The following is a 144,179-nucleotide window of genomic DNA, read 5'->3' as shown; positions in this document are numbered from 1 at the left end:
GAGGTAGATCGTATGAATCATATATCTATATAAATGCCACTGTTTCTGTGTGTTCGTGTGTCTAATGTCAATGCATGTGTGGCGCTTATGCATGTAATATCCACACGTTTGCATGTCAGACGACCGGAGGATTCTTCCACTCATAAACTGGTGATTATCTTCAGTGGTTTCAAGGGTAAATATCAGGAAGAACGATGACGTGATGCAAATACACAGAGATGCCTGGCATACACTGAACCGTATGAATTAACCCAATGAGTCCCACTGTAACGTGGTACGTTTTGGACTTCTAACCCCTTTTAAACATGGTGTGTTTGACCTACAGTATAGATTAGTCTATTTCTTCCTCATCCGTATCAACCATTAGTCTGTGTGATTAACAGGGGCTGAGCTAGAGTGGTGTTTGTGAGACAATGGCGGATCCCGAAGGGGCCCAGGGCCGGCTCTTTTTACAAAAATGTCTGAAGAGTCCAAATGGTTTGAGCTACAAACTATTAAAAGCTGATACTTTTTTTTACGAACACGCACATGTAACATGTTTTGCTCTATGACACTCACAAGTACACAGGAGTTGTTAGAAGGTAAGGGGTTCTTCTACATAGGAGATCATAGGAAATCCCAGGACAATGTGTCTATAATACTGTAATAAGCTCACATAGTTTCTGTCACAAACTCCAAACTCCACACAGTTGAAACTGACTAGTTGGATATTCATTTCCCACTGAGCAAACAATTCTGTACTTACAGCATTCATATAAATTCATTTTTATCAGGTTTTTGCTTTGGCTGACCTCATTTATTTATTGACATTTGTCAACAAAACTTATGAATGCAACTGTTTATATCAAATAGTTTTGTAGCCCTGGTTGTCCTGGAAAAGAAAATGGTAAAACACATAATTGTGAGTAAATATCTTAGCTGGGATCTCGGGACTGATAGGGTTAACACGCACGCGCTCACACACACTGTGTTGTTTTGGAAGTCGCTGAAGCATCACACAAATCCGCTCTCTTCATTTCATCAGGCAAAACAGAGAGTCAGTGAGAGGTGGTGTGAATATGAAATTGCTTACATTATACCCTGCAATGTTTTTCCAATGGGCTGGAACATATTAAGCTGAAAATGAATAGCAGGTCTTCTGGGCATCATGTTGCCATGGCTACAGCATCCCTTTCTATTCAGCAAGCGCTCCATCATACTGACATCTGTCACTTTTATTGTGTGTGTGTGTGTGTGTGTGTGTGTGTACCATGCTCTGATAAGTAACTTGTAAAGCCTGCCTCTCCTCCAGACAATGCACAGGGTTGTATATGATGACATGTATATATATATATATATATATATATAGAGAGAGAGAGAGAGAGAGAGAGAGACCAGGGGTTGTGGTGTTACAGTTCAGTATACCACTGATTACAGACACATTGAGTGATAACAGTCTAATATCTCTATCTGAGCGTGTGTGTATATGTGTGTGAGTGCGTGCGTGCGTGCGTGTGTGCATGATTTCGTCTGTGTGTGTGTGTGTGTGTCAGATCAGATGGGGGCTCGTCGGTATGCTGTGTCTCCTCAGCTCCCCTGTGATTCTGGATGGGATAGGAAACATCTGTCACCACTGCAGTCTTCACCATTATAGCACCGCCATCGTCTCACCTGTGTGTGTGTGTGTGTGTGTGTGTGTGCTTGCGAGTGACAGAAGGGAGGGCGAATACAAAGAATTGGGGCGAGAGAGAGGAGGGGAGCGGGGAGGTTAGAATTGGTAGAGAGAGATTGAACCAGTGCTTGTATTGGCATTACCACAAAGAAGGCGGGACTCTTGTCTACCTCTTCTCTGATTGAAAGATGAGAAGGAAGAGTGAATCCAGACAGCTATTACTCAGCCAATTACAATGAGAGGAGGGTCTGGTTGCCGCAGCAACAGCACACCTTGGCTACTAATTGGAGGAGCTGGAGAACTGCTGACAGACTCTCTCTCTCTCTCTCTCGTAGGTGTGTGAGAGGCGTGCTTGACGCGATGTGGCAGAGAGATTACACAGAGGTCAGACTGCTGGGGTCACCGAGCGATAGAGTCTCACACACGCCTAGAAAGAGGGAGAGGGAGGGAGGGATGGACGGAGTCAGAGGCATAAAGAAACAAAATGAAGAGAGATGGACAGAAAAATACATATATTTTATGAAAGATGAATGGAACGAGAGAATGAGGGAGGAGAAGGGCAGGGAGAGAGATGAGAGAGATGTAGTTCTACGTTCCTAGAGGTCTCTGTCTGACTGCTTCTCTATACAGGTATGTCTCTCCATATAAAGGAGTAGTGAGAGAATAATGTGTCTGTGTCCTCTGGGTGTCATTGAGTCTCAGTATAAATCAGCAGGCTTTGAGACAGCAGCAGTAAATTAGCTGTAGCTTTTAATTGTGCCTGTAATAGATGGTTCTAATTAGTCAAGCAAGCTCTTCCTCACTGACTCACACGGCTGTATTACGCCCTAACACACCATCCCAATATACACATCCCTTCATCCCTGCATCCCTCCATCCCTCCATCCCTCCATCCCTCCATTCCTCCATCCCTCCATCCCTCCATCCCTCCATTCCTCTATCCCTCCATCTTTCTTTCTCTCTCTCTCTCTCTCTCTCTCTCTCTCTCTCTCTCTCTCTCTCTCTCTCTCTCTCTCTCTCTCTCTCTCTCTCTCTCTCTCTCCCTCTCTCTCTCTCTCTCTCTCTCTCTCTCTCTCCGCAGCTTCCAGGGGGGTTGCAGTGAGGCTGTGAAGAGGGGCTCAAGGTTCTTCGAGTGTATCTGGGCTCGGAGAACTGGGAAGGAGTGTCATAAGTGGTGGTGTCTAGGCTGACAGGTGGCTCCTCTCCCAAGGGTCATACAGAGGAGGGTGCTGATCATCAACAACTTGGCGGCATCCTCCGTTTGGCATAAATTGGCTGTTCCTGCTGCGCAAGCTCGTGGATTTTTTCTCATCGGGGCATCACTGGCTGAGGGTAGCGGTGCTGTACCTGCCTGTCCAGGAGGGGGGACAAGGCCTGGTGGTCCTGGAGAGCAGAGTGGCAGCATTCTGACTCAAAGCTGGGCAGAGACTACTGGACCACACTGACGTTGGCTGGAGGAAAGCAGCATGTGCTCTGGACCGGAGAGACTAAATACAGAGGATCATTCGTTCTATGCTGCTGAGGCCCACATGAAAGGAGGGTGTGGGAAGAGCCCATCTTCCACAACCCAGTGATCCCTTTGAGGTCCGTTCGTTCAGGCACCCTGCAGGGACCTTTAATGGCAGCGGGCATCAAGAGACTAGCAGACCTGCGGCTGCCAGGGGATGGGGGGTGGAAAACCCCCCAAGAGTTGGCAAAGCAGGCGGGACTAACGTCTCTTAGGCTGCTAGAGAGAGTCATGGTCGAGGTCCAGGAGGCTCAGCCTGACCCAGTGAGGAGGGGGCTGGAGCAGCTTGAGGAGGGGCCACCACTGTTTCCACCACTGTAAGTGACTGGGAACTGGCAGGAGGGTCCGGAGGACGTACTGAATTTTAACACTCCGAGCCTGGGGGACATTGCGGAGGTGGGGGGTAAGGTGCGGCACACCCTCAGTGAAAAGTTACAGTGAGGGAAAAAAGTATTTGATCCCCTGCTGATTTTGTATGTTTGCCCACTGACAAATAAATGATCAGTCTATAATTTTAATGGTAGGTTTATTTGAACAGTGAGAGACAGAATAAAAAATATATATATTTTTTTTAAAGCATGTCAAAAATGTTATAAATTGATTTGCATTTTAATGAGGGAAATAAGTATTTGACCACCTCTCAATCAGAAAGATTTCTGGCTCCCAGGTGAGATTAGGAGCACACTCTTAAAGGGAGTGCTCCTAATCTCAGCTTGTTACCTGTATAAAAGACACCTGTCCACAGAAGCAATCAATCAGATTCCAAACTCTCCACCATGGCCAAGACCAAAGAGCTCTCCAAGGATGTCAGGGACAAGATTGTAGACCTACACAAGGCTGGAATGGGCTACAAGACCATCGCCAAGCAGCTTGGTGAGAAGGTGACAACAGTTGGTGCGATTATTCGCAAATGGAAGAAACACAAAAGAACTGTCAATCTCCCTCGGCCTGGGGCTCCATGCAAGATCTCACCTCGTGGAGTTGCAATGATCATGAGAACGGTGAGGAATCAGCTCAGAACTACACGGGAAGATCTTGTCAATGATCTCAAGGGAGCTAGGACCATAGTCACCAAGAAAACAATTGGTAACACACTACGCCGTGAAGGACTGAAATCCTGCAGCGCCCGCAAGGTCCCCCTGCTCAAGAAAGCACATATACAGGCCCGTCTGAAGTTTGCCAATGAACATCTGAATGATTCAAAGGAGAACTGGGGGAAAGTGTTGTGGTCAGATGAGACCAAAATCGAGCTCTTTGGCATCAACTCAACTCGCCGTGTTTGGAGGAGGAGGAATGCTGCCTATGACCCCAAGAAGACCATCCCCACCGTCAAATATGGAGGTGAAAACATTATGCTTTGGGTATGTTTTTCTACTAAGGGGACAGGACAACTTCACTGCATCAAAGGGACGATGGACAGGGCCATGTCCCGTCAAATCTTGGGTGAGAACCTCCTTCCCTCAGCCAGGGCATTGAAAATGGGTCGTGGATGGGTATTCCAGAATGACAATGACCCAAAACACACGGCCAAGGCAACAAAGGAGTGGCTCAAGAAGAAGCATATTAAGGTCCTGGAGTGGCCTAGCCAGTCTCCAGACCTTAATCCCATAGAAAATCTGTGGAGGGAGCTGAAGTTTTGAGTTGCCAAACGTCATGTCACGGTTTCGGCCGAGGCTGCCTCTCTCCCTTGTTCGGGCAGGCTTCGGCGTTCGTCGTCTCCGGAATTCTAGCTGCCACCGATTGATGTTTCATGTTCGTTTGCTTTTGTCTGTTTGTTTCTACACCTGTTTCTGTTTTGTAGTAATTAGTGTCCTATAAGTTTCTCGTTGTGTTTGTCTTGTGTTGTGTGTGATTGTTACCGTCAGTCTGTGTATTGCTCGGTTGAGCGTTATTTTCTCCACTGTTTGCTGGAGCGTTCGTTGCACTTGTGTGTGCACTTATTTCATCCTGACGCACCTGTTTGTGCGCATTGTCTTTTCGCCTTCGTGCGTATTTTGCTGTCAGGCTTATTTCGTCCTGTTGCCTGTGTTTAGGCAGGAATACAGCTTTTTGGAATTCAGTCTGCTTCCTGCGTTTGATTCCTACACCACACCTACAACACGACCTGACAGAATCACACACCTTACAGTATGGAATCAGCAGGAGCCGAAGCAGCACATTCAAGACTGGAAACCCAGGTTCGGGAACAGCAAGAGCAGCTCCTGCAGATGGGGGCCGCCCTGCAGGAGGTGATGACCACCCTCCGAGGCTGGGGTCCGCCTCCACCGCCAGCCGCCCTGCCAGCACCATCGGCCAGCCCACCCAGTCCAGCGCCGGAACCTCGCGGAGTCCGACTATCTCTCCCGAGGTCCTACGACGGGACCGCAGCTGGGTGTCAGGGATTCCTGCTCCAGGTAGAGCTGTACCTGGCCACAGTACATCCGGCACCTTCAGGGCATGAGAGCGTGTCCGCCCTGATCTCCTGCCTGGCCGGTAAAGCGTTGGAGTGGGCCAACGCGAGTGGAGGAAGATCGACGCCACGACTATTACATACACCGAGTTCTCCCGCCGCTTTAGGGCGGTGTTCGACCATCCCCGGAGGGGAGCGGCGGGGGAGCGTCTGGTCTTCCTCAGGCAGGGGAGGAGGAGTGCCCAGGAATTCGCACTCGACTTCCGTACTCTAGCGGCAGATGCAGGGTGGAATGAGCGGGCCCTCATCGATCTATACCGATGTAGCCTCAGAGAGGACGTCCGTCGGGAGCTGGCCTGTAGGGACACCAGTCTCACTTTCGACCAGCTGGTCGACATGTCAATCAGGTTAGATAACCTATTGGCTACCCGCGGGACGTCCTGAGGGGGGTCCGTCCATTCCATCCTCCAGCGCATCCGAGCCGTGTCCTATGGAGCTCGGGGGCGCTGGCGCTAGAGATAGGAGGAGTCGGCAGACTAGGGGGTCCATCCACTGCACCAACTGTGGTCGGGGAGGACACACCGCGGCTAGGTGCTGGGGATGGCCTCCTAGGGGAGATGACGACAGGTCCCGCACTGGGGATTCCTTCCAGGTGAGTAGGCGCCCCACTCACCCAGAGCTCTCTGTTGCCCATTTCTGTATGCCTGTATGTTTTCCACAGGTAGCACCTCATGCCCAGCATAAGGCGCTGGTAGATTCAGGCGCAGCTGGGAATTTTATTGATAAAAAGTTTTGTTTAGCGTTAGGGATTCCCCTCATTCCTGTTGATGTTCCTTTTCCCGTTCACGCCCTAGATAGTCGTCCGTTGGGTACGGGCTTGATCAGGGAGGTCACGGCGCCACTTAGGATGTGTGCGCAGGGGGATCATCAGGAGATGATTCAGCTGTTCCTGATTGACTCTCCTGCGTATCCGGTGGTGCTGGGCATGCCCTGGTTGAGTACCCATAACCCAGTGATTTCGTGGCAGGAGAGGGCTCTGATGGAGTGGTCTGCTCAGTGTGTGGGTAGATGTTTGGGCGTTTCCGTAGGGGCTACCTCGGTGGAGAGTCCAAACCAGGTGCCCGCATTGCACATTCCACCTGAGTATGGGGATTTGGCTATCGCGTTTAGTAAGGCGAGGGCGACGCGGTTGCCACCCCATAGGCAGGGGGATTGTGCGATAAACCTTCAGGCAGGAGCTGCGCTCCCACGGAGTCATGTGTATCCTCTGTCTCAGGAGGAGAAGAAAGCTATGGAGATTTACATAGACGAATCGCTGAGACAAGGATACATACGGCCGTCCACTTCCCCGCGTCCTCGAGTTTCTTTTTCGTGAAGAAGAAGGATGGTGGTTTGCGTCCGTGCATCGATTACCGTGGTCTCAATCAGATTACGGTGAAGTATAGTTATCCACTCCCGCTGATTGCGACCATGACTGAGTCGTTGCATGGGGCGCGTTTCTTCACGAAATTAGATCTCAGGAGCGCGCACAACTTGGTGCGCATCAAGAAGGATGATGAATGGAAAACAGCCTTTAGTACCACCTCGGGCCATTACGAGTATCTAGTCATGCCATACGGGTTGATGAATGCTCCGTCGGTTTTCCAATCATTTGTGGATGAGATCTTCAGGGACATGCAGGGACAGGGAGTCGTTGTGTACATAGATGACATTCTCGTGTACTCACCTACCCGTGTCGAGCATGTGGCCCTGGTGCGCAGAGTGTTGCGGAGGCTGGTGGAGCACGACCTGTATGTGAAGGCAGAGAAGTGTCTGTTTTTCCAGGAGTCTATCTCCTTTTTGGGGGTATCAGTTGTCCGCGTCAGGGGTGAAGATGGAGGTAGACCGAGCGTCGGCCGTGTGTAATTGGCAAACACCAACCACTGTGAAAGAGGTGCAGCAGTTTTTGGGGTTTGCGAATTACTACCGGAGGTTTATCCGGGGTTTTGGGCAAGTGGCAGCTCCCATCACGTCTCTCTTGAAGGGGGGTCCGGTGCGTCTGCAGTGGTCAGTCGAGGCGGACAGGGCGTTTGGGAGGCTGAAGGACCTGTTTACCTCGGCTCCGGTGCTGGCGCATCCGGATCCCTCTTTACCATTTCAGGTAGAGGTGGACGCGTCTGAGGCCGGGTATTGGCGCCGTGCTTTCACAACGGTCAGGCGCGCCACCTAAACTCCGCCCCTGTGCCTTCTATTCCAAGAAGCTCAGCCCGGCGGAGCGAAATTATGACATAGGGGACAGGGAGCTGTTAGCTGTGGTACAGGCCCTTAAGGTGTGGAGGCACTGGCTTGAGGGGGCTCAACACCCTTTCCTCATTTTGACGGACCACCGTAACCTGGAGTACATCCGGGCAGCGAGGAGGCTGAACCCTCGGCAGGCTAGATGGAGTATGTTTTTGACCCGTTTCTCTTTTAAGATCACCTACATCCCTGGGTCACAAAACGGGAAGGCAGATGCGCTGTCTCGGCTGTATGACGGGGAGGAGAGGTTCGTGGAGCCCACTCCCATACTGCCGGAGTCGTGTCTCAGTGGCACCGGTGGTGTGGGAGCTCGATTCTGAGCTCGAGCGGGCATTACGCACCGACCCTAGTCCACCACAATGCCCGGAGGGTCGGAAGTATGTTCCGCTCGAGTGTCGGGATCGATTGATCTATTGGGCTCACACGTCACCCTCCTCTGGACACCCGGGTATCGGCCGGACAGTGCACTGTCTTAGTGCCAAATATTGGTGGCCCACGTTGGCCAGGGATGTGAGGGTTTATGTTTCCTCCTGCTCGGTGTGCGCCCAGTGTAAGGCGCCTAGACATCTGCCTAGGGGCAAGTTACTGCCCCTGCCCGTTCCACAACGACCATGGTCCCACCTCTCGGTGGATTTTATAACTGACCTTCCCCTCTCTCAAGGGAATACTACCATCCTGGTCGTTGTGGACCGGTTCTCTAAGGCCTGTCGTTTGCTCCCCATGCCGGGTCTTCCTACTGCCCTGCAGACCGCCGAAGCTATATTCACCCATGTGTTCCGGCACTACGGGGTGCCCGAGGACATTGTGGCTGACCGAGGTCCCCAATTCACCTCCAGAGTCTGGAGAGCTTTTATGGAGCGGTTGGGGGTCTCGGTGAGCCTCACCTCGGGTTACCACCCGGAGAGTAATGGGCAGGTGGAACGCGTTAACCAGGATGTGGGTAGGTTTCTCAGAACGTACTGCCGGGATCGGCCGGAGGAGTGGGCGAGATATGTGCCCTGGGCCGAGATGGCACAGAACTCTCTCCGCCACTCCTCCACCCAACTAACCCCTTTTCAGTGTGTTTTGGGGTACCAGCCGGTTCTGGCACCATGGCATGAGAGCCAGATCGAGGCCCCGCTGTGGATGAGTGGGTGCGGCGCTCGGAGGAGACGTGGGACGCTGCACACGTCCATCTGCAGCGTGCCATACGTCGACAGAAGACGAGCGCCGACCTACACCGCAGTGAGGGGCCAGTGTACGCACCTGGAGATCGAGTCTGGCTCTCTGCCAGAAACCTGCCCCTCCGCCTGCCCTGTCGGAAGCTGGGTCGGCGGTTTGTAGGGCCATTTAAAGTCCTGAGAAGGTTGAACGAGGTATGTTATAGATTACAGTTACCAGTTGAGTATAAGTGTATTAACCCCTCGTTCCATGTGTCCCTTCTCAGGCCGGTGGTAGCAGGCCCACTCCAAGAACATGAGATCTTGGAGACCCCCGGCCCCGTTGGACATCGAGGGGGTACCGGCGTACACTGTGAGATCCATCTTGGATTCTAGACGTCGGAGAGGGGGTCTTCAGTATCTAGTGGAGTGGGAGGGTACGGTCCGGAGGAGCGGTGCTGGGTGCCGAGGAGAGACATCTTGGACCCGTCGCTCCTGACGGAATTCCATCGGGGGTATCCGACGCGCTCTGCGCCGCGGCCTCCGGGTCGTCCCCAAGGCCGAGTCGGCGCGCGTCTGGAGCCGCGCGTCAAGGGGGTACTGTCACGGTTTCGGCCGAGGCTGCCTCTCTCCCTTGTTCGGGCAGGCTTCGGCGTTCGTCGTCTCCGGAATTCTAGCTGCCACCGATTGATGTTTCATGTTCGTTTGCTTTTGTCTGTTTGTTTCTACACCTGTTTCTGTTTTGTAGTAATTAGTGTCCTATAAGTTTCTCGTTGTGTTTGTCTTGTGTTGTGTGTGATTGTTACCGTCAGTCTGTGTATTGCTCGGTTGAGCGTTATTTTCTCCACTGTTTGCTGGAGCGTTCGTTGCACTTGTGTGTGCACTTATTTCATCCTGACGCACCTGTTTGTGCGCATTGTCTTTTCGCCTTCGTGCGTATTTTGCTGTCAGGCTTATTTCGTCCTGTTGCCTGTGTTTAGGCAGGAATACAGCTTTTTGGAATTCAGTCTGCTTCCTGCGTTTGATTCCTACACCACACCTACAACACGACCTGACACGTCAGGCTCGAAACCTTAATGACTCGGAGAAGATCTGCAAAGAGGAGTGGGACAAAATCCCTCCTGAGATGTGTGCAAACCTGGTGGCTAACTACAAGAAACTTCTGACCTCTGTGATTGCCAACAAGGGTTTTGCCACCAAGTACTAAGTCATGTTTTGCAGAGGGGTCAAATACTTATTTCCGTCATTAAAATGCAAATCAATTTATAAAAATGTTGACATGCGTTTTCTGGATTTTTTTTTTGTTATTCTGTCTCTCACTGTTCAAATAAACCTACCATTAAAATTATAGACTGATCATGTCTTTGTCAGTGGGCAAACGTACAAAATCAGCAGGGGATCAAATACTTTTTTCCCTCACTGTAGGTACATCAGAGGGCTTAGCGGGACTGAAGGGGCATCAGTGGCAGGGGGTTGTGGGAGCTGAGAGCATGGCAGGGTATAGGTGGAGGGTGCTCTATAAGCTCCCAGTGCCGAAAAGGTCAGGGGTCATCCAGTGGAGGGTATTACATGGAGCCCTGGACACCAATAGCTGTTTGGCTCGGGTTGACCCGGAAGTCGGGGAGGGGTGTCCATTTTGTGCAATAACTGAGACTGTTTATCATGTTGTTTCTGTGTGTGCCAGGGTAATGCCGTTACTGTTGGACTCTCTGTGTGTGAGGTTGTGGTTGGCCTTCGCAGTGAAAGGGTAAAATGTGCTCTGTGTAACTTTTTGTTTGGCCAGGCCAAGTTGGCCATATGGCTAACCAGGAGGAACTGGGTCCGAGGGGGGAGGGGTGGTGTTATTATTCAAAGGGATGGTCTCTGCGCGCCTTAGGGTTTAATTAGAGTTGTATAAAATGATTAACGGTGTAGCGATGTTTCAGGAGGTATGGGGGCTCAGGGGGGCTGTCTGTAAGGCTGGAGAGGAGGGCTTGGATGTACAGTCCGGTTTAATGTGGTGCTGGAGGGTGTATTGTTGTTTACTGTGTAATATGATTGTGTTTTCTGCTGAGGCTGCAGGTTGTGGCCCGTCCAGCTGGGCTGTAGAGGTGGGAGGGCCCGACACATACCATGACCCACAGCCCCAGGGACTTCATCCTCCTTCCCTCTCTAACTCATCCCACCATCTCTCTCTCTCTTCCTCTACCTCTTTTCCCCCTCTCATTATGCTGTCTTAATTTCCTTGTCTGTCAGACAGCTCTCTCTCTCTCTCTCTCTCTCTCTCTCTCTCTCTCTCACACACACACACACACTCACACACACACACACACACACACAGACACACATACCCTGTGCCAGTCTCCGTCTTATGGCCGCTTAACAGTAAAATACGGTCCATGTGCAGATAAATGTCAGCGCTCCATCTATCTGGCAGACATTAAAGTCTGCTAATGGAGACGACATATCAGAGTCCAAATCACTGCCATAAAAACTTCCAGGGTGCCTGGGATGGCATTGGCATGGCAACACCTAGAGTGAGATGAGGTGAAGTCATGCATCTCAACATTCTTGAGGAAGTAGGCCTATATACAAGCACAGGGAGACAAATGTAACTATTTTAATGAGTGGAACTGAATGCAGCAATTTGAATAGTTGGCTCAGCCAATCCTGGACACTGTTGAGAAATATCTGTTTTTTTTTCTTCTTTACCTCACTCTAGGTTAGTCACAACATTAGTTTACCACAACATTAGTCAACCACAACATTAGTCAACCGCAACATTAGTCAACCGCAACATTAGTCAACCACAACATTAGTCTACCACAACATTAGTCAACCACAACATTAGTCAACCACAACATTAGTCTACCACAACATTAGTCAACTACAACATTAGTCAACCACAACATTAGTCAACCACAACATTAGTCAACCACAACATTAGTCAACCAAAACATTAGTCAATCAAAACATTAGTCAACCAAAACATTAGTCAATTCCTGTTGTGGTTATAGTATGCTATCCTGAAGATCTAGAATTGTTTTTGTTTAGGTGACAAATTCAGGTGAATCAGGACTGAGATATATAGTGTTCTATGCATTCCAAATGGCACCATTTTCCCTTTATTGTGCAATACTTTTTACCAGAAAAGGAATAGGGTGCCATTTGGGATGCAGACCTCTCACAGACACACACACAAACCCTCCATCCATCGCTCCATCCATCCCTCCATCCATCTCTTCCTCCCTCCCTTCCTCCCTCCCTTCCTCCATCCGTCCATCCATCCATCCATCCATCCATCCATCCATCCATCCATCCATCCATCCCTCCATCCATCGACCCCTCCCTCCATCCATCCCTCCCTCCCTCCCTCCCTCCCTCCATCCATCCCTCTATCCATCGACCCCTCCATCCATCCCTCCATCCATCTTTCCAACCATTCCTCAATCACTCCAACCATCCCTTCATCCATCCCTCCCTCCATCTTTCCCCCCTTCCCTCCCACCATCCCTCCCTCCCTCCATCCTAGCAGTGTATTGATCATAGCTGAGTGGTGTAATGGGCCCTCTCTCTGACCTCTGACCTCTGCTAGAGTGATGGGGTCAACCAACCACTTACACCACCCATCTAACATCACTAGCATGTATGTGTCAGTGTCTCTGTGGCTATGTGTGTGTGTGTGTGTGTGTGTGTGTGTGTGTGTGTGTGTGTGTGTGTGTGTGTGTGTGTGTTTTGTGTGTGTGTGTTCGCTTACTTGTGAGCTTTCAGTGAAATCTCCAGCTTTCATCTTGTTGTCTAAAACAGTACATGATAATCATTCCGCCTAATCATCTACAGGTGTGTTATCATCTTCTGTCCCCTCCCCCTCCCTCTATCTCTCTTTCATGCATGTGTGTGTATAATTACCCCTCCCCCTCCCTCTATCTCTCCATGTGTGTTCTTTCTCTGAGTGAACGGAGCAAGTGTAATTGGTTCTCTCCACAGCACCTAGAAGGAGCACAAAGGAATGAAAGAAATGACATTTGCATTCAAGATGAGGTTAGGGTGTGAGAGAGAGAGAAACAATGCCCTCAGGCCCTAACTCTTCAGCTCTGCACTCCTTTCTCTTCTCCTCTTTTTCCCTCTCCCTACATCTCTGCCCCTCCCTCTTGTCCATGTCCCTACCTCTATCCTGCTCTAACTCTCCCATCCAGTCCTGTCTCTCTTCCCCCTCTATCTTTACCCTTTCTCCCTCTATCACTTCCCTCTCTCCCCACTATTGTCTTTCCAGAGAGTTCCAAGGTTCACTGCTGTTTGCGTACTGGGTTCATTTAAATTTATGTCATTTAGCAGACGCTCTTATCCAGAACGACTTACAGTTTTAGTGCATACATTACTATTATTTTATTTTTTTCATACTGGCCCCCCGTGGGAATCGAACCCACAACCCTGGCGTTGCAAACGCCATGCTCTACCAACTGAGCTACCTCCCTGCCGGCCATTCCCTCCCCTACCCTGGACGACGCTGGGCCAATTGTGCGCCGCCCCATTGGTCTCCCGTTTGCGGCCGGCTACAGCAGAGCCTGGATTCGAACCAGGATCTCTAGTGGCACAGCTAGCACTGCGATGCAGTGCCTTAGACCACTGCGCCACTCGGGAGATAAAGACGGGTACTGGGTTCACTGCTGTCTGCGTACTGGGTTCACTGCTGTCTGGGTACTGGGTTCACCGCTGTCTGGGTACTGGGTTCACCGCTGTCTGGGTACTGGGTTCACTGCTGTCTGGCATGGAGGAGCTGGTAAAGGGGGAGGAAGGGAGGAGAGGAGGAAGAAAGGCTGTCTGATAGCTGGTAATAAGATGAGGTGGGTGAGGGAGATGGGTGAGGAGGGTATAGTTTATTAATAACTCAAAACCGTATAATTGCAATTCTTTACAACCCAACTATCTCTCTCTTTCTTTCTCACTCCCCCTTTCTCTCTCACACACTCCAGAGGATTCTATTTTCTAGCTTGATAAGCATTTCTTGTTTGTCTCCAGTTTTGATCAATATGGTTTAAACTCCTAATTTTATTTCAATCTGACCCCCACTTTGTCTGCTTACCCCTCATTCAGGGGGGGGACCATAATCATCATCCTTGTGTGTGTGTGTGTGTGTGTACCTTTCATGCATGTGTGTGTATAAAAGTGAGTGCTCATTTACCCATTACATTACAGTACATTACAGTACATTAAAGTACATTACAGTACATTACTCTCCCGTCTCTGAGCCAGGTTTGTTTAGCGACTTTAGAATAACTACTATGTGATGCATGATGAGGTGAATCAGCTTGGGATTCTGTTGAGATAGATGGTGATTAGTAGATGGTCATTGATAGACTGATATACTGTCAATATGAAAATGTATGCACTCTAACTGTAAGTCGCTCTGGATAAAAGCGTCTGCTAAATGACTAAAATGTAAATGTAAATAACTACATATTGTATTTAATCAATACAAAACACACTGCTCATTAGGTAACCACTCACTCAATATAGAAACCATAGACTACAATTGCTCTACATTTAATTCAGTCTATTGCTGGCCATTCGTCCCAGTTACGTTGACCCAGGTGGATAGTGTAATCATCTGGAGAGTGCTGCCTAGCCCCAGCTAATAGAGCCATTGATGTGAGAGACCCCTCTGTTGATGTATAGAGACATTAGGATGTACAGTACCTTTAGACAGATCTGAGAGAGAGAGAGATCAATATCGGGTCTTAGAGTGATGTTCATTGTGTATAGTTGAAGGTATAGATTTAGAAGAAGACTAAGTGTGCATCCCAAATGGCACCCTGTTCCCTATATAGTGCCCATAATATAGGGAAGAGGGTGCCATTTGGGACACAAATTAACTCATTTGAGATGCACACAGTTCTGGTGTGAAGAGTTGTACAGTGTAGAAAGGGACTTTGGTCATGAAGACAAAGAGTTAACTCTCTTTAATGTAATCGTCATGAGTTAAACTATAGGGTCTGTTGGAGGGGATGTGGCTGTGGCGCTGACTGACAGGCGCCATGAGCACTGCGACGGGTGTAGTGTCGGATGCAGAGTGTGACGAGGATTTAGACCCCCCCCAGCACGTAACTCATCCCGACACGTTTATGCCTTTTTATTATCAGGCCCATTGCAGCCAAACCCCAAGATGTGATTTACTCTGTCTGGCAGGTCTATAGGCACTGCAGCAGGAGATACAGATGGAGAGTGGGAGGGAGAGAGATGGAGGGAAGGATGGAGAGTGGAAGGGAAGGATGGAGAGTGGAAGGGAAGGATGGAGAGTGGAAGGGAAGGATGGAGAGTGGAAGGGAGGGAGAGAGAGGAAGGAGAGGTGGAGAGACGGAGGGTGGCAGAGGAAGGGAGGGAGGAGAGAGAAGAGAGGGAGAGAGAGAGAGGGAGATAAAGAGAGTCAAGAAGGAGGGATGAGGAGGAATGGAGAGAGGTAGACAGAACGGGAGGGAGGGAGAGAAAAGAGAAAAGATGGGGAACGTTACATAAGGAAGGACAGAAGGACAGAAAGACAGGGAAGACAGAAAGACAGAAAGACAGAAAGACAGAAAGACAGGGAAGACAGAAAGACAGAAAAGACAGAAAGACAGGGAAGACAGGGAAGACAGGAGGACAGAAAGACAGAAAGACAGAAAGACAGGGAAGACAGGGAAGACAGGGAAGACAGGGAAGACAGAAAGACAGAAAGACAGAAAGACAGGGAAGACAGAAAGACAGAAAGACAGAAAGACAGAAAGACAGAAAAGACAGAAAGACAGAAAGACAGGGAAGACAGGGAAGACAGGGAAGACAGAAAGACAGAAAGACAGAAAGACAGAAAGACAGGGAAGACAGAAAGACAGGGAAGACAGTGATGAAGGAAAGAGAAGGAAATCCTCTCTTGCTCTCCTACCTGCAATCCCTCCCCCTTCTCCCTCATCTGCTCTCCTCCTCTCCACTCCTCCTCCTCCCGGTTCATCCCTCTCTCTCTAATGAGTTATTGGCCCTGTCTGGCCCAGGAAGAGAGCAACCATCTCTCCCCAGGCTGGCGCCCTGACAAGCCTAAATCACAACCCCGTACCTCCTCCCTCCTCCCCCCTCCCTCCTCCTCCTCCTCCATCCTCCCCTCCACCCCCACCTCCCTCCATCTCTTCCCCCAGGTGTCTGGGACACCCCACCCCATCCCTCTCCCTCTCCCTACCCCCTGCCTGCCTGCCTGCCTGGCTGGCTGTCCTGAGGTGTGTAAAATATTCATGGTGGCCCATTGATTGGGGCAGGCGGCGTTAGGAGGCCATTTGGAGGAGGGCTCAGGTCTCATCCTGAACACGACAGACAGCTCATTGTTAGCTACAACACGACAGACAGCTCATTGTTAGCTACAGCAGGAGGGAGGGAGGGAGGGAGGGAGGGAGGGAGGGAGGGAGGGAGGGAGGGAGGGAGGGAGGGAGGGAGGAGGAGAAGAGAGGATGTACGGCACAGGTCTCAACTGAGGAGAGGTCCCCGCTACAAGACAGCTCACTTACAGACAGAAGGGGAGGGAGGGAGATGGAAGGAGAGAAGGGGAGGGAGGGAGATGGAAGGAGAGAAGGGGAGGGAGGGAGATGAAAGGAGAGAAGGGGAGGGAGATGGAAGGAGAGAAGGAGAGGGAGGGAGATGGAAGGAGAGAAGGGGAGGGAGGGAGATGGAAGGAGAGAAGGGGAGGGAGGTAGATGGAAGGAGAGAAGGAGAGAGAGGGAGATGGAAGGAGAGAAGGGGAGGGAGGGAAATGGAAGGAGAGAAGGGGAGGGAGGGAGATGGAAGGAGAGAAGGGGAGGAAGGGAGATGGAAGGTGGGAGGGAGATGGAAGGAGAGAAGGGGAGGGAGGGAGATGGAAGGAGAGAAGGAGAGGGAGGGAGATGGAAGGAGAGAAGGGGAGGGAGGGAGATGGAAGGAGAGAAGGAGAGGGAGGGAGATGGAAGGAGAGAAGGGGAGGGAGGGAGATGGAAGGAGAGAAGGAGAGGGAGGAGGGAGAGGTTTCTATAGGTGATCAGGGTTTTTTGTCAGAGCTGATGAGAGGATAGGGGGTTACCGGGTGCTTTGCTTTCCTCTCTCTCTCTCTCGGCTGTCAGTTGCTGTGACGAGGAGACGTTGCTGTAATAATATTCTGCAGCTGCGTCTCACTCCACCTCGCTCTGTAATTGGTACATTGGTGGAATGAAACAGGATCCAATCCCACACTCCCTAAAATGGACAAAAGACATGCACTATGTGTGTCAGTGTGTGTGTATGTGTGTGTGTGTGTTTGTGTGTGTGCATGCGACACCTGGCTGAGAATGTGTCTGGCTCTCTTGCTGTCTGTGCTGTAACATCTCTCTCTGTCACTGCTGCTGCCTGAGAGGAGATGAGCTGTCATGTGTTCTGTCACTCATCCATCACACATGCCAGAACATACACACAACACACACATGCACACACACGGACCAAAGACGGAGCACACACACACAGAGAGAGATGAAGGAAATAGACACCCACATCAAATCAAATTGTATTTGCCACATGCGCCGAATACAACAGGTGTAGACATTACAGTGAAATGCTTACTTAACCAACAATGCATTTTTTAAATATTTTATTTTAAAAATAAAAGCAAATAACTAAAGAGCAGCAGTAAAATAAAATAACAGTAGGGAGGCTATATATACAGGGGGGTACCGGTGCAGAGTCAATGTGCGGGGGCACATAGACACAACCTTTGTCTGTCAATATGTTGCTCGCTGTCTGTATCTCCCTTTATCAACCCTCTCCCTCGTTTTGTGTTTAAGTGGCCCAGTCAGGGCAATATAATGGTTGAGTTCCAAACGGCACCCTATTCCCTCTGTTGCACTACTTTCTTTTTTAAGATACAGGCAATGGGGTGCCATTTGAGACACATCCTGGTAGTCTGGATGCTGCTGCTGCTGATGATGATGATGATGATGATGATGATGATAATGATGATGACCTGTGATAGGTTATCTCTGTTATTCAACAACATTGTTTATACCTAAACTGAATGACAGTGGTTGCTTAGATTTTCCGTTGTTTGTTTTCAGGGTTAGCTCTCCCATCAGACATTCACATATTCATATCACTCATTGTTCTTTTAAAGATCAGTGTCAACAGGGGGTTTAATCTCCCATAACAGTTGGTAGTAGTGTGTTTCATTCACGTTCAATTAACACATGCCTAGTTGACCTCCGCTCCCATCTCACAGCACCTAGCCTTGTGTTTTATTGGAACATGTGCTACGATGTCTCAGTCCTATAGCACGCACGCACGCACGCACACACACCCACCCACGCATACACAGGCACGCACGCACGCACGCACACACACCCACCCACGCATACACAGGCACGCACGCACGCACGCACGCACACACACCCACCCACGCATACACAGGCACGCACGCACGCACGCACACACACCCACCCACCCACGCATACACAGGCACGCACGCACGCACGCACACACACCCACCCACGCATACACAGGCACGCACGCACGCACGCACGCACACACACCCACCCACGCATACACAGGCACGCACGCACGCACACACACCCACCCACGCATACACAGGCACACACAGGCACGCACACAATTGATAAATCCCTTATTGCAGTAAGAGACTATTAAAGCGTGTGACAGGGGTCTGCTCTTCTCCTGTAGCTTCATTCAGAAGCCATTTGTCTCCTCCATAGATTTCCTATTTTTAATGGAACCGAGCGCGGGGCGGGGTGAGGGGGGACAGGGGTGAGGCGAGGTGGTGAGGGGCGGGGTGAGGGGGGACGGGGGTAAGGCGAGGTGGTAAGGGGTGGGGTTGAGGGGGGACAGGGGTGAGGTGTGTTGGTGAGCGACAGGGATGAGCGTGGGACGGGGGTGAGGCGAGGTGGTGAAGTGTGGGGGTGAGGCATCGGGGTGTTGAATAATGGATGCTCCTCCGTCCTCGTTCCTCGTTCCTCGTTCCCCTCGCCCCGGGGTGTGTGTCACTCTCCACCACAACGAGGTATAGGAGAAATCCTCCTGGCGTCTTGTGGTGGCTCGGGACTGAGTGCCACTTTGCAGAGAAAGGGGGGCGAAGGGGGCCCGTGGTAGACTGTCCGTTTGCTATTATCACTGGACTGTCGTGGTAACCCCTCACCCCCCACCCCCTCTCTCGGTAAAGGACGTTTATCATGAAGATACGGCGGCGGCATGAGGTTGATATATCGCCGTGGCCGAGTGGGAATGAATAGGCTGGTAATTATTCCGTTAAAAGGCAAAGAGAGCAGCACTATAATTTTAATTGTTTTGTTCCCCTGCAGCAAGAGCTGATTGACACCTAGCCAATGGGAACCGTTATTTATATCCAATGCGCTAATTGTAAAATTGAATAACGTTCTTGGGGAGGGGATTTCTCTCTCTCTCTCTCTCTCTCTCTCTCTCTCTCTCTCTCTCTCTCTCTCTCTCTCTCTCTCTCTCTCTCTCTCTCTCTCTCTCTCTCTCTCTCTCTCTCTCTCTCTCTCTCTCTCTCTCTCTCTCTCTCTCTCTCTCTCTCTCTCTCTCTCTCTCTCTCTCTCTCTCCTCTCTCTCTCTCTCTCTCTCTCTCTCTCTCTCTCTCTCTCTCTCTCTCTCTCTCTCTCTCTCTCTCTCCTCTCTCTCTCCTCTCTCTCTCTCTCTCTCTCTCTCTCTCTCTCTCTCCTCTCTCTCTCTCTCTCTCTCTCTCTCTCTCTCTCTCTCTCTCTCTCGGCTTCTAGCCGACCTAATGACCTTCATTTTCACTGATCCTGGTCTCTTATCCTTCCTATATCTCTCCCCCTGTCCTTCTCTCGCTCTCTCCCTTTCTCTCTGTGTGTGTGTGAGAGAGAGGGGTAATTGAGCTCAGAGGGTTTTCTGTCTTTGGTGGCAGAGGGGAAATTAGAATCTTCAGAATCTATTAGAGATGCCTCTCCACAGTCACTCTTGATGTGAATGTGCGTGTGTGTGTGTGTGGTGGTGGGGATGGGGAGGAATGGGTATAGTGGGGATGGGGAGGAATGGGTATAGTGGTGGTGGGGATGGGGAGGAATGGGTATAGTGGTGATGGGGATGGGGAGGAATGGGTATAGTGGTGGTGGGGATGGGGAGGAATGGGTATAGTGGTGGTGGGGATGGGGAGGAATGGGTATAGTGATGGTGGGGATGGGGAGGAATGGGTATAGTGGTGGTGGGGATGGGGTAGGTTAGAGTTGTGGGATAAAACATGATGACAGGAGAGAGAAGCAGTAGTAGCAAGCCTATGGTAGCTTCCCAAATGGCACCCTATTCGCTCTGTAGTGCACTACTTTTGACCAGGGCCCTATTTAGCGAATAGGATGCCATTTGGGACACACCCTACCTCTAACACAGAACGTTGGGGTTTCTATATAATTCAAATGAAAGCTGTTGAGGCTCGCTAATACACTTGCTACATTATGTATTTTAACCAATTAATAACTGACATGTTGCAAAATAATATGAAATAAGCATATTAGACTCTTTAAGTCATTTGATTGGATGAGAGAAAATATGTGTTCTTTGTGCATTGCATCATCCATGACTTGATCAGTCATGTCTTGTTTAGTGTGTGTGTGTGTGTGTGTGTGTGTGTGTGCATATGTGATTGTGTGTTGTACAGGTGTGCTGAATGCTTCTCTGACACTGAGTGAGTGTAACTCCACGGGATGCAAATACAGAGAGAGGGGATGGAGGGAAGAGATGGAGAGAACAGGGGAGGAAAAGAGGGAGAGAGGAAGAACAGCAGGTGCCGAACAGCAGATGGTCTCATGCTTCCTCCCTATGGAGCAGTCATTTTCTCTCTATCCCTCTTTCTCTCTCCATCTCGCTCTATCTTTCTCCCCCTCTATCTTACTCTCTCTGCCTGTTCATTTGCCACAAATCTGCACAGCACACGTCATATGTAGGTTACAGAAACTCACACACACACATACAGTGCATTGGGAAAGTATTCAGACCCATTTACTTTTTCCACATTTTGTTACGTTACAGCCTTATTCTAAAATGGATTACATTTTCCCTCATCAATCTAATCACAATACCCCATAATGACAAAGTGAAAACAGGTTTTTATCAATTTTAGCAAATTTATTACAAATAAAAAACAGAACTACCTTATTTACATAAGTATTCAGACCCTTTGCTATGAGACTCGAAATTGAGCTCAGGTGCATCCTGTTTCCATTGATCATCCTTGAGATGTTTCTACGACTTGATTGGAGTCCACCTGTGGTCAATTTAATTGATTGGACATTATTTGGAAAGGCACACACCTGTCTATATAAGGTCCCACAGTTGACAGTGCATGTCAGAACAAAAACCAAGCCATGAGGTCGAAGGAATTATCCGTAGAGCTCCGAGACCGTGTTGTGTTGAGGCACAGATCTGGGGAAGGGTACCAAAAAATGTCTGCAGCATTGAAGGTCCCCAAGAACACAGTGGCCTCCATCATTCTTAAATGGATGAAGTTTGGAACCACCAAGACTCTTCCTAGAGCTGCCCGCCCTGCCAAACAAGCAATCAGGGAGAATGGCCTTGGTCAAGGAGGTGACCAAGAAACCAATGGTCACTCTGACAGAGCTCCAGAGTTCCTCTGTGGAGATGGGAGAACCTACCAGAAGGAAATCCATCTCTGCAGCACTCCACCAATCAGGCCTTTATGGTAGAGCGGCCAGACGGAAGCCACTCCTCAGTAAAAGGCACATGACAGCCTGCTTGGAGTTTGCCAAAAGGCACCTAAAGACTTTCAGACCATGAGAAACAAGATTCTCTGGTCTGATGAAACCAAGATTGAACTCTTTGGCCTGAATACCAAGAGTCACGCTGGAGGAAACCTGGCACCATCCCTACGGTGAAGCATGGTGGTGGCAGCTTCATGCTGTGGGGATGTTTTTCAGCGGCAGGGACTGGGAGACTAGTCAGGATCGAGGGAAAGATGAACGGAGCAAAGTACAGAGAGATCCTTGATGAAAACCTGCTCCAGAACGCTCGGGACCTCAGACTGGGGCGAAGGTTCACCTTCCAACAGGAGAATGACCCGATGCACACAGCCAAGACAACGCAGGAGTGGCTTCGGGACAAGACTCAATGTCATTGAGTGGCCCAGCCAGACCCCGGACTTGAACCCGATGGAGCATCTCTGGAGAGACCTGAAAATAGCTGTGCAGCGATGCTCCCCATCCAACCAGACAGAGCTTGAGAGGAACTTAAAAACCAAGGTGACAGTAATACTAAAAACCAAGGTGACAGTAATACTAAAAACCAAGGTGACAGTAATATTAAAAACCAAGGTGACAGTAATATTTGTCTGTTTGCTTTTGGAGAATGTGTTGGCATATGCAGCAGTGGTGGTTGGGTGAACTGCATGATGGTAGTATCCTTAACACCTGAAGACGTGTGTTTGCTAACAGAGCTGAAGCCTATAGTTGATGCCCTATCATACTGGCTGTTGTGGGGTGAAACCAGTTTGGGTCTATACACTCAAGATGTTGTCACAACACAGGCCCTTAGCTCATTTTAAAGGTGTGTGTTGTGTGTCTTGTTTGTGTTGTGTTGTGTTGTGTGTGATTGCGTGCGTACCTGTATATGCACGTTAATGTGTACTTGCGTGCACTTGTAGGTGTGTGTGTGGAACAATTACAGTGGCTTGCGAAAGTATTCACCCCCCTTGGCATTTTTCCTATTTTGTTGCCTTACAACCTGGAATTAAAATTGATATTTGATTTACACTTTGAAGATGCAAAATATTTTTTCTTGTGAAACAAACAAGAAATAAGACAAAAAAACAGAAAACTTGAGCGTGCATAACTATTCACCCCCCCAAAGTCAATACTTTGTAAAGCCACCTTTTGCAGCAATTAAAGCTGCAAGTCTCTTGGGGTATGTCTCTATAAGCTTGGCACATCTAGCCACTGGGATTTTTGCCCATTCTTCAAGGCAAAACTGCTCCAGCTCCTTCAAATTGGAAGGGTTCCGCTGGTGTACAGCAATTTTTAAGTCATACCACAGATTCTCAATTGGATTGAGGTCTGGGCTTTGACTAGGCCATTCCAAGACATTTAAATGTTTCCCCTTAAACCACTCGAGTGTTGCTTTAGCAGTATGCTTAGGGTCATTGTCCTGCTGAAAGGTGAACCTCCATCCCAGTCTCAAATCTCTGAAAGACTGAAACAGGTTTCCCTCAAGAATTTCCCTGTATTTAGCGCCATCCATCATTCCGACCAGTTTCCCAGTCCCTGCCAACGAAAAACTGTAGCTGGTTTAGTCTGACTTCATCTCCCAACGTTGTGTGACAAACGTTACATTTAAGCACACAGAAACAACTACGTTAAGTGTAGGCATTCATTCCAACTGGCTTAAGTTAAGGGTTAAGGTTTGGGATAGTGTTAAAACAGAAAAATTATTCCACGGTTAAGTTTAGGCATTCATTTTGACTGGGCTTGCTAAATCATTGTGGATGGATGGAGGAGTGGATTAAGCCACAAGCTCCTGCTCTGTAGACTGTGGGTTCTGTCCCAGGCACTCGTTTTTATTGGCCAGTCCACTCCTCCATCCATACACAATGATTTAGCAAGCCCAGTCAAAATGACCAGTTTGGACGGCGTCTCCCGACGTCCTGGGGACCTGCACAAATGTCGAATTCTGCCTTGGATCTGGAGTGATCCTTCTGGGTTTTAATGGGGAAATAACGTCAGAGCCAGTGGGACGTTTAATCCATCTGGGCTGGTTCTGTTTCCATCACAGTTATTGATCACTAGTCTAGTGACAAATCAAACAGGAGGCCGCTCTGCTCTGCTCGCTGGCAGGGTCTGGTGTGTGTGTGAGTGTGTGTGTGTATGAGTGTGTATGAGAGGGTGCGTGTGGGGCATGTCTGACACAGCATGCTAGTGGATCTCCATGCATTACAGCATCAATAACAACAGAAACAACTGCTGTTAGAAAGTGTTTTGGGACAGCATCAAGTTGGATAAAAGGCCTCTGTCAGTGATGCATGGTTACATCTACTTGGGCAGTAGGTTGGCTACCTCTGATTCTATATTCATTGATAACAGCGAACTAATGCTTGAATGCACCCACCTTTCTCTGTGTTTAAACTCTATCTCCCCCTCTCTAACCTTACTAATACCACCTCTAAAACAGTCCTCCTTTCCCCTCTCTCTCTCTCCATCTCCTCATCCCCCTCTCTCTCCTACTCTCCCTCCCTCTGTCAGTGCTATTGGCTGTAAAGGGGCAGCAGATCAGCTGCATTTAGGGGGCCATTTGTCTGCTCTGCTGCTCCTGTCTCTGATTACCCCTCTCCCTACCTCCTCTCTCCCACCTCACCCTTCTCCATCACCTTCTTCCTCCCATCCTGCTGTCCCTGTCTGTGCCACCCCCCTCACCTCGACAGTGATGGATGAATGTCTCTCTCTCTCTCTCTCTCTCTCTCTCTCTCTCTCTCTCCTTCTATCAGGGCAGGGTTAGGTCCTGGCTGTGTGACACTGATCCTGGCAGATAGAGATTAGCGAAGGCCACATAGCGGAGAAACCATTTACCAGCCGCCGCCGGACACTGATGAATGGACACGGGCCGTTATCGAACGCTACCCTAATCAGACCATGATTAGGTACATTGCCCGATTATCAAACACATTTTAAATAAATGGTTTTAAGAATGAACAAAAATTCAGGAGAGGACCAGAATACTTTAACTAGTTGCCTTGAACGCAGCTCCATAGCAACTCAACAAGCACCAGCTGCTACGAATTGACAACACTTTAACTGCTTGTCCCAAAGAGCTGGCAGGAAAACGAGTTCCTCGAATCTTGAACGTCTACGAGTGTCTTTTGCGTGGGAATATACTTGTCCTTTCGTTCATTTTTTTCTTTATTTTGGGGGTCTAGCACAACTGTACTGTGGTCAACACGGTAGGTGCTTCGGGTGGTAGCGGTAGTGAAATTGATATTGATTGTGATAATGATGAGAATTCCAGTGAGGCTCAATCTTTTACAACTGTTGTAAGAAGAATAGAAACAAAAGGGATGGTAATGAGGGTGATGGAGGGATGAATACAGTTGGGGAATTGAGTGGTACTGAAAGTAGACCTGCTAGAAAATGTGGGAATTTTCATGAAAAGGAAAATGTAGAAGATAACTTTGTAGCTATGGTTGTTTTCCCTGAACCATCAAACAAACACTGTCGTCCTATTCAGTTGACAAGCAATTCAGACAGAGATAGGGGTGATTAAGTATGCCAACATTTATGGATTTGGCAAAGTATTGATTTTTGCAAATGGTCAAATGCAACAGGATAAAATTCTGAAGTTAGAATCGCTTAATGAGGTTCGGATGAAATATCCCCGGTGCTATGGCCAAACTGAGGGGGGGGGTAATTGCTGGGATACCATTGTCAGTAACCATGGAAGAAGTTATGACTTCCTTGAAAGGTGGGAAAGTAACTGAAGCAAAAAGGATGTCGAGCAAAAACAGTGGCGGTCGAGTGGACACTACAACGGTACTTTTAAACTTTGAAGGGAAATTACCAACCACAGTACATTTAGGAATGCTAAATTATCATGTTAGAGAATATGTGCCACCTCCACTTCGGTGTTTTAAGTGCCAAAGTACCCATCAAAATCCATCAGTTTAAGCTAGAGATATCAGATTATTTGCTTGGGCTGCGTCTCAATCCACCGCATCCGCCTATTTTGGTCTTCTGTGGTGGAAGGAGGCCGAGTTACAGCGCTGTTTGTCAGACCATGAGACATCCCGAGAATCGGTCTTCTCTCGAAAACGTCTGTAGCGTGCAAACGGTTTGGCCTAACTATTATGATCACTCTATGGAAAGATGAGACTCTCACGAACACGAAGGTGTTCTCCGTTTTGCTCTACGACCCCCAATAGTGTCACGAGACTCGTCTGAAGTCGATAACGCTGTTGTACCAACTTCTGTCTGTAGCGTCTGAACAGTTTGAGCTACAAACTAATATGACCCCACTATGGTGTTCTCCGTTTTGCTCTATGACACCCACAAGTGTCACGGGACTCGTCTTAAGGTAACCCATACAAACAAATGAAAGTATGGAGGTAGTTTTGTGCCAACAATAATAAGTACGTGTCCAAAATACAAAAATGTTTCCTGAGCTTTCTTACATCTCCTAGATATAGGACAGACACTTCAAAACCTTATTCCTGATGATTTATTTTTTGAATGTCTTTTTCACCATTTATGAATGTGTTATTCAATGCGTTTCTATGGCCTATTCAATATTTAATAAAATAATAAAATAAAATAAATACCTAAAGGGGTCATAAAATTCTAAATCAAACAGCTAAATGATCCATGGTATGACCATCTTAAAACAAGTCTATATGTTAGCCCCCCAACGGAGGTTAAATTAAAGTCTGTTGGAGAGTTGTCTTTAGAGAGCAGTGGCGTGTTCTCATGGATGCCAAGGGAAGTCAGGCTTTCTCGAAGAATTGACCAAGAAAAAAATATTTAAATCATTTATTTTGTCTCTCTGCGTTTCATAATTTTCCTTCAATTGCAGCAGGCTGAATGTATCTCACCGGAGAATGTATCAGAGCGAGCAAAACAGCACCCCTCTGTCTCTGTATGTGTAGGCCATCTGTCTGATGCTGTCTGGTCCAAATGAGTATGACATTGTTGCCGCCCATAGCATTGAACGCAAGGGAAGCCAGTGAGCATTTGGCCTCCCTTGATAAAAAAAAAATAATAATAGCCAATCGGCGTTGAGCTAAACTGAGTGAGCTCAACTGTGAATGGTCCTGGCGCACCAAAATAAAGTGTCAAGGGAAGCCAGCTTGGATTTGGCTTCACTCCAATCACATCGCATCGAGAGCATACGTCATTGACAGAAACTGGATAACAACCCAAAACAAATTATAAAGCTAGGGAAATTTGTCGACCAATATTACCAACACCAAAACATGTCGAAGAGAAATCATGGATTACCAATCGCCAAAAGAAAATGAGACTCCTCGACTGACACAGACGATTTATGCTTTTCACCACCTGGAACAGTAAGTGTAGAAACCGACTTGATAAAGTCGATAAATGATAAATTGGGCATACTAGAACTAGTCAGTAAAGATATAAAGGAGGTGAAGGCGAGCCTCGAGATGAGTGACGAAAAAGCTGCGACAATGGAGAAAGAAACAAACAAGCTAAAAAGGTACAGCCAATACTATTGAAACTGACGTTAAAGAACTTTAAAAAGATAAGATTTTTCTGAGAGAAACCTTACTTGAAATACAGACTAGATCTATGCGAGAAAACTTGGTACTTACCGGTATTAAAGAGGATGAGGGTGAAGATCCATAGTGTGGTGAAATAATTCCTGGTTAAAGCACTACAGATCCCAGGCGATACTGTCGACAAACTCAAACTCGAACGTGTACATCGTTTCGGACAGAGAAGACAGCGATACGAGCGCCCAATCGTTGCCAAATTTGCATTCTTTAAAGATAAAGTAATGGTTAAAAGCCTGGGCCAAAGACTCTGGCACGAAAATAGGCATGAATGATCAGTTCCCAAAAGAAATTTCAGAACGGCGCAAAGTTCTGTACCCACTCTTCAAAGTGAATAGACTAAAAGGTAGTCAATAAACTGTACATTAATAACCAACTGTTGCGAGACACCAAGACTACTCCATGGCTATTCTAAATAATACAAAGTTCCCATAGAGGAGTCGAATAATGGAACACCCAATAATATCCATGGTAGGGATTGCAATAAAAAACTGGAAAACAATCAAACACAACAATTGATAAAGAAATAAACTACAAATACACTATTCCATTCAAGATAGGGAATGTTGTCAAATAATTTGTATTCGACTTTCTATTTATAGTATTTATAAATAGATAAAGACAGCATTAGAAGAAAGGACAATTATTGAAATACTACATCTTCAAATATAAGGAACTGGAACACAAAAGTACTCAAAAGCCCGAAATTAGGTAGGAATCAACATGGTAGAGATAAAAACACAGCAAACAGAGGACATAGAAGGCACAGTTTCTGGGTATGTGCAGGTGTACAGCATATGTGGGGGGAGTGTTGTTGTGATGGAAGATGGGGAGTGTTTTTGTGATTGGAAAAGTGTGATGAGTTAAGTGAGTGAAAAAGGAAAATGGTTGCAAATGCCAGAGCCCATGTGTGTCTGCAAGCAGGAGTTGTGACAGAGAGTTTTCAATTTTGTGCAGATATGGGATATACATTTTTAAATAACTGAACATCTGAGCTTGTGGTTGTTTGTGGTGGAAGGGTGGGGAGAGTGTGTGTATGTACAGTGGGGGAAAAAAGTATTTAGTTAGCCACCAATTGTGCAAGTTCTCCCACTTAAAAAGATGAGAGAGGCCTGTAATTTTCATCATAGGTACACATCAACTATGACAGACAAATTGAGAGAAAAAAATCCGGAAAATCACATTGTAGGATTTTTAATGAATATATTTGCAAATTATGGTGGAAAATAAGTATTTGGTCACCTACAAACAAGCAAGATTTCTGGCTCTCACAGACCTGTAACTTCTTCTTTAAGAGGCTCCTCTGTCCTCCACTCGTTACCTGTATTAATGGCACCTGTTTGAACTTGTTATCAGTATAAAAGACACCTGTCCACAACCTCAAACAGTCACACTCCAAACTCCACTATGGCCAAGACCAAAGAGCTGTCAAAGGACACCAGAAACAAAATTGTAGACCTGCACCAGGCTGGTAAGACTGAATCTGCAATAGGTAAGCAGCTTGGTTTGAAGAAATCAACTGTGGGAGCAATTATTAGGAAATGGAAGACATACAAGACCACTGATAATCTCCCTCGATCTGGGGCTCCATGCAAGATCTCACCCCGTGGGGTCAAAATGATCACAAGAACGGTGAGCAAATATCCCAGAACCACACGGGGGGACCTAGTGAATGACCTGCAGAGAGCTGGGACCAAAGTAACAAAGCCTACCATCAGTAACACACTACGCTGCCAGGGACTCAAATCCTGCATTGCCAGACGTGTCCCCCTGCTTAAGCCAGTACATGTCCAGGCCCGTCTGAAGTTTGCTAGAGTGCATTTGGATGATCCAGAAGAGGATTGGGAGAATGTCATATGGTCAGATGAACCCAAAATAGAACTTTTGGGTAAAAACTCAACTCGTCGTGTTTGGAGGACAAAGAATGCTGAGTTGCATCCAAAGAACACCATACCTACTGTGAAGCATGGGGGTGGAAACATCATGCTTTGGGGCTGTTTTTCTGCAAAGGGACCAGGATGACTGATCCGTGTAAAGGAAAGAATGAATGGGGCCATGTATCGTGAGATTTTGAGTGAAAACCTCCTTCCATCAGCAAGGGCATTGAAGATGAAACGTGGCTGGGTCTTTCAGCATGACAATGATCCCAAACACACCACCCGGGCAACGAAGGAGTGGCTTCGTAAGAAGCATTTCAAGGTCCTGGAGTGGCCTAGCCAGTCTCCAGATCTCAACCCCATAGAAAATCTTTGGAGGGAGTTGAAAGTCTGTGTTGCCCAGCGACAGCCCCAAAACATCACTGCTCTAGAGGAGATCTGCATGGAGGAATGGGCCAAAATACCAGCAACAGTGTGTGAAAACCTTGTGAAGACTTACAGAAAACGTTTGACCTGTGTCATTGCCAACAAAGGATATATAACAAAGTATTGAGAAACTTATTGACCAAATACTTATTTTCCACCATAATTTGCAAATAAATTCATAAAAAACCCTACAATGTGATTTTCTGGAATTAATTTTCTCATTTTGTTTGTCATAGTTGACGTGTACCTATGATGAAAATTACAGGCCTCTCTCATCTTTTTAAGTGGGAGAATTTGCACAATTGGTGGCTGACTAAATACTTTTTTTCCCCACTGTATCCCACATATGTTGCAATGGGGTAATGATGTTGGGGACAGTATAGGATGAATCACAATAATTGTTTCCCCAAATAATAATTGCTTGCCAAAAAAATGTTTTATGCCAGCCCTGGTTATACAGTGCCTTGCAAAAGTATTCACCCTCCTTGGCATTTTTCCTATTTTGTTGCCTTACAACCTGGAATTAAAATTGATTTTTTGGGGGTGTTGTATCATTTGATTTACACAATATGCCTACCACTTTAAAGATGCAAAATATTTTTTGGGGTGAAACAAACAAGAAATAAGACAAAAAAACAGAAAACTTGAGCGTGCATAACTATTCACCCCCCCCCAAAGTCAATACTTTGTAGAGCCACCTTTTGCAGCAATTACAGCTGCAAGTCTCTTGGGATATGTCTCTATAGGCTTGGCACATCTAGCCACTGGGATTTTTGCCCATTCTTCAAGGCAAAACTGCTCCAGCTCCTTCAAGTTGGATGGGTCCGCTGGTGTACAGCAATCTTTAAGTCATACCACAGATTCTAAATTGGAATGAGGTCTGGGCTTTGACTAGGCCATTCCAAGACATTTAAATGTTTCCCCTCGAGTGTTGCTTTAGCAGTATACTTAGGGTCATTGTGCTGCTGGTAGGTGAACCTCCGTCCCAGTCTCAAATCTCTGGAAGACTGAAACAGGTTTCCCTCAAGAATTTCCCTGTATTTAGCGCCATACATAATTCCTTCAATTCTGACCAGTTTCCCAGTCCCTGCCGATGAAAAACATCCCCACAGCATGATACTGCCACCACCATGGTTCACTGTGGTGATGGTGTTATTGGGGGGATGAGAGGTGTTGGGTTTGCACCAGACATGATACTGCCACCACCATGGTTCACTGTGGTGATGGTGTTATTGGGGGGATGAGAGGTGTTGGGTTTGCACCAGACATAGTGTTTTCCTTGATGGCCAAAAAGCTCAATTTTAGTCTCATCTGACCAGAGTACCTTCTTCCATATGTTTGGGGAGTCTCCCACATGCCTTTTGGCGAACACCAAACGTGTTTGCTTATTTTTTTCTTTTAGAAATAGTTTTTTTCTGGCCGTTCTTCCGTAAAGCCCAGCTCTATGGAGTGTACAGCTTAAAGTGGTCCTATGGACAGATACTACAATCTCCACTGTGGAGCTTTGCAGCTCCTTCAAGGTTATCTTTGGTCTCTTTGTTGCCTCTCTGATTAATGCCCTCCTTGCCTGGTCCGTGAGTTTTGGTGGGCTGCCCTCTCTTGGCAGGTTTGTTGTGGTGCCATGTTCTTTCAATTTTTTAATAATGGATTTAATGGTGCTCAGTGGGATGTTCAAAGTTTTGGATATTGTTTTATAACCCAACCCTGATCTGTACTTCTCCACAACTTTGTCCCTGACCTGTTTGGAGAGCTCCTTGGTCTTCATGGCGCCGCTTGCTTGGTGGTGCCCCTTGCTTAGTGGTGTTGCAGACTCTGGGGCCTTTCAGAACAGATCATGTGACACTTAGATTGCACACAGGTGGACTTTATTAAACTAATTATGTGACTTCTGAAGGTAATTGGTTGCACCAGATCTTATTTAGGGGCTTCATAGCAAAGGGGGTGAATACATATGCACGCACCACTTTTCCGTTATTTCTTTGTATAATTTTTTTTAACAAGTTATTTTTTTCATTTCACTTCACCAATTTTGACTATTTTGTGTATGTCCGTTACATGAAATCCAAATAAAAATCCATTTAAATTACAGGTTGTAATGCAACAAAATAGGAAAACCGCGAAGGGGGATGAATACTTTTACATAAGTATTCAAACCCTTTACTCAGTACTTTGTTGAAGCACCTTTGGCAGCGATTACAGCATTGAGTATTCTTGGGTAAGACGCTACAAGCTTGGCACGCCTGTATTTGGGGAGTTTCTCCCATTCTTCTCTGCAGATCCTCTCAAGCTCTGTCAGGTTAGATGGGGACAGTTGCTGCACAGCTATTTTCAGGTCTCTCCAGAGATGTTCGATCGGGTTCAAGTCCGGGCTCTGGCTGGGCCACTCAAGGACATTCAGAGACTTGTCCCGAAGCCACTCCTGCGTAGTCTTGGCTTTGTGTTTAGAGTCGTTGTCCTGTTGGAAGGTGAACCTTCACCACAGTCTGAGGTTCTGAGCACTGTGGAGCAGGTTTTCATCAAGGATCTATCTGTACTTTGCTCCATTAATCTTTGCCTCGATCCTGACTAGTCTCCCAGTCCCTGCCGCTGAAAAACATCTCCACAGCATAATGCTGCCACCACCATGCTTCACCGTAGGGATGGTGCCAGGTTTCCTCCAGACGTGACGCTTGGCATTAAGGCCAAAGAGTTCAATCTTGGTTTCATCAGACCAGAGAATCTTGTTTCTCATGGTCAGAGTCTTTAGGTGCCTTTTGGCAAACTCCAAGCAGGCTGTCATGCCTTTTACTGAGGAGTGGCTTCCGTCTGGCCACTCTACCATAAAGGCCTGATTGGTGGAGTGCTGCAGAGATGGTTGTCCTTCTGGAAGGTTCTCCCATCTCCACAGAGGACCTCTAGAGCTCTGTCAGAGTGACCATCGGGTTCTTGGTCACCTCCCTGACCAAGGTCCTTCTCCCCCGATTGCTAAGTTTGGCCGGGCAGCCAGCTCTAGGAAGAGTCTTGGTGGTTCAAAACTTCTTCCATTTAAGAATGATGGAGGCCACTGTGTTCTTGGGGATCCTCAATGCTGCAGAATGTTTTTGGTACCCTTCCCCAGATCTGTGCCTCGACACAATCCTGTCTCGGAGCTCTACGGACAATTCCTTCGACCTCATGGCTTGGTTTTTGCTCTGACATGCACTGTCAACTGTGGGACCTTATATAGACAGGTGTGTGCTTTTCCAAATCATGTCCAATCAATTGGATTTACCACAGTTAGACTCCAATCAAGTTGTAGAAACATCTCAAGGATGATCAATGGAAACAGGATGCACCTGAGCTCAATTTCAAGTCTCATAGCAAAGGGTCTGAGTACTTATGTAAATAAGGTATTTCTGTTTTTTATTTTTTATAAATCTGCAAAGATTTCTAAAAACCTGTTTTCACTTTGTCATTATGGGGTATTGTGTGTAGATTGCTGAGTAACATATTTTTTTTAAAATCCATTTTAAAATAAGGGTTTAACATAACAAAATATGGAAAAAGTCAAGGGTTCTGAATACTTTCCAAAGGCACTGTAGGTACATCAGATCCCCTAGTTGTATGGGACAGTTGTAAATGTGCCTTTAGAGGCCATGCAATTCAATACTCATCTTTAAAACAGAAGCAATTTAGGTCTAAATAATTCATAACAGAAATAGAGGGACTAACCGTACAGATAGATAGCAATAAAAACTGTACCATAGAGCCACAGAATAAGTTAGAGGAAAAACAAAAATAACTGGAGGAACTTATTCAAGAAAGATCAAGTGTAATATTTTATTAAAATAAAGCGAACTGGATGGAATATGGGGAAAAATGCACCAAATTATGTTTTAATCTTCAACATACTGTAGAAATGCTACCAAAAATAACTTGCTAAAATGACAGAGTCAACCATGATTCACCTAATTCTTTTTTGAAAGAGGAAGCAAAGTACTTTAAGCATATATTTTCGTTTCAGTCTCCTCCGTCTCCACTAACCGAAATTGATTTTTTCCTATTAATAATGTAAAATTAACAGCTGTACAGAAAGACTAATGTGAAGGCCAAATTACAGAGGAGGAACTTCTTGATGCAATTAAAGCCTTTAAGTCCGGGAAAACTCCAGGGCTGGATGGCATACCAGTTGAGGTGTATCAAACCTTTTTTGATGTATTCAGAGGACCGTTATTAGCATGTTTTAACCACTCCTATATAAATGGTAGATTATCTGATACTCAACAAGAAGGTCTGATTTCACTATTACTGAAACAGGCCCCAGGTGGTAAATATAAACATCCAGTCCATTTAAGCAATTGGAGGCCCCTTACACTTCAGTGTTGGGATTCAAAAATTATATCAAAATGCATAGTGCATAGAATTAAAAAGGTATTGTCGGATATTATTCATCCTAATCAGACAGGTTTTTTAAATGGATGATACATTGGAGATAATATAAGACAAGTACTGGAAACAATAGAACACTATAAAAAATCTGGGAAACCAGGCCTGCTATTCATAGCTGACTTTGAAAAGGCTTTTGATAAAGTACGACTGGAATTGATATATAAATGGCTGGAGTCAAAGACCTACGGTAATACTCTGTAGGCCCTATTTCTTTCTTGAATAGCCGCAGTAAAATTGTCAGTCCACCAAGGAACCACCTTCCATTTCTCACCTACTTCACTCACTGATAAATGTAAGGTCGCTGCACTCAAGATCCCGGAAGGGACAGAGGCAGCACAAACATCAACAGGCCTTTCTAACAGTAGCAGTGCGTGGGTCAAATCACTGGAGAAGCCTAGCCAGAAAAGAAAAGCCATATTACAACCTATGCGTTGTGATAATTGTGTTGTTTGCTCTATAACCTGTTAGACACAGTGGCAGAAAAAATTCAACCACACCTTTGTTTCATCACAAAACTGGAGAGCAACCTCTGTCCGGTGAAGTCCACAAAGCATATTGCCTGTAACAAACAGTCTCTCATGATCAAATCAATTCAACAAGCTATATTGGCTGTTGAAAGATGGTCGATTGACTGGTGATTTAAATGATCAGTGGCGAAGTCTTGCTGTATGTTCTTCTCAAAGAAGAAAGTTGCTGATGATAAGCAGTTGTTTTGCATGGACAGCCTATGGGTAGGGTTTCTGTTCAAATATTTGGGTTTATGGTTCAATTAGAGATAGACATGGAAAGATCATGTAATGAATGTTGTAACAAAGTGTAAGAAGGGGGTGAATCTTATGCTCTCGGTCTCTGGTGCTGAAAGACAATCACTTATAGATAGCTATAGAGCTCTGATCAGAACGGCAATTGATAATGGGTGCATAGTTTATGGACAGTGGCGAATACTTTCCTTCAGAGGCTGGACAGAATTCAGTATAGAGCTTTAAGGATATGTATTGGTGCATTTAAATCAACAGAGGCAGGAGAGATGCCTTTGGACATATCCCATAAAAATTGTTGTTAGCTTATTGGCTTAGACTGGAAAGCTGTGAGGTTGGTCATCCCACTGCTACTGTTCTAGATAACTGTTGGGAATATACTAGTAGACAAGGCAGTGGATTTGGATGGACAGTTGGAAAGCTTGCTGATGAGTGTTGATAGTAGTTAGATAGGAGGGTTTAAGCTAACATATGGAATTGTTTTAAAATGGTCATACCAGGTACCATTTAGCTATTTGATTGAGAATTTTAGAACCCCTTTAGGTATAAAAAAATGATTTGATCAAATATTGAATTTGGCCTTTACTACTATAGGCCATAGAAACGCATTGAATAATACATTAATAAATGGCAAAAAAGACAGTCCAAAAATAAATCATACGGAATAAGGTTTTGAAGTGTCCTATATCTAGGAGATATAAGAAAGGTCAGGAAATATTTTTGTATTTTGGACACGTACTTATTATTGTTGGCACAAAACTACCTCCATACTTCCATTTGTTTGTATGGGTTACCTTCAGACGTGTCCTGTGACACTTATGGGTGTCGTAGAGTACTTGTGGGGGTCGGACGCTACAGACGTGTTCGGGAGAAGACCGATTTTCGGGATGTCTCATGGTCTGACAAACATCGCTGTAGCTCGGCCACCTTCCACCGCAGAGGCAGAAGGACAACTGTCACGTAGAGTAGGCCAGAAGGCTAAACTAAAAAACCTTAACTGAAAGGTAAGCCTATATTAAACTTAAACGAAATAACCGATGGCGGAGCCGCAAAAGCACTTCTGTGCAAAGGTGTTTATTTACATAGTGATTCCCAAAAAACCTGTACTGCACCAAAAGTATACACATAAATTATGGGGCCAGCTAACTAGTGCTGCCCTATCAACATATCAATGGAAAAATCCCCCCTTTGAACTGATAAAGAGGCTCATTATATAGGGGGAAGCCCCTCCCATCAGAACATTCCATACTCATTCATTAATTCATCTAGTCATAACTCCTTATAGCACTTAATATATTAATATAATACATTTACATAACTCCACCACTACTGACATGGTGTCTTCCAATACACCCATTCACAAGGACTCACAATTCGGGACATGCACTACAAAGCCAGCCCGATTGCCATAGCTCCGGTCCTTATTCCAGCATACCTGGAAGCTACAGAGATGGAGACAGAGGAACAGAAACAAACAGAGCGCTCATCCAAAACCTTGATAAGTACAATAACCATCACTTAAATTAAACATGAAAGCTTGTCTGCGTATTCTTTAAACATTACAAAAATGTTACTGAAGCGAGGTAAGAATAATGTGTGTAATGTATGAACTGAGATCGCTAGGTTAACTTGTGTGTCGACCCACATTGCTAACGTAGCTGAACACGGAGCTGGGAGGGAGAGATGACTATGTGTGGTTGTGTTAGCTTACCAAATGCTGCCTGCAGCCAGTGACGGACTTCTCCGTCACACCGACATAGGTGGATGCGGTGGATTGAGACGCAGCCCATGCAAAAAACCTGATATCTCTAGCTTAAACTGATGGATTGTTATGGGGATTTTTTTATTTTGTTACTTAGATGCGTCAATAGACTAGCTGCCTTGAAAGCAGCTCCTCAACAAGCATCAGATGCTACCTTAAGTACTTAAGGAAAAATACTTTTTTGGGGTATCTGTACTTTACTTTATTATTTATATTTTTGACAAACTTTTACCTTTACTCCACTACATTCCTAATGAAAAGAATGTACTTTTTACTCCATACATTTTCCCTGACACCCAAAAGTACTTGTTACATTTTGAATTCTCAGGAAGGACAGAATTATGGTCCAATTCATGCACCTATCAATATAACGCGTTGACATCGCTACTGCCTCTGATCTGGCAGACTCACTATACACAAATACTGCATTTGTAAATTATATCTGAGTGTTGGAGTGTGCCCCTGTCTGTCTGTAAAAAAAGAGAACTAGAAAATCGTGCCATCTGGGTTGCTTAATATAAGGAATTTGATGTACAACATTTACTTTTACTCAAGTATGACAATTGAGTACACTTTCCACCACTGTATGTAAGTACATTTAAAACCAGATACTTTTACTCAAGTAGAATTTTACTGGGTGACTTTTACTTGAGTCATTTTCTATTAAGGTATCCTTACTTTTAGTCAAGTATGACAATTGAGTACTTTTTCCACCACTACTGCTACTCATTGCAAATCAGCCTCCACACTCTAAACCTGACCAAACAAATACACTTCCTCTTTGTTCTGCTGTGCACATCACTGTGAATTACTAGCCTTATCAAGTGCTGCATCCCTCCTCCTCCCCTTCTATCTAGTATCTCTTAGGTTCTTCCAAGGATCTCTTGGGGGGGATTGCCATCACCACAGCAGCCTAACTCCAACAGCCGGAGGATGGTGTCTACTAGCCTAACTCTAAAGAGTTCACCCCCTGGATCCAGTCCACTCTTATTCCTCTTCCTGAATGCTCACTCACATTCCTTACATATCCTCAATAAATATTCTAAACCCATTTCAATGTCTGATCCTTAAACTCGTGAAAAATGAATATTGGGGGATATTTGATATTCATAGTTCGACATTTCATCTCTGAAATTAGAATGGTTCAAAATGTAAAACACGTTTTTATTTTGTCTCCCTCCATTACACAAATACATATGTAACACAGACACAGGGTACAGGACTCCCCCATCCGAACGTGAAATATCAACTGTGAAAATATAAGATGTGCAATATCAACTGTGAAAATATAAGATGTGCAATATCAACTGTGAAAATATAAGATGTGCAATATCAACTGTGAAAATATAAGATGTGCAATATCAACTGTGAAAATATAAGATGTGCAATATCAACTGTGAAAATATAAGATGTGCAATATCAACTGTGAAAAGTCATCTTTCGCCTAGAAAACCAGTCACCTGCCCAGAGTCTTGACTGTGATAAACAATTAAATATCACGCCAGCCTGGCACGTCGGGCGACGCAGTGCAACGTGTTCACAATTCACTAGACACCCTAATTGCTTTGAGGAATAATTGAACAAATAAATAAAATATTCTGTAGAAATGTAACACTAACAGCATCAATCCAACAAAAAATATTACAAATTCTCTTAGCAATAACTTATTTCACATCATGCAATGAAAAAAATCTAAAAAATAATTAAGAACAAGTATCAGGTAGATTTTCTTCAAATGGGTTGGAGTTTGTGTTTTGGAGGTAAGGAGTGCCTCGATGCACACTGAAAATTGAGTTATAAATTACTGTGCTGAAATACACTTACCATGAATACTCAATATCGGAATTTACACACACACTCTCACATGCAAATAAACACACACCCTTCCCTTGAGGACGTTGCAGCAGCATTTGATTTGATCAGAAAATGTACTATAGGCCCTGGAGGAATAAAACTGTTTGTGTGCGCCTGTGTGTGTCTGTGTGTGTGCAATCGCTTGTGCATCTGCCCCTGAGGGTGTCAACATTGATAAGGTCAAACAAAAAACTGTACTGAGTTTGAATATCACTCTTTGTGATGTGTGTGACAGAGTCCTCTGAATATCAGTAGAGCTGCAGAGTAGTGAGTCTTATCCTCAGACAGCGCCATTACAGACTATAGGCTTGAGGGACCAAGAGAGAGGAGACCGATACGGGCTGGGGGGGCTGGCCAGATTTTTGGTTAAAGTGGGCAGCGTTGTCAGGACACGGGACAGAAGGGGGGGCGACAGATGCAGTCTTATTTAATGAGCTTTCACCTGTTTCCCCCACTTTCAATTTATGTGCTGTCTGATATTCCTACACTCCCCAAATAGATACTCACTCAAACACGCCCCCCCAGCTCTAGTACAGCAGAAAGAACACACACACAGGTAGGTGTGTTCAGTCTGCTGGCCTGTCTTTGTGAGAGGGAAAGTGACATTAGCCAGCAGCCATGAAACACATCCTGTCAGCACACCCCAATCACAGCACAGCCTGCGCTCTGCCAGACATACACCCAGGGAGACCACACACACACACACCCAGGGAGAAAACAAACACACCTTCCATAAGAAAAGAAGCCAACCCCTCTGGTACATCCAACCACCATATGCTGCCCCCTTCTCCTGTCAGGGGATAAATACTCACGGAGCTCAAGACATGAAAGATGGTGCCAACGGAGAAGGACTACATCTTACGAGTTCCAACTCAACTTTGCTATTTATTATTAATTTGCTATTTAGTGACTTCTTTCATGATGATCTTGACTTTTGCTGTACAGAAAGTTCATACTATTATCTTGTGTATTTTATTCCTCCTGTTAGTGTTTATTGTATTATTATTTAACTCTGCATCGTTGGTAACGGCTCATTAGCAAGCATTCACATTAAAGTCTATACTCGTACACAGCGCATGTGACAAATACAATTCGATTTTGATTTGATCTCTACGCAGCATGTGTGAGATAGAACCAGATAGAGCTAGAGGACAAAGGTTGGTAAGGAGATATACTATAGAACACTGTCCATCCATCCCTACCACGGCGGACCCGGGATTCAAACCCACAACACAACGTACCCCAGAAGCAGTCAACACCATGGTACCACTGACCCAGAAAACATACATCTATACACCATAGTTTCAGGATTCTTTTGAATTCACCATTTACAAAATCAGACACATTGTGAAGATGTGAAGGGGATGAATACACTGAACTGGTTTTATCTCCTATGAAGCTCATTTTAGATGTTAAAACGCCCTCTACTGGGCTGATACCACAGTACATCTAGTGTGGCATCCAAAACCCAACTAAATTATTTATAAGGGAAAGGGTAGGGGGATACCTAGTCAGTTGTACAACTGAATGCATCCAACTGAAATGTGTCTTCCGCATTTAACCCAACGCCTCTGAATCAGAGAGGTGCGGGGGGCTGCCTTAATCACTACTCATAACACGTACATAAGTATTCAGACCCTTTGCTATGAGACTCGAAATTGACCTCAGCTGCATCCTGTTTCCATTGATCATCCTTGAGATGTTTCTATAACTTGGAGCCCACCTGTGGTAATTTCAATTGAGGCACACACCTGTCTATATAAAAAGGTCCCACAGTTGATCGTGCATGTCAGAGCAAAAACCAAGCCTTGAGGTCGAAGGAATTGTCCGTAGAGCTCCGAGACAGGATTGGGTCGAGGAGTGGTAGGCCACACAAGCTCACAGAACTGGATCGCAAGTGCTGAAGTGCGTAAAAATCGTCTGTCGAACACCATCTGCCCCAATGCATACTGCCAAGTGTAAAGTTTGGTGGAGGAGGAATAATGGTCTGGGGCTGTTTTTCATGGTTCGGACTAGGCCCCTTAGTTCCAGTGATGGGAATTCTTAACACTACAGCATACAATGACATGCAACCGTTTGTGCTCCCGTGCACAAATCGAGGTCCATACAGAAATGGTTTGTCGATCTGTGTGGAAGAAATTGACTGGCCTGCACAGAGCCCTGACCTCAACCCCATCGAACACTTTTGGGATGAATTGGAACGCAGACTGCAAGCCAGGCCTAATCGCCCAACATCAGTGCCCAACCTCACTAATGCTCGTGGCTAAATGTAAGCAAGTTCCCGCAGCAATGTTCCAACATCTAGCAGAAAGCCTTCCCAGAAGAGTGGAGGCTGTTAAAGCAGCAAAAGGGGGGGGACCAAATCCATATTAATGCCCATGATTTTGGAATGAGAAGTTCGACGAGCAGGTGTCCACATACTTTTGGTCATGTAGTGTATCTACGGAACTTAACATTGAAGGAAAGCCCATGGATAACCTTTAACATAACAAAAATAAGACATTATTTGTTGGCAGAAGAGACAAGAAACCAAAGCACATTTCAACCAAAAAGACTTGCTGAATATTCCAGAATTTCACAACGGGCACAGACGATGACACCAGCCACAAAGTCAATCAACCATCAAGTTAGTTCTTCAAAAAACAATATTTATTGATACTTGGAATACTCCATTTAAAAGTATTTTATAAATCTTTTTTTTTAAAGTGCAACACATACAACACTCCTTAGAACAGTTTAATAGTGCAAATAAAAAATAAAGTATAATTTATCATTTAAGAATATTTCCCAGTACCATTGCAGGTTAACTGATAAATCATTATTATTTTTTTAACTGTAAGGCACAAGTTAGAGATTAAGACTAAGATATTGCATTAAGACAACTTTCCGTTTTGGAGAAGAGACTCGTTCACTAGTGTGGTATCTGAGGAATGTATGACTTTGCTAATGGTTTCAAATGGTTTTAGAGGATGTTGACTCAGCTTAAAGGGAGCATCTGGGGAGTAGTTCTATAGGGGCACCCTAAAGCCGAGGAAGTCTGTTAGGTGGCCTCCTGGGATTGGTCGGTAGAGAAAACACCCATATTATGTTACATAGGGCATAGGATATAAATACTTGGTTAAAACAAAGGAGGACAGAACAACATATTACAGATTGGGGTCGTTGTTCTCCAGATATTCTGCAGATGTCTGTAAATTGAAGCTGTAACACTTTGATATAAATAAACCTTTATAATCAAAGGACAGTGTCAGCGGAATTCTTGTTCTCACAGCATCTCGGCAACGTTTTCTCGACACCACACTAGCAACACTTGTCAGTCCACAATAGTGGGTGCATCAATATAATAACATATATCCTTTAAGAAAATATATAGCTCAGACATTTTAAAAGACCGATAGGGGACGCAGAGAGAATGCGAACAGAGAACCACGTAAAAAAAAGGCCTTTCTACTCATCTTCAGAGGTTTGAGAGGTGCACCTCGAACAGCAGCAAACAGAGTCTTTGGGGCGGCTTCCAGGAAAAAGATTATGCCTATTCCTGGACTGAAAAGCACTTTCAATCATTTAGCATGATTTTTAGTGCAGGACTTGGCTGAATATTTGTCCAAGAAACAGCCCTTTTGTGCGTGTATGTGTATGTCAGGGCTCTATGTGTTCCTGGTCACGAGGACTCTGACAGACCGCTGAAAAATCCTCCATCCCTGATGGTTAGGTTTCCGTCACAGTCTTCACAAGTGCTGCGGTCACAGGGTAGGGGGCTGGGGCTGTGGGGGACCCCTGAGTCGTGGCTGTGGCCCAGACCTGATGACGTGGTGCTGGAGAGGCAGAGAGGAGAGTATGAGAGCACTCAATCAGTAAAAGGTAATGTGCCCATTTTGGCTTGCATCGTTTCTCCATCGACAGTTCAGCTGATCAACTTTATGTGCATTATTGTGCATTTTTAGTTGTGAGTCAATCAACGGATGACATTGCAAAAACCAAAATCGCTCAATCCGTACGCTTACCTTTCGCAGTCCGAGTCGCAGTACACCTTGCTGCTCTTCTCTATGGGGAAGCGTGTGCGGTGACAGTCACTACACATTTGGATGGCCTGGCCCACTGTGTAGCGTGTCTGGCCCGAGACACACGCCTCCATCTTGGTCATGCTCAGCTGGGATTGGAGGAACAGGTGCACTCTACTGTCAGACAGCAGCAGAGGGTCCTGGAGGACACTGATGATGAGGAGATAAAGATTTACCCAATGAATAAAATGAATCATTAAGAACGCCAGCCAAAAAACTAGCAGTAGATACATACAACTATCAAGAACACCATAGAAGTCTTATTTTCAGTTTGAAGTAATCAGTACTCAATGTTACAGACATTATAACAGTGTGTGGTAGGAGGTTGAATGAATTTTTATTCTGAGCGCTCTGGTACCCTATGTCAAAGCACTACAACAGGAGAAATGAAGAGAGAAGGAGATTGTAGTCTCAGCAGGTGAAAGTGGATTTCATTTCTTCCCGGTATGGAACCTCCTATGTGTGAGCGTGTGCACAAAACATTTGTATAGAAATACATAATAGAATCCCTATTAATTTAATAGGATCTCTGTAGGCCTAGTAGTAAATATTTGTAATTTAAATGTATTACCTTTTAAAATGTGGCATAAACACCAGTCATGATGTTTTCATCTGATTGTCAAACAGGCTACCCGCGCAGGTTTGTCCACTCACAAATTAATCCCAGCAGCCAAACAGTGCTACGTGCACCCGCCATTTGATGAATGGAAAGAAACCTCTTCAAAACACCAAAAAGTGTAATGACAGTTGCTGATTGTCATTAAGCCTACACTTTTAGCCTGAACTGATGAGTCTACTGCGGTCTGCGCACGTCAGTCATCTCTGCCTTGGAAAAAACGTCAGTGTTCTACCACACCGCATTTTAGAGCACACCACCCGTTTTCAAGTACATTTTTCATGCGGCTGACCAGAGCGTGGCAATATGGACAAATACCATTATGCGATAAATTGCCTGAATTTATGCAATAACGATCAACAGAACGATAAGTTTAACATACATTTTTATTATAATTTTAACTTCTACTTTGATGGTTGTAGCCATCAATTGTCCCATTAACCCATATTAGAAAACCTTTTTCATTTCAAACTTAACATTTCTCTAGTATAGGCTACTTATCGTAATGAAGGATATCAGCAATAAGTGATCCGTATGGTCAGTGTCGATCATTTTCAGTTTATCGTTCCAGCTCTACGGCTGACATGATAAATACCCACAGGTTGAATCAACGTGGCGTCACGTCATTTCAATGACATTTCGTTGAACCAACGTGGAAGACGTTGAACTGACGTTTGTGCCCAGTGGGTAATGTTATAAAAGCATACCGTTTTTTTGACATCTTGTTTTAATTATTGTGATAGGCTCATATATTGCCGGGACGTCATACATCCGGCTTACTTTCACTCCTGGTCATCAGTAAGCAATGTTTTCTGTTTCAACGCATTACAAGTGTGGAGTGGAGGAAATTAATGAAGTAGCCACAAGATGGCGTTTGGTGCCATAAAACTATGGGTATAACTTCTTATACAGGGCAAGCAGAGGGTTTCCAAAACAAATGTCAAAATACAGGAGGAAAAAAACGGAATTAATTAGATGGAATTAGATTGCCATTCATTTGGGATTGAGGCCTGCGGCAGCAAATTTTTCCTAATGCACACAAGGGGATCTACACCACAGATTGATATGGACTGCTTGACCTGACGACTAGAGGTAGGAAAACATCTGGCAAACTGACATTGGTTGCATCAGACCCAACAATGGGCTATATCTAGATTCTAGCTCATCCCGTCAAGCCTTTTGAACATGCACAAACTGGGAGTCATTCATAAGGCTGAGGGTGAGAAGGGAACAGGAGAGGAATAGATGAGGACTCACATCTCTAGAAACTCCTGCAGCCCCTTCATCCGCTGGTTGACCTGAGTGGGGTTGTTCAGACTGAAGAACGGGTTCCAGGGAGGTAGTTTGGGCAACTCTCTGGAAAGGGGCAACACATTTGTAACACCTTATTTGGATACACAAAACATTATAAAAAAAAAAAAATTATAACTCAAGTCATACATTTGGACTTCATACAATGTGAATAGTCAACCCCTGATAAGTATACAAATGGGCAAGTGCATACCCTGTGTACGCATCATTGCTTCAGGAGTGAACACATTATGCAGTTAAGAGGGCCATCAGTGAAGTATCCCAGGGTTATACGTACATGAGCATAGCGTTGTCCTGCAGACGCTGGCGGAGCCAAACAAACTCACTGTACCGCCTACGCACACAGGACGTCTTCTTCCTAAAACACATGCTATTGGTCTACACACAGGAAGCAGGAAGAACAGACAGGAAGGTAGAGGTTGCCAGTAAGTCTCCTCAGAATCCTCATTATATCAGAAGCAGAAGATAAATGTTAATGTTTAATAATGATAAGATGACGCTAATCAAGCGGAGCGTGCCATGCAAATACAGTACTCACATGTAAACAGATCTCGTAGTCGATGTGCGTGTGCCAGAAGTCATCTTTGTGGAACTGTGGATCTTGGACCCAGACACGGACAAACTCCTTCAAAACCCCCTAAAACAAAAGTGTTGTTCAGAGGAGAAGTGTGCCTTAGGGATGTGTGTGGTTTCTATACACAGTACCAGTCAAAGGTTTGGACACACCTACTCATTCAAGGGTTTTACTTTATTTTTACTATTTTCTACATTGTAGAATAACAGTGAAGACATCAAAACTATGAAATAACACCTATGGACTCATGTAGTAACCAAAAAAAGTGTTAAACAGTGTTGCCTTGATTAAAGCTTTGCACACTCTTGGCATTCTCTCAACCAGCTTCACCTGGAATGCTTTTCCAACAGTCTTGAAGGAGTTCCCACATATGCTGAGCACTTGTTGGCTGCTTTTCCTTCACTCTGCCATCCGACTCATCCCAAACCATCTCAATTGGGTTGAGGTCGGGGGATTGTGGAGGCCAGGTCATCTGATGCAGCACTCCATCACTCTCCTTCTTGGTCAAATAGCCCTTACACAGCCTGGAGGTGTGTTGGGTCATTGTCCTGTTGAAAAACAAATGATAGTCCCACTAAGCCCAAACCAGATGGGCTGGCATGTCGCTGCAGAATGCTTTAGTAGCCATGCTGGTTAAGTGTGCCTTGAATTCTAAATAAATCACAGACAGTGTCACCAGCAAAGCACCCCCACACCATAACACCTCCTCCTTCATGCTTCACGGTGGGAACCACACATGCGGAGATCATCCGTTCATCTCACAGACACGGCAGTTTGAATCAAATATCTCCAATTTGGACTCCAGACCAAATTTCTAATGTCCATTGATCGTGTTTCATGGCCCAAGCAGGTCTTTTCTTATTGGTGTCCTTTAGTAGTGGTTTCTTTGCAGCAACTCGACCATGAAGGTCTGATTCACACAGTCCCCTTTGAACAGTTGATGTTGAGATGTGTCTGTTACTTGAACTCTGAAGCATTTATTTGGGCTGCAATTTCTGAGGCTGGTAACTCTAATGAAGTTATCCTCTGCAGCAGAGGTAACTCTGGGTCTTCCATTCCTGTGGCGGTCCTCATGAGAGCCAGTTTCATCATAGCGCTTAATGGTTTTTGCAACTGCACTTGAAGAAACTTTCAAAGTTCTTGAAATGTTCCGGATTGACTGACCTTCATGTCTTAAAGTAATGATGGACTGTCATTTCTCTTTACTTATTTGAGCTGTTCTTACCATAATATGGACTTGGTGTTGTACCAAAGAGGGCTATCTTCTGTATACCCCCCTACCTTGTCACAACACAGCTGATTTGCTCAAACGCATTAAGAAGGAAAGAAATTCCACAAATTAACTTTTAAGAAGGCACACCTGTTAATTGACATGCATTCCAGGTGACTACCTCAGGAAGCTGGTTGAGAGAATGCAAAGCTGTCATGAAGGCAAAGGGTGGCTATTTGAAAAACCTCAACATATATTTTGATTTGTTTAACACTTTTTTGGTTACTACATGAGTCCATAAGTGTTATTTCATAGTTTTGATGTCTTCACTATTATTCTACAATGTAGAAAACAGTAAAAATAAAGAAAAACCCTTGAATGAGTAGGTGTGTCCAAACTTGACTGGTACTGTATATATTTTTTACACAAGAACAATGAGGCCACAGGATAGGAAACCTTTCAGCAGAAATATCACCCAACTTCTTCAGTCATTCAAGAAAATACAAATATATAGGCCAAATCCACAAAATGAGATTGAGGCTTAATATTGAATATGTTCACCAAAAGCTACAGGCTTTGTGCAGGCTTTTGTTCCAAACCAGCACCAAAAGACTAAATCAAGAGTATTAGCTCTGGGTAAAGAAGAAAAACTCTCTGGGAGCAGGATTAGTGACTACTGTTGTAATATAGTAATGACAGATAGGTCTATCACGCACCTGTTTCATTAGACTGTCAAACGTAGCCATTGTAGAATGGAATCTGAGTGAGAGAGGACAGAGACAGGGCAGCGGAGAGAACTTCATTGAGTCAATTGGTAAACAGTGAGGCAAGAATGAAGAAAATAATGCTTTTCTCTAGTAACCAGTGTTTCTACACAGTTATTTCATTGCCAGAGTCAGTTTTATTACATAAGGGGGTTCTTTCTCACAGAAAAACAGGTGCACTCAGCAATGTTTAGTCAAACAGTCAAAGTCCACTGTTCTCAACCCAAGATGCCCAACCGTGCACATGGGCAAAACAGCAAACCTCAACTGCTTAGAGAATAACCTAAAAACTGCATGAGCACTCTAACAATACAAGCCATTGTAGCAAAAAAAGGAAGTGGATTTGCTGTGAGAAGAGAAATCTGCCTTATCCATAAACAGCTTACCCACTCAGTAATAAACAGCACAACATAGTCCTGTAATCAATACAAGGCCTAGGTAAGCCTTTGGCAGGCTGCAAAAAAGTAAAGCTACAAGGTATACAGGACTAGGGTAAACACTGCTATGACACCAATTCCATTTATATAAAGCAAAGTTGATACTGTACTGGTAAACTTTGGAAAGTATAGACCTTTTTAACGGCTTTTTGAGAACGAGCAGAAGTGAACCTGGGAACCCCAAAAGAGGTTCTAGTGCGATGGTAAACAGTCTAGCTAACTTAGTCTAGTTTTCTCAAGGTCAAAATTACAATAGTATTTGCGGGTGGGATGGTCCTTACATCCAGGGAATCATCTATTTTTGAAAGTTAAAGTTGATAGACTTCCCAAAGAAGCATGGCATGCACTGTCTGCATGGATAGTAACGCTAGCAGCAGGAGGTGGCGGTGCCAGGATGATGTGTAGCCCACGGGGAAAGTTGCTTATCAAGTTAACCATCTATTATATGTAACGTCAGCTAGCTAGCTACATATAAATAGGATAGACAGCCATCCAATATTTGTTTTCTTTAAATGACAAACGTTATCTTGATCTGCTAAAAACAATGTTGGCTACCTAGCTAATGAACAGATCTCCAGTCCCAAAGAGAAATATGACAATACAAAAACACAATTGCAACGAAATATCCAATGTTATATCACTTGAGTATAATTAAGTAAGTCCTGGTCTAATTTATATGTTTCCTAACCTCAGATGCAGAGACCTGTGGAAGCTGCTACACCATGTCTGCGGATGAAGGTCCCAAGTCCTGGAGAGACTAAAGGGTATATCTCCAATGGGTTGTATATGCTTTGATTTACTTTTAGAATTGGTTGTAGGATGACAAAAATACTGTTAAAAGTATTAATGCATAGACCTAGAAAATGCATGGCCAACCTTGCTCCCAGAGATCTAGCTACTGGGTGTGCAGGTTTCTGTTCCGGCCCAACCCTGGCATTCTGCTTATTATTTGTATTAGACACTATTCACTTAACTATGCTATCGTCTTGTTTTGGAGTAAGATTAATGTCTAAAACCACAAAACCATAACCTTTGTTAGGCTAACACTACTTCAGGTCTCAGTGTGGGTGACAGCACCACGCGACGGCTACTAGGGCTTTGCCTCACTTTGTCTTTCCTTGATTGCTCACATCCTATCCACTCACCTGTATTATATCGCAACTGTATTGGAGGAGAAGGTACAAGGTCCCTCCCCTCTGACCTTCTCCAATGGGTTTTTAGAAGGAGGAGAGGAAAGATGAATTGAGAAAGAGCTTAGCACTCACCTGTCAACTAGCTCACGTGCTACACACTCACCCCTCTGTTACACTCACTGACCTCCTTCTCAACCTCAGCAGCCAGCAGAGTGAACTAAGTCAATCTAGCACCCACAGAATTAATTTTGTAGGCATTAATTCTGCTACATTGACTCAGATCACAGACTGCGGCTGAGTTATACTGTCGGTGGTGTAGCTGGTGGTGAAAGGGGTGTGACTGTAGCAGAGGTAAGCTGCAGGAGAGTTCTAGTAGCCACTATGATGTCATCCCCCCTGAGACTTGAAGTAGTGTCTCTGGTCTATCATGAATATATGCACAATATATTTGAATACCGTAAGCATCTCAGCTGCGGGAGGATCTCCTCCTGCAATTTTGTGCCGATTTGCTTCATTCTACTACACTCACTGTCCTTCTCCAGTGGTTGGCATGCTAGCTTCAAGTGTCATTGGATTAGAGTTTGCGTCCCGGCCCGGTCAGCCATACAGGGACAGAACTCATATATTACAGGGCTACTTTGCAGTCCATGTAAAAGTGACCCTTCACTGTGGTCACTCTCCAGGGTATTTCTGTCTTGCATCCACTATCCGTGCTCTACCCTTTTGGTTACAATGGATGTGAGATGATTTATGGCATGCATGCCCAATGCAGACATACAGTATGATGGGATTGGTAATGGCATCATGGGCATGACCAATGCATTTGTCATTTCTATACTGAAACAGGATTAGCAAATCCTCACACGTTAACATTTTGTTGAGATGTTTTCTCCATTTCAAATGATACTATTAGAAATAGGAAAATCACTCACCTCTGAGATAACTTGTGTGTGGGAATCATTTGCTAATAACTTGAAAGAAAAGAAAAGGCTGATACTGGCAATATCAGTGTGTGGGTTTTTCTTTTTCATTAGACAATTAATGAGGCTAACCATGTTGAAGGATACCAGATTAGACTTCTACAGCTACAGTGCATGCCGTCATGAAATGGATTAGTGCAAGCCCTACCCTTGTCATGACGCTAGGCCTTAATGATGACATGCACAAGAGAGACATTATTAGCAAATATGACTATCATGAGGGTGTGCAGAAAGAAATGTGAAGGTTATTTCATTTCAAAATAAAAAAAATATTGAAATAAAGTTGCAATTTGTTTGCGTCATGATACACTACTGCATTCGGAAAGTATTCAGACCCCTCAACTTTTTCCACATTACAGCCTTATTCTAAAACGGATTAAATAAAAATACTCAATCTACACACAATGCCCCATAATGACAAAGCCAAAACAGGTTTAGAAATTTCAGCAAATATATTTAAAAATAAAAAACAGAATACCTTACTTACATAAGTATTTCAGACAATTTGCTATGCGACTTGAAATTGAGCTCAAGTGCATCCTGTTTTCATTGCTCATCCTTGAGATGTTTCTACAACTTGACTGGAGTCCACCTGTGGTAAATTCAATTGATTGGACATGATTTGGAAAGGCACACAACCTATCTGTAGAAGGTCCCACAGTTGACAGTGCATGTCAGAGCAAAAACCAAGCCATGTGGTCGAAGGAATTGTCCGTAGAGCTCCGAGACAGGATTGTGTCGAGGCTCAGATCTGGGGAAGGGTACCAAAAAACTTCTGCAGCATTTAAGGTCCCCAAAAGCACAGTGGCCTCCGTCAATGGAAGAAGTTTGGAACCACCAAGACTCTTCCTAGAGCTGGCTGCCTGGCCAAACTGAGCAATTGGGGGAGAAGGGCCTTGGTCAGGGATAATAATAATATGTCATTTAGCATACGCTTTTATCCAAAGCGACTTACAGTCATGCGTGCATACATTTATTTTGTGTATGGGTGGTCCCGGGGATCGAAATCACTACCTTGACGTTACAAGCGCCGTGCTCTACCAGCTGAGCTACAGAGGACCACAGATGTGACCAAGAACCTGATGGTCACTGACTGAGCGCCAGAGTGTCTCTGTGGAGATGAGAGAACCTTCCAGAAGGACAACCATCTCTGCAGCACTCCACCAATCAGGCCTTTATGGTAGAGTGGCCAGACAGAAGCCACTCCTCAGTAAAAGGCACATGACAGCCCGATTGGAGTTTGTCAAAAGGCACCTAAAGGACTCAGACCATGAGAAACAAGATTCTCTGGTCTGATGAAACCAAGAATGAACTCTTTGGCCTGAATAATAATAATAATATAATATGCCATTTAGCAGACGCTTTTATCCAAAGCGACTTACAGTCATGCGTGCATAAAACATTTTTTGTGTATGGGTGGTCCCGGGGATCGAACCCACTACCTTGGCGTTACAAGCGCCGTTGCTCTACCAGCTGAGCTACAGAGGACCACGAATGCTTAGCATCACGTCTGGAGGAAACCTGGCACCATCCCTATGGTGAAGCATGGTGGTGGCAGCATCATGCTGTGGAGATGTTTTTCAGCGACAGGGACTGAGAGTCTGGATCGAGAGAAATATGAACAGAGTAAAGTACAGAGAGATCCTTGATGAAAACCAGCTCCACAGCGCTCAGTACCTCAGACTGGGGCGAAAGTTCACCTTCCAACAGGACAACAACCCTAAGCACACAGCCAAGACAACGCAGGAGTGCCTTCGGGACAAGTCTCTGAATGTCCTTGAGTGGCCCAGCCAGAGCCCGGACATGAACCCGATCGAACATCTCTGGAGAGACCTGAAAATAGCTGTGTAGCGACGCTCCCCATCCAACCTGATAGAGCTTGAGAGGATCTGCAGAGAAGAATGGGAGAAACTCCCCAAATACAGGCGTGCCAAGCTTGTAGCGTCTTACCCAAGAATACTCAAGGCTGTAATTGCTGCCAAAGGTGTTTCAACAAAGTACCGTGTAAAGGGTCTGAATACTTATGTAAGTGTGATATTTCAGTTTTTCATTTTTTATAAATGTACACACATTTCTACAAACCAGTTTTTGCTTTGTCATTATGGGGTATTGTGTGTAGGTTGATGAGGGGAAACAATTTAATCCATTTTAGAATAAGGCTGTCAAGTAACAAAATATGGAAAAGTCAAGGGGATACATTCTGAATGCACTGTATATACAAAAGTATGTGGACACCCCTTCAAATGAGTGGATTCGGCTATTTCATAGGATGCCACCTTTCCAACAAGTCACATTTCTGCTCTGCTAGAGCTACCCCAGTCAACTGTATGTGATGTTATTGTGAAGTGGAAACGTCTAGGAGCAACAACGGCTCAGCCGCGAAGTGGTAGGCCACACAAGCTCACAGAACGGGATCGCATAGTGCTGAAGGATTTAAAAATTGTCTGTGGAACGCTATCTGCCCCAATGCATACTGCCAACAAGCGGTGTAAAGCTCGCCGCCATTGGACTTTGGAACAGTGGAAACGCGTTCTCTGGAGTGATGAATCACGCTTCACCATCTGGAAATCTGACAGACGAATCTGGGTTCGGCGGATGCCAGGAGAACACTACCTGCCCCAATGCATACTGCCAACTGTAAAGTTTGGTGGAGGAGGAATAATGGTCTGGGGCTGTTTTATATGGTTCGGGCAAGGCCCCTTGGTTCCACTGAAGGGAATTCTTAACGATACAGCATACAATGACATTCTAGACGATTCTGTGCTTCCAACTTTGTGGCAACAGTTTGGGGAAGGCCCTTTCCTGTTTCAGCATGACAATGCTCCTGTGCACAAAACGAGGTCCATACAGAAATGGTTTGTTGAGATCGGTGTGGAAGAACTTGACTGGCCTGCACAGAGCCCTGACCTCAACCCAATCAAACACTTTTGTAATGAATTGGAACACCGACTACAAGCCAGGCCTAATCGCCCAACATCAATGCCCGACCTCTCTAATGCTGTTGGCTAAATGGAAGCAAGTCCCCGCAGCAATGCTCGAACATCTAGTGGAAAGCCTTCCCAGGAGAATTACAATTCATTACATTTCAGTCATTTAGCAGACGCTCTTATCCAGAGCGACTTACAGTTAGTGAATGCATACATCTTATTTATTTTTTTATTTATTTTTTTTCATACTGGCCCCCGTGGGAAACTAACCCACATCCCTGCCGGCCAAACCCTCCCCTATCTTGGACGACGCTGGACCAATTGTGCGCCGCCCATGGGTCTCCCGGTCGCGGCCGGCTGCGACAGAGCCTGGACTCGAATCAGGATCTCTAGTGGCACAGCTAGCACTGCGATGCAGTGCCTTAGACCACTGCGCCACTCGGAAGTCTAATAAGGAATGGAGCCTATTATAGCCGCAAAGGGGGGACCAACTCCATATTAATGCTAATGATTTTGTTCGACGTGCAGGTGTCCACATACTTTTGGTCATGTGGTGTATGTCTCATCCTGGTAATTAATATGCAATTCAACATTATCAACACAGGGTGTCAGCGCTAGATTTGTATTATAGTCTCACTTTACTACATGTAAACAAACCACCAGCTAGGTCTCGTAACATGAGGTGGATAATACATGCCTAGCACACACTAGCGGTTCATTAAAACTACAGTATGTTTCTTCCTTGAAACTAAGTGGGCAATACACCTGGGTAAAATATAGTTGCGTTTTGGAGGAATCAGACGAAGAGCTAGGAGAGACAGATTGTTGAGGGGGAAGAGGTTGATAGTGGGGTAATTACTGCTGCTAGCTAACTTTTTATGTAAACAATGTGGCCGTCAAACATTACTTGTATGCCAGCTACATTTAGTTTAGTTATATTATTGGCTGTCGTGAGAGAAATTCATCTAGCTGGCTAACAAGGTAAGCTGATCTTTCTCTACCTTCACATTTCTCTACCACTAGCTAGCTCTGTGGTTATTTGCTGTGCTAGCCAAATGTAACAACACCAGAGCAAAATTGATAATAAAACAGGAAATAAACGTTGTCTGATTATTTTGTTTAGTGGATCTGGTAGCAACAAATCAATGTGTGTATATAACTTGTTTCTTCTGGGTTTTTTTGTTGGATCAAGAAATACGAACTTGTGATTGCTAGCCAACTAACTAGCTATCAGCGCCGGATGTGTACTGGGGAACCTCTTGGTTGTGAGTGTATTATAGAACGTGTTATTGTTTTGACAGCTGAAAAGGTCTATTAAAGAGACAGAACATTGAAGAAGAACTGGGCAAAAGACATGCTACAATAGGCAAATGTTTATTGGGCATCAATGGGTATTGGTTTGTTGATTTGTTTAGAAAATAAATCAAGAACTACTAAACCATTTCCCACTTCTAATGAAATAACACAGAAAAATTGAATTAATAAGTAGATTTATAGAACCTGGGAGGCAATTTCTTTATCCATGTGGCACAGGGCCCTATGTGACATTTTGTTTTTGAGATGCACATCTTTCAGGTTACAGTGGAGACATTCTTCCTGACACCAAGATGAGCTATTGACATTTCAGAGAGACTCATGTTTTCTCCACTCACTGTTACTTCCAGGAACTGAGGACAGGATGCAGGGCTAATTAACCTACTCAAGCAGAGCGTTGTGTAGAGAGTCTACTGCCAACCTCTCACCGGAAAAGGCTATCAACTAACCCCATCCTACTAAATATCACATGATATTATTCTTGCCACTAGTGGCCAGTTCACAGCACAACAGATTATCATCTAATTTACTGAGATATAGGTAAACTCCCTATGCATGGCTAAATTTACACAGCATGACTGACTGATAACATCTAGATATGCATCAACAAATCTGACATAATTCAGTTATATGGCACAGAAATTAATACATTATATATAATTCTATGGTAGCCTATTAATCATAATTCAATAGTCATTGTACCAGGACTTCAGAGCTGTGTCTGAATTCTTGTTCACATTGGCAGTTTGAAGTGACTCAAATCCAATTTTTTGAAATATCTGATTCTAATCTTCTTTTTCCTGCAATCTGATATGTCAATTCACATTTCAAACTCCCTTCATAGGTGGTTTGAAGTCAGAAACAAATCTTATTCCTGGCCATGTGACTTGTCTGAAAGGTCAAATGTGATGTACTTGCCCTCAAGTGGTTTTCAGACTTATTTGGCTTATCTTGTTGCTTGTGAGCTACTCTGTCGGCAGTTTGACAAGAACATGTGGTAGCTAACTAGCTTGTTATTTGTTTACAAAGTGAATGTGCTAGAAAGCTAAACAGCCATATAGCTAGCTAGCTGCTGTGGATTGCCACAAAGGACTCGTTTTGAAAGTTGGATCATCTCATCCTTTGAGGCTTTAAGTGTTCTTACACTTTGATTTTGAACATTCAAAGCAACTGGGAAACGTCCATGGCAGGCTTGAAAAACATTGATTTCAAAGTTTAACAAACCATACAACTGCATGCACAATGACTGCTTTGAACAGTAACAGACAAAAAACATTTACTGGAAAAACTGTGCTGATGCAAAGTTTGGTACCATTTACATTTAAGTCATTTTAACATACGCTCTTATCCAGAGCGACTTACAGTTAGTGCATACATACTTTTTTTTCATACCCCCTGTGGGAATCGAACCCACAACCCTGGCGTTGCAAACGCCATGCTCTATCAACTGAGCTACATCCCAGAATTACGGTAAAATATCCCTCAGTTCTCCCTGTATATGCACAGTTCTTCCTGTAAATGTGTTTTTGTAAAAGTGTCACTGTTCATTGAGTTCTATGATTTGTTCAACTTTTAAATAAATGTTTTTTGATTGGTATACATTTGTGTGAAAAATCTGAATTTCAACGTAATTCCGTAACCATGGAATTGACCTTATACAACTACTTGAACAACATACTAATGATTGAAACGAGACAGACATTCCTCATTCTGTTGAGGTATATTGTACAGTTACAAAATGTATTTGTTGCGAGTTAACAATGCGAGTTTGCTTGGAAGCAATTGGAGAAAGTGAGAGACAGGTAGGTTCGGTTTGAAATGGGCTAAACTGAGATGTTAGCCAGACTGCCTGCAATAAGGTTAAATTCTGCAAACCCATAGAAAGGCTAAGCGACAATAACAAAATCACGCTCCAGATTTCTGTTGAAATACAAAACAATTCTGAGAAATAATGTGATTGCCTTTGAGGTAGTATGAAAAATGTATGCACTCACTAACTGTAAGTCGCTCTGGATAAGAGCGTCTGCTAAATGACTAAAATGTAAATGTAAGGTAGCCTAGATTTGATTGGCATTTGAACCGTTGCAAACTCATGAGCCAAACATTTGAAACACACCAGACAAAACATGGCAAACTGATGACTTTTCCACCAAATTAAAAGCCTGCTTATCTCTTATAATATAGCCATACTACTTTTCTTCTTACCCTTCGGCTGGCAAATCGTTCGATAGGATTTGGTGCCTCTCGGGCAGACTTGATTCAGACCTTCATTTTGCTCGTGCACGCTCCTGGTATGAAATCTGGGGAGTACTTTAACCAAAACTTCCGTACACAACAACGCATTTAAAAACAAATCAAACACTCCTTTGACTGAGCTACAGGAGAGGATACATCTTTTTTTGCTGAATTCCCCCTCCCCCCACAGGCAGTACGTAGCCTCACACCGGAAATCCATCTAGCATGTTGGGGGCGATGAAATATGGGAGCCCCATTCATTTTCAATGAAGGGGAGCAAAGTGGGCGGGGGACCGTGACCAGGTTAGGACCAACGTTTGAAAGCCGAACTTTTGTTCCATACACACTCCGCTACATCGTGTACTCCGTATCCATATATATATATATATATTTTACAAACTTATCGGATTCTTATCCGTATAACTTAATCTATGGCTGTCCTTACAAACCTAGAAGAGTATGATGCACTAAAGATAGGGCTAAATGTAATGATACTGTAATGTAATGATGTAATGATACTGTAATGAAAATATCCTTTGAGCAACCAGTTGGTGAATAGTCAAAATATCCAAACGGGCTAAAACACCCCAAAATCATTGCTAGCATTGAACTAAGACACACAATCATATTTAGGTTCTTATAGGAGTTTCTCAATCTTTATTTACACGTTTTCACCATCATCTTTTGTGGGTTAATCCTATAGCTGATTAAATGTCGAGCCATAGATGTAGGTCAACATATAAATATCCTACATCTCTGGTTTGTCAGCTACTGTCTAGTTCTAGACCTGGGCTCTGTCCCAAATGGACCATATTTCCTATGAAGTGCACTACTTTTGACCAGGACCCATAGTGCACATGGGCATCGGTCAAAAGTAGTGCACTATATAGGTAATAGGGTGAAATTTGGAATTAATCCCTAGTCTGTCCAGCTACAAGTACTTAACTAGATTTGCCTGATTGAGCATAGGACTCTGCCTGACCCCGAGCTGCTGCCTGGAAGCCTGGATGCCATTGTGATGCTGCAACACCACGTCAACATTCTAACCATAGCCCAGACAGAATGCACAGGCTGATCCTGTCTAATCGTCTGCCTCTCATAACATTTAGAAAGTACTGTATGTTGTGGACGTATACCTAACTTGTCGACGTAAAAAAAACAGGTGCCCGTAAGGAATGTTCTCAGTGCTTTTAGGGAATCACTCTTTCCTCAGTTTCCATTTATTTTCACGTTCACTTTGTTTTCACTCAAGGAGTTCACTAGTTTGTTGAATATAATACCCTCCGTTCTCATTACAAATTGGAATAGAAGGATTGAGAATCTAGAAAATATTCACGAATTGTACAACAAAGATGTTATGTCTCAACACAATTCTTGTGTGGTTAACCTCTTAGATGTTAAGACCCCCATATGGTGTACAAAGCGCTCTGTGAATGCCGTAGTGTCCCTTGGCATTTTTCCTATTTTGTTGCCTTACAACCTGGAATTAAAATGGATTTTTTGGGGGTTTGTATCATTTGATTTACACAACATGCCTACCACTTTGAAGGTGCAAAATACTTTTTTTTGTGAAACAAACAAGACAAAAAAATAGAAAACTTGAGCGTGCATAACTATTCACCCCCCCCCCCCAAAGTCAATACTTTGTAGAGCCACCTTTTGCAGCAATTACAGATGCAAATCTCTTGGGGTATGTCTCTTTAAGCTTGGCACATCTAGCCACTGGGATTTTTGCCCATTCTTCAAGGCAAAACTGCTATAACTCCTTCAAGTTGGATGGGTTCCGCTGGTGTACAGCAATCTTTAAGTCATACCACAGATTCTCAATTGGATTGAGGTCTGGGCTTTGACTAGGCCATTCCAAGACATTTAAATGTTTCCCCTTAAACCACTCGAGTGTTGCTTTAGCAGTATGCTTAGGGTCATTGTCCTGCTGGAAGGTGAACCTCCGTCCCAGTTTCAAATCTCTGGAAGACTGAAACAGTTTTCCCTGTATTTAGCGCCATTCACCATTCCTTCAATTCTGACCAGTTTCCCAGTCCCTGCAGATGAAAAACATCCCCACAGCATGATGCAGCCTCCTTGATGGCCAAAAAGCTCAATTTTAGTCTAATCTGACCAGAGTACCTTCTTCCATATGTTTGGGTAGTCTCCCACATGCCTTTTGGCGAACACCAAACGTGTTTGCTTATTTTTTTCTTTAAGTAATGGCTTTTTTCTGGCCACTCATCCATAAAGCCGAGCTCTGTGGAGTGTATGGCTTAAAGTGGTCCTATGGACAGATACTCCAATCTCCGCTGTGGAGTTTTGCAGGTCCTTCAGGGTTATCTTTGGTCTCTTTGTTGCCTCTCTGATTAATGCCCTCCTTGCCTGGTCTGTGAGTTTTGGTGGGCGGCCCTCTCTTGGCAGGTTTGTTGTGGTGCCATATTCTTTCTATTTTTTAATAATGGATTTAATGGTGCTCCGTGGGATGTTCAAAGTTTTGGATATTTTTTTAGAACCCAACCCTGATCTGTACTTCTCCACAACTTTGTCCCTGACCTGTTTGGAGCGCTCCTTGGTCTTCATGGTGGCGCTTGCTTGGTGGTGCCCCTTGCTTAGTGGTGTTGCAGACTCTGGGGCCTTTCAAAACAGGTGTATATATACTGAGATCATGTGACACTTAAGATTGCACACAGGTGGACTTTATTTAACTAATTATGTGATTTCTGAAGGTAATTGGTTGCACTAGATCTTATTTAGGGGCTTCATAGCAAAGGGGGTGAATACATATGCACGCACCACTTTTCAGTTATTTATTTTTTTGCATTTTTTGAAACAAGTATTTCATTTCAGGTAGAGCATGGCGCTTGTAACGCCAGGGTAGTGGGTTCGATCCCCGGGACCACCCATACGTAAAAATGTATGCGCACATGACTGTAAGTCGCTTTGGATAAAAGCGTCTGCTAAATGGCATATTATTATTATTATTTATTTCACTTCACCAATTTGGACTATTTTGTGTATGTCCATTACATGAAATCCAAATAAAAATCCATTTAAATTACAGGTTGTAATGCAACAAAATAGGAAGAACGCCAAGGGGGATGAATACTTTTGCAAGGCACTGTACATATGAGGGCAATGCACACCAGCAGCTGTTGAATGGCCTCCGGACATATGTAGTTGCATCAACCTCATACACCATAATGTCACCAAGTCAACATGTAGACTGGGCCTATCGAGGACAGTTCTGGGAGATTCAGGATGGCATTGACATTAGAGAGGTGTGTTGGTTCAACTGAGCAAGAGGACAAATACATTAGAGTGTCTAGTTTGAGAAACAGATGCCTCACAGGTCCTCAACTGGCAGCTTCATTAAATAGTACCCGCAAAATACCAGTCTCAACGTCAACAGTGAAGAGGCGACTCCGGGATGCTGACCTTCTAGGCAGAGTTGCAAAGAAAAAGCCATATCTCAGACTGGCCAATAAAAATAAAATATTAAGATGGGCAGTCTGAGATATGGCTTTTTCTTTGCAACTAAGTTTTGAATCCGGCGTCGTTTTGTGTATCAGTTCATGAACACTATGCCATGGAATATGTACGTCAAAAATCTCTTCCCAACTATTTTGCAATCTATATGGGACGGCTGTCAATCCTTTGGTCCTTAAATGAAACTGGTATACTTTTTTATTTATCACAATTTTCTTTAACCAATTATGTTCTTTAATGCAGCGCCGACAGACAAGTTCCTTACTTTTTCCCCCTTCCACTTTCCTCTTCCATTTTTGCGGTATTACTGCAATTATTTGGTTGTAATTTTGGGTAGAGCAGACATTTCCATATGTTTTTGTTAACTGCATGTGCGACATAACTCCACCAGTCCTACCTATGATATCATTTACGAAGATTATACTTTTTATAAACATATTTTCAAAAAATAATGGTTTTTTATCAATTAGTATATTTGAGTTTAACCACAATATTTGTTGCATTATTTGTTCTGTCGTTTCTGGAGGATTAAATTGAAATTGCAACCAACTTTCTATGGTTTTAGAAATAGTGATATTTGGGAGATTATTTCCTTTTCAAATAACTGAAAGTGAGAGGTTGTAATCTGAATAAAGGGAAAAAGGCCATTCTTGAACATGGGGTGAGACAATCTTACTAATTTGCTAGAGAACCAGTTCGGATTTAAGTATAACTTTTGTATGACTGAAGCTTTTAGTGATAGGTCTAATGCTTTAATATTTAATCATTTCTGTCCTCCAAATTCATATTCATTATATAAATAGGCCTGTTTAATTTTGTCTGGCTTGCCGTTCCAAATAAAATTGAATATGTTTTTCTCATATAATTAAAAAAACTGTTCGCTAGGTGTAGGCAAGACCATAAGCAAATAGGTAAACTGGGATAATACTAAAGAGTTAATCAGGGGGATTTTTCCACAAATAGACAGGTATTTATTTACCTTTCCATGGTAGCAAGATCTTATCTATTTTTGCTAACTTTCTATTAAAATGTATTGGAGTGAGATCATTTATTTCATTTGGGATATGTATTCCCAGTATATCCACATCACCATCAGACAATTTTATTGGTAAACTACATGGTAATGTAAAAAATGTTATGTGATCCAATTCGTAATATAGTACATTTATCATAATTTGGTTGTAATCCAGAGAGGTTAGAAAATGTATCTAGATCCTCTATGAGGGTGTGGAGGGATTCAAATTGTGGATTTAAAAGAAAACTTGAATCATCAGCGTACAATGACACCTTTGTTTTTAAGCCCTGGATTTCTAATCCCTTGATATTATTGTTGGATCTGATTTTAATAGCTAACATTTCGATGGCCATAATAAATAGATATGCCGATAGTGAACAACCTTGTTTTACTCCTCTTGACAGTTTAAAACTTTAGTAGAAATAGCCATTATTTACTAATTTACACCTAGGGTTACTATACATGATTTTAACCCATTTTATAAGAGATTCTCCAAAACTGAAATGCTCCAGGCATTTTATATAAACTCCAGTCGTACTTTATCAAATGCCTTTTCAAAGTCTGCTATGATAGCAGGCCTGGTTTCCCAGATGTTTCATAGTGTTCTATTGTTTCCAGTACTTGCCTCCAATGTATCGTCCATGTAAAAAAAACCTGTCTGATTAGAATGAATAATGTCTGACAATACCTTTTTAATTCTTTGCGCTATACATTTTGCTAGAATTTTTGCATCACAACACTGAAGTGTAAGGGGCCTCCAATTTTTTTTATGGACTGTATCTTTATATTTCCCACTTGTATCCTGTTTCAGTAATAATGAAATCAGACCTTCTTCTTGAGTGTCTGATAATCTACCATTTACATAGGAGTGGTTAAAACATGCTAATAACGGTCCTCTGAGTATATCAAAAAAGTTTTCCCAGACTTAAAGTCTTTAATTGTGGTCCTCTGTAGCTCAGCTGGTAGAGCACGGCGCTTGTAACGCCAAGGTAGTGGGTTCGATCCCCGGGACCACCCATACACAAAAAATGTATGCACGCATGACTGTAAGTCGCTTTGGATAAGTAATTTCACCTTCACATGAGTCTTTCTGTATGGCTGTTAATTTTACATTATCAATAGAAAAAAAATCCTACAATTAGCTTCAGTTAGAGGAGATGGAGGCGACTGAAATGAAAACATATGCTTAAAGTACTTTGCTTCCTCCTTCAAAATATAATTTGGTGAATCATGGGTGACTCCATCATTTGTAACCAGTTTCAGTAAATTCTTTTTGGTAGCATTTCTATGTTGAAGATTTAAAAAATAATGCTGTTTGTTTGTGTATGTAGGGTAGATAACTGACTACTTGCATTCCAAATTCTAGCAGTATCAGAGCTTGCAATACAGTTGCCTACGGGAAGCCACAGTTTTGAGAAGCTGTCGCTCCAGAGGCTAGAGGAAGTTGCTATGGGAATTCCTTGTATTGTATCACTGAGGTCTAAAGTCTCCAGCCCCCTAATGCCAGTCATTGGACCCCTGTTCCTGCAGCTACCATGATATCAATGCCAGCTGGCCAGCAGAGTCATAATAAACCTAAGTGTCCCATGAATTTTGTTGTCCATAAACACAGACCTAGGACCAGCATCTAAAGGCAGCTTTCTACTCCTTCCAAATCCTGACTGCTGAGCAAAATAATTAGGGGCTTTCCTGCAAAAAAGCCTCCCTGCCTTGCCTCCTCCAAAATAAAAATATATAATTTGATGGAGGTAACCACTCTAACAAACTTAGTAAACTCTGTGATCCATACCTCCCAGAGAGACAACTGGTTCCTGACCTTTGGGATCAGGTCATAGTGACATTATCAGCATTAGTGATCAGTGGGGTCAGAAAGGGAAATGCATCAGAACAGCACTATCATGTGTCTGACTGTGGGATTCTGTCAATCTTTCATTCTTGTGGGACTTTCCCCATCTCATTGAACTTTGAGGTTCAATGAATTGTCATATCTGTCTGATCTTATCTTTCAGGGAATTTGTGACTGCTGTCACTCACCGAAGACTATTAAGAAGGTCTGTGAAGAGTAGGCTAGCTTCCATGGCCTTCATAGATAAAGTCAGGCAGTCTATTCTACCGTGTTCAACAGCACAAAGCAGATGTTAAACCATATTTACGATGACCCTACTAAACATTCCTAAGAGTAAAAATGAATTATGGTGGGCCCATGATGTTTACATTTTTATTTTAGTATCGATAGTTCAAAGAATGAGGTTCAATGAACCACAGAATGGAGTAGGTCTTGAACAGAGGTGGGAAACTGGCCCCCCTTCTGTAGGTCTGCACAGATTTGACAAAAAATGTAATAATATACAGTCCCAGTCAAAGGTTTGGACACACCTACTCATTCAAGGGTTTTTCTTTATTTTTACTATTTTCTACATTGTAGAATAATAGTGAAGACATCAAAACTATGAAATAACACATATGGAATCATGTAGTAACCAATAAAGTGTTAAACAAATCAAAATATATTTCAAATAGCCACCCTTTGCCTTGATGACAGCTTTGCACACTCTTGGCATTCTGTCAACCAGCTTCACCTGGAATGCTTTTCCAACAGTCTTGAAGCAGTTCCCACTTATGCTGACCACTTGTTGGCTGCTTTTCCTTCACTCTGCGGTCCAACTCATCCCAAACCATCTCAATTGGGTTGAGGTCGGGTGATTGTGGAGGCCAGGTCATCTGATGCAGCACTCCATCACTCTCCTTCTTAGTCAAATAGCCCTTACACAGCCTGGAGGTGTGTTGGGTCATTGTCCTGTTGAAAAACAAATGATTGTACCACTAAGTGCAAACCAGATGGGATGGCGTATCGCTGCAGAATGCTGTGGTAGCCATGCTGGTTAAGTGTGCCTTGAATTCTAAATAAATCACTGACAGTGTCACCAGCAAAGCACCCCCACACCATAACACCTCCTCCTCCATGCTTCACGGTGGGAACCACACATGCGGAGATCATCCGTTCACAAAGACACGGCGGTTGGAACCAAAAATCTCAAATTTGGACTCATCAGACCAAAAGACAGATTTCCACCGGTCTAATGTCCATTGCTTGTGTTTCTTGGCCCAAACAAGTCTCTTCTTCTTATTGGTGTCTTATTTAGTAGTCATTTCTTTACAGCAATTCGACCATGAAGGCCTGATTCATGCAGTCTCCTCTGAACAGTTGATGTTGAGATGTGTCTTTTACTTGAACTCTGTGAAGCATTTATTTGGGCTGCAATCTGAGGTGCAGTTATTCTCCTCTGAACTTATCCTCTGCAGCAGAGGTAACTCTGGGTCTTCCTTTCCTCTGGCGGTCCTCATGAGAGCCAGTTTCATCATAGCACTTGATGGTTTTTGCGACTGCACTTGAAGAAACTTTCAAAGTTCTTGAAATTTTCCGGATTGACTGACCTTCATGTCTTAAAGTAATGATGGACTGTTGTTTCTCTTTGCTTATTTGAGCTGTTCTTGCCATAATATGGACTTGGTGTTTTACCAAATAGGGATATCTTCTGTATACCAACCCTACCTTGTCACAACACGACTGATTGGCTCAAACACATTAAGAAGGAAAGAAATTCCACAAATTAACAAGGCACACCTGTTAATTGAAATGCATTCCAGGTGACTACCTCATGAAGCTAGTTGAGAGAATGCCAAGAGTGTGCAAAGCTGTCATCAAGGCAAAGGGTGGCTACTTGGAAGAATCTCAATAAAAATTGATCTAAGGTTGACATTTTTACATCCATTTTTATATAATGGTTTTAGGCTAGGATGGAATTAGGGTAGGATAAGCTGATCCTTCATCTGTAGTTGAGAGCTTGGGGTTACATCTAAACTCTAGTAATTGAGGAGGTTTGCAGAATGTTTCTTTGTTTGAACAAATTAGAAATGCATTAACCAGTGTTGCAATCAGTAATCCTTCTGTTTATTTCAGGAAAATGGGAGTCAACCTGGCTGGAAAATGCTGCATAGTCAGAAGTTTGGCCCATCTGAGAAATGTGACTAAAACATGTGCTTAGAGCAGGTGAGCTATTCAATATTATGAACTGGGTGGTTCGAGCCCTGAATGCTGATTGGCTGATAGCCGTGGTATATGACAAAACAGTTATTTTTACTGCTCTAATTACGTTGGTAACCAGCTTATAATAGCAATAAGGCACCTCTGGGGTTTGTGGTATATGGCCAATATACCACGACTAAGGGCTGTGTCCAGGCACTCCGTGTCGTGTTGTCCATAAGAACAGCCCTTAGCCGTGGTATATTGGCCATATACCACACCCCCTTGGGCCTTTTGCTTAAATGTAAAACTGTTTCCCCAAATGGTGGGTGGTGTCTAAAGACTGATAGCCAATGTGTGCTGCATGTGTTGTGTATGTGATAGCAAACAATCAAAACAGTGACCTTCACGACAGAGCAATGAAAAGAGAGATTAAAACAGTCCGCTGTTAAATGGAAATGTTATAAACAGAGAGCCCATTGTTTCTTATCATTAGATATTGTTTTGCTAAACATTCTGGAATGTCCTCACCCTTTACTAGCCGAAGGTATGTTTGCCCTTGCCAAATTGAATAAACAAAATAGCAACCATGTTTCCCCATTCCAGAGAGGTACATAATAATATGCCATTTAGCAGACGCTTTTATCCAAAGCGACTTACAGTCATGTGTGCATACATTTTTGTGTATGGGTGGTCCCGGGGATCGAACCCACTACCATGGCGTTACAACCGCTGTGCTCTACCAGTACATCACATAACAAGATCACCAACTTTAGTCAACATTCAAATAGCTCTTAGTTTCCAGGATGTCACAAAGCCACCTTTGTCATATGTAGGCTACATTATAGATACAATTCATAACCTGCTTTTATACATGTGAAATGGGGGTATAACAAACAATGGAGATATTTTGCACACCATCACTATTAGGGACTGGTGTGTATGAGTCTATTGTCAGTGTAGGCCAATAGTCTTTCAACAAATCACCTCAGTAAGTCATAATTTCATGTGTTCTTTAATTTTGCTGTTCAGACTCATATTTTTATGAGAACACCGTCCAACAGTAAAGACTTGGTCACCATTTTCTAAATCAGCTTCCCTAGAGACAATGACTGACTGCCATCACCTACTGGTAGAATTTTACAATGCACAAAACAGATAAGCATTTCACTGCCTCCTTTCATGTGTCAGAGTCCTTAGTGACAGTATAGGCTTTGAATTACTTTGCCAGCAGCTACAGTAGCCTACACACCGCTGTCTGAGTTGAGCGCTGCTGTGCATTAGACTATTTAATTCCCTTCATCTGAACAGGCGAGTGTCATCAACAATCATGCATGTCAGTCAGTGCACAGAGCATTACAGAAAATTCTATATTTTAGAATAATTTCGTAGAACAGACATGCGTCTGTATTAGGCTATAGCCCTATTCGCACGGGACTAGTATTACTATAGCATTTCGGTTATATAATAATGACCCAAGCATGTCCAGTGGATTCGGACGGGATTAGTTTTACCAAACTGCGCCCATTTTTTTCCCCTCATTCAAAATTGACTGTTATGACGGAAGCCTGGAGGCTCTTCTAGGCGTGAAGATATTTCAAACGTCTAGGGAGCGCGTAGCATTCGCCCTCAGTTCGGAGAAAGTCAAAATAATGCATATAAGAACCATGAACTGTAACCTATGCAGACATTTAAATGACAGTATTTATCAATTCATTGGCACAATATCGTCCATTTTCTTTTAAAAGAGAAGTATGACACTAGGAAAGTTGATGTGACAAAACAGATAATCTGTAGGCTACGTGAATAGTACTGTTTTAAGCATCAATGTGTTACCATGTTCTTACCCAAACTGAGTGCTGCCTGCACCCAAAACGCAGGGATGACGATTCGCACGGGGGAAGTATTAGAGGACCTGGGAGTTTGCCGAAAAACAGGTTTAGGGCTGGGATAACCTTCCTGCAAGTAAAAAATTAGATCCGGACGGGACAAAAATTACGGTTGTGATTTGTGGACATAATTATCTAAACTCCCCTAGTAAGACGTATCCATTCCGAATAGTGTTAAATATGTAATCTCAAAACCAGCCCCCCACCGGGGAGTTTTTTATTTTATTGCGTATCTACACTGATCTCAAAAACTACCCCTCCAGAATCAAAATGACAGAAATCCATCACAGTGAACAATTATCTTCTGGCAGAGTTGTAGAGTCTATGGTTACAATGGTCAATAACAGTTCCAACTACCTTTAACTCAGCCCTACGTAACACAACTCAGCCCAGGCAGAGGGGGTGGTAAAATGAAGCATATAAACCTTTATTGAACAGCTTTTTGAAAAAATATTTACAAAGTGAATATACAGCAAAAGACATGCTGTTCAAGGAATTCAAGTATACAACCATGGGGGGGACTCAAAGAAACTAGTTTCATGGGAGGGAGGAGAAGAGGGGAAAGGGGGCTAGACAGTGAACAGAAATGCACCACCTTGAAAATACATGTCTGACAAGTGATTATATGGGTGGGAGAGAAATAAAATCAAGATTTCATATGATCCATGGTGTACATTTTCAACTGTAACTATTTATCGTTTGAGGAACAGGTCCATGAAAAGCGACAAATCGCCCATCCCATTATTTCTACATCCTACCCATTTCTCTGCATCCTCCTCAGTCCCTTTCCCAGTAAACAATGTTGTCCTATCACTAAAGTATGTACTAAAGCACAGGCTTCCACCCGACTGCTCTGCACTAACACTATGGCTAAACATATTGTAAATGTCAAAAAAGTACATGGGGCGAGAGGAGACATGGAGAACAGTCCTGAGAGGCAGGATCAGGGACAGGATAGAGGTCGAAGGTCAGGGGGGCACACAGGGGACATCAGCTGGGTGAGGAAGGGGTGCTATTGCGCCTCATCCTCAGGACAGGAGTGCCAGGTCAGCCTCTCCTCATAGAAGGAGATGACCACCTGAGGGCAGCGGGTGTTGGCCTCGCGGGCCGGGACCAGGTCCGCCTCGTCTGAGTCTTTCCTGTAGAGCCAAGGGACAACAGTGGTTGGTGTTTACTAGTGGCTATTGATCAGAATAATAAGGTTGACCTAGTTAGCTAGTAGCACTATTCAGGATAATGAAGTTCAGATGCACATTATAAAAATAGAGAATGTGAAGTTCCCGAAGGCACAGTCATTTTAGGAGGTGATTATCATGCTATCAGGGAAGATAAATTACATGAGGAATGGCTCTTGGGCTGTGCAACACTGAAAAGAGGTGATATTTAAGAAGAACATCACAGGAGGTTGTGTTTTGCAATTTGAGACTCACCACTTCATCAAGAACATAAGTTCTCCACTGCTGTCGGTTGCACCAATGATCCTCTCTGGGTCCAGGCTCCTGGCAAAGCCCCGTGGCTTGTCACTCTGAAACACACAGTACAGAAATAAATCACAGCTTCCATGCAAACCATCTGGCATATCAAAACATATGGATACAATAACCATCGCACACAGACTAGCCTACACAACACAGTCATCCTACAATGATTTGAAACACTCACCACATCCTTCTTCTTCTTGGCTTTGCTTTCCTCCGTCTCTGGCTCATCTGTTGAGGACTTCCTCTTGTTGGAGTCAGGCTTCTCCACCACGTTCTTCTGGGCTTCCAGGAAGGCTGAAATCAGCTCAGGACAATCCAGGTTATCCTCTGGCTCCCAAGTGTTATCCGCTCTGAAAGGAAAGAGAATAGTCAGTGGATATTTATTCTACAAAAACCATCAGCATGTTGGTAAGAAGATCTACACATGCTCTAGAAATGCAGCAACCTATTTATTAAAATTTTACAAGCGAGCCATACCTGTAACTAAAATGGCAGTCTGAAATTCAATTCACAACTCAGATTATTTCAACTAGCTAGGTTCTGCAGGATAAGCATGCCACACAAGTACAACCCCATACCAAGGAAGTACTTCCAGGCCAGCGTCCCTGGAACTGTGCACTCACTCTGTAAATCCTTTCCACTTGAGGAAAAATTCCACCTTCCCGTTGACGATGCGCTGGTCCATCACCTTCTCCACAACATACTCCTCTGGCGGCTCTGCCTCCAGCACCTCCTTCTTCCCTTTGCCATTCTGCTTTTTACCCATGTTAGGCTGCAAAGCAAGAGGGGAGGAGGTTTTCATCTTTTTAAAGAGACGAATTTGGGTTTTAATAACATGAGACCACCTGACAATGTTTATACAGGTTATTTTCCAGACCAGGGTTTCCCAAACTCGTTCCTGCCCTGTCCCCCCCCCCCCATGGTTTGGTTTTTTTCCCTAGCACTACACAGCTGGTTCAAATCAAAGCTTGATGAGTTGGTTATTTGAGTCAGCTGTGTAGTGCTGGGGCAAAACACAAAATGTGCACTCAGGGGGGCCCCCCAGGACTGAGTTTGGGAAACACTGGTCCAGCATATCAATACAATATCAAATATATTTTTGGAAGTGATAATTTGGTGACATGTAAAGTTTGCTGTACACCCACAATAACTGTCCAGTGGAAATCTCACTTAAAATGTCATTCTGTTAACTCATACCCAAATGTGGTTGACTCATCCTATACTCATATTCAGGGTCACAACTTTCACTGGGGAAGGGGAAAGTTGTGTCCCTGAATACAAGTATAGGAGGAGTCAACAACACTTGGGTATGAGTTAACCTCGGGTAGGCTGTTTTAAATATATATCTATATCCCCGCACTTCTAAAACCAAAGTGTCTCCCCTGCTCGTATATGTGGCCAAAGCATAAAGTGGAGAAAAACTCTATATCAGTCTTGTCTCAAACAGACGTTTAATAAATGCTTGCCATTTCCCTAGAGGATGTCATTATCCTCCTGAGGAGGCCAATCAGCAGTGTACTTGCCCCCACCATTGTTGTTGGGGTAATCCCAAACCATTTCAACACAGAAAAGCTGCTTTTAAACATGGCTACTTAATTACCATTTTTTGGCAAGAAAACTATTTCACTCGTACCATAATTAATTACAGGTCATATTTCATAGAAATCTGGAAACACTGGACAGTTACTTTAAAGCTAAAAGTAGTGATACCTCTGTCCCAAATATAGTATTTCCCATCGTTCTGTTATTATCCTTATCTAGCCATGAACACGTTTCTGCTCTTCTAGTCGTTAGTTGCCAAGCAACATTAGATCATTCGATCAAAGTGGAGGGAATCACACAGAGCTCGTGCGCCTTACACTACATCCTCACACAGACAATGCTATCAAATTAACTGTTAGCTAAACAAAAAAAGGCACACAGGTTGTCATGTTATTCTCGGTAACGTTTGCTAGCCATTTTGTATTAGAGCAGTTTATGTGCACAGAATCTAACGTTATGCACAATCCGTTGAGCCCCCTCCCCCAAAGCCACGATCTAACGTTAGCCATTTTTACAAGGCCTAGGCTAGCCTAATGCCTGTATTGATTTCACTAGCTAGCAAAGTTAAGTAGTTACTGAATTTAATATAGATGTTGAACTAACGTTAGCAAGCATAAGCTATCTAAACCAGACTGTAGCTATATCGTTGACTAAACCACTCTTAATCGTATTATGATGCCTAATCACTTTACCCTGCCTTCACTTACATATCTACCTCAAAAACCTCGTACCTCTGACTGCACATTAATCTGGTACTCCCGGTATATACAGTATCGTTAGCTTCATAATTGTATTTTATTCCTCGTGTTACTGTTTTATTATTTTCAGATTTTGCATCGTTGGGAAGGGCTCGTAAGCAAGCATTTCACGGTAGTCTGCACCGGCGCATGTGACCAAATTTGATTTGATTTTAAACAACCGGCGGGAGCTTAGCCAACTAACTAGTGTGCAACCTGTGTGCCAACATTAGCTAGCTAACTAAACGTTATTTTTTATATACAATTATTGTGGTGGTAACTTACTAGTGAAGTGGAATTCAACAATCTTCGCTAGAAAGCTTTCAGGGGCTTACCAGACGTTTGTTTGAACACAAAGGCCGGACAAATTGTGATTGCAAGGCCTAAAACCTGCAAACTGAACATAGCTACACTATCTAGTCGATTGGGAAGTGAGAATCAGATCTTATTTTCCTAAAATGGCAGCGAGCTATCAAGCGCAGTTACATAAGATTCCTAGCTAGCACAATGGAATCACTTTGTCAGTGTAGCTAGCTAGCAAAACTGTAGCAAGTTTGCTACCGGTGGCTAGCATGACCGCGCGCTATAACAAAATAATAAAGACGACACAAATATGCACAACAACAATTATCAGTTTACAGCCTATACTTTGCATAATAATTTGACGTTGGACATTGAGGGACTCACCTTCCAAATCAAGAACACGCTGATGCAGAATGTACGACGGAAAAGGAACAAGCGTCTTCGTTGTCACCCGCGTGTGGTGCAGAATATATGTTGCTGCTGCGCGCGCGCCAAAAATAAACCTCTGCCTTTTTCTACGGGTGCCGCAAGGGTAACTAACTTCGTAATGTGGTTGTTCAAAGGAAATGTTCATGGATGAATCTAAACCCAAAAAGGAACTTTAAAGCCACATTCTGTAACATGCACCCCCGGAAAACGTAATGAGATGTTACGTAATCGTCTTAACTTTATGTCAAATCATCTGTTATTTGCTACATTGTTTGTTTTTATCACATAAATCACAGTGGCACCTAAGAATGTTAAAACAAAAGTTCCCTTATAGTGGATAGTTTATTTTAAGGTTGTTATTCTCCTCCTAATATTTTTATACCTAAATAGTGATATGTTGGCTAAGGTTTCAGAAAGTCTCTCAATTACTAAGCAAAACCTTGAAGTAATAGTTCTAACAGAGATGTAGGAAATAATGTCATTCGATTTATGTCATTTGGTTCTAACAACAAACTCCTTTCACTCGGTTTCCCTTATCACTCGGTTTAATTTCACCAATTAATTCTGGACCTGGGCCTGGTTTCCCAAAAGCATCTTAAAAGAAAACTCCACCCAAAAACTATCTTTTGGCATTTGTTTTATTTCTCCATTGTTGACATAGTCCCAAAATGTTTTACTTGTCAGCAATGAAGTTTTCAAGATACACTACAGTGCATTTGGAAAGTATTCAGACCCCTTGACTTTTTCCACATTTTGTTACCTACCAGCCTTATTCTAAAATGGGTTAAATAGTCCCGTCCCCCCCAATCTACACACACACACACACAATACCCCAAAATGACAAAGCAAAAACAGGTTTTTATAGATTTGTGCAAATTTACAAAAAATACAAAACTGAAATAATACATTTACATAAGTATTCAGACCCTTTACTCAGTACTTTTTTGAAGAACCTTTTGCAGCGATTACAGCCTCAAGTCTTCTTGGGTATGACGCTACAAGGTTGGCACACCTGTATTTGGGGAGTTTCTCCCATTCTTCACTGCAGATCCTCTCAAGCTCTATCAAGTTGGATGGGGAGCATCGCTGCACAGCTATTTTCAGGTCTCTCCAGAGATGTTAGATCCGGTTCAATTCCGGGCTCTGGCTGGGCCACTCAAGGACATTCAGAGACTTGTCCCGAAGCCACTCCTGCGTTGTCTTGGCTGTGTGCTTAGGGTCAGTGTCCTGTTGGAAGGTGAACCTTCACCACAGACTGAGATCAAATCAAATTTTATTTGCCACATGCGCCGAATACAACAACGCCTTACAGTGAAATGCTTGCTTACAACCCATTAACCAACAATGCAGTTTTAAGAAAAATGTGTTAAGTAAAACGAAAAAGATAATAAAAAAATTAAAAAAACAAATAATTAAAGAGCAGCAGTAAAATCAAATAACAGTAGGGAGACTATATACAGGGGGTACCGGTACAGAGTCAATGTGCGGGGGCACAGGTTAGACGAGGTAATTGAGGTAATATGAGGGAAAAAAGCATTTGATCCCCTGCTGATTTTGTACGTTTGCCCACTGACAAAGACATGATCAATCTATAACTCCACATATTTTCTATGGGATTAAGGTCTGGAGACTGGCTAGGCCACTCCAGGACCTTAATGTGCTTCTTCTTGAGCCACTCCTTTGTTGCCTTGGCCGTGTGTTTTGGGTCATTGTCATGCTGGAATACCCATCCACGACCCATTTTCAATGCCCTGGCTGAGGGAAGGAGGTTCTCACCCAAGATTTGACGGTACATGGCCCCGTCCATCGTCCCTTTGATGCGGTGAAGTTGTCCTGTCCCCTTAGCAGAAAAACACCCCCAAAGCATAATGTTTCCACCTCCATGTTTGACGGTGGGGATGGTGTTCTTGGGGTCATAGGCAGCATTCCTCCTCCTCCAAACACGGCGAGTTGAGTTGATGCCAAAGAGCTCGATTTTGGTCTCATCTGACCACAACACTTTCACCCAGTTCTCCTCTGAATCATTCAGATGTTCATTGGCAAACTTCAGACGGGCCTGTATATGTGCTTTCTTGAGCAGGGGGACCTTGCGGGCCCTGCAGGATTTCAGTCCTTCACAGCGTAGTGTGTTACCAATTGTTTTCTTGGTGACTATGGTCCCAGCTGCCTTGAGATCATTGACAAGATCCTCCCGTGTAGTTCTGGGCTGATTCCTCACTGTTCTCATGATCATTGCAACTCCACAAGGTGAGAACTTGCATGAAGCCCCAGGCCGAGGGAGATTGACAGTTATTTTGTGTTTCTTCCATTTTTGAATAATCGCACCAACTGTTGTCACCTTCTCACCAAGCTGCTTGGCGATGGTCTTGTAGCCCATTCCAGTCTTGTGTAGGTCTACAATCTTGTCCCTGACATCCTTGGAGAGCTATTTGCTCTTGGCCATGGTGGAGAGTTTGGAATCTGATTGATTGATTGCTTCTGTGGACAAGTGTCTTTTATACTGGTAACAAGCTGAGATTAGGAGCACTCCCTTTAAGAGTGTGCTCCTAATCTCAGCTCGTTACCTGTATAAAAGACACCTGGGAGCCAGAAATCTTTCTGATTGAGAGGGGTCAAATACAGTGGGGAAAAAAAGTATTTAGTCAGCCACCAATTGTGCAAGTTCTCCCACTTAAAAAGATGAGAGAGGCCTGTAATTTTCATCATAGGTACATGTCAACTATGACAGACAAAATGAGAAAAAATAATCCAGAAAATCACATTGTAGGATTTTTAATGAATTTATTTGCAAATTATGGTGGAAAATAAGTATTTGGTCAATAACAAAAGTTTCTCAATACTTTGTTATATACCCTTTGTTGCCAATGACACAGGTCAAACGTTTTCTGTAAGTCTTCACAAGGTTTTCACACACTGTTGCTGGTATTTTGGCCCATTCCTCCATGCAGATCTCCTCTAGAGCAGTGATGTTTTGGGGCTGTCGCTGGGCAACACAGACTTTCAACTCCCTCCAAAGATTTTCTATGGGGTTGAGATCTGGAGACTGGCTAGGCCACTCCAGGACCTTGAAATGCTTCTTACGAAGCCACTCCTTCGTTGCCCGGGCGGTGTGTTTGGGATCATTGTCATGCTGGAAGACCCAGCCACGTTTCATCTTCAATGCCCTTGCTGATGGAAGGAGGTTTTCACTCAAAATCTCACGATACATGGCCCCATTCATTCTTTCCTTTACACGGATCAGTCGTCCTGGTCCCTTTGCAGAAAAACAGCCCCAAAGCATGATGTTTCCACCCCCATGCTTCACAGTAGGTATGGTGTTCTTTGGATGCAACTCAGCATTCTTTTTCCTCCAAACACGACGAGTTGAGTTTTTACCAAAAAGTTCTATTTTGGTTTCATCTGACCATATGACATTCTCCCAATCCTCTTCTGGATCATCCAAATGCACTCTAGCAAACTTCAGACGGGCCTGGACATGTACTGGCTTAAGCAGGGGGACACGTCTGGCACTGCAGGATTTGAGTCCCTGGCGGCGTAGTGTGTTACTGATGGTAGGCTTTGTTACTTTGGTCCCAGCTCTCTGCAGGTCATTCACTAGGTCCCCCCGTGTGGTTCTGGGATTTTTGCTCACCGTTCTTGTGATCATTTTGACACCACGGGGTGAGATCTTGCGTGGAGCCCCAGATCGAGGGAGATTATCAGTGGTCTTGTATGTCTTCCATTTCCTAATAATTGCTCCCACAGTTGATTTCTTCAAACCAAGCTGCTTACCTATTGCAGATTCAGTCTTCCCAGCCTGGTACAGGTCTACAATGTTGTTTCTGGTGTCCTTTGACAGCTCTTTGGTCTTGGCCATAGTGGAGTTTGGAGTGTGACTGTTTGAGGTTGTGGACAGGTGTCTTTTATACTGATAACAAGTTCAAACAGGTGCCATTAATACAGGTAACGAGTGGAGGACAGAGGAGCCTCTTAAAGAAGAAGTTACCGGTCTGTGAGAGCCAGAAATCTTGCTTGTTTGTAGGTGACCAAATACTTATTTTCCACCATAATTTGCAAATAAATTCATAAAAAATCCTACAATGTGATTTTCTGGATTTTCTTTTCTCAATTTGTCTGTCATAGTTGACGTGTACCTATGATGAAAATTACAGGCCTCTCTCATCTTTCTAAGTGGGAGAACTTGCACAATTGGTGGCTGACTAAATACTTTTTTTCCCCACTGTACTTATTTCCCTCATTTTGACATGCGTTTTTCTGGATTTTTTGGTTGTTATTCTGTCTCTCACTGTTCAAATAAACATACCATTAAAATTATAGACTGATAATTTCTTTGTCAGTGGGCAAACGTACAAAATCAGAAGGGGATCAAATACTTTTTTCCCTCACTGTAGGTGTTCCTCTTGTCCAGGTGGGAAAGGGCAGTGTGGAGTGCAATAGAAATTGCATCATCTGTGGATCTGTTGGGGCGGTATGCTAATTGGAGTGGGTCTAGGGTTTCTGGGATAATGGTGTTGATGTGAGCCATGACCAGCCTTTCAAAGCACTTCATGGCTACAGATGTGAGTGCTATGGGTCGGTAGTCATTTAGGAAAGCTTACCTTAGTGTTCTTGGGCACAGGGACTATGGTGGTCTGCTTGAAACATGTTGGTATTACAGACTCAGTCAGCGACATGTTGAAAATGTCAGTGAATACACTTGCCAGTTGGTCAGCGCATGCTCGGAGTATGCGTCCTGGTAATCCGTCTGGCCCTGCGGCCTTGTGAATGTTGACCTGCTTAAAAGTCTTACTCACATCGGCTACGGAGAGCGTGATCACATAGTCATCTGGAACAGCTGATGCGCTCATGCATGCTTCAGTGTTGCTTGCCTCAAAGCGAGCATAGAAGTGATTTAGCTCGTCTGGTAGGCTCGTGTCACTTGGCAGCTCGCGGCTGTGCTTCCATTTATAGTCTGTAATAGTTTGCAAGCCCTGCCACATCCAATGAGCGTCGGAGCCGGTGTAGTACGATTCAATCTTAGTCCTGGATTGACGCTTTGCCTGTTTGATGGTTCATCAGAGGGTATAGCAGGATTTCTTATAAGCGTCCGGGTTAGAGTCCCGCTCCTTGAAAGCGGCAGCTCTACCCTTTAGCTCAATGCGGATGTTGTAATCCTTGGCTTCTGGTTGGGGTATGTACTTACGGTCACTGTGGGGACGACGTCATCGATGCACTTATTGATGAAGCCAGTGACTTGTGTGGTATACTCTAAATGCCATCGGAAGAATCCCGGAACATATTCCAGTCTGTGCTAGCAAAACAGTCCTGTAGCTTAGCATCTGCGTCATCTGACCACTTTCTTATTCCCCGAGTCACTGGTGCTTCCTGCTTTAGTTTTTGCTTGTAAGCAGGAATCAGGAGGATATAATTATGGTCAGATTTGTCAAATGGAGGGCGAGGGAGAGCTTTGTACGCGTGTCTGTGTGTTGAGTAAAGGAGTCTAGAGTTTGCACATTTGGTTGCACATTTAACATGCTGGTAGAAATTAGGTAGAACAGATTTAAGTTTACCTGTACTAAAGTCCCCGGCCACTTGGAGCACTGCCTCTGGATGAGAATTTTCCTGTTTGCTTATGGCCTTATACAGCTCATTGAGAGCAGTCTTAGTGCCAGCATCGGTTTGTGGTGGTAAATAGACAGCTACGAAAAACAGATGAAAACCCTCTTGGTAAATAGTGTGGTCTACAGCTTATCATGAGAAACTCTACCTCAGGCGAGCAAAACCTCGAAACTTCCTTAATATTAGATTTTGTGCACCAGCTGTTGTTTACAAATATACACAGACCGCCACCCCTTGTCTTACCGGAGTCAGCCGTTCTATCCTGCCGATGTAGCGTATATCCCGCCAGCCACGACTCAGTGAAACATAAGATATTACAGTTTTTAATGTCCCGTTGGTAGGATAACCTTGATCGTAGGTCGTCCATTTTGTTTTCCAATGATTGTATGTTGGCTAATAGGACTGATGGCAGAGGCAGATTACTCGCTCGTCATCGGATCCTTACAAGGCACCCCGACCTACGTCCACGATATCTCCGTCTCTTTCTCCTGCGAATTATGGGGATTTGGGCCTTGACGGGTGTCTGTAGAATATCCTTTGCGTCCGACTCGTTGAAGAAAAAATCTTCGTCCAATACGAGGTGAGTAATCGCTGTCCTGATATCCAGAAGCTATGTTTGGTCATAAGAGACAGTGGCAGAAACATTATGTACAGAGTAAATTACAAATAATGCGAAAAAAACACACATAATAGCACAGTTGGTTAGGGGGCCGTAAAAACGGCTGCCATCTCCTCCTGAGCGCTCTGGAGCAGGTTTTCATCAAGGATCTCTCTGTACTTTGCTCCATTCATCTTTCCCTCAATCCTGACTAGTCTCCCAATCCCTGGCGCTGAAAAACATCCCCACAGCATGGTGCTGCCACCACCATGCTTCACCGTAGGGATGGGTAGGTTTCCTCCAGACATGACACTTGGCATTCAGGGCAAAGAGTTTAATCTTGGTTTCATCAGACCAGAGAATCTTGTTTCTCATGGTCTGAGAGTCCTTTAGGTGCCTTTTGGCGAACTCCAAACGGGCTGTCATGTGCCTTTTACTGAGGAGTGGCTTCCATCTGGCCACTCTACTATAAAGGCCTGATTGGTGGAGTGCAGCAGAGATTGTTGTCCTTCTGGAATGTTCTCCCATCTCCAGAGGAACTCTGGAGCTCTGTCAGAGTGACCATCAGGTTCTTGGTCACCTCCCTGACCAAGGCCCTTCTCCCCTGATTGCTCAGTTTGGCCGGGCAGCCAGCTCTAGGAAGAGTCTTGGTGGTTCAAAACTTCTTCCTTTTAAGAATGTTGGAGGCCACTATGTACTTGGAGATCTTCAATGCTGCAGACACTCTTTGGTACCCTTCCCCAGATCTGTGCCTCAACACAATCCTGTCTCCGAGCTCTACGGACAATTCCTTTGACCTCATGGCTTGGTTTTTGCTCTGACATGCACTGTCAACTGTGGGACCTTATATAGACAGGTGTGTGCCTTTCCAAATCATGTCCAATCAATTTAATTTACCACAGGTGAACTCCAAAGCAGGGAAACTTAAATCTGTTTCACCACATTTCTACCAGCATGTTAAATGTGCAACCAGAGGGAAGAAAACTCTAGACCATCCTTTACTCCACACACAGAGACGCATACAAAGCTCTCCCTCGCTCTCCATTTGGCAAATCTGACCATAATTCTATCCTCCTGATTCCTGCTTAAAAGCAAAAACAAAAGCAGGAAGCACCAGTGACTCGGGGAATAAGAAAGTGGTCAGATGACGCAGATGCTAAGCTACAGGACTGTTTTGCTAGCACAGACTGGAATATGTTCCGGGATTCTTCCGATGGCATTTAGAGTACACCACACAAGTCACTGGCTTCATCAATAAGTGCATCGATGACGTCGTCCCCACAGTGACCGTAAGTACATACCCCAACCAGAAGCCAAGGATTACAACATCCGCATTGAGCTAAAGGGTAGAGCTGCCGCTTTCAAGGAGCGGGACTCTAACCCGGACGCTTATAAGAAATCCTGCTATACCCTCTGATGAACCATCAAACAGGCAAAGCGTCAATCCAGGACTAAGATCGAATCGTACTACACCGACTCCGACCCTCGTCGGATGTGGCAGGGCTTGCAAACTATTACAGACTACAAAGGGAAGCACAGCCGCGAGCTGCCATTGACACGAGCCTACCAGATGAGCTAAATCACTTCTATGCTCGCTTCGAGGCAAGTAACACTGAAACATGCATGTGAGCATCAGCTGTTCCGGACGACTGTGTGATCACGCTCTCCGTAGCTGATGTGAGTAAGACCTTTAAACAGGTCAACATTCACAAGGCCGCAGGGCCAGACAGATTACCAGGACGTGTACTCCGAGCATGCGCTGACCAACTGGCAAGTGTCTTCACTGACATTGTCAACCTCTCCCTGTCTGAGTCTGTAATACCAACATGTTTCAAGCAGACCACCATAGTCCCTGTGCCCAAGAACACTAAGGTAACCTTTCCTAAATGACTACCGACACGTAGCACTCACATCTGTAGCCAAGTGCTTTGAAAGGCTGGTCATGGCTCACATCAACACCACTATCCCAGAAACCCTAGACCCACTCCAATTTGCATACCGCCCCAAGAAATGATGCAATCTCTATTGCGCTCCACACTGTCCTTTCACACCTGGACAAAAGGAACACCTATGTGAGAATCCTATTCCTTGACTACAGCTCAGCGTTCAACACCATAGTGCCCTCAAAGCTCATCACTAAGCTAAGGAACCTGGGACTAAACACCTCCCTCTGCAACTGGATCCTGGAGTTCCTGACGGCCTGCCCCCAGGTGGTAAGGGTAGGTAACAACTCATCCGCCACGCTGATCCTCAACACGGGGGCCGCTCAGGGGTGCGTGCTCAGTCCCCTACTCTACTCCCTGTTCACTCATGACTGCATGGCCAGGCACGACTCCAACACCATCATTAAGTTTTGCCGATGACACAACAGTGGTAGGCCTGATCACCGACAACAACAAGAGAGCCTTTAGGGAGGAGGTCAGAGACCTGGCCGTGTGGTGGCAGGACAACAACCTCTCCCTCAACGTGATCAAGACAAAGGAGATGATTGTGGACTACTGGAAAAAGAAGAGGACCGTGCACGACCCCATTCTCATCGACAGGGCTGTAGTGGAGCAGGTTGAGAGCTTCAAGTTCCTTGGTGTCCACATCACCAACAAACTAACATGGTCCAAGCACATCAAGACAGTCGTGAAGAGGGCATCCCCCTAAGGAGACTGAAAATATTTGGCATGGGTCCTCAGATCCTCAAAAGGTTCTACAGCTGCATCATCGAGAGCATCCTGACTGGTATGGCAACTGCTCGGCCTCTGACTGCAAGGCACTACAGAGGGTGGTGCGTACGGCCCAGTACATCACTGGGGCCAAGCTTCCTGCCATCCAGGACCTCTATACCAGGCAGTGTCAGAGGAAGGCCCTAAAAATTGTCAAAGACTCCAGCCACCCTAGTCATAGACTGTTCTCTCTGCTACCGCACAGCAAGCGGTACCTGAGTGCCAAGTCTAGGTCCATGAAGCTTTTCAACAGCTTCTACCCCCAAGCCAAAAGACTCCTGAACATCTAATCAAATGGCTACCCAGACTATTTGCATTGCCCCCCTTCTACTCTCTGTTTATTATCTATGCATAGTCACTTTAATAACTTTACCTACATGTACATATTACCTCAATTACCTCGACTAACCGATGCCCCCACACATTGACTCGGTACCGGTACCCCCTGTATATAGCCTCGCTATTGTTATTTTTACTGCTGCTCTTTAATTATTTGTTACTTTTATTTCGTAGTATTTTATATTGTATTTGTTAGTGATTTTTTTTGGTATTCTTTCTTAAAACTGCAATGTTGGTTAAGGGCTTGTAAATAAACATTTCACTGTAAGGTCTACACCCGTTGCTGACAGGTGTATAAAATCAAGCACACAGCCATGCAATTGCCATAGACAAACATTGGCAGTAGAATGGCCTTACTGAAGAGCCCAGTGACTTTCAATGTGGCACCGTCATTGGATGCCACCTTTCCAACAAGTCAGTTCGTCAAATTTCTGCCCTGCTAGAGTAGGCCACACAAGCTCACAGAATGGGACCAACGTGCTGAAGCGCGTAGCACGTAAAAACCGTCTGTCCTCGGTTGCAACACTCACTGCAGAGTTCCAAACTGCCTCTGGAAGCAACGTCAGCACACAAACTGTTTGTTGGGAGCTTCATGAAATGGGTTTCCATGGCCGAGCAGCCGCACACAAGCCTAAGATCACCAAGCGCAATGCCAAGCGTCGGCTGGAGTGGTGTAAAGCTTGCCGCCATTGGAGTGATGAATCACGCTTCACCATCTGGCAGTCTGACGGACGAATCTGGGTTTGGCGGATGCCAGGAGTACGCTACCTGCTCCAATGCAAGTGCAAACTATAAAGTTTGGTGGAGGAGGAATAATGGTCTGGGGCTGTTTTTTATGGTTTGGGCTAGGCCCCTTAGTTCCAGTGAAGGGAAATCTTAACGCTACACTATACAATTACATTCTAAACAACTCTGCTTCCAACTTGGTGGCAACAGTTTGGGGAAGGCCCTTTCCTGGTTCAGCATGACAATGCTCCCGTGCACAACGCGAGGTCCGTACATAAATGGTTTGTCGAGATCTGTGTGGAAGAACTTGACTGGCCTGCACAGAGCCCTAACCTCAACCCTGTCGAACACCTTGGGGATGAATTGGAACGGCAACTGCGAGCCAGGCCTAATCGCCCAAAATCAGTGCCCGACCTCACGAATGCTCGTGGCTGAATGGAATCAAGTCCCCGCAGCAATGTTCCAACATCTAGTGGAAAGCCTTCCCAGAAGAGTGGAGGCTGTTATAGCAGCAAAAGGGGGACTAACTCCATATAATAATAATAATAATAATAATAATAATAATAAGCCATTTAGCAGACGCTTTTATCCAAAGCGACTTACAGTCATGTGTGCATACATTTTTACATATGTCAATGCCCATGATTTTGGAATGACCAAAAGCAACTTTCAAAATACAGCAATCATCCCCATATGATGCAAAATGTATCATACAGGGAGGATTTCTGTATTTTGAAAGTTTCATATCTTTTAAACGTGATTGCTGATAAGCATAACATTTTGGGACTGTCAACATTGGAGTAATTAAATACCAAAATATAGTTTTTGGAAATAATGTAACTTTAAGGTTAAGTTTATCAATAGAACCATGAAACCGGGCCCTGCTCCAGTACAGTAGCCTGTGTGGATATTGAGAGGTGGGAAAAACATGCCGTAGATAGGATTCCACATAGAAGTGTTCAGACCAAACACCTAACACAGACAACTTAGTTTTGTTAACCATTTTATTTTTTTTCTTAGGAAAGAACCATGTCACCAAGAACATCATTAGTGCTCTTAGAAAAATGAGATTTAAGTCGCATAACTCAGTTTTCAATACCCTTCCCCGTACAGCTTTAACACAATCAATCCCAGTTGAGCAACAGAGCCATGTTTATATATAAAACAATCAAAGCGAAAACAAAACACCATTTTTTTTATTTTATGGATTTGTAAAAATTCATTTCAGCCTCATTTATTCCAACACACATGGCAATCAGAAACACACACACAGACAAAACTAAAAGTGCCTAATAAAAATAAAATAACTGTTCAGCCTGGGAATTGGATTGGTTTTGTCCAAGGCAAAACTAACTTCTGAGACGTAAAGAAAATCTTTACTTGCTTGATGTAGGTACTATATAACCTACCTCTGACTGTTTCTTGTATAACTCTGCACAGTATACTTTTTTCTGTTTTATCTTTCAGTACACATTTTCTTCAATCTCGGTGAGCATTTCTCAAATAATACATACATACATACATACATACATACATACATACATACAAACACACTTTACCTCTGAACACAAAAGTGGGTGAATGCATTGTTTCACGAAGTTGAGGGGGGTTAGGTCAGTTGTTTCACCAACCTTGACCTACAGTGAAGCATTTGCAGTGACTTGAGTGCACTTGTGTTCCCCAACCCCATGGAATAAAAAAATGGTCTCTCCCAAAATATGCCCAAATCATCCATATAAATCCGTTGTAGTTGTGAGGTAGAATGAAAACCATCAGACTCAAAGCCCTGTTTCAAAATATCAAAGGGAGGAAGCATACAGTGCTTAAAAAAAGATTATTTTGAATAAAATCATACATAAAGCAATAGCTACATCCGTGTATAAAATTTGTTTTGGAAATGTAACATCTCAAATGTCTTATATTTCAAATGACATGTCTAACATGTCGCCAGTTAAATTCAGTTTTTAAAGAATTTCAACTTACAACTCCAGAACTAGGATCTATTGGGGAACGTCAGTCTTCTACATCTGCATTGCTTGCAGTTTGGGGTTTTAGGCTGGGTTTCTGTATAGCACTTTGTGACATCTGCTGATGTAAAAAGGGCTTTATAAATACATTTGATTGATTGATTGACAACTTTTCAGAATGTTAAGAAATCTTTATCAATAGATGCCAAAAAACTGCTATCAATTTCCAGTTGAGGTTAAAGGCCCAGTGCAGTCAAAATTCAGTTCTTCCTGTGTCTTGTATCATATTGTACAACAGCTGATGAAACACTGTAAAAGTGTGAAAAAATGTGATCAGTGTTATTTTCTCAGAGATGCTGGTGTAAAATCTACACAGGACCTTCTAATCAGCAGGTTTTGCATGGGTGGAGTTTCAACTTGCCTGGTGTTATTTGATATTGATATAAAAATACGTCTGCATTGGGCCTTTAAGCTATAGAATTGGAGTTCCATTCTTTTTAACTAGCCTCTAATTTATTTTAGTAGGAAATACTACAATTCTCCTTGTAAGAAATAATTTAATGATAATAAAACCCTTTCATTTATATAGCGAGAAACCATTAGAGTCCAGTGTTTGAGCTACGTTTGTTTTTCCAGAAAAAAAATCTCAATCATTCACACATATTCTGTATTATTTGTATTTACATGCACGTTTTTGGGTGTAATTTTTTTCTGCGTTTCTGTCCTTTTAGGCTCCCAAGGTCGGAAAGTCCAGACAAGAAGGAAGAGAAAGATCCGGAAACACAGTCACATGACCAGAATCTGGCCCATAAGTTCAGAAAAAACAATAACACATCCTTAAAACTTCAAGTCCCAGCAGCCCTTGCTGCATCAAGGCTTTTTCTCCTTCTTCCTCTTGTCCGTTTTACCTCCAGCTGTCGTCGTGGCAACACCAGACCGCCTGATCTGCTGCACCAAGACCCTCCCATTGGCCCCGCACTGCAGGGTGTATCGCTCTGGGGTCAGGGGTCGTCCTGAGTCGTCCCTCAGCCTGGAAAGGACGTCCCTGGAGAGGTGCTCCATGCGTTGGCCCACGGCGCCCAGAGCCTTGGCCGTGTGCTGCCTCTCCCTGAGCAGCCTGTTCCTCTGGGCCTGAAGCCTCTCCACCTCCTCCTGGAGCCCTGTGATGGCGTCCAGCTTGCGCTTGCGGCAGTTCTGTGCTGCAAGCTTGTTCTTCCCTCGCCTCCGGATGTCCCTCAGGAGGGTGACCTGGGCTGCAGATAGGCCACGCCCCTCCAGCAGCTCCAGGAACTCTTCCACGGGCATGCTGACGATCTCTGTCGCGGAGAACGGGACGTGCAACGCCCGGGCACGAAGTTCGTCGCGGCTAAGCTCTCGATCTTCGTAATCCTCCCTGTCGTCATCTTCGTCGCTGAGAGGCTCCTGTTTGATGGCTTTGTGGGGGAACATGGTGGCTGATGGGTGGGAGAAGGCTGGGGAGGAGTAGCTGTGGTCGTGCCACACGCTCTCACTGAGGTCCACAGGCGACCATGTTGTGTCGTACTCTGCGATGCCCTTGGAGGGGAGGGAGTCCGCCTCGCTGCTGTAGCCCATAGCTCCGCCCTCGTCCTCACAGAATGAACTAGAAGACGCTGACGACACCTCAGACGCACCTGGGGAGTCAAATGTACATAGGAATATGTAAGCTACTTTAGAATGGAGATGTAGTATGCTCAACTAGCTATTCAGAAGGGTGCAATGTTTAGAATGTTGCAGATGTGTGTGATCTATAGGCTAGGGTTGAAGAGATCCCTTCTCTTGCAAAGCAGAGGATCATTATGTCCCCTATCTGAACATTGCACCTTTCTAAAGCAGCCCCAGAAGTCTTCCAACTCACCCGGGGAGGTCGGGCCTCGAGAGCTGCTCTCCAGAGAGAGGCCGGAGTCTGAGTCGAGGTCCTCCAGGATACAAGGGTCGATGCCCTGTAGATTCCCCAGCAGCTGGGCGTCCATGGTGTCCAAGCAGCCCTCCAGCCCCAGTAGGTTGATCTGGTCAAACACTGCCTCGTCCAGACAGCCTCCTAGTGCACCATGGGACAATGTTCCGTTATGCGTTCCGTTGACCACTGCGGTAAACGGTAGTGCGGCCAGCCCTGTGGTCGTCCCTGGTGACGAGTCAGAGTTGGAGGAGTTTGTGGACTCTAGTCGGAAAAGGGGCCCTCTTGGTTGCCTGGCTACCAGGGTCCTGACTCCTCCCCTCGGTGGGATCATATCGTAGGTGGAACCTGTTACCATTGCATCGCGAAGACTGACGTCCTGGCTGATGGCGCTGGAGATGCTGGCGTCGAGGTCAGACAGCTGCTGAGGAACCAGCGGGTCTAAATCCTGGATAAGACAAAACACACATATTATAAAAAGACACCCTGACCGGCCTGAAATACAAAGAGCAGAACACAGTATTACAGGTAAATCACAGTAGCTCACAGAAAACAGTATCTCCCAGGTAAGTCACAGTAGCTCACAGGTACATCCCAGCAGCTCCCTGGTATATCCCAGCAGCTCCCTGGTATATCCCAGCAGCTCCCAGGTACATCCCTGCAGCTCCCAGGTACATCCCAGCAATTCCCAGGTACATCCCAGCAGCTCCCAGGTACATCACAGCATCTCACAGGTAAATCCTAACACCCTAACGTAGCGTTATGACTATAACTACAGTTCCCTGAAGGAGGGAAATGAGGTACAACATACTATGGGTGAGTCGCACTCTTGCGACTTCGGTTGAAGGATCTACAATCCCGCCTGACAAGGCCAATGAAATCCGCACCTTGCTGGAAGCCCTGCCTTCCACAGGTGATAATCGTGAGGCTCTGAATAATTCCATCAATTTAATACCGCTCTTTACCGAGCCCAGGAGCAGGCGGTACGGAGACAAACAGGTGTTGTACCTCGTTTCCCTCCTTTAGGGAATAGTAGTTATAGTCTTAACCCTACGCTCTCTTTCAGTCAGTCAACTTCAGTACAACATACTATGGGGAAATATAATCACGCCCCAAGCCGACCCCAACGGAAAGTCTGGGTATTACACACACAGCGCACTGCCTAGTGACTTTCCCCTGTCCCGGCCGTAAACACACTGGGTGCTATACTGGGAGCAGTTACATCCAAGCAATAAAACCTCACAAAAGTGTGTGGTGATGCCCATCTCGCCGCAGCACAAATATCTCTTATAGTCAACCCTTTAAAACAACTCCAAGACGCTGCCAGACCCCTGCCCCTTGTTGCTATATGCCAGGGAGATAGCCTCCACAATCCGGTGGGAGAGACGCTGCTTAGATACTGCCCTGCCGTGAGCTGGATTAGCGAAACCAGTTGGTGAATAACCAGATATCCTGTGTTTGTTCAATGTACATGCGTAAAGCTGGCACAGGACACAGGGCATGTAACCTCTGTTGCTCCTCAGAAGCAAAAAGATGAGGTGAAAAGGGAAATAGCTCAAAAGCTGAGGACCTGTAGGACATAGCCATGACTTTTGGGCCGAAGGCCGCATTTGGACGCAACGTCACCTTAGAGTCGCCAGTGGCGAACTCGGTACAGGAACAGTGTACGGATAACACGTGGAGGTCCCCAACACGTTTAGCCGAGGCCAAAGCAGGGAGTTTTTTTAGGAGAGGATCTTCACATCCACTGACTCCAGATGCTCAAAGGGGGCCGCACTCAGTGCCTCCAAAACCAGTGCCAAGGTTTAGAGACCGGTCTAAAACGACGTACACCTTTCAGGAAATGCACCACCAGGGGATGAGCCCCGGGTGGGGTTCCGTCAATTCCCACATTACATGCTGAGACCGCTTTTCAAGAGGAGAATGCTTAAAAAGCTCCTGTAGGAACATAAGGATGTCCCTCACAGAGCACTGAAAAGTCCTTTATCTTGGCACCAGAGCTCAAACGCTTGCCACGTATACACATACAGCCCTCTACAACCCTTGCAGACAATGGTAGCAATAACTTTTGGAGGTAAACCTCTAGCCATCAGATCAGCCCTCTCAGGAGCCAGGCCCATGGGAACCAAATCTCCAGCCTCGATTGCCAAACCTGCCCGTGCGCCTGGGACAACGGGAATTTCCACGTGTCCCTGCCTGAAAGGCAAATGATCTCCGCAAACCAAGGTTGCCTGGGCCAATGGGGAGCCACAAGACTCAATGGTAAGCCCTACCGGCGTACCCACTCCAATGTGGGCTGAATCAGAACCAATGGCGGAAACGTGTAAAGGAGGGTCCGAGGGGCCCTCAACGAGCAATGTCGTCTAGAGCCCGACTCATATTTCTGGAATCCGATACCTTTTCAGATTTTAGAGTGGAATATTCACAGATACCTTCTATATCTGCCAATATTTTTATTCTTATAGCTGGAGTGAAAATAATAAATGTTTTCTGTATGGATTGTGCTTAATTCCTTAGAGTCTAAGACATTGGGGGTGATAAGTTGACATTTGGAATTGTTTTAAGATGGTCATACCATTACTATTAAAGCCCATAGAAACGCATAAACGTTTAAATGGCATAAAAGACAGTCAAAAAACAAATCCTATGAGAAAATATTTTGAAGTGTGTCCTAAATCTAGGATATACAGTGGGGAAAAAAAGTATTTAGTCAGCCACCAATTGTGCAAGTTCTCCCACTTAAAAAGATGAGAGGCCTGTAATTTTCATCATAGGTACACATCAACTATGACAGACAAATTGAGAAAAAATTTCCAGAAAATCACATTGTAGGATTTTGAATGAATTTATTTGCAAATTATGGTGGAAAATAAGTATTTGGTCACCTACAAACAAGCAAGATTTCTGGCACTCACAGACCTGTAACTTCTTCTTTAAGAGGCTCCTCTGTCCTCCACTCGTTACCTGTATTAATGGCACCTGTTTGAACTTGTTATCAGTATAAAAATGACACCTGTCCACAACCTCAAACAGTCACACTCCAAACTCCACTATGGCCAAGACCAAAGAGCTGTCAAAGGACACCAGAAACAAAATTGTAGACCTGCACCAGGCTGGGAAGACTGAATCTGCAATAGGTAAGCAGCTTGGTATGAAGAAATCAACTGTGGGAGCAATTATTAGGAAATGGAAGACATACAAGACCACTGATAATCTCCCTCGATCTGGGGCTCCACGCAAGATCTCACCCCGTGGGGTCAAAATGATCACAAGAACGGTGAGCAAAAATCCCAGAACCACACGGGGGGACCTAGTGAATGACCTGCAGAGAGCTGGGACCAAAGTAACAAAGCCTACCATCAGTAACACACTACGCCGCCAGGGACTCAAATCCTGCAGTGCCAGATGTGTCCCCCTGCTTAAGCCAGTACATGTCCAGGCCCGTCTGAAGTTTGCTAGAGTGCATTTGGATGATCCAGAAGAGGATTGGGAGAATGTCATATGGTCAGATGAAACCAAAATAGAACTTTTGGGTAAAAACTCAACTCGTCGTGTTTGGAGGACAAAGAATGCTGAGTTGCATCCAAAGAACATCATACCTTCTATATACGCAAAAAACAAATGTTTTATGCGCACATGACTGTAAGTCGCTTTGGATAAAAGCGTCTGCTAAATGGCATATTATTATTATTATTATTATTATTATTATACCTACTGTGAAGCATGGGGGTGGAAACATAATACTTTGGGGCTGTTTTTCTGCAAAGGGACCAGGACGACTGATCCGTGTAAAGGAAAGAATGAATGGGGCCATGTATCGTGAGATTTTGAGTGAAAACCTCCTTCCATCAGCAAGGGCATTGAAGATGAAACATGGCTGGGTCTTTCAGCATGACAATGATCCCAAACACACCGCCCAGGCAACGAAGGAGTGTCTTCGTAAGAAGCATTTCAAGGTCCTGGAGTGGCCTAGCCTGTCTCCAGATCTCAACCCCATAGAAAATCTTTGGAGGGAGTTGAAAGTCCGTGTTGCCCAGCGACAGCCCCAAAACATCACTGCTCTAGAGGAGATCTGCATGGAGGAATGGGCCAAAATACCAGCAACAGTGTGTGAAAACCTTGTGAAGACTTACAGAAAACGTTTGACCTGTGTCATTGCCAACAAAGGGTATATAACAAAGTATTGAGAAACTTTTGTTATTGACCAAATACTTATTTTCCACCATAATTTGCATATAAATTCATAAAAAATCCTACAATGTGATTTTCTGGATTTTTTTTCTCATTTTGTCTGTCATAGTTGACGTGTACCTATGATGAAAATTACAGGCCTCTCTCATCTTTTTAAGTGGGAGAACTTGCACAATTGGTGGCTGACTAAATACTTTTTCCCCCCACTGTATAAACACCATGGGACCACGCAGCCGTCATACCGCTCAGGAAGGAGACGTGTTCTGTCTCCTAGAGATTAACGTACTTTGGTGCGAAAAGTGCAAATCAATCCCAGAACAGCAGCAAAGGACCTTGTGAAGATGCTGGAGGAAACAGGTACAAAAGTATCTATATCCACAGTAAAACAAGTCCTATATCGACATAACCTGAAAGGCCACTCAGCAAGGAAGAAGCCACAGCTCCAAAACCGCCATAAAAAAGACAGACTACGGTTTGCAACTGCACATGGGGACAAAGATCGTACTTTTTGGAGAAATGTCCTCTGGTTTGATGAAACAAAAATAGAACTGTGAATTTGGACGAGTTCCTGACAAGTGACAACCCAAACATCAAAATGTATCTACGAAGCGCTACTTTGTAACCTACTATGTTTTTTTAGTGTCTCTGAAAACATTTGAATGACAAAGCTTGAGGAATACCCTTCGCAAAAAGCTAATATAACATCAGATATTGTGGGATTCACTGCTGTAACGTTAACACATAGTTTGAACGTTCTTAGCACACGACTTGCTTTACATTTGGGCATAGCATCCATTGTTTGTCACGACACTCCACGCAACAGTATATGGCCAGTGCGCATTTTTGGCTCTTTATTGAGCGGGCAAGTTTCTATCTACTCAGCACTCACCTTAGAAGCAGTAACAGTTCACAGTAGTTCACTCCCCTCTCCGACTGGTATAGTTGCGTTGGGTTATAGTGTCTACGTCGGCCCTGCCAAAAATGTCCCATACCTGGGAGAGCCTCCACTCCTGAGAGAGAGTCCTAACCTGTATAAAAGTTCTGCAACAGAGTTGAGGCAACCGGGGTCATGCGTCGCCCAAAGCGAAAGTATGTGTGCAATGCTCCCCAGCAATAGGGAGCGAGCCAAGGTTAGGAGGGAGAGAGACAGTCTCTCCCATCTGTTGATGCACGCCACCACTGACATAGTCGGTTCTGACCAGCACAAGCCGGCCCGACAAAAAACGGGGAAAGCGCCTGAGCGTCAGATACTCCAGGTAATTTTTATTTGTCTATACCCCCCCCCCGAATCGAGTTACCTTCGTACAGTGCACCCCACCCTCGGGTGGATGAGTCTTTTGTGATCACCTTGCGGGATACAACTCAGCCCATGGGAGTCCCCTGACAACAGCAGAGGGTCCCACTACTGGGCCATGGCCCGTTGGCCTGACAGGGACCCCAGAAGCGACCGGTTTAGGCTGCGAGATGCGTCCAGGTGAGTGGCTGGAAGGGCCGTATCAACAAAAGCCCCACGGGAACGACTTCCATCACAGAAGCAATCATCCCTAGTAGGCATAGGAACTGATGAAGACGCACTGTAACCCCGCTGAAATTTGCCTAAGCAGAGACGGAACCCGGGCACCCTCCGTGGGGATTGAAAAGCATGATACGTGAGTGAGTCTAGTTCGATACCCAGAAACGGAATGTGCTGAGATGGAGTCCGACAGCTATTTTTCTGGTTTCTTATGAAGCCTAGACTGAATATGGGACAGTAGCATGGATGTGTGTAAAACTGCTTTCCCTATGGACTCTGCCACCACCAGCCAATCGCTGTAATAGCCAGCGACTTTTGATCATTCTGAGTTTGTAGACTGAGGTGCTTGCTGAGGGCACGTAGGTTTAGAATGGGACGCAAAGTCCCGTCCCTTTTCGTAACCAGGAAATACCGGCTGTACCAGCCGTTCCGGATCTTCTTCATAGGACCCACTCGGATAGCCAGTTTCTGGAGACAAGAGTATATTTCCTCCCTTAAAACTGTCGCTGAGGCCTGGGGAACAGTCGAAGTGATGACTACGCAGAAGGGTGGGGTACGCACAACAAATTATAGCCTGTACCCGGATGTCACTGGTCATATGATCTAGGGCGACACTGCGCATGCGAGCCATTGGTCAGAGCCAGAGTATGTGAGCGGAGTTGAGCGTCGGAAATCCCGCTCATCGCTCACGGAGCCGTGCTTGCAAGCAGCTCCACGTCCTTTCCAACCATTCCTCTAAAAACCTCTCCTCGCTCACAAAAATAAATAAAACTGCCGTTCCAAATTCGCTCCATTCATAAAAAAAATTCACAATTTAACCAACACCCATCTATTTGTGTGACCACCTGGACCTACCATTTGGTGCCTTTGAATACATTTTTAGAAACAGGAGTTTGGCCAGAGTCTGGCTTCAGGCTCATGCGATGGTGCCTGGAGACAAGGTCAGCAGCAGAGAATACCCCTTCAGCGCTTGTAAAGCCACTGGGGATGCTAAACAGCCTTCAGGCCACTCTTTAGGCTGGGCAGGGATTCAGAAATTAAATTTAAAAAATAACCCTATCAAAACAGAAAGCTCCTTAAATTAGGTAATATGTTAGCCCTATTGGACCAAAATCAATGATAGCCTATTATATAGATATAACTTTTAACAGATCTGATGTTTAGTTTATAAATACTTTGCTACAATGACAGACTTAGCTATCTACCCACCTCATTCCTTTCTGTTAGCATGTGCACGTACTAGTAAGTACACCATTATGCTTTTGGGATACGCGTCTTTTCAGATTCCAAAGTGATTCTTTAGTATAATATAATAATAATAATAATAATATAATATGCCATTTAGCAGACGCTTTTATCCAAAGCGATTTACAGTCATGCGTGCATACATTTTTTTTTGTGTATGGGTGGTCCCGGGGATCGAACCCACTACCTTGGCGTTACAAGCGCCGTGCTCTACCAGCTGAGCTACAGACGACTACCGTAGTGAACACTACATCACCACACTAATAACGACCAGTCATAGGTACTGGCGACAGAGCGCCTTGTAACCTAGCTGGGAATGGGACAGACAGCTCTGAAAAACGGACCCCTTCTGTTGTAACAGATGGGCGATTCATAATTGTATCTAATTCCCAGGAGTGTGGGATACAGCGTGGTCGTGTCCAACCCTGCTCGTTCCTTTGACTCCGCTAGAAACAACTCATCGCCTATAGAGCCCATAACCTGTATCCCTAGACACCTCATAGGTACTAGTGAGCTACAGGTAGGAATCAGCAATGAATCCCAATAATGAGCCACCTATGGGGGAGGGTCGCCCCCTTGTGGACAGTGACCCAACTTATCACTCTCACTGTGGGGAGATTGATATAGACCTTGAACCCTGTGAACACCGTGGAATGTGGGGTAACAGATGGGGCAGCATTAAACATGGACAAGCTTCCAACATACATTGTGCTTCCGTAAGACTGCATAGCCTGCATGAAGCCCGGCCCCTTTAAGTGCTCAGGGGGGCTCTGGCAATGGCTGACGTAGTAGCCCGTTTGCTGTTGTCACAGCAATGTCTTTGCGGAGGGGTGCACTGGTCACTCAGACCCGTGCCAAAGCCCCTCGCTCCGGGGGTTACCCCAGCCAAGTGCTCGGGGAGCTGCTTCTTCATCTGAGGAGCACGCAAACACCGTTTCCTTCACTCCAGGAACTGAAAATAGGAATGGGGTTACCATAACGCCGGGGGAAAGCTAGTAAGTTTCATTCGCCAGAAGTTAATCATGCTAGCCGACGTTAGCCAGGAGGCTTTTTAGCGTATAGCTTGCCTAGCTAGACTGACTGCAGCACGGTCCGTTTAGAATAACCAAGCGACTTAACGCTACGTATACTAAACAAGAGAGCTACCCCAGCAACTCCACTGAGGGGAGGCAGTAATAGCTAGTAATACAGTAGCTAGTCCGCCTCAGCGAGTTACCCAACTTGGCTAGCACGCTATGCAGCGCTCGTTTAGCTAGCCCAGTCTCGAAAGTCCACGTAGGACCAGATCACTGAAGTGGGACCGGACTCTTCATCAACAAGTCTGGGAAGAGAGGCAAGCGGTGTTTGACCAAGGCAGACACAGGCGGCGGGGGGCACCCACCGAACCTGGCCGCCTTCTCTCTTCGAGTAGCCTCCCGTAACTGGTGACAGAGCACACAGGAGCACGGTTGGGCACAGGTAGCCACCGCATATCCCAAGCCCATGCAGACAAGACATTTGCTCCGACCACCTAATCCATCTCCGCTTCCTGCACCTTGGTCCCAGCCAAAGTACCGGCATCCAACAAAGGAAAGTTGCCATCGGTAATTCCAAGCTTCCTCAAGAATGCTACACGTGTTTCCAGAGAGTTTGTACGCAGTACGTGACAATGGTTTGAGCGAGGGCCCCCTGAGCGTGCTCCAAGCCGAGACAAAATACACAGAGCGTAAGTATCTTTCAGAGAAATGCTATAACTGCCTGACTGGGGCATGATCTCGACCCAGAACCCGGCTTTGCCATCGTCGTCTCGGTCGTTTTCTTAGCCATCTTACTCATTGCGCCTGGAAATTAAAAAATAACTAATTGTTTGTGATTCGAAAACGTATGAGAACAAGTACAACCTTCCGCACACAACATCCAGGGCGTGAGCACGCTCTACTACTATGGGACAGTTTAGTTGGCGCAACACAAGACAGTCTCGTTTCCCAATTGTTTGTTTTAGTAGCCTGAATCGTTCTTGTTCACACCGAGGTGAAGAGCAGAATAATTGAAGAAATTAATCTGAGCCTCATGCTTATCACCCGTGGAAGGCGGGGCTTCCAGCGAGGCGCGAATTTCATTGGCCTTTTCAGGCGTGATTGTAGATCCTTCAACTGAAGTCGCAAGAATACGACTCCCCCATAGTATGTACCGAAACTGACTGACAAAGGGAACCATTTTACCTAACTAACTATTTCAAATCGCCTTCTCTATTGCCAAATATCACCATGACATCATCATCAACCGACACCACTTACGTCAAATTCAGAGACGGGTAGAGACAGGAAGTGGCTCCAGTGCTGGTGGATGTCGATGGCAGGGGGAGGGGGGTCCTCAGGGCAAGCGAGAGAAGCTCCGCTAGTGAACAAACCCTGGAATCAACAACACACACAGTCAACAAACACTGGAAAATCTGTGACGAAAAACATGTGACATGCACACAATGAAAACATGTGACAAGGCAAGCATAGCACCTATTACACACAAAACATGAGGGTCATCACACTGAGCAAATAGTATGATAAATGAAGGCATGCCTACTTGTAATCTAGCTAGCCTACATTCCAAGACACATTTATTTTTATTTTGTCTCTTCGCTGTATGTACCTCTTGTTCTAGTGCTGAACTGAGAGCCAGCTGGGTCAGGGGAACGGGTTCCTCTCTGGCTTCATCACCATCGATCTGCCCATTCAGTAACTCAACCTCCTGATAACAGGAAAAGACAGAAAAGGAACGACAAGAATAAATGGAAGAAGTGAGAAGTAGAGAGAAAGAAAGATAAGAGTCCAGATGAAAGGGAAGAAAGGGGACAGAAGATGAAGGTGGGGAGAAACAACAGGCCAAAGAAAGACATTTGTTAGCCATTAGTGTTGCACGGTATACCGAAACTTCTGTACCTTTCCCCCCCCCCGATACTAGAATATGAAAAACTTTTAGGTACTAGAATTTGTTACTTTCTGTACTTCTGTTAAATGTGTCTTGCGTCATATACGGATTGAGAGGATCGAGTCTGTCTAGTAATTTGTCAATCTTCTCAAGGGGGCAGTAGCTAGGCAGGCTGCAGCTGACACAGCGCGAGCCACTTTTGAGAAGCAAGCGAGAGACAGAAAATGCCGACAGCATGGCTTCTTCTAACGAAAACATAACTCAACGCCCACAGCTTGTTGACAAAACTGGCTGCAGAATCGAACTATGGGAATACTTTGATTACTGAGCAGTTGATGGCCAGCCCACTGAAACAACTAAGCAAAAGATGTTACAAAGCAGTGCAGGCAAGGGAGGTTTAGTTGCAAAATGCCAAACTATTTTACACATAACATTTCCATTGTAACGTTGTCGTTATTCTACTAAATTTAAAGAACTTTGGAGTGACAATGACATGAACATACACTGAGTATACAAAACATTAAAGATGCACTTTGCAGAAACGCTGCGCCATTTCCTGGTTGATAAAATTCAAATAGCTTGCCTAATTTTAGTTTATGTGACTAAACAAACAAGTATAGTGTAGAAAATTGTTGTACCATCTAAACCGCTGTGAAATATATTTTCCATAACCAAAAATAATTGTATTTTCAGCTGTTTGAAGCTGGTGCAGAAACCCTAAAGTAAAGGACTGGAAACGTAAGACGGGAAGCACAGAAAAAGAGCACATAGAACAGATCTACCGCTTATTAAGACTTGCTTTCAATGAGATTGACCGATCTATAACACACATTCTATGTGAATTTGGTCAGGACGCCCAAAAAGTTACATATAGCCGCTTGAAGAACACCTGCTCTTTCCATGAAATAGATTGGTGAATCCAGGTGAAAGCTATGATCCCTTATTGATGTAATCTGTTAAATCCATTTCAAAATCAGTGTAGATGAAGGGGAGGAGACAGGTTAAAGAAGGATTTTTAAGCCTCGAGACAATTGAGACATGGATTGTGTATGTGTGCCATTCAGAGGGTGAATGGTCAAGACCAAAGATTTAAGTGCCTTTGAACGGGGTATGGTAGTAGGTGCCAGGGGCACCAGTTTGAGTGTGTCAAGAACTGCAACGCTGCTGGGTTATTCACGTGCAACAGTTTCCTGTGTGTATCATGAATGCTCCACCACCCAAAGGACATCCAGCCAACTTGACACAACTGTGGGAAGCATTGAAGTCAACATGGGCCAGCATCCCTGTGGAATGCTTGACACCTTATAGAGTCCATGCCCTGATGAATTGAGGCTATTATGAGGTCAAAAGGCGGGGACGGGGGTTGCAACTCACTATTAGGAAGGTGTTCCTAATGTTTGGTATACTCAGTATATATTCAGTATCACTTTCATGTGAGCATTATAATATAATTGCAAACCCAACAGTAATGTGAAATGCATTCATTACTTGACAGCAATATATTTAGGACTACCTTGTCTGGGCTTGCTAGCAGTAACCACTAGCCAAGCCAATTGCCCTCTGGTTTTCACTAGTTACCACAGCCACACAGTCAAAATATATATGGCTATATCATAAAAATTTATATAAACAAAAATGAACTTTTTGGTCTTTATTTAAAGGTTAGACATAAGGTTAGCAGTGTGGTTAGGTTTAATATCCGATTTCCAGATGACAAACTGTGGAAATAGGCAGGATTTCTGACTTTGTGGCTGTGGTAACTACTGATGGCCCTTGGCAGAGGATTGCACCCTGGGAAGTGAAATGCACTCTGGGAATCGTAGTATGCCATGTAACTTCCATTGTATTTCTATGGTGTGTAGACTATTGCAGAAATGAGCTTCAGTGTTTGTAGTTTTGCAACTAAACCATTCATTTAATACATTAAATGATTTAGCTGTAATTAATAATGAATCATAGGTCTAAATGAATGTCATTTGACCCAATATTATGGCCATATATGAGCAAATTAACCCTGAAATGTATCAAATATATTTTTAAACAGTTTAAATGTACTTTTAAAATGATTATGTCTGCTCAGAGTCTCCGATATGGTATTGCATAAGAAAATTGAAGGTATTCTGTTATTTAATATGGTGTTTTATTTTTGCAAGAAGTTGAACATCAAATATATTATATTATATTTGTTCTAACAGTTAAACATTTTGTTAAATGTTTAGAAAAATTTAACCCAGTGGTTATTCTGTGACTTTAGCTAATGCGCTTTCTTTTTTTGCTGTGGTATCGTTTTGGTATCGAGTATTATGATACTAAACCTGTTATCGGTATTGAAGTTAAAAAATCTGGTATCGTGACAACACTATTAGCCATAGAAGCCATTGAGATTAAACCAACTGTTAGCCTATTCAAGGTTGAGTGAGCCCACCAGCCTAGCCATTATTTCTGAAACAATGCCCCTATAGTAGCATAACAGGCAGTGGCGACCCATCATTCAGAGCCCCACCTGTTTTGAGCCCCCCCCAAAAACGACCTACAGTTGAAGTCGGAAGTTTACATACACCTTAGCCAAATACATTTAAACTCAGTTTTTCACAATTCCTGACATTTAATCCTAGTAAAAATTCCCTGTCTTAGGTCAGTTAGGATCACCACTTTATTTTAAGAATGTGAAATGTCCGAATAATAGTAGAGAGAATTATTTTTTTCAGCTTTTATTTCTTTCATCACATTCCCAGTGGGTCAGAAGTTTACGTACACTCAATTAGTATTTGGTAGCATTGCCTTTAAATTGTTTAACTTGGGTCAAACGTTCGGGTAGCCTTCCACAAGCTTCCCACAATAAGTTGGGTGAATTTTGGCCCATTCCTCCTGACAGAGCTGGTGTAACCGAGTCAGGTTTGTAGGCCTCCTTGCTCGCACACGCTTTTTCAGTTCTTCCCACAAATGTTCTATAGGATTGAGGTCAGGGCTTTGTGATGACCACTCCAATACCTTGATTTTCTTGTCCTTAAGCCATTTTGCCACAACTTTGGGAAATATGCTTGGGGTCACTGTCCATTTGGAGACCCATTTGTGACCAAGCTTTTCCTTCCTCATGATGCCATCTATTTTGTGAAGTGCACCAGTCCCTCTTGCAGCAAAGCACCCCTACAGCATGATGCTGCCACCCCTGTGCTTCACGGTTGGGATGGTGTTCTTCGGCTTGCAAGCGTCCCCCTTTTTCCTCCAAACATAACGATGGTCATTATGGCCAAACAGTTCTATTTTTGTTTCATCAGACCAGAGGACATTTCTCCAAAAAGTACGATCTTTGTCCCCATGTGCAGTTGTAAACCGTAGTCTGGCTTTTTTAATGGCTGTTTTGGAGCAGTGGCTTCTTCCTTGCTAAGCAGTCGATATAGGACTCGTTTTACTGTGGATATAGATACTTTTGTACCTGTTTCCTCCAGCATCTTCACAAGGTCCTTTGCGATTGTTCTGGGATTGATTTGCACTTTTCACACCAAAGTACATTCATCTCTAGGAGACAGAACGCGTCTCCTTCCTGAGCGGTATGACGGCTGCGTGGTCCCATGGTGTTTATACTTGCTTATTATTGTTTGTACAGATGAACGTGGTACCTTCAGGCGTTTGGAAATTGCTCCCAAGGATGAACCAGACTTGTGGAGGTCTACCATTTGTTTTCTGAGGTCTTGGCTGATTTCTTTTGATTTTCCCATGATGTCAAGCAAAGAGGCACTGAGTTTGAAGGTAGGCCTTGAAATACATCTACAGGTACACCTCCAATTGACTCAAATGATGTCAATTAGCCTATCAGAAGCTTCTAAAGCCATGACATTTTCTGGAATTTTCCAAGCTGAATAAAGGCACCGTCAACTTAGTGTGTATGTAAACTTTTGACCCACTGAAATTGTGAAACAGTGAGTTATAAGTGAAATAATCTGTCTGTAAACAATTGTTGGAAAAATTACTTGGGTCATGCACAAAGTAGATGTCCTAACTGACTTGCCAAAACTATAGTTTGTTAACAAGACATTTTTGGAGTGGAAGTCAGATGTAAACTTCTGACTTCAACTGTATGTATGTATGTATGTATGTATGTACAGTGGGGAGAACAAGTATTTGATACACTGTCGATTTTGCAGGTTTTCCTACTTACAAAGCATGTAGAGGTCTGTAATTTTTATCATAGGTACACTTCAACTGTGAGAGACGGAATCTAAAACAAAAATCCAGAAAATCACATTGTATGATTTTTAAGTAATTAATATCAATTTTATTGCATGACATAAGTATTTGATACATCAGAAAAGCAGAACTTAATATTTGGTACAGAAACCTTTGTTTGCAATTACAGTGATTATACGTTTCCTGTAGGTCTTAACCAGGTTTGCACACACTGCAGCAGGGATTTTGGCTCACTCCTCCATACAGACCTTCTCCAGATCCTTCAGGTTTCGGGGCTGTCGCTGGGCAATACGGACTTTCAGCTCCCTCTATTGGGTTCAGGTCTGGAGACTGGCTAGGCCACTCCAGGACCTTGAGATGCTTCTTACGGAGCCACTGCTTAGTTGCCCTGGCTGTGTGTTTCAGGTCGTTGTCATGCTGGAAGACCCAGCCACGACCCATCTTCAATGCTCTTACTGAGGGAAGGAGGTTGTTGGCCAAGATCTCGCGATACATGGCCCCATCCATCCTCCCCTCAATATGGTGCAGTCGTCCTGTCCCCTTTGCAGAAAAGCATCCCAAAATAATGATATTTCCACCTCCATGCTTCACGGTTGGGATGGTGTTCTTGGGGTTGTACTCATCCTTCTTCTTCCTCCAAACATGGCGAGTGGAGTTTAGACCAAAAAGCTCTATTTTGTCTCATCAGACCACATGACCTTCTCCCATTCCTCCTCTGGATCATCCAGATGGTCATTGGCAAACTTCAGACGGGCCAGGACATGCGCTGGCTTGAGCAGGGGGACCTTGCGTGCGCTGCAGGATTTTAATCCATGACGGCGTAGTGTGTTACTAATGGTTTTCTTTGAGACTGTGGTCCCAGCTCTCTTCAGGTCATTGACCATGTCCTGTCGTGTAGTTCTGGGCTGATCCCTTACCTTCCTTATGATCATTGATGCCCCACGAGGTGAGATATTGCATGGAGCCCCAGACCGAGGGTGATTGACCGTCATCTTTAACTTCTTCCATTTTCTAATAATTGTGCCAACAGTTGTTGCCTTCTCACCAAGCTGCTTGCCTATTGTCCTGTAGCCCATCCCACCCTTGTGCAGGTCTACAGTTTTATCCCTGATGTCCTTACACAGCTCTCTGGTCTTGGACATTGTGGAGAGGTTGGAGTCTGTTTGATTGAGTGTGTGGACAGGTGTCTTTTATACAGGTAACGAGTTCAAACAGGTGCAGTTAATACAGGTAATGAGTGGAGAACAGGAGGGCTTCTTAAAGAAAAACGAACAGGTCTGTGAGAGCCGGAATTCTTACTGGTTGGTAGGTGATCAAATACTTATGTCATGCAATAAAATGCAAATTAATTACTTACAAATCATACAATGTGATTTTCTGGATTTTTGTTTTAGATTCCATCTCTCACAGTTGAAGTGTACCTATGATAAAAATTACAGACCTCTACATGCTTTGTAAGTAGGAAAACCTGCAAAATCGGCAGTGTATCAAATACTTGTTCTCCCCACTGTATGTATGTATGTATGTATGTCAAATCAAATCAAATCAAATCAAATTTTATTGGTCACATGCGCCGAATACAACAGGTGCAGACATTACAGTGAAATGCTTACTTACAGCCCTTAACCAACAGTGCATTTATTTTAAACAAAAAGTAAGAATAAAACAACAACAAAAAAGTGTTGAGAAAAAAAGAGCAGAAGTAAAAAATAAAGTGACAGTAGGGGAGGCTATATATACAATAGAATAAAGTGACAGTAGGGAGGCTATATATACAGGGGGGTACCGTTGCATAGTCAATGTGCGGGGGGCACCGGCTAGTTGAGGTAATATGTACATGTGGGTAGAGTTAAAGTGACTATGCATAAATACTTAACAGAGTAGCAGCAGCGTAAAAGGGATGGGGTGGGGGGGGCAGTGCAAATAGTCCGGGTAGCCATGATTAGCTGTTCAGGAGTCTTATGGCTTGGGGGTAGAAGCTGTTGAGAAGTCTTTGGACCTAGACTTGGCACTCCGGTACCGCTTGCCGTGCGGTAGCAGAGAGAACAGTCTATGACTAGGGTGACTGGAGTCTTTGACAATTTTGAGGGCCTTCCTCTGACACCGCCTGGTATAGAGGTCCTGGATGGCAGGGAGCTTTGCCCCAGTGATGTACTGGGCCGTACGCACTACCCTCTGTAGTGCCTTGCGGTCAGAGGCCAAGCAGTTGCCATACCAGGCGGTGATGCAACCAGTCAGGATGCTCTCGATGGTGCAGCTGTAGAATTTTTTGAGGATCTGAGGACCCATGCCAAATCTTTTTAGTCTCCTGAGGGGGAATAGGCTTTGTCGTGCCCTCTTCACGACTGTCTTGGTGTGTTTGGACCATGATAGTTCGTTGGTGATGTGGACACCAAGGAACTTGAAGCTCTCAACCTGTTCCACTACAGCCCCGTCGATGAGAATGGGGGCGTGCTCAGTCCTCTTTTTTTTCCTGTAGTCCACAATCATCTCCTTTGTCTTGGTCACGTTGAGGGAGAGGTTGTTGTCCTGGCACCACACGGCCAGATCTCTGACCTCCTCCCCTATAGGCTGTCTCATCGTTGTCGGTGATCAGGCCTACCACTGTTGTGTCGTCGGCAAACTTAATGATGGTGTTGGAGTCGTGCCTGGCCATGCAGTCATGGGTGAACAGAGAGTACAGGAGGGGGACTGAGCACGCACCCCTGAGGGGCCCCGTGTTGAGGATCAGTGTGGCAGATGTGTTGTTACCTACCCTTACCACCTGGGGGCGGCCCGTCAGGAAGTCCAGGATCCAGTTGCAGAGGGAGGTGTTTAGTCCCAGGATCCTTAGCTTAGTGATGAGCTTTGAGGGCACTATGGTGTTGAATGCTGAGCTGTAGTCAATGAATAGCATTCTCACGTAGGTGTTCCTCTTGTCCAGGTGGGAAAGGGCAGTGTGGAGTGCGATAGAGATTGCATCATCTGTGGATCTGTTGGGGCGGTATGCAAATTGGAGTGGGTCTAGGGTTTCTGGGATTATGCTGTTGATGTGAGCCATGACCAGTCTTTCAAAGCACTTCATGGCTACAGACGTCAGTGCCACGGGTCGGTAGTCATTTAGGCAGGTTATCTTAGAGTTCTTGGGCACGGGGACTATGGTGGTCTGCTTGAAACATGTTGGTATTACAGACTCAGTCAGGGACATGTTGAAAATGTCAGTGAAGACACTTGCCAGTTGGTCAGCACATGCTCGGAGTACACGTCCTGGTAATCCGTCTGGCCCTGCGGCCTTGTGAATGTTGACCTGCTTAAAAGTCTTACTCACATCGGCTACGGAGAGCGTGATCACATAGTCGTCCGGAACAGCTGGTGCTCTCATGCATGCTTCAGTGTTGCTTGCCTCGAGCGAGCATAGAAGTGGTTTAGCTCGTCTGGTAGGCTTGTGTCACTGGGCAGCTCGCGGCTGTGCTTCCCTTTGTAGTCTGTAATAGTTTTCAAGCCCTGCCACATCCGACGAGCGTCAGAGCCAGTGTAGTATGATTCAATCTTAGACCTGTATTGACTCTTTGCCTGTTTGATGGTTCGTCGGAGGTCATAGCGGGATTTCTTATAAGCGTCCGGGTTAGAGTCCCGTTCCTTGAAAGCGGCAGCTCTACCCTTTAGCTCAGTGCGGATGTTTCCTGTAATCCATGGCTTCTGGTTGGGGGTATGTACGTACGGTCACTGTGGGGACGACATCATCGATGCACTTATTGATGAAGCCAGTGACTGATGTGGTGTACTCCTCAATGCTGTCTGAAGAATCCCTGAACATGTTCCAGTCTGTGCTAGCAAAACAGTCCTGTAGCTTAGCATCTGCGTCATCTGACCACTTTTTTATTAGCCGAGTCACTGGTGCTTCCTGCTTCAGTTTTTGCTTATAAGCAGGAATCAGGAGGATAGAGTTATGGTCAGATTTGCCAAATGGAGGGCGAGGGAGAGCTTTGTATGCGTCTCTGTGTGTGGAGTAAAGGTGGTCTAGAGTTTTTTCCCCTCTGGTTGCACATTTAACATGCTGGTAGAAATGAGGTAGAACGGATTTAAGTTTCCCTGCATTAAAGTCCCCTGCTACTAGGAGCGCTGCATCTGGATGAGCGTTTTCCTGTTGATTAATGGCCTTGTACAACTCATTCAGTGCAATCTTAATGCCAGCATTGGTTTGTGGTGGTAAATAGACAGCTATGAAAAGTATAGATGAAAACTCTCTTGGTAAATAGTGTGGTCTACAGCTTATCATAAGATACTCTACCTCAGGCGAGCAAAACCTTGAGACTTCCTTAGTATTTGATTTTGTGCACCAGCTGTTGTTTACAAAAATACAGAGACCGCCACCCCTCGTCTTACCCGAGTCTGCCGTTCTGTCCTGCCGATGTAGCGTATAGCCTGCTAGCTGAATGTTGTCATTGTTGTCATTCAGCCACGACTCCGTGAAACATAAGATATTACAGTTTTTAATGTCCCGTTGGTAGGATAACCGTAATCTTAAATCGTCCATTTTATTATCCAAAGCTTGAACGTTGGCTAATAGGATTGATGGGAGAGGCAGTTTACTCGTTCGCCGTCGGATCTTTACAAGGCACCCCGACCTACGTCCACGGTATCTCCGTCTCTTCCTCACGCGAATGACGGGGATCTGGGCCTTGTCTGGAGTCTGTAGAATATCCTTCGCGAACGCCTCGTTGAAGAAAAAGTGTTCGTCCAACGCGAGGTGAGTAATCGCTGTCCTGATATCCAGAAGCTCTCTTTGGTTATAAGAGACGATGGCATAAACATTATGTACAAAATAAATTACAAATAACGCGGAAAAACACACATAATAGTACAATTGGTTAGAGGGCTGTAAAACGGCAGCCATCTTCTTCCGGCGCTGTAATTTCATCTGTATGTATGTATGTATGTATGTATGTATGTATGTATGTATGTATGTATGTATGTATGTATGTATGTATGTATGTATGTATGTACATACAGTGCCTTCAGAAAGTATTCAGACCCGTTTACTTTTTCCACATTTTGTTACGTTACAGCCTTATTCTAAAATTAATTTGTAAAAATCCTCAGCAATCTACACACAACAGTCTTGGTGGTTCCAAACTTCCTCCATTTAAGAATGATGGAGGCCACTGTGTTCTTGGGGATCTTCAATGCTGTAGAAATGTTATGATACCCTTCCCCAGATCTGTGCCTCGACACAATCCTGTCTTGGAACTCTACGGACAATTCCTTCCACCTCATGGCTTGTTTTTTACTCTGACTTGCACTGTCAACTGTGGAACCTTATATAGACAGTGTGAGTGCTCCTTTCCAAATCATGTCCAATCAATTGATTTTACCACAGGGTTACTCCAATGAAGTTGTAGAAACATCTCAAGGATGATCAATGGAAACAGGATGCACCTGAGCTCAATTTCGAGTATCATAGCAAAGGGTCTGAATACTTATGGAAATAAGGTATTTTCTGTTTTGTATTTTTAATACATTTGCCAACATTTCTAAAAACCTGTTTTTGCCTTGTCATTTTGGGGTACTGTATGTAGATTGATGAGGATGTTTTATTTATTTAATCTATTTTAGAATAAGGCTGTAATGAAACAGATTGAAGGGTTGAAGCTGGGAATTTAACCCTGGTGTTCAGTGGGGAGAGGGGAGGGGTTACCGCTAGACCACAAGCTCTGCACCACTTACAGTGGCTTGTGAAAGTATTCACCCCCCTTGGCATTTCTCCTATTTTGTTGCCTTACAACCTGGAATTAAAATAGATTTTTGGGGGGTTTGTATCATTTGATTTACACAACATGCCTACCACTTTGAAGATGCAAAAAATATTTTTTCAGAAAACTTGAGCGTGCATAACTATTCACCCCCCCAAAGTCAATACTTTGTAGAGCCACCTTTTGCAGCAATTACAGCTGCACGTCTCATTCCAGGGTTCTTTATTTTTACACTGTAGAATAATAGTGAAGACATCAAAACTATGAAATAACACATATGGAATCATATAGTAACCTTCAAATAGCCACCCTTTGCCTTGATGACAGCTTTGCACACTCTTGCCATTCTCTCAACCAGCTTCATGAGGTAGTCACCTGGAATGCATTTCAATTAACAGGTGTGCCTTGTTAAAAGTTAATTTGTGGAATTTCTTTCCTTCTTAATGCGTTTGAGCCAATCTGTTGTGTTGTGACAAGGTGGTGGGTGGGTGGGGGGTATACAGAAGATAGCCCTATTTGGTAAAATACCAAATTTGGCCATATTATGGCAAGAACAGCTCAAATAAGCAAAGAGAAACGATAGTCCTTCATTACTTTAAGACATGAAGGTCAGTCAATCCGGAAAATGTCAAGAACTTCTAAAGTTTCTTCAAGTGCAGTCACAAAAACCATCAAGCACCATGATGAAACTGGCTCTCCATGAGGACCGCCACAGGAATGGAAGACCCAGAGTTACCTCTGCTGCTGAGGATAAATTCATTACAGAGTTACCAGCCTCAGAAATTGCAGCCCAAATAAATGCTTCACAGAGTTCAAGTAACAGACACATCTCAACATCAACTGTTCAGAGGAGACTATGTGAAATCAGGTCGAATTTCTGCAAAGAAACCACTACTAAAGGACACCAATAAGAAGAAGAGACTTGCGTGGGCCAAGAAACACGAGCAATGGACATTAGACCGGTGGAAATTTGTCCTTTGGTCTGCAGTCCAAATTGGAGATTTTTGGTTCCAACCGCCGTGTCTTTGTGAGACGCGGTGTGGGTGAACGGATGATCATCGCATGTGTATTTCCCACCGTAAAGCATGGAGGAGAAGGTGTTATGGTGTGGGGGTGCTTTACTGGTGACACTGTCTGTAATTTATTTAGAATTCAAGGCACACTTAACCAGCATGGCTACCACAGCATTCTGCAGCGATACGCCATCCCATCTGGTTTGGGCTTAGTGGGACTATCATTTGTTTTTCAACAGGACAATGACCCAACACACCTCCAGGCTGTGTAAGGGCTATTTTACCAAGAAAGAGAGTGATGGAGTGCTGCATCAGATGACCTGGCCACCACAAACCCCCGACCTCAACCCAATTGAGATGGTTTGGATGAGTCGGACCTGAGTGAAGGAAAAGCAGCCAACAAGTGCTAAGCATATGTGGGAACTCCTTCAAGGCCGTTGGAAAAGCATTCCAGGTGAAGCTGGTTGAGAGAATGCCAAGAGTTTGCAAAGCTGTCATCAAGGCAAAGGGTGGCTATTTGAAGAATCTCAAATTTAAATGTATTTTGATTTAACACTTTTTTGGTTACTACATGATTCCATATATTCTCAAAACATGAGAATTGTGCATGACATTTAGACAGCGCTGTTAAACTGGGATTACTGGGGAAGTCAAACATTGTGACTCAGCTAGAAACCGCATTAAGACGAGCCGTCGACCTTCACAACCAACAAATGGAGGAGAAGCGTACGTGCTTGGCAGAATTATAGCATGCATTAAATTGTGTGGCAATTGTGAGACAACACTGCGGGGCCATGACGAGTCGGCCGACTCCTTGAATCCAGGCGTTTTCAGGTGTATTTTTGAGACCATGCGTGAAGGAGATTACAGGCTACAAAGGCATTATGACGACCAACCCATTTTTAAGGGTACATCTAGCACAATCCAAAAACAATTGTACAGTGCCTTGCAAAAGTATTCATCCCCTTGCCGTTTTTCCTATTTTGTTGCATTACAACCTGTAATTTAAATGGATTTTTATTTGGATTTCATGTAATGGACACACACAAAATAGTCCAAATTGGTGAAGTGAAATTAAAAAAATAACTTGTTACAAATAATTCTAAAAAATAAATAATGGAAAAGTGGTGCATGCATATGTATTCACCCCCTTTGCTATGAATCCCCTAAATAAGATCTGGTGCAACCAATTACCTTCAGAAGTCACATAATTAGTTAAATAAAGTCCACCTGTGTGCAATCTAAGTGTCACATGATCTGTCACATGATCTCAGTATATATACACACACACCTGTTCTGAAAGGCCTCAGTCTGCAACACCACTAAGCAAGCGGCACCATGAAGACCAAGGTCAGGGACAAAGTTGTGGAGAAGTACAGATCAGGGTTGGGTTATAAAAAAATATCAGAAACTTTGAACATCTCACGGAGCACCATTAAATCCATTGGAGTATCTGTCCATAGGACCACAGAGCTGGGCTTTACAGAAGAGTGGCCAGAAAAAAAGCCATTGCTTAAAGAAAAAAATAAGCAAACACCAAAGGCATGTGGGAGACTCCCCAAACATATGGAAGAAGGTACTCTGGTCAGATGAGACTAAAATTGAGCTTTCTGGCCATCAAGGGAAACGCAATGTCTGGCGCAAACCTGTTTCAGTCTTCCAGAGATTTGAGACTGGTACGGAGGTTCACCTTCCAGCAGGACAATGACCCTAAGCATACTGTTAAAGCAACACTCGAGTGGTTTAAGGGGAAACATTTAAATGTCTTGGAATGGCCTAGTCAAAGCCCAGACCTCAATCCAATTGAGAATCTGTGGTATGACTTAAAAATTGCTGTACACCAGCGGAACCCTTCCAACTTGAAGGAGCTGGAGCAGTTTTGCCTTGAAGAATGGGCAAAAATCCTAGTGGCTAGATGTGCAAAGCTTATAGAGACATACACCAAGAGACTTGCAGCTGTAATTGCTGCAAAAGGTGGCTCTACAAAGTATTGACATGGGTGGGGGGGAATAGTTATGCACGCTCAAGTTGTTTTTTTTTGGTCTTATTTCTTGTTTGTTTCACAATAAAAAATATTTTGCATCTTCAAAGTGGTAGGCATGTTGTGTAAATCAAAATGATACAAACCCATTTTAATTCCAGGTTGTAAGGCAACAAAATAGGAAAAATGCCAAGGGGGGTGAATACTTTCGCAAGCCACTGTTATATACCATAGTTTGTACATCTGCATTTTTATATTGCTTGTATAGATCTCTCATTAGTATCGTATTCATTATTTTAGGAAATGTTAGAATGATGCATTTAATTGTTTTGCTTACTTTGTATTTTATAATTAGCTCAGGTGATTTTCTCCACGAGGTGGGGATACTATAATGTTGTTGGGATTAAGTTACAGACTCAACAACATTATAGTATCCCCTCCTCGTAACCATGTTTGCCAGTGACAGTCTCTTCATTCAAATACTTTTGTTCAACAAAAAGTTCAGTAATAGACCCATGTAATTCCAGTTAATATTGCGAGGTTTGTATTGTTTGCGCAATGCGCTGTCAGTGTGTCTGTATATTGTCTATAAAAGCTCTTCCTCGTGATTGTTTTGTCCTTCCTTTTTAAACCACGTAGGCCTAATAAAATACTTCAAATGGTAGGCTATCCGCTGAGTCTGGGTCTCTCTCTGTGGTGACTTAAAGAAGAGTAAAGTTAAGGCCTCAACATCTTGCTGAACTAACATCTGAATTTCTGTCGCTGTCCATTTTAAAACTGCTGAACTAAGGCCTACCTCATCGCAGCTCGTTTGCTTGCACTTGCTTATACTTAGAGCTAAGTGTTAATTATATAAGAACAAACATGAATTTACTGAACATAAATGTAATAATGTTTGTGTATGGGTCAAAACTCATGTCGATATTCATTATTATTGAAGGAGAATGCAGTTCTTATCCAGTTACACAAATCCACAAGGAGTCAGTAGAAACCATATATATTTAAGCAAATCAGCCATAAGCTCCACTGTCGGGACAGCTTGATGTAGACCCTAAAGGTTTGTGGGCACCGTTTATCACCGTTATAGTTCATTTAATGTATTGTTTAGAGTTGTGTGGTGGCTTCGCTGGCATGCATCTAAAAAAATTAGTTGTTTGCCCCACCAAGATTGACATGCTCAAATCGCCACTGATAACAGGAGAGCCTGCTTTCTGCTACAATGAACCACAGTTGTGATATTAAATGACTCAGGCCCTACCTAACTGTTACTGGACTGCTGTTAACCACAACTGGTACCAGTCTGTTGACAACTGCGGTCATTTACAAGGTTGATGCTAGGCTTGGATGGTATACTGTATACCGGGGTATTTGGAAATAGCCAGGGATGGTTTTTCAATACTGTTAAACTATTTATTTGACATTTTTCAATAGATAGTATTTGTAGCTACTGCCTGCAGTCAACTGTGTAATATGTTAGGAGACAAAGCAGATTACGTTCTTCATTTCACCTGTCACATTATTTTAAATGATGAAGCTTACAGTAGTTCCCCAGAACAGTTGAGCCAGTCAGGAGTTTGTTTGTAAACAGCACAATGGGAGAAAGCGGGAGGAGTCCAGATGTGTACTGACAGGGGTTGCATTTTATCAGTGACGTGCAACTATAGTAAAATACATTAGTCCAACACATTCAGCAGAAAATAGCTTCAAGTACAATGCTATTTGGCTGGCAGCCACACAAGTAAATGAGCTTACAATGAAAAATAAATATATTTTTAGCCAAAACGATGCATGGCCATAATATTTCTAATGTTTAGAATAGAAAGAATGTAGCCAGCTACATTTCCTAATGTTTTGCTTAAAGTTAATCTTGCATTTTACCAAAGAAAAGTAGGCCGGCTACACCAAGAAAATGTTGAGCAGAAATTACAATAAGAAGCATTTTAGATCTGCGTTTACAAAACACAGGAAGAGATTTCTTAGGCATTATATTTCTTTCCTGCCTGAAAAATGAAAAAGTTTAACTTGCTAGTTATCTAAGTACGTTACTGAATTAATACGGTAACGGGGCATCATATTGTGTAAGCTTTCTGCCGTGTTTGAGAAATCTTTTGATTTCCTTGCGTTTCTTTCTCCTCTCCATTCTCAGCCCTTCTACTCCTCCCCCATCTTCTCCCAGCAGAGCAGGCAGGTCCATTGCCCTAGTGACTCCAGACTCCACACAGACACAGCATGTACACGTGCTGCTTCAGAGCAGCTTATGTGAGCGGAGTTGAGCGGTTGGAAATCCCGCTCACGGAGCAGTGCTTGCTCCATTCCAACCGCTCAGCTAAAAACCGCTCCGAGCTCACAGGAAGAATTACTGCTGCTCCAAATTCGCTCCACTCATTAAAATCACAATTTAACCAACACCCAACAATTTTTGTGACTACCTGAACCTACCATTTGGTTTTGAAGTATTGAAACCAAACCATATGATTTGAATGAAAAGTATTTGAATAAACATGAAAAGGTGAATGTAAGAAGCGCACATCATTTCAAATAGGCTACATGTCATATTAAACAGCATATAAACACTAAATAGATCAGGGAGCCTAAGAGGGAACAAAAATGAATAATTTAGACTATATTATTTCAATTAATTCAAGGCTATAGCCTAAAAAGAAATACATTATGAAGCATTTGTGAGTGCGACACCTATCATAAGATACTCTGCTCGCCTGAGGTAGAGTATCTTATGATAAGCTGTAGACCACACTATTTACCAAGAGAGTTTTCATCTATATTTTTCATAGCTGTCCATTTACCACCACAAACCAATGCTGGCATTAAGATTGCACTGAATGAGCTGTATAAAGCCATAAGTCAACAAGAAAACGCTCATCCAGAGGCAGCGCTCCTAGTGGCCGGGGACTTTAATGCAGGGAAACTTAAATCCGTTCTACCTCATTTCTACCAGCATGTTAAATGTGCAACCAGAGGAAAAAAAAAACTCTAGACCACCTTTACTCCACACACAGAGACGCATACAAAGCTCTCCCTCGCCCTCCATTTCGCAAATCGGACCATAACTGTATCCTCCTGATTCCTGCTTATAAGCAAAAACTAAAGCAGGAATCACCAGTGACTCGGTTAATTAAAAAGTGGTCAGATGACGCAGATGCTAAGCTACAGGACTGTTTTGCTAGCACAGACTGGAACATGTTCCGGGATTCTTCAGATAGCATTGAGGAGTACACCACACAAGTCACTGGCTTCATCAATAAGTGCATTGATGATGTCGTCCCCACAGTGACCGTACGTACATACCCCAACCAGAAGACATGGATTACAGGAAACATCCGCACTGAGCTAAAGGGTAGAGCTGCTGCTTTCAAGGAGCGGGACTCTAACCCGGATGCTTATAAGATATCCCGCTATGCCCTCCGACGAACCATCAAACAGGCAAAGAGTCAATAAAGGACTAAGATTGAATCGTACTACACCGGCTCTGACGCTCGTCGGATGTGGCAGGGCTTGAAAACTATTACAGACTACAAAAGGGAAGCACAGCCGCGAGCTGCCCAGTGACACAAGACTTCCAGACGAGCTAAACCACTTCTATGCTCGCTTCGAGGCAAGCAACACTGAAGCATGCATGAGAGCACCAGCTGTTCCGGATGACTATGTGATCACGCTCTCCGTAGCCGATGTGAGTAAGACTTTTAAGCAGGTCAACATTCACAAGGCCGCAGGGCCAGACAGATTACCAGGACGTGTACTCCGAGCATGTGCTGACCAACTGGCAAGTGTCTTCACTGACATTTTAAACATGTCCCTGACTGAGTCTGTAATACCAACTCAGTCAGGGACTCTAAGATAACCTGCCTAAATGACTACCGACCCGTAGCACTGACGTCTGGAGCCATGAATTGTTTTGAAAGGCTGGTCATGGCTCACATTAACACCATTATCCCAGAAACCCTAGACCCACTCCAATTTGCATACCGCCCCCAACAGATCCACAGATGATGCAATCTATATTGCACTCCACACTGCCCTTTCCCACCTGGACAAGAGGAACACCTACGTGAGAATGCTATTCATTGACTACAGCTCAGCATTCAACACCATAGTGCCCTCAAAGCTCATCACTGAGCTAAGGATCCTGGGACTAAACACCTCCCTCTGCAACTGGACCCTGGACTTCCTGACGGGCCGCCCCCAGGTGGTAAGGGTAGGTAACAACACATCTACCACACTGATCCTCAACACGGGGGCCCCTCAGGGGTGCGTGCTCAGTCCCCTCCTGTACTCCCTGTTCACCCATGACTGCATGGCCAGGCACGACTCCAACACCATCATTAAGTCTGCCGACCACACAACAGTGGTAGGCCTGATCACTGACAATGATGAGACAGCCTATAGGGAGGAGGTCATAGACCTGGCCGTGTGGTGCCAGGATAACAACCTCTCCCTCAACGTGACCAAGACAAAGGAGATGATTGTGGACTACAGGAAAAAAAAAAGAGGACTGAGCACGCCCCCATTCTCATCGACGGGGCTGTAGTGGAACAGGTTGAGAGCTTCAAGTTCCTTGGTGTCCACATCACCAACGAACTATCATGGTCCGAACACACCAAGACAGTCGTGAAGAGGGCACGACAAAGCCTATTCCCCCTCAGGAGACTGAAAAGATTTGGCATGGGTCCTCAGATCCTCAAAAAATTATACAGCTGCACCATCGAGAGCATCCTGACTGGTTGCATCACCGCCTGGTATGGCAACTGCTTGGCCTCCGACCGCAAATCAAATCAAATCAAATTTTATTGGTCACATGCGCCGAATACAACAGGTGCAGACATTACAGTGAAATGCTTACTTACAGCCCTTAACCAACAGTGCATTTATTTTAAACAAAAAAGTAAGAATAAAACAACAACAAAAAAGTGTTGAGAAAAAAAGAGCAGAAGTAAAAATAAAGTGACAGTAGGGAGGCTATATATACAATAGAATAAAGTGACAGTAGGGAGGCTATATATACAGGGGGTACCGTTGCATAGTCAATGTGCGGGGCACCGACTAGTTGAGGTAATATGTACATGTGGGTAGAGTTAAAGTGACTATGCATAAATACTTAACAGAGTAGCAGCAGCGTAAAAGTATGGGGTGGGGGGCAGTGCAAATAGTCCGGGTAGCCATGATTAGCTGTTCAGGAGTCTTATGGCTTGGGGGTAGAAGCTGTTGAGAAGTCTTTTGGACCTAGACTTGGCACTCCGGTACCGCTTGCCGTGCGGTAGCAGAGAGAACAGTCTATGACTAGGGTGACTGGAGTCTTTGACAATTTTGAGGGCCTTCCTCTGACACCGCCTGGTATAGAGGTCCTGGATGGCAGGGAGCTTTGCCCCTGTGATGTACTGGGCCGTACGCACTACCCTCTGTAGTGCCTTGCGGTCAGAGGCCAAGCAGTGCACTACAGAGGGTAGTGCGTACGGCCCAGTACATCACTGGGGCCAAGCTTCCTACCATCCAGGACCTCTATACCAGGCGGTGTCAGAGGAAGGCCCTCAAAATTGTCAAAGACTCCAGCCACCCTAGTCATAGACTGTTCTCTCTGCTACCGCACAGCAAGCGGTACCGGAGTGCCAAGTCTAGGTCCAAAAGACTTCTCAACAGCTTCTACCCCCAAGCCATAAGACTCCTGAACAGCTAATCATGGCTACCCAGACTATTTGCACTGGCCCCCCACACCATCTTTTTACGCTGCTGCTACTCTGTTAATTATATATGCAGTCACTTTAACTCAACCCACATGTACATATTACTTTAACTACTTCAACTAGCCGGTGCCCCCGCACATTGACTCTGCACCGGTACCCCCCTGTATATATAGCCTCCCTACTGTTATTTTATTTTACTTCTGCTCTTTTTTTCTCAACACTTTTTTGTTGTTTTATTCTACTTTTTTATTAAAAATAAATGCACTGTTGGTTAAGGGCTGTAAGTAAGCATTTCACTGTAATGTCTGCACCTGTTGTATTCGGCGCATGTGGCCAATACAATTTGATTTGATTTGACACAACAGGCTGGTAGGGACATAAAGAGCTCAGCATTTAAACATTTTGTTGTATTAAATCATTATAGTCCATACATTTTGCATATAGGCTGTGACTTAGAATTAAATACAAATTAAACGAAAAAATGACAGTGCCTTTGAATTCATTTTTATAATTTTTAGAAACACGAGTTTGGCCAGTGTGGCTTCAGGCTCATGCGATGGTGCCTGGAGAGCAGGCCAGCAGCAGAGATGGTGCCTGGAGAGCAGGCCAGCAGCAGAGATGGTGCCTGGAGAGCAGGCCAGCAGCAGAGATGGTGCCTGGAGAGCAGGCCAGCAGCAGAGATGGTGCCTGGAGAGCAGGCCAGCAGCAGAGATGGTGCCTGGAGAGCAGGCCAGCAGCAGAGATGGTGCCTGGAGAGCAGGCCAGCAGCAGAGATGGTGCCTGGAGAGCAGGCCAGCAGCAGAGATGGTGCCTGGAGAGCAGGCCAGCAGCAGAGAACATCCTCTCCACACTTGCAGAGCCACTGGGGATGCTAAACATCATTTTGGCCATTCTTGACAGGCTGAGCAGAGATGCAGAGTTTTTTTTTAATATAGGTAGGCCTGAAAGGTTTTTAGGCAAAATAACCCAACAAAAACGGAAAGCTTCTTGAACGTGGGAATAAGCCAGGCCTATTGAGCCAAAATCAATGATGGCCTATTGTCACGCCCTGGCTCTGGGGACTCTTATATGTTGAGCCAGGGTGTGTAGGGTCTATGTTTTGTGTTCTATGTTCAGTTTCTAGTTCGTGTTTTCTAGGTTGGCCGGGGTGGTTCTCAATCAGAGGCAACGAGAATCAGCTGTTGCTTGTTGTCTCTGATTGGGACCATACTTAGGCAGCCTGTTGTGCACTTGTGTTTTGTGGGATCTTGTTCCGTGTTGTTAACCGAGGACTTCACGTTTCGTTTGGTTGTTTTGTATCGTGTTGCCAGTACACTATTAAAAGATGTACGCATATCACGCTGCGCCTTGGTCCAATCATTATGACGAACGTGACAGAAGATCCCACCAAAACGGGACCAAGCAGCGTTTCCAGGAGCAAACGCCGGGTAAGGAGCTGGAGAGGTTGGCGATGGCCCAGGTGGGCCAATGGTGGTCCTGGGAGGATATGTTCGCGGGCAAAGGGCCTGGCGAGAGAGGAGGTACGGCGCCAACAGTGTCGTCGTCGGACAGGCGAGAGGCAACCCCAAGAAATGTTTGGGGGGCACACGGCATGGACGACGGGGCTGCTGGAGGCAGATACAGGGCGAGTTTGTGGACGAGGAGAGAAGGCCACCAGGTTACGGGGGCCATTGGTCAGTAGAGGGAAGGAGAGTGTAGAGGCACGGCGAGAAGTACTGAGGTGTGTTACCAGTCCGGTCCGGCCCGTTCCTGATCCCCACACAAGGCCAGTGGTGTGTGTTCCCAGTACGGTCCGGCCTGTTCCTGTCCCTCGCACCAAGCCTGTGGTGCGCGTCGCCAGCCCGGCCTGTTCCTGCCCCTCGCACCAAGCCGATGGTGCGCGTCGCCAGCCCGGCCCGGCCTGTTCCTGCCCCTCGCACACAGCCAATGGTGCGCGTCGCCAGCCCGGCCTGTTCCTGCCCCTCGCACCAAGCCAATGGTGCGCGTCGCCAGCCCGGCCCGGCCTGTTCCTGCCCCTCGCACCAAGCCAAGGGTGCGCTTCGTCAGCCCGGTCCGTCCCTGCTCCCCGCACCAAGCCAATGGTGCGCGTCGCCAGCCCGGCCCAGCCTGTTCCTGCTCCCCGCTCCAAGCCTATGGTGCGCGTCGCCAGCCCGGCCCAGCCTGTTCCTGCTCCCCACCAGTGGTACGCTTCGTCAGCCCGGTCCGGCCCATTCCTGCTCCCCGCACCAAGCCATTGGTGCGCGTCGTCAGCCCGGTCCGGCCTGTTCCTGCTCCCCGCACCAAGCCAGTGGTGCGCTTCGTCAGCCCGGTCCGGCCCGTCCCTGCTCCCCGCACCAAGCCAATGGTGCGCGTCGTCAGCCCGGTCCGGCCCGTTCCTGCTCTCCGCACCAAGCCTGTGGTGCGCGTCGTCAGTCCGGCACAGCCCGTGCCTGTTTCACCGGTGCCTGGTCAGGTACTGGTCAGCTGCTCCACACCGGAGCCTAAGCAATCCGCTCCACCGATGTCCAGCTCCAGCCAGCGGGGCCAGACCAGACCAGGGGCGCTACGGGGGGGTTGTTAGAGGGTGGTGGTCACGCCCGGAGCCGGATCCGCCTCCGAGGCGGAATGCCCACCCGGCCCCTCCCTTGTTGGGTTTATGTTGGCGCAGTCGCAGTCCGCGCCTTTGGGGGGGTACCGTCACGCCCTGGCTCTGGGGACTCTTATATGTTGAGCCAGGGTGTGTAGGGTCTATGTTTTGTGTTCTATGTTCAGTTTCTAGTTCATGTGTTTTCTAGGTTGGCCGGGGTGGTTCTCAATCAGAGGCAACGAGAATCACCTGTTGCTTGTTGTCTCTGATTGGGAACCATACTTAGGCAGCCTGTTGTGCACTTGTGTTTTGTGGGATCTTGTTCCGTGTTGGTTTGTGTTGTTAACCGAGGACTTCACGTTTCGTTTGGTTGTTTTGTATTTTGTATCGTGTTGCCAGTACACTATTAAAAAGATGTACGCATATCACGCTGCGCCTTGGTCCAATCATTATGACGAACGTGACACCTATTGTATAGATAATAGAACAAAAATGAACTTTGCTAACAAGACACCCTTAGTTATCTACCCACCTCGTTCCTTTCTTTTAACTTTTGCATGTAGAGTAAGTACACCATTACGCTTTTGGGATACGTGTCTTTTCAGATTCCAAAGTGATTCTTTAGTTGTGGACACTACATCACCACACTCCCTCTCTTGCTCTTGGTCCTCCTCATCTTTGTAAGTCACCTTGATTATGAACCTGTGTGTTTTATCAGTTTCTTTATGAAAATATTTAAATAACTCCATGACAGTAGCTAAAGCAAGGGGCTATAGCAGCACAGAAGTAGACTACAAATGCATGCTGGGCCGGGCATGCCCTGAGCTCGTGAAGTGAGCGCTACTGGAGCAAGCGAGAAGGCTGACACTCCAGCCTTTGGGACTCTTGCTCCATGCTCCAGTCAAATTGGGATTGCTCCGCTCCAGCTCCGCTCCAGCTCCACTGCCATACTCTGTTTCAGAGCCAGTACCGTTCTTCCTTCAGACAAGCATTCATCAAAACTTTGTTCATTTGCACAATGTCTCTTGTTCACATTCGCTTTGAAAATGTCCAAACTCACCAAATATGACATTCGGTAGCTCCTACCTACAGTGCAGTCGGAAAGTATTCAGACCCCTTAACATTTTCTGCATTTTGTTACGTTACAGCCTTATTCTAAAATGGATGAAATTGTTTCCCCCCCCTCATTAATCTACACACAATACCCCATAATGACAAAACATAAATTGGTTTAGAAATGTTTGCAAACGAAATAAAACTCCAAACGGCCACTCTACCATAAAGGTCTGATTGGTGGAGTGCTGCAGAGATGGTTGTCCTTCTGGAAGGTTCTCCCATCTCCACAGAGGAACTCTGGAGCACTGTCAGAGTGACCATCAGGTTCTTGGTCACCTCCCTGACCAAGGCCCTTCTCCCCCGATTGCTCAGTTTGGCCGAGCAGCCAAACTGAGCATCTAGGAAGAGTCTTGGTGGTTCCAAACCTCTTCCATTTAAGAATGATGGAGGCCACTGTGTTCTTGGAGACCTTCAATGCTGCAGAATTTTTTTTGGTACCTTTTCCCAGATCTGTGCCTCGACACAATCCTGTCTCGGAGCTCTACGGACAATTCCTTCGACCTCATGGCTTTGTTTTTGCTCTGACATGCACTGTCAACTGTAGGACCTTATATCCAAATCATGTCCAATCAATTGAATGTACCACAGGTGGCCTCAAATCAAGTTGTAGAAACATCTCAATGATGATCAATGGAAACAGGATGGACCAGAGCTCAATTTAGAGTCTCATAGCAAAGGGTCTGAATACTTATGTAAATAAAGGTATTTGTTTTTTATTTTTAAATTCACCAAATCTAAAAAACAGTTTTTGCTTCGTCATTATGGGGTATTGTGTGTAGATTGATGAGAGGAAAATGTATTTAATCAATTTCTAAAGGTGATGATTGGGCGGAATATCATCTGTCACGCAGCGAGAGCATGCGCCTCAAACATGAACTGTCCCTGTGTGTATGATGTAGCCTATGCATAGGCCTATATGAAATGGGGTGTTACTTGGGCTGTTGAGGTGACCGTATTACTGCCACACCGGCCGTCATCAGTCATGACCACAGTATAATTCCACGTGACTGTTGAGTCACGGTAATCTCCTCTCATGCACTCTGGACATGATTTGGTAGTGCTCAACATGCTAACGACCATCATGTCCTAATCGCCTGGTACTCAGGGCTCTATTGTCCCTTTAACCACTCTGACATCAATACAAATGCAAGCGAAAGAACACTTATCAAAACAGTATCCCGATTTTAAAACTCACCTCACTGTGATGATACATTTGAAGAAAGAAGTTCAACAGCAGGTTAAAACAGTGTAAAACATGGTGGCTGTGGATGTTGTTTCAAAGCCTAACAACTAAATGGACAGCGCTTTCTAAGGTGATGATTAATTCAAAACACCATTTGGTTCATTGATTGTGCAGGGCGGCTTATAGGTAGCCTACAATTATAGTGCAATTGATTTTGAATAGCCTGTTAATAGGGCATTTTTTATATTTTCATAATTAAAAATTGGGTGGCACATTACCTTTAGCTATAGAGAATATCTCACCACCACGCATTTATCTCCTCCTCTCTCTCCTTTATTCCCTTCTCGAGCGTGCAGAGGGGCTGTCAACAGTTTAGTGAAATATGTTTCATTGCGAAAACATGTTCCTATTGATGTTCTGAACAGATATCCCTTGGTTTCCCAAATTAAGCACTTGGTAGCTGCAGGAACAGGGTTGGAGAGCCCATGGCATACGGAGTTTGGGTGGAATATCACCTGTCACTCAGCGAGAGCCTCAAACAGTGGTTGATGCGTGGAGTGAACTAAGTGTTGTTATATTTATTTCTCAGCTGCTCATATTAAGTCCAGCTCCGCTATACAACCGAAGTAGCCTACCAGGCATCAATGAAAAACGGACCGGCGGGAAAGCGTGCTGCCTCCATTCGCTATTCCTGCCCATTTGATAATGGTCCATTTAAATTGAAACTAATTTTTACATATTAGTAAAGACAAGATTATATTTTGAATAGTCTGAATGAGACTTTCTCAAATCATCAACAGTCTATAGGTCGCATCATGCAGCCCATTACGTTCTGATTTCTAAGACATTCTAAGGTTTGTATCATTCACAACTAAAGTTGCCAAACAACTCTAAATCTAGCGTATAGGACCTGTTTCAAATGATCACTTTTACACTCAACATAGCCACTTCATATGCACACTCGCTCCAGAAAGGGAGTTCAATTATATTCTTCTTACTATAAAATCATATATAAAATAATGGCATGGGACTTAAGCATATGTTGTCTGCTAAATGAACCAGCCTACAGCCTATGGCATTGTGCATAGCCAGATTAACATACAGTAGGCCAACTCATTCTGTTCTTCTTCATATCATAATGCTTCTTTAGACTTGACAAAAATAAATAATGGATGTATTTGAATGATGTACAGTATATTAAATTGATGTATTATACTTCTTTTAAATGTAGATGTTCCAAAGGCACGCATCAGCGGCTTGTATGCAGCTTTTATACATGAATGCCTGGAAATGCTAAACGTGTTTATGTTAATAAACGGTAAATTACTGTGAGACCGGCAGGCTTCTGCATGACAATAACCAGCTGACAAAATGGCATGACCACCACAGCCCTAGGTGTTACACAATACAAATCTCCTAACAGCTGCAAGTGAAGTCGTGGGGGATAAGATAACCCGGCCTTTGCCATTGGACACTCCCAAGCCACCACAACAGTGAGTGTGGGCCTTTGTCCCATAAAAAACACACACCCAAGGCCCAAAGAGATGTGTAACCCTATGGGTGGAGAGAATAAGTAATTCAAGCACACAACTTACATAACAGGGTTCGTCATGTTTTACCACAGGGGTGAATGAGATGAGAGAATACAGCAAGAGTACAGTATCTGCATATACGTTAATGCCAGAGGCGAAGGGGATGACTCAAATTGAACTTAATCCCAGTCTTCTTTCTGACTAGCTCTGTCTGGACTTGTACATGTTTTCTTACAGTTGAAGGAGTTCCACTTTCACAAAGTTTTCTAGCCTAAATCCAACAGTCATTGTTGTAAGAATGTAGAATTTCCCTGCACCTTCTTTGGAAAGTGTTAGTGAGTGATCTTCTGAACAGATAAACTGAAACCTAAAACATTAGGCTAACGGTAAGTAAATTAAACTCCTGGGCTTGACACACCAACAAACTCCCAGACAAAGAATCAAAGTAAATTGATGTCATCCAAATTGTCTTAAACAAGATTTGCCTAGGGCCTGCTGTATTTGAGGACAACTGCTTTTGCAAAGAGGGGGTAGGTCCTAGGCCCTTACTTCCCTGCCTATTCTCCTGGCCCACAGCTGGTGAACAAGGGTAAAGTGAGAAGAAATAACAGATTCAACAACATTAACTAGCCTCAGGGAATCACATCCATGGACAGGTTTTGGGGAAAGTATTTCTGTCAACCCCCCCCCCACCGAATCAAGTTGCTACATTTACATCTTTTATCCAGAGCGACTTACAAATTGGTGCATTCAACTTATGATAGCCAGTGGGACAAGCACTTTTTTTTTATGGGAGTGGGGGAGTAGAAGGATTACTTTTATACTATACTTGTATACTAATGCCTCTGTCTACACAGACAGAGGCAATATTGCTGAAAATGAATTGGCAAATGTGTTAGGTTTGGCTTTGTAAGCCAATAGTGGCTAACCAGGGGTGGGATACTGTTAATGTTGCGTTGATTAGTAACTTGCGGTGTCTGATACTTGTGAAATTTGTTCGTGACAGTTTGCGGTAGAACACTTAAATTGCATGTACTTTCAGAATTGTTTGTTGAGCTACTCATACTATATGGGCTGCGAGCTACTGCGCGATCGACCTGTTGGAGAGGAGACCTCTGACGGTTATTTATTACTTTGTGCTTAGTCAGACTGTCATCTAGCTTTTTTTTTTAATCACATTCAAAGTGAAAGTGAATGTAGAAGTTCAGTTTGCCATGTGCATTGAACTACAATGGAACCTTATCAGTTGATGTCATAACATCAGTTGATGTTAGCTAGCAAGTTAGGCCTATAACGTTACTAGCTAGCTTGCTGGCTATCACAAGACACTTGTCCTTCCCATTGTCAACTACACTTATTGTGTAGCTAAAGGTCTAGTTAACATTTCATCACAATAACTTAATGGGCGACATATTAGTTAGTTTGAGCAGATGAAGTCTGAAACCAGATAATGTTAGCTGGCTGCAGTACTCGCCTCTTTGGGTATCTCGCAGGCTCCGGTGCTAGGATAAGGCCTCGGCTCAGTGCTTAGCTGGGTGGCAGTCTGGCACTCCTCTTGCCGACCTCTCAACCTAGAGCTAACAGTAGAACAACTCTCGTCCTCAGCGAGAAGGTCAGAGTCGTTGGCCTCTTCCCCGGTGCTTTCTGACGACAGCCCAGCGCTAACATTACTGCTACTCGTGCTGTTCGGTGGCTCTCCGAATTCCGAGCTGTCAGGTACTTGGTGCACGAGCCACGCGCTCAACTGCGTAGGGAACCGGGCAGGCGACCCAAGCGCCCTCACCTCGTCCAGGAGCCGACGGCTGGCGAAGAAATAGTCCAACTCGGGACATTTGGGGTGCACGCTGTACCCGTCCCAATTGTCCCTCAAACTGTGAAACGGTGTCTGGATGTAGGCTGAGCTGGGACCGTCGGTAATCTCTAGCGGTGAGTAGTAGCCGTTCAAGTAGCTATCTACATCCACGCGAACTCCGATCAAACTGAGTAAGATCGTAAACTGGATCAGTCCCTCTGTGAAGTATTTCTTCACGTTTTGCATCTTTTAAATTTTTTGGGAAGAACGTCAGTAAAGAGAAACGCTGGTCCCAGAGTTCCCTTTAGCCCACTAAACAAAGACAATGCAAAACAAAAGAGCACGCGTTCCTTTCCCCTGTCAGACAAAGAGGTCCGCCCGTCCCCAGCTAAAACGTTAGCTAGCTACTGCACTGCCGGCTTCTGATAACTTCCTGACAGAAACAAGCACTCAAACGAAGAACTGTACCACAATCACATACAATGAACCATTTAATCTTAGATGAAAGTATGATCCACTGGAATCTCACTTGTTTGTTTTTTTTGCCTTGTTTTAAAATCGAATTATAATATAAAATAAATATTCCGAATCGGTTTAATGTCTATGGCTCTCTCACTCCCTACCAGCCGCGAGGAGGAGACTTGGGGAAGGATTTGCATAATTTACACAAAATTAGGCCCATAGCTCATCGCAACAGGCTCCGATTGGCTGAAAATTTATTCTGTTATGTAGTGAGCCAATTGTAGCATCCCACCGGCCCTTATTTAAACGAAAAATATCGCCCCATTCCTTGGATTTCTGGCCCAAACAAGACACACAGCTTTATGTACATACATGTATACTTAGCAATTGTGCTTGAAAGTCATTTTATTTAATTGTGCAATATCTGAAACGGTGTACAATGTGTATCACAAGAACGTTACCGTTATTTTGGAATGGGACTTTGCACGTTGGTGTCAGAGGTGGGACCTCTACGGTACTTCCGGTGTCATTTTCTTAATGACGTTTGGTCCACTGACCTGCTTTCAACGCTACACACTATGTACAGTACAGTGTTGATAACCATGTACCAACCGGTCCTGTTGTTCTTGGGAACTCAACTTGCAATGAATTCAAACATGTTTCAAAAAAGTCTTAGCTATGAATGATAGTTACTTAATCATCTTCATACCTATGTGAAATGTAAGGTTTCCACGAGAGAGTGCCACTGTTGCCGATCTATTGCCTGTCTGGAGATTGTGTTCCATGACAGAACACAGTCCTTCATCTCCTTCTCCCACCCTCAATAATGATAAATATTGGTACATTTTATATGTATTTTCTGTCATCCAATAAAAAATATTGATGGCGAGAAAAATAAATATGGAAAGACAAAAATGGTGAGACTTGTATACAATGTTGAACAAGTGCATGTCACATTCTTCTGTAGAGGTAGCGCTAGAGGGCCTAACTAAGTACAATAATCAAATGTTTGATTTGAAAGTACCACACTGCCAGCCTCTCTTGCCTGGCCAGCCAGACCCTGACAACGGATGATCAGATGGCGATGCATGTTCTGTGATCTTTTGGAAAACCATAACGCCCCCTATAGGCATAGTTGAAACAAGGCGCATTGTACATATGCCACTTCAGCAAAACGATTACCATATTCTGTGAATATTGTAAGGGATTCATGTAGTATTTATCAGATTATGCTTGTCTCAGAGCACATAACTGGCTTCCCACTACATAATGCACTTTTATCTAATTTCACATGTAATGTAGGCCTACTCTATAACCATATAGGACTTGGGACAAAATGTTGTTTGGTTGATTAGACATAGGCTTGTTATAAGGTATCAAATAAACAATAGCCAACTACGGTGGGGTGTGAGGTACGTGGTGGTGTGGATGGTGATGGATGGTGGTACTGGTGATCATGAAATTGATACAGAAAAAAAAGCATTTTAGTCAAATATGGCTCCTACACACCCCCTGCTGGTGGTTAATGGAACATTCTATGGTAAACAGACACTGGAAGGACCTTGCATGAGGGTTTGCCATCACATTCAGTGAGGACCAGCCACGACCTACTGTAAGTATACATTCTTATTGCAGCACATTATGATACCACATTATTTCCTCACAAAAATACCCCACTTTTCCATTCAATGCATCAATTATGTCTACAGGCCTACTCTGTTTATCACCTCTTTTGATCCCATTGGTTTATAGTTGTGCCATTGATAAATGTTGCTGTTTACTAATAGACAATGGTCTATTTCTCCCTTTAGTCATTAGGATGAGCTCCCCAGTTTGGTCCTCCTTAGACATCGCTTTCCTTTGCTAATGTCGTTTATGAAAGTTCAATCAGTAAGGCTGGTCTGAATTGCTCGTCACTTTTACATTTATCTAGTAAGCACAATATAATTCACATCGCTTCCTATCTCACAGGCATAGCAGGTGTTCATATGGTAGCGTTTTTAATGTTACCTCATGGCAGCATAGGGCAACCTGTCATCAGCATCTGGCTGGAATTATCATGGTCCGCACACATCAACACGGTCGTGATCATGCCTCTTCCCCCTCAGAAAGCTGAAAAAAAAGATTTGGCATGGGCCCTCAGATCCTCAAAAAGTTAGACAGCTGCACCATTGAGAGCATCTTGACTGGCTCCATCACCGCTTAGTATGGCAACCGTTTGGCATTTGACCGCAAGGCGCTACAGAGGGTAGTGCGTACGGCCCAGTACATCACTGGGGCCGAGCTCCCTGCCATTCAGGACCTCTATACCAGGTGGTGTCAGAGGAAGGCCCTAAAAATTGTCAAAGACTCCAGCCACCTAAGTCATAGACTGAGTTTAAATGTATTTGGCTAAGGTGTATGTAAAATTCCGACTACAAATGTATATGTACAGTTGAAGTCGGAAGTTTACATACACCTTAGCCAAATACATTTAAACTCAGTTTTTCACAATTCCTGACATTTAATCCTAGTAAAAATTCCCTGTCTTAGGTCAGTTAGGATCACCACTTTATTTTAAGAATGTGAAATATCAGAATAATAGTAGAGAGAATGATTTATTTCAGCTTTTATTTATTTCATCACATTCCCAGTGGGTCAGAAGTTTACATACAGTCAATTAGTATTTGGTAGCATTGCCTTTAAATTGTTTAACTTGGGTCAAACGTTTCGGGTAGCCTTCCACAAGCTTCCCACAATATGTTGGGTGAATTTTGGCCCATTCCTCCTGACAGAGCTGGTGTAACTGAGTCAGGTTTGTAGGCCTCCTTGCTCACACACGCTTTTTCAGTTCTTCCCACACATTTTCTATAGGATTGAGGTCAGGGCTTTGTGATGGCCACTCCAAAACCTTGACTTTTTGCCACAACTTTGGAAGTATGCTTGGGGTCACTGTCCATTTGGAAGACCCATTTGCGACCAAGCTTTAACTTCCTGACTGATGTCTTGAGATGTTGCTTCAATATATCCACATAATTTTCCTTCCTCATGATGCCATCTATTTTGTGAAGTGCACCAGACCCTCCTGCAGCAAAGCACCCCCACAGCATGATGCTGCCACCCCGTGCTTCACGGTTGGGATGGTGTTCTTCGGCATGCAAGCAGCCCCCTTTTTCCTCCAAACATAACAATGGTCATTATGGCCAAACAGTTCTATTTTTGTTTCATCAGACCAGAGGACATTTCTCCAAAAAGTACGATCTTTGTCCCCATGTGCAGTTGCAAACCATAGTCTGGCTTTTTTATGGTGGCTTCCTTGCTGAGAGGCCTTTCAGGTTATGTCAATATAGGACTCGTTTTACAGTGGATATAGATACTTTTGTACCTTTTTCCTCCAGCATCTTCACAAGGTCCTTTGCTGTTATTCTGGGATTGATTTGCACCAAAGTACGTTCATCTCTAGGAGACAGAACACGTCTCCTTCCTGAGCGGTATGACGGCTGCGTGGGCCCATGGTGTTTATACTTGCATACTATTGTTTGTACAGATGAACGTGGTACCTTCAGGCATTTGGAAAATGCTCCCACGGATGAACCAGACTTGTGGAGGTCTGCAAAAAAAATTCTGAGGTCTTGGCTGAATTATTTTGATTTTCCCATGATGTCAAGCAAAGAGGCACTGAGTTTGAAGGTAGGCCTTGAAATACAGCCACAGGTACACCTCCAATTGACTCAAATGATGTCAATTAGCCTATCAGAAGTTTCTAAAGCCATGACATCATTTTCTGGAATTTTCCAAGCTGTTTAAAGGCACAGTCAACTTAGTGTATGTAAACTTCTGACCCAGTGGAATTGTGATACAGTGAATTATAAGTGAAATAATCTGTCTGTAAACAATTGTTGGAAAAATTACTTGTGTCATGCACAAAGTAGATGTCCTAACCGACTTGCCGAAACTATAGTTTGTTAACAAGACATTTGTGGAGTGGTTGAAAAACAAGTTTTAATGACTTCAACTCTATCTACCTCAATTACCTTGTACCCCAACACATCAACTTGGTACTGGTGCCTTCAGAACGTTTTTATACCCCTTGATTTATTTCCGCAATTTGTTGTGTTACAGCCTGAATTCAAAATGGATTAAATATATTATTTTCTCAGCCATCTACACACAATACCCCATAATGACAAAGTGAAAACATGTTTTTAGAAATTGTAGCAAATTTATTGAAAATGAAATACAGAAATATCTAATTTACATAAGTATTCACATCTCTGAGTCAATACTTTGTAGAAGCAGCTTTGGCAGGAATTACAGCTGTGAGTCTTTCTGGTTAAGTCTATAAGAGCTTTATACACCTGGATTGTGCAACATTTTCCCATTATTCTTTTCAAAATTCTTCAAGCTCTCTCAAATTGGTTGTTGATAATTGCTATACAACCACTTTCAGATCTTGCCATAGATTTTCATATAGATTTAAGTCAAAACTGTAACTCGGCCACTCAGGAACATTCACTGCCTTCTTGGTAATCAACTCCAGTTTAGATTTGGCCTCGTGTTTAAGGCTATTGTTCTGCTGAAAGGTGAATCATCTCCAAGTGTCTGGTGGAAAGCATACTAAACCAGGTTTTCCTCTAGGATTTTGCCTGTGCTTAGCTCCATTCTGTTTATTTTTTATCCTGAAAAACTCCCCAGTCCTTAACGACTACAACCATACCCATAGCATGACGCAGCCACCACTATGCTTGAAAATATGGAGAGTGGTATTCAGTAATGTGTTGTATTTTGATTTGCCCCAAACATAACACTTTGTATTCAGAACAAAAAGTTAATTACTTTTCCAATTTTGTTGCAGTTTTACTTTAGTGCCTTGTTGCAAACAGAATGCATGTTTTGAAATATTTTTTATTCTGTACAGGCTTCCTTCTTTTGATTCTGTCAGTTAGGTTAGTATTGTGGAGTAACTACAATGTTGTTGATCCATCCTCAGGTTTCTCCTATCACAGCCATTAAACTATGTAACTGTTTTAAAGTCACCATTGGCCTCATGGTGAAATCCCTGAGCAGTTTCCTTCCTATCCGACAACTTATTTAGGCTTGACATAACAAAGGGGTTGAATACTTATTGACTCAAGGCATTTCAGCTTCTAAGTTTGAATGAATTTGTAAAAATGTCTAAAAACATATCATTCCACTTTGACATTATGGGGTATTGTGTGTAGGCCAGTGCCAAAACATTTTAATTTAATCCATTTTAAATTCAGGCTGTAACACAACAAAATGTGGAAAAAGTCAAGGGGTGTGAATACTTATCGTTACTCATTGTATATTTATTCCTTATGTTATTATTTTTGTATTTATTCCTGAGTTATTATTTGTCAAATTTGTTTGCTCGATTTTTTCTACTATTAAAAAAAACAAATAATCTGCATTGTTGGGAAAGGCCCATAAGTAACATTTCACTGTTAGTCTACACCTTTTGTTTACTAAGCATGTGACAAATACAATTTGATTTGATTTGATTTGGCTCTGAGGAGCATTATTTGGAGAGGAGGCCTACCCCAAACTATTCAATAAATGTCCATGTTGTATTCTGTCTCTGTTGTCATTCAGTTAAGCCTGTACTTGATTGAACTATTTTTGCTTATTTTATGGGGTATATATAAAAAAAATCTTCAAGCATTTCATAATCGATTTGCAATCATATATAGTGACATTTGATTGGCTATTGATTTGGAGCCACGTTGTAGAAGACTTCTCAACATTTATCTGAAATTATGATTATGCATTTCTGTCTCTAGAATAATCACTATTCATCTCAAGTAATTGGTCAATATAAAGATATAAATAACATTATTAATTTGTCAATAATTATCTGTATATGTTTCTTGCATAAAACCATAGGATCATAAAGATTCCAAGACATTCCTTCACATCACTAACGTTATGTCGAAAAATGGCATGCCTTTTTCATGATCCATAGTTTTTGAGGCAGAGATGACCAAATAGGGCAAGAGAGCGTGTCCCAGTCTGCTTCTTCGATTTGTCATTGGTTCAATTTAGTTCTGACCTCGGCCAGGGGTTGGGGGAATATTATTGAAACCACTCCCACATCTTCCTCTGATTGGTTTAACTGTGTACTAGGAACGCCCAACTGTTTAATATTATGTGACCTACTTAACCACTTCGATGCTGGCGTCATCATGTCGAGGAATTCATAAAGCATATACATTCCCACAGTTCCTTTCATTTGCTCAATATTAAATACATTTATTTGCATGTACAGTTACAATTGCCTTTAATAATAATAATAATATGCCATTTAGCAGACGCTTTTATCCAAAGCGACTTACAGTCATGCGTGCATACATTTTTGTGTATGGGTGGTCCCGGGGATCGAACCCACTACCTTGGCGTTACAAGCGCCGTGCTCTACCAGCTGAGCTACAGAGGACCTGAAAATGTCTCCAATTTATTTCTGATGTTTTTGTAGCCTAGGCAGAGCTATTATTATAGCTTTTGTGGTACAGAAGTATATACCAAAAATGTTCAGGCAAAAATGCGTGCATAAAAAAACATGTTAACTCAACTAGGTCTTAATGTGGAGTACAAGACATTATTAGCAATATTATTCAACATTAATTTCTACACAATACAGACGACACGTTTGCAAAATTGTATTTTTTAGGCCATGACTTCTACTAAAAATATTTTCATAGTGTAAAAATGATTACAAAATAATGTTGGCCTACAATTTTAATAAAGCATGCAGCACAAACCTTATGCCTAAATTGATCTTATTTTATAAGAATTACCTGGAATTAAATTAAATTTAGAAACAAACAATTTTGTAACTTTTTTTTATTTTGATTAATCTATTATAATTGATATTAGGGCCACTGGATGACCAACACAAATAAAACAAGAATGCATTAAGCATTTAAAGTTTGATAGTGAAGAAAACAAATTATTTAGACTCAAACAACTTCAATGAGTTGCCCTGGTATAAGAACTCAATTACAACAGTTTGGCAAAGCAGAGTGGCATTTAAGATCTGTCAATAGAGAACATGTCAGCTTTTCAAATCCACCGGTTGGTGCGGGTGTGACAAGTCCCAAATGCATAAAAGCACGATCAAGTTTAAAGTCCTCAAGTTGTGGTGTTAAGCTTTAATATCCATAAAGAATGATCGAGGTCGTTGATCTAACGCCAGCATCCAGGGTTTGATTAATCCACAAGTATTTTCATAATGAGGCGAAACACATTTAAATCAATGTTGAGAGGTTCTGGACAGATTTATTGTGGAAAGCTTGAGCTGCTCGTAGAGAGAAGTGGATTGGTCGGCAAGCAAGTGACGTCTTGAAGAGTGACATGATACCAGAGAGAATGCGCAGAATGCGTACATTGCCGCAAGGAATCGTGGGATCGCAAGGGTAACAAATTGTAGAGAGGAAGTATTCAGTGCTCCTTTGCACTTCACTTCGGCTATTCAATGAACTTCCCAAATGTTTTCATACCAAATGTTGGTCATTGAGCTGTAAAAAGACACATTTTGTAAAATTCTGGAATAATAGACTGAGGCTGTCTTGATTTGCTCAAATACCATTTACAATAGGGTAATAGCTAGGGTAATAGCTTTTGAGCTTATGTCAGTTGGAGGAAGAATGAATGCTAAAATACCCATAACAGTGAGAGAAACATAAATAATTAATCGGCTATAAACAATTATGAAAGTATAGAAAAGTGAATGAAAAAGTAAAACAGCAAAACGGAGATATTGTACCATTTTATCATTCACTCTAATAGCCTACTGATTATTTAAGATAATTGCCCAAATAAAATAACCCATTATACTAAATAAATGTTGTAGCCTATGCTGATTGTGATGACAATGTGATGATTTTATGGTAACATAAACTAAAATAGTTGTAATAAATTACATATAGGTTGCATTAATTTCAATATATATGAATAGGTATCCTGATTTATTTCATATGTTTCCTAAATCTATTTCAGATTGTATTTTATCCCAATATGTAAAAACATTGTATTTTAGGTTATAGCCTACTTCCCTCTCATGGACATGATTTTACTTATTATGATCATTTTAGTTTAAATAGACCAGCGGCAAATATTCGTGTCATCATCTGGCATATTATTATTTTTTTTCTCCAACTAATCAATTAAATAAGATTAGGTCAATATACATTTTTAATAAGTAGCAACCCTTGCCTATTAAATGTTAATTAAAGTGTATGCATGCAGGTTCAAATATAGTTCATGAACAAACATTTAAAAACAATTAATTTCTAATCTGTTCTTGACGTTATTTGTATCCCATAAAACAGAAGTTCTCCCATAGCTCTCCAGTGCTCGGAGCTCCGTCGCCCAAAGCTCCAAACATTCAACTGGCAGCTCTCTCCCTCAAGAGCCACAGCTGCTGCTTGATTGACAGCCAGCGCAATCCAATAAAACGAGTGTGATTTAAATACAGTTTAGCTATTGGACAAATATTTCATTCGTCAGCGGTGAACTAAGCCAACCACAGGGGTATATTACCATAGTTTTAAGGCCACATTTCTGGCAAGCTCCATGGCGCCATGCCGTGGACAGATGAATTTTTAAATCAAATCAAATCACATTTTATTTGTCACATACACGTGTTTAGCAGATGTTATTGCGGGTGTAGCGAAATGCTTGTGCTTCTAGCTCCGACAATGCATTAATATCTAACAAGTAATATCTAACAATTTCACAACATATACCCAATACACACAAATCTAGTAAGGAATGGAATTTAAGAATATATAAACATATGGACAAGCAATGACAGAGCGGCATGGACTAAGATACAGTAGAATATTATAGAATATAATACAGTATATACATATAAGGGGTGTTCTTCTCTGCAGAATGAGTATTAACAATGAAAAATGAAAAATGGTCAGAAGTTTTCTTTCCTTTATTTCTTGCTCTTTCAATACCGGTCTTTGTTTTATGTTGATGGAAGAAGCAGCCCTCTTTAACTTAATATTTCCCCACGGTCTCTAGGAAATTGATTGAAAATAGTTTTGGTTTCTTTTGATACGATAAAATGGAGAGAAATGCAGTGCTTTTGCTACAATTCTATTTTTTTCCAACTGTTATGCCAGGGTACTTTTCATGCAGTCAATGACGCAAATGGACGTTGAATTCTCATTAGCCTATCTCTCATGGTGTTTGATAAACGTTTGCTATATATTGACTAATTCATATTTAAAACGTGGTAGCTCAGTTGGTAGAGCATGGCGCTTGCAACGCCAGGGTTGTGGGTTCGTTTCCCACGGGGGGCCAGTATGAAAACATTTATGCACTCACTAACTGTAAGTTGCTCTGGATAAGACTAAATGTAAATGGTATTAAGCTTGTAGGCAGCTACCGTGTGGAGCCCATCCTTTTTCCCAACAGGTGCATTCTTTATCATACCACAAGAGGCCGCTACTAACCCATATAATAGTCCCCAAAACTAAGCATGATCACACTTTTGCCAACCACATTCAATTAATTGAATTAATTCAACTTATTCACTATGCATCGATGTACTTGCAGTGTATCTATGGAGTTAAAATGACAGAATGAGAAATACTTCACAATTAATAAGGCCTATAGGTGAGAGCAGTGAATGAAAAAGCTAACCCCCCCCCTCTCTCTCTCCTCTCTCCCTCCCCACTGTGGGCCTCTAGAAGTTGGGGAGGCCAGCACTCAGGCCAGGCGTTAACAGAAGGTTTATCAGCCTGGGCAGCAGCTGTGGTTTTGATGTGGGACCGTGAGATGGCTGCCTTGATAAAGCTTGCTTGGCTCACAGAGATTGGCAGCTTTCTCCCTGGAAAAGAAAACATAAACCTCTTATGCAAACAGCAGAAAATGGCCCCAGCCGAGCAGGAAAACAGCCCTATGTGACGTGACCTGTGGTGCTGTGGAATTATATCAACTATATACGTAAATCACAGACATTTACACGCACTTGCACACACACATGCACACACACACACACACACACACACACACACACACACACACACACACACACACACACACACACACACACACACACACACACACACACACACACACACACACACACACACACACACACACACACACACACACACACACACACACACACACACACACACACACACACTGTTGATGAGGCGTAATCTGATTTCAGTGCTGTCTAGATTTAGGGGAAGGGTCAGTGAAGCAGATGCCAGCTGTATCACTATCATATGCTTCTAGAATACAGAACATCAGACACCTCAGAGTGTTCTAGAATACAGAACATCAGACACCTCAGAGTGTTCTAGAATACAGAACATCAGACACCTCAGAGTGTTCTAGAATACAGAACATCAGACACCTCAGTGTTCTAGAATACAGAACATCAGACACCTCAGTCAGAGTGTTCTAGAATACAGAATATCAGACACCTCAGAGTGTTCTAGAATAGAGAACATCAGACACCTCAGTGTTCTAGAATACAGAACATCAGACACCTCAGAGTGTTCTAGAATACAGAACATCAGACACCTCAGAGTGTTCTAGAATACAGAACATCAGACACCTCAGAGTGTTCTAGAATACAGAACATCAGACACCGCAGAGTGTTCTAGAAGCACAAGGAGCCTTTCTTCCCCAGGACCTGAATAGTACATGTGTAATACATGTCTGTTATAAAATGTGTGTTTATTGATGTAACAGTGCCTATATGGAAGGACTGTCTATGTCTGTGATGTGTTTAGCTACTGTGTTTGTTACATTAATGGACCCTCCTAACCCTGTCTCTCCCCATCCCTCTCCTCTTATCATATCCATGTACTCCCATGGGATCTGATTAAAAGGCTTTCCAGCTATAGAGAGAAGAGGGGAGGGGGTATGGGACAGTGGGAGAGTGGTCCTCATTACCCCCTGTCTGCATCCCAAATGGCACCCTATTCCCTATATAGTGCACTACTTTTGACCAGAGCCCTATGGGCCTAGTTAAAAAATGGTGCACTACATAGGGAATATGGTGCTATTTGGTAAACACACCCTATGTCAGGGATGAGGGTAACAGGGGTGGGATGGGTACTCTCCTTCTTCTTCCTAATCAATACAGATACCCCACCCCCTAGGTCTGCTCTCTCACACTAGACTAATGTGTCTGGCTTTGACGGAGCCAAGTTATCAGACGAGGCTACAGTATTACACAGTGAATCTATATCAGTGCTGACAGAATGGGTCAATTTCACAGTTACAGATGAACCCTGGTCCTGGACTAAAACCGAGTGTAAAGATACTAGGGTACCATGTAAACATTGCTATGGCGGTTTCCATTGCATTCTAGCCTCAGTCAGTATAATTCCATTGTTGACCTGTAGGAAGGTGTTACCACCATCTCCCCTGCACAAGGGGTATTACCCTACAGGAACCAAAGGGTCCAAGACCAAGAGCCGGAAACTTCTGAGGGATGCCTGGGGTGTCTGTGGAGGATGACCTCTGACCCCTGTGACCTCCTGACCTCACGATCTGTGGTCAGAGAGGGCGTGGCACCGGGGAAGGGAGGGGGTGGGCTGTGGAGGAGAGGGGGTAATTGATGGGGTGATGGAGGGAGGCCTGGGGGTATATGGGAGGAGGGGAGGGCTGGGGCATGCACACCAGCGATGAGAGTGGTGTGTATATATGTATGCGTGTGTGTGTGTGTGCGTGTGTGTCTGTGTGGCTCAATCCAAGGAAGGTCCAGTTCCATGGCCTGTCTGGTCTGTGTGTACGTATGACATACACACGTGTCTCCCAGGATCAAATATATATTAGGTGCAAATCAATGAATATTCGTATTGTTCTTGAGTAATCTGTTAGAATCATATAAGCCACTCAGTATAGCTCTTTCAAAAATTCAGAGTTGCATTTTTTTTATTCTGTTTGAGGTCAAAGGGCAGGCTGAATTGCTGGAGTCATGGAGAGGGGAGAGAGGGGGAGTGGGGAGAGAAAATGAGAGAGGGGGGAGGGACACGGGGAGAGTCTGTAATGGCTGACAGATGTTTACAGGGGCCTGACGGCACCTCTGTAATTAGGGGAAGAGGTGAGGTAGGGTGTGTGTGTGTATGTATGTTTTGTATGCGTGTGTTTGTGTGTGTGGGAGGATGTTTGTGTTGGTGTGTGTGGGTGGGTGGGGTGTATGAGTGTGAGGGAGAATCACAACCCCCCAGAATTACCCCCCCCCCCCCCATGGTGACAGGCCGTGAATACCCCTCTTTTCTGCGGCCCAAACACCCAAATCACTCAAACACTAGCCTCCCCTGTCAGTCTCTTTGGCTCAACTTTGTCCAGAGGGCCCAGGTCTAGCTAGCTCGTGGCCCAGGGCCTGGTGGTACTGTATGGGCCTCGTGTCCCCCAGGCTCTGGTCAGAACCACCACTCTGACTGGGCTCTTTCACACAGACAGGATTCCAGGATTCCTCTGAGCTCCGTATTCTACCCCGGCATTCTTGGGTTACCAGCAGCCCAGTGTGGATTGTGCCAAAGCTGTTATTTTAGAGAGTTGGACCTGGATAGAGTGGTGTGTGTGTGATTGACCATCATAAGTGCCTCTCAGTCTTGTCTGTCCACATTATAGTAATCCACAAGGTTCTGACAACCACATAGAGGGTCTGTCTGTCACAGCATGGAACATGTACATGCTCCCTCAAATAATCCAAACAAGGCAGAAGAAAATGTTTTTTCAATGTTCAAAATAGCTGATTTACTGTTCAGGGAAGTGGATGATTCTATCCATAATGCAAAGCTTCCCTATTGGATTATTTTAAAAGAACCAACCTCGAACAGGAAAAGTAAATAAATAAATATATTTAAACCAGGTAGTCAGCGTTTTAACAGCGAAATTCTTTAGAAACTATGTCACAGTTACAATACTTGGCTTTGTGAATGAAGAACTTTCCCATCTGATTCCCCTCTACATTAACCATGCAATAGGAATAGGCTTATGGGTCTCAGTTGGTCCATCTGTCAACCCAGAAGAAGGCACAGAGGCACTGTGTGCCTAAACGTTGGTACTATATTACCCATTAACATTGGGAACATATATAGAGTTTTAAACTTTCTTTTTTTCCATCTTTTAAACTGAAAAAGGATACATTCCTCCTCACCTCAATGTTTTCCCTTTGTAGTCTTTTTGAAATTCCCAATCATCACTGGCGCTTTTTCCTATTTACCCAAATCAGGCAGTGGATTGACATAACGACGTACTGGAATTATAACCTCCATTTCCAAATAAAACATTGAAGTAATGCCATTTTACATAAACCACCAATGCATGTTGAATAAATGTGTTATAAATGATACTGCAACGTTCATGAAGGTGTGATAAGGGGTATTCGTAAAAAGTGTAATGAATGTCTTACATATACTCCTTTCAAGTAAATTGTTACCTAATAAGAAATCCTCACAATGTCAACATGAGACTTCTGGGTATTTCCGTGTCGTCGAGGTGGAACGGGATTTAGCAAACAGGCATATTAATGCTGATGACCCTTGATTTGCCACGCTCGGCTGGGAGAAAACAGATGAGTTATGAGAGAAAGAGTCTGGCGCATAGATCTGTTCCCCCCTCAAGGACCAACAGGAAGTCATACCACTGAGAGAGAAGGGATTCAGTTTACACACCTTTTAATCCCTGAACTCCTGTGTGAATCATAAACACAAACAAACAAAAGCTCATTGAGAAACACGGATTGCATCCCAAAAGGCACCTTATTCCCTATATAGTGCTCTACTTTTGACCAGGGCCCCATAGGGATCTGCTGAAAGGTAGTGCACTATATAGGGAATAGGGTGCCATTTGGGACACAGTCAGGGTTCCGTGACCAGTGTTCTCCATTTATGGAAATATTAATGCGATGTTGTGTAACTTCACCTACAGTGGCTGTTTTTAATTTCCTCAGAATACTATAGAGACACAAGCTACCCGAATCCATAACACTAATGTGTTTAGATCACTCAATTATAATAATAGACTCATTTATTTTTCCCTTATTTGAATGATAATGTTTTAAGGTCATATACCTTTTTGCTTGTTGAAGTGTGCGTTATAATATGGTAATGATGCCTTTCCATGCAGTAGAAGTGATTCAACCAATGCTCATACTCAAAATATCCATCTGATACTGAAATGCTACTACCAGGGGTTGGAACCGAAATTATTTTCCAATCGTTTCGTGCTGAACAGAACCATAATTATTATTTTTTTCGTTCCACTGTTCCAACTAGCAAAATAAAGTTCTGAACCGGTTCAAACCCAAAAAAGTAACAGTTTATTTCGTTCCTTTCTGTTCCTTTTTAAACCTCTGAAATGACTTCACCAATCAGTGAGGATAGAGCAGCTTGGTATGGAGCAGGCAAACCATTCACATGCATTGGACAGACAAGTGTAGGGTGCGAGATGCGACTGAAACCTAGCGTGTGGGGAGAGAATGAGAGAGGGTGGAGGAGGAGGCTTGTCTTGAAGCGCTGGGCATCTTGTTATGACATGCATTATCTGAATTAGGTTCACAGAATTATACCCACGGAGGAGCGGCTTCTATGAAGGAACTTTAATGTCTTTGAACTTCAGAGCGTTGGCTTAACATTGGACCAGAGCTAGCTAGCTAACTAACTATCAAGCTTGTGTGTGCAAAGCGGCACCAGAATTAAAATAAAAACGTCTTACCTTTTCGTAGTTAATAAATCCAATGTGAAATGTGATAACTATAGTATCCTTAACTAGCATTGAAAAAGCCAATCCATTCTCCTCTAATTAAAAATGTCTCTCCCTAATTTCTGATTCACGTTTGTAACATCAGTAGGCTACAGTAGCCTATACTTCGGAGGGGGAGGGGCAGGTAGCCTACACACACACACACTGGCAAAGATTTCCAGCTGGCAGGCAGACACTGGAAGAAGTTTCTGAGTGGCAGAGTGAGGGCTTTGCATAGGCGCTTTGTTGTGTTTTGTGTGGGAATGGGAAAAAAACACCCGGAACATAAAATAACGTTATTAACCGGTTCCCATGCTTTTAAAATAACGGTTCTATTCCGGAACACTATAGATCACTTTTGTTCCCAGTTCTGATTCTGTTCCTCGAAAAATATAGTTATTTTCCGGTTTTCGGATCTGTTCCCTGAACCGGTTCCAACCCCTGGTTACTACATGATAAGCCACAAAGGCCCTCCTCCAACCCTCTCTCTCTGTCCAGATGGACCAGGTCTAGCTAGCTCGTGGCCCAGGGCCTGGTGGTACTGTATGGGCCTCGTGTCCCCCAGGCTCTGGTCAGAACCACCACTCTGACTGGGCTCTTTCACACAGACAGGATTCCAGGATTCCTCTGAGCTCCGTATTCTACCCCGGCATTCTTGGGTTACCAGCAGCCCAGTGTGGATTGTGCCAAAGCTGTTATTTTAGAGAGTTGGACCTGGATAGAGTGGTGTGTGTGTGATTGACCACCATAAGTGCCTCTCAGTCTTGTCTGTCCACATCATAGTAATCCACAAGGTTCTGACAACCACATAGAGGGTATGTCTGTCACAGCATGGAACATGTACATGCTCCCTCAAATAATCCAAACAAGGCAGAAGAAAATGTTTTTTCAATGTTCAAAATAGCTGATTTACTGTTCAGGGAAGTGGATGATTCTATCCATAATGCAAAGCTTCCCTATGTGCATGGTGTTGTATTCACAGAGGTGTGACTGGTGGACTGTAACGCTGATGAAGACTTAATCCACTCTGACATGACACCAGAGAGACTGACCCAATCCTTAGTCAACCATGTGTATCTACCTCTTTTCTCTCTCTCTCTCTCTCTCTCTCTCTCTCTCTCTCTCTCTCTCTCTCTCTCTCTCTCTCTCTCTCTCTCTCTCTCCACACACACACACACACACACACACACACACACACACACACACACACACACACACACACACACACACACACACACCACAATAATAATAAAATGGCCAGTCTTTGTTTGTGAATGACGAAGCAGTCCTCCTGAAAAGAGCACAGACGGATAGAGAGGGGATTTTGCAACTAGCTCTCACAGTCTGACGTCTCACATCAGAATTAGACATTCATCTATGTTTCTCAAATGTCAAATTTCAAGTTTAGGCATTAACTCCACATTTTTAAGGTTAGGCATGAACTTCAAATGATTAAGGTAAGGGTTAAGGTTTGGGATAGGCTTAAAACTAAAATATCAAAAACAACTTTCTATCGCTGGAGTCAACCTTGCAGCCTTCAGAATCAGAGGCAGATGCTTAGCAAAACTGAAACCTACCTGAAGGTAACAGCGCTCACAGTTGGCCCTAGTGGCTGGTTTCCACGCCTCAGACATGGATGGACGTCGAATACTGACTTGTATCACGGGTGACCTGGCTGGGATTTTGGGGGGTTGTTAAATGGTGCATTAGAATGACTTGTGACTGGGAGTTGTAGCTATAAAAGCCAATGGTCAGGCCACACTCATGTTTTAGTGTGTTGGCTCAGTAGCAGACAGTGTGTGTGTTTAAGGAATGGTTTAAACTGTTCGTTCAGCCCTGGGCCATTTCAGGACAATGCAGCAGTGTGATTTAGAGAGAGCTGTATACACACTCGTGGAAACTTCTTACTTTATATTTCTTCCCCCACTTGAATTATATCAAACAGTAGATACAAAACATATATCAGACTAGTTCCCTGCTGTTTATTGTTGAGTTTGTGATTTGCTGTACTTTTCGATTTGCCAAGTCGTAGGTAATATTTGTCATGCCTGATTTTTAGGACTGAGAGAGGCACACACACACACACACACACACACACACACACACACACACACACACACACACACACACACACACACACACACACACACACACACACACACACACACACACACACACACACACACACACACACACACACACACACACACACACACAAACAAACAAGGATTGTGGTCAAGAGAAATTTAAAAACAATTATTCATGAGCAATTTCAAAATTATTTGGCTGTTGTACCCTGGGAGCTGATTTATCTAGAGGATGATTTAAATCACGCTACAGAATGTTTTATTGATTTGCTCACTGGGGTAATGGACCATCATGCCCCAGTAAGAAAGAGTACAGTTGTGGCTCGTCCATCTCCATGGATTGATGATGAACTGAGTGAGGCATTTTCTCAAAGAAATATGGCAAAAGTCTTAGCAGCCAAATCTAAACTAGAAATTGATTAACAGAATTATAGAACACTACGTAATTATGCAGTTAAATTAAATCGCAAGAAAAAAACTTTATTTGACAAAAATGCTTTTATTGATTGTAAAAATGATTCAAAAAAGGTATGGAATACGGTTTAGGGTTTACTTGGTACATCTATCTCATGATGCCTATCTAGTGTGGAGGTTGACGGGAGAACAACATCAAAACCAGCTGATATTGCCAATCATTTTGCTGATTTATTTACAAAGAAAATGTATTTACTGAGCGATAATGTAAACACCCATTCTTCCAAACAAGCTATTGTCAAATGGATTGATGATCATATTATGAGCAAAACAACCTGCTCTTTTAGTCTACAAATGGTGTCAGTAGAGGAGGTGTTAAACCTATTGAAGTCATTACCCAATAGTAAATCTACAGGTTATGATCTTATGGACAATTTTTTTACTTCGCTATGCTGCTACCCAGATTGCAGCTCCACTGAAATACAAATTTAATTGGTCACTGGAAAAGGGGACATTTCCAAATGTATCGAAGCATGCTAAACTGTGTCCAATCCTGAAAGACAGCAAAGAACCCATCACTCCTGCCAATAGTCGACCAATCAGTCTACTCCCTTCACTCAGTAAGATATTGGAGGGTATTGTGAGTAGACAAATATGGGAGTATATAGAAAATAATGATCTGATCACAGCCAATCAGCATGCTTATCGCAAAAACAATTCCACTACCACTGCATTGGTTGACATGACTGACCAGTGGCTCCATGCTATGGATGATGGCAGGTTTGTGCAGCATTTGATTTAGTGGATCATGAAATCATTTTGACAACATTTTTGCATTATGGGTTTAAGGAGGCAGCATTGAATTGGGTACAGTCCTATCTAACTGACAGGAAACAGTCCACCTACTGTATATCAATGGGTCATTTTCTTCCCCTCATGCTTTAAACTGTGGAATACCGCAGGGCAGCTGCCTTGGGCCACTTCTTTCCTTAATATATACCAACGACTTTCCTTATGCTTTATCTGAAACTCAAGCTACTATATTTGCAGATGATACTACAATTTATACAGCAAGACAATCGGTTCAACAGATACAGCAAGCTCTATAAGTAGATCTGGGAAATTTCTCCCCAGAAGCCATTGGTTCGGTCCATTGGTCTTTGACAGATGCTGAACAGACTCCACAATGATGATGAAGATGATGGTGTGTGTGTGTGTGTGACATGTGGAGGACACTCAGACACAGCCTGACCTGACCTGGCACAGCTGTAACCATAAGAAACCGTATCTTGGAAACCCTCCAGAACCTTCTAAGAAGCTGTCTCGCATTCTAAGAATGTCCTCTTGGCTGTTTCCGCCAATTGGCAAAGCTGTCAACATGAAGAACATGGAGAGCTATAATATATACAGTTACATCCAGAAAGACAGACAGACAGTCCTCTCCTTCCATCAAGCTCCAGAATGCAGTAGTGGGTATTCTTACTTCCTTTGCCTGCTGATCTTTAATTGGTGTTTAGGGTCACTAGTTTCCTGAATGTCTTGTAGCTACAGTGCCTTCAGAAAAGTATTCATTCCCCTTGACTTATTCCACATTTTGTTGTGTTCCAACCTGAATTCAAAATGGATGAAATATATATTTTTCTCACCCATTTACACACAATACCCCATAACGACAAAGTGAAAACATGTTTTTAGAAATGTTTGGAAATTTATTGAAAATGAAATACAGGAATATTTAATTTACATAAGTATTCACATCCCTTTACTATGACACTCCAAACGGAGCTAAGGTGCATCCAATTTCCTTTGATCATCCTTGAGACATCACTACAACTTGATTGGAATCCACCTATGGCCAATTCAATTGTTTGGACATGATTTAGAAAGAAACACACCTGTCTATATAAGTTCCCACAGTTGACAGTGCATGTCAGAGCAGAAACTATACCATGAAGTCCAAGGAACTGTCCGTAGATCTCCACAATAGAATTGTGATGAGGCATATATCTGGGGAAGTGTATAAAACATTTCTAGAGTGTTGAACATTTCCAAGAGCACAGTGGTCTCCATCATTGGGAAATTGAAAAATGGAACTACCCAGACTCTGCCTAGCGCTGTCCGTCCGACCAAACTGAGCAACCGGGCAAGAAGGACCTTGGTCAGGGAGGTGACCAAGAATCCAATGACCACTGACAGAACTACAGAGTTTCTTTGCTGAGATTGGAGAACCTGCCAGAAGGACAACAGTCTCTACAGCACTTCACCAATCTGGCCTTTACGGGAGAGTGGCCAGACGGAAGCCACTCCTGAGAAAAAGGCACACCTGTAGTTTGCAAAAAGGCGTGTGAAATACTCTGAGAGCATAAGTCAAAAGATTCTGTGGTCTGGTTAGACAAACATTTTACTATTTGGCCTGAATGCAAAGCGCTATACAGTATCTAGAGAAAAGCAGGCACATCACCCGTCTAACACCATCCCTACCATGAAGCATGGTGGTGGCAGCATCATGCTATGGGGATGCTTTTCAGCGGCAGGGACTGTGAGACTGGTAAGCATAGATGGATCAATGAATGGAGCAAAATACAGGCAAATCCTTGATGAGAACCTGCTTCGACCTTAGACTGGGGCAAAGATTTATGTACCAACAGGACAATGACCCCAAGCATACAGACAAAACAACACTGGAATGGCTTCAGAACAAGAATGTGAAAGTCCTTGAGTGGCCCAGCCAAAGCCCAGACTTGAATCCCTTTGAAAATCTGTGGAAAGACTTGAAGATTGCTGTTCACCGCCACTCCCCACATAACTTAACAGAGCTTGAGAAAATCTGCAAGGAAAAGTGGGAGAAAATGTTAGGCCTACTGCTGCTAGGTAGCTCTCTCTCTGCTCTCTCCCTCCCCTCTGTCTGTCCTTGATTGCAGGAGTGAAGTCTGGTGTGCGGGAGTCAGGGTTCCAGCTGCAGCTCATTCACCATAATCACCTCAGCCTTTAAGACCCGGTCAAACTTACCACTCATCGTCAGATCATAGTCAAGATGACCATGTTAGTCTCGCTGCCGACTCAACCTGTTTATTGTTGCTCTTTGTGTTTTGGCCTGTTCTATTTACTTTTCTCCTGTGCCACAGATATTTGGAACCTGACTCCTGCCTCCGCTTCACTCCTGCCACCACCATCCTGCTCTCCACTACCGGACCTCTCTTTTGGACTCACCACGGACACTAGGACATTACGGTACCACACCTGCCCTGACCTGGATCTGTTACCCTCCCTGTAACCTGGACTTGCTCTTCCCCTATTATTGGAAACCTGGACTATTGAACATTTTAAATAAACCTGTTAAACCTTCTCTGGCTTGGTGTACTTGTCTGCATTTGTGTTCTAATACTGGTAAATCATAACAGTATGATCTGACATCATGAACCCAGCAGACAGTAGCTTGGATACCACCCCAGAGTGCACTCAAATTTGGACTGCCATAGCCAATCAGGGCATTTTACTTGGCCAACATGATACCCTGTTTAAGACGATTGCTGAGGACAGTCAGGTGCTGCTTAATCAGGTTCAATTACTCACCAATCAAGTGTCTGCCCTTACTACCCCTTCAGCCCAGATCAGAGAGCCTTTTGTTCCTGCTCCAGAGCGCTATGACGGGAACATGGGAACCTGTGGCGATTTTTTGACTCAATGCTCGTTAGTGTTTGAACAACAGCCCCTCACCTACGCCTCAGAAAGAGCCCGTATTGCCTACCTTATCAACTCTACTAGCGGTTCCGCTCGTGCCTGGGGATCCGCGGTCTGGGAGAGTCAGTCAGACATTTGCAACGCTTACGTTGCCTTCACCACTGAGATGAGGAAGGTTTTGACCACCCCGTACGAGGCAAGGAGGCTGCGAAACGGTTGTTTTCTCTTCGGCAGGGGGCTCGCAGTGTGGCGGAGATGGCAGTGGAGTTTCGGACTTTAGCAGCAGTGAGTGGTTGGAATGACGAGGCATTACAAGGAGTGTTCATCAATGCTTTGTCTGAGACTTTAAAAGATGAATTGGTGTCATATGATGAATCGCCTACGCTGGATAATCTTATTTCACTCACCATCAGGTTGGATAATCGGATTCGGGAGCGCCGCCGGGAGAGGAGTGTTAGTTCCAAGCAACCTGTCTGTCATCAACAAACTCCTCCCCGCATCTTCCCCTACGGAGAAAGCCGTGTCTTCCCGAGTCGATACGAGGAGCACTGAACCCGAAGCCATGGAGGTGGGTCGTGCACGGTTGTCCTCAGAGGAGCGTGCACGTCGCATTCAGGCTCGGGTCTGCCTGTATTGTGGAGAAGCTGGTCATTTCGTTCCTTCCTGCCCAGTTCGTCCGGGAAAAGGGCCGGCTCATCATTAATGGGAGAAGTTTTGGTGAGCCGAGCAGCGGATTCTTCCTCTTCTCCCCGCATTCTGCTCCAGGCATCCCTCCAGTGGCAGTTCCAGAATCTCTCTGTTAGTGCGCTGATTGACTCTGGTGCAGACGAAAGCTTTTGGATAGAGAGTGGGCTCAACAAATGGATTTGGAGACTGTTCCTATGGACTGTCCGCTGCAGGCTAAGGGTCTGAATGGACAATTGTTGACCCATATTACCCATCAGACTGTTCCTGTTTGTCTTAGAGTGTCGGGAAATCATCAGGAGAACATTCAATTCCATATTATCGACTGCCCACAGACCCCTCTGGTCCTTGGTATCCCCTGGCTCATAAGACACAATCCACACATTGATTGGGTGACAGGTAGAATTGTTTCATGGAGCACATTTTGTCATGTGAATTGTTTGTGTTCTGCTCTGACTCCTGCCAGTACTGTGCCTCGACCTCCACTGGAGTCCATGGATCTTTCTAATGTTCCTGACGTGTATCATGACCTGGCATCCGTTTTCTGCAAACACAGAGCTACTTCTCTTCCTCCTCACCGGCCTTACGACTGCGCCATTGACCTCCAGCCAGGAGCCCCGCTCCCCAGCAGTCGCCTGTACAATCTCTCCCGGCCGGAGACGGAGGCTATGGAGAACTACATTCGGGACTCCTTGGCGGCAGGTATTATGCGTCCTTCCTCGTCACCTGTAGGAGCGGGATTCTTTTTTGTTGCTAAGAAGGATAAGACCCTCAGACCCTGTATTGATTACCGTGGACTTAACAACATCACCATTAAGAACAAGTATTCTCTGCCTTTGATTAATTC

The 144,179-nt window shown here is 44.1% G+C and overlaps 3 protein-coding genes across 4 annotated transcripts; all 3 read right to left on the bottom strand.

Annotated features, from left to right (window-relative positions):
• Positions 1-41,535: 41,535 nt before the first annotated feature.
• On the bottom strand, positions 41,536-56,080 carry LOC121572033 (sorting nexin-10A). Its single transcript, XM_041883890.2, has 7 exons — positions 55,845-56,080; positions 46,801-46,843; positions 44,839-44,937; positions 44,578-44,678; positions 44,247-44,345; positions 42,317-42,523; positions 41,536-42,127 (listed from the first exon to the last, which is right to left on the bottom strand). The coding sequence occupies exons 2-7, from the start codon at positions 46,828-46,830 to the stop codon at positions 41,974-41,976; spliced, it is 690 nt and encodes a 229-aa protein (XP_041739824.1). The 5' UTR covers positions 46,831-46,843; positions 55,845-56,080; the 3' UTR covers positions 41,536-41,973.
• A 10,894-nt stretch (positions 56,081-66,974) lies between these two features.
• LOC121572032 (chromobox protein homolog 3) lies at positions 66,975-70,830 on the bottom strand. 2 transcript variants are annotated; one of them, XM_041883888.1, is made up of 5 exons: positions 70,724-70,830; positions 68,381-68,529; positions 67,939-68,107; positions 67,707-67,801; positions 66,975-67,415 (listed from the first exon to the last, which is right to left on the bottom strand). In XM_041883888.1, the coding sequence occupies exons 2-5, from the start codon at positions 68,521-68,523 to the stop codon at positions 67,289-67,291; spliced, it is 534 nt and encodes a 177-aa protein (XP_041739822.1). In that variant the 5' UTR covers positions 68,524-68,529; positions 70,724-70,830; the 3' UTR covers positions 66,975-67,288. The 2 variants fall into 2 exon arrangements, with proteins under 2 accessions (XP_041739822.1, XP_041739821.1); XM_041883887.1 differs by having other exon boundaries at positions 68,381-68,559; positions 70,724-70,827.
• Positions 70,831-81,729: 10,899 nt separating this feature from the next.
• LOC121572031 (endoplasmic reticulum membrane sensor NFE2L1) lies at positions 81,730-121,915 on the bottom strand. The gene is made up of 5 exons (XM_041883886.2): positions 120,960-121,915; positions 94,200-94,298; positions 93,851-93,964; positions 84,587-85,073; positions 81,730-84,362 (listed from the first exon to the last, which is right to left on the bottom strand). The coding sequence occupies exons 1-5, from the start codon at positions 121,521-121,523 to the stop codon at positions 83,581-83,583; spliced, it is 2,046 nt and encodes a 681-aa protein (XP_041739820.1). The 5' UTR covers positions 121,524-121,915; the 3' UTR covers positions 81,730-83,580.
• Positions 121,916-144,179: the final 22,264 nt, after the last annotated feature.

The sequence above is a fragment of the Coregonus clupeaformis genome, chromosome 8, assembly GCF_020615455.1.
Source record: "Coregonus clupeaformis isolate EN_2021a chromosome 8, ASM2061545v1, whole genome shotgun sequence".
Taxonomy (NCBI): Eukaryota; Metazoa; Chordata; class Actinopteri; order Salmoniformes; family Salmonidae; genus Coregonus; species Coregonus clupeaformis.
This window is presented reverse-complemented; position numbering and strand designations above follow the sequence as displayed.

What these genes read in the sequence shown, in the direction of transcription:
- LOC121572033 (XM_041883890.2), bottom strand. Translation starts at nt 46,830, where the DNA reads ATGGCTACGTTTGACAGTCTAATGAAACAG. An exon ending in ACTACGAGATCTGTTTACAT is followed by an intron (nt 44,679 to 44,838) that starts GTGAGTACTGTA and finishes TCCTGTGTGTAG; the next exon opens with ACCAATAGCATGTGTTTTAG. An exon ending in CTGCAGGAGTTTCTAGAGAT is followed by an intron (nt 42,524 to 44,246) that starts GTGAGTCCTCAT and finishes CCTCATCATCAG; the next exon opens with TGTCCTCCAGGACCCTCTGC.
- LOC121572032 (XM_041883887.1), bottom strand. Translation starts at nt 68,559, where the DNA reads ATGAAAACCTCCTCCCCTCTTGCTTTGCAGCCTAACATGGGTAAAAAG. An exon ending in CCAAGAAGAAGAAGGATGTG is followed by an intron (nt 67,802 to 67,938) that starts GTGAGTGTTTCA and finishes TGTGTGTTTCAG; the next exon opens with AGTGACAAGCCACGGGGCTT. An exon ending in CTTATGTTCTTGATGAAGTG is followed by an intron (nt 67,416 to 67,706) that starts GTGAGTCTCAAA and finishes TTGGCTCTACAG; the next exon opens with GAAAGACTCAGACGAGGCGG.
- LOC121572031 (XM_041883886.2), bottom strand. Translation starts at nt 121,523, where the DNA reads ATGCAAAACGTGAAGAAATACTTCACAGAGGGACTGATCCAGTTTACG. An exon ending in CCTGCGAGATACCCAAAGAG is followed by an intron (nt 94,299 to 120,959) that starts GCGAGTACTGCA and finishes TCCTGTTATCAG; the next exon opens with GAGGTTGAGTTACTGAATGG. An exon ending in GTTCAGCACTAGAACAAGAG is followed by an intron (nt 93,965 to 94,199) that starts GTACATACAGCG and finishes TGTTGATTCCAG; the next exon opens with GGTTTGTTCACTAGCGGAGC.